Source organism: Lygodium microphyllum, chromosome 24 (assembly GCF_053477565.2).
Source record: "Lygodium microphyllum isolate KBCC chromosome 24, Lygodium_microphyllum_v1.1.10, whole genome shotgun sequence".
Taxonomy (NCBI): domain Eukaryota; kingdom Viridiplantae; phylum Streptophyta; class Polypodiopsida; order Schizaeales; family Lygodiaceae; genus Lygodium; species Lygodium microphyllum.
This window is the reverse complement of record NC_141158.1, coordinates 3,431,371-3,575,549: the sequence shown is the minus strand read 5'-3', so window position 1 is coordinate 3,575,549 and position 144,179 is coordinate 3,431,371. Positions and strand designations below refer to the sequence as shown.

The 144,179-nt window shown below is 41.6% G+C and overlaps 1 pseudogene; it reads right to left on the bottom strand.

The window, feature by feature from the left end:
- Positions 1-95,243: 95,243 nt before the first annotated feature.
- On the bottom strand, positions 95,244-98,046 carry LOC148014801 (uncharacterized; annotated as a pseudogene).
- Positions 98,047-144,179: the final 46,133 nt, after the last annotated feature.

Below are 144,179 nucleotides of genomic sequence, written 5' to 3'. Positions count from 1 at the left end.
GGTAGCCTTGCAGCAGCACGAAATTGCATAGCTGAAACAGGAACTGAAAGCTAGGGATGAGAAGGAGGAACATTGGAGGCATCTCCTCGAAAATGAGATGCAAGAGTTAGTAAACATGCAAAGAGGGCACAAGCTTCTAATAGTGCAGTACCAGGAGCTTGCTGCGAAAGTTGCTAAGGTGGATGCACTCAGGGTGGAGTTGAGTGCTAGGGACGAAGAAAGGCAACGAGGCATGGAGGAGCAGGAGGAGGAGCTCAAGCACCTAACAGATCAGCTGACCTCTAAACGACAAGAACAAGAGAGGCTGGTCAGGGAACTAGAGGATTATGGACAGAAAATCATGATGTTGACCTTAAGACAAAGGGAGGGCCTGGAAGTGATAAACAAAAGGGTAGAGGAGTGGGCTGCGCATAACGAGAGGAGGGTGAAGACACTGGCGCGCCGCCTTGCTCTAACAAAAAAAGAGAAAATCATCGCAGAGAGCAAGGCGAAGGCAGCCCAAGTGGCCTTCAGCGCCGCTCAACAGAAGATCTTCCTCGATACCATCTTGGACGCCACCCACACAGCACAAGGAGAGCCGCTGGAAGCAGTACAGAGGAAGCTTGGCATGGCAAGAAGAGCCCTACAAGCTGGACTACAGATGCCCCCACTACCGACGGAGGTTAGGCTGGGTCCAGAGGAACAGCAGAAATACCTGACGAGGGCCGGCCTTACCTCCCAGGAAATAGATGCCCTCAGGTTCGAGGAAGAAGCAGTACACGCAGAATGGCAGGGGGAAGAAGCAGAGCTGGAAATCGATGTAAATCGCTTCAGGGAAGATGTGGTCCCGCAACCCCCCTCGCCACAGGCCCAAGACCCGCCACAGAAAGAAAAGCCATCTCTAAAGAAAGGTGAAAAAAGCTGGTGGAGGAAGCCAGATAGAAGCTGAGAGCCAAACCAGCCGTGCTACCATCCGCGCCTCTCCCTCCGTGGCTAGATGATCTCCCGGCGGGATTCCATGCAGAACTAGTGGTGTGGGAGGTGGAGGAACTAGGAAAGGAGCCATTCTCCTTCAGTTTCCTCCTACCCAACAGTCTGCGGAGGGTCCTGCCCCTCAAAGTGATGGATGAGGTAATCGCGGTCGGTGGCCGACTGGGGAAAAAATGGCTGGAAGAGCGGGAAAAGACCCCAACCTCTTGGGGCATTGAAGCGGCCGACTACTGGCTAGATAAAGTTTTTGAAATCCCCCACACTGTACAAAACTATAGGGACCAACCCCTGTGGAGGAGACGAGTATGCGACATAAGCATGCTCGCCTGGATGGCTTTTTGTAATACCCTCCCATTCGAGTGGAACGACCCTACTTATATGGCGTACCCTCGAAGGGTAGGCATAGATTTTGATGCCATCCTCCACGAGCGATATGACTTTCCCGTCATTTATAACTCCACTGTAGCATCCTTCGACAACGCCCTTCTTTTTACCGTAGAAAGCCTAGACGAGTCTATGATGCGCTTTCTTGCGGACTTTTCCTCATGTCCTGACCCCGCCTTTATAACCACCTGTAACTATCTTAGGCTACTTAGGCTACTCCTTAAGCAGGACTCGACTACACAAGAGCGTGGCCTACCTCTCCTATTCTTCGACCCTAATGCTATAGATAATTGTGCCATGGCTTGTCTCATGATGAGGGCTACTCTCCTTCCTTCTTTTTGCCTAGCCCTCCTAGAGGACATGAACAACAGCAAGTTCACTAGATGCAACCACCCCTTGCTCTCCACTACCTCCCTACATGTCTGCATGAATCTAAAGAATTACATTCAGAGTCGCCAATTTTTGAGCAAGTCTCTCCGCCCACCTTCTCCTCCTCATTCCGACTAAGATACTTGGGCCTATGTCTCATTTGTAAAAAAAAAAAGCACCTAGGGATCTCCCTAGCCCCCTCCCCCACTTCACGCTTAGGGCACATCAAGGGTAGGACTTTCACACCTGTCACCCTAAGGCTCGCACCGCACTACCAACGAAGCACAAGCTAGGTCCTCAAGTGTGGGACATTACCAAGGGCTTGCCCAAGATTAGACCCATCTCCTAGTTCCACTGCCACGAGCAAAACACACTACACGACAAGCAGCACACCCCTTAGGGAGGGCACAACTTTTCTTGCAGGTTATGTCCACTCTCAAGAGATGGCTTTCCGCAGAAGACCATCACCCATGGCACCCTTTAAGGACCCAAAGCGTGCCGGCCTCCAGCCATCCACCTGGTGCTGATGGCCACCATGATCGAACCAGCTCAAGGTAAGACTGCCATTGGCATAGATCTTGGAACTGCATCGTCCAATGATCCATGCCCTACGCCTCAATATCCGTGGATAGCTTATTGATTCCACCGGCCCGAGGACCTTCACATCCAAGGCATGGATCTTCAATCAAAGCCACGGGGTTCAAGCCAAACAGAGTTCAAGGGGTTTTACTAGAATAAATCCCTCCAATACCATCATTGCATTGCTTCAAGCGCTTCTCATACTCACAAGACGACCGGCTACAACCGTGTGACAGATGCCGAGTGTCTTCATGGAGCTTAACGCACGCCGGACTCGCTCCAGGTCATCATCCCTAACCACCCATCTACCTATTCCGCCTACCAGCTGACCTAACTTGCCCCTTGTCCCACCGCAGTGCCATGGGACTGGCACTTGGCTAGGAGGGGGGTAATGTTACCCTGTTCGACCATGTTACCGCAGCACAAAGAAGCAAAAACTGGGAAGAAGGAAAAAGAGCAAAAAAGGCGCAAAAGCAAAAAAAGGCACCTTGACTGGCAACAAATCCCTGAAAAATTCAAATGTTCAGACACGACCCTCAAGAGGCTTCGGTGTTGGGCCACAGCAAGGAAAGAGGAAAAGGCGCACCATTAAAATGCGGGAGCGCCCCCAAATTTATGTAAAAGAGTGCCAAGCTCGCTCCTGTGCAAAGTGTATGAATTAGTGGGAATAGGATAAATTAGAATGGTGGCAAATGGGAAAAAGGGCCTAGGCTACGGCTGGCCATGTAAAAGAGGAAAAAGGGGATGACCGCTCGAAAGGGATTTAGGGTTTTGTATATAAAGTTGAAAAGTGAATGAGAAGCTCATTGTTTGGTGTGTGGCAAAAGGAGTCTTCTTCTTCCTCTCTTCTTCTCTCCTTCTTGCTTGTGTGTGCTCTTGAGAGAGGGAGTGTGAGAGTGTGAGGGAGTAAGTGTGTGTGAGGGTGAGGGATCAAGAGGGTGAAGCTCTTCGCCATCTCCTCTCCTCTTCTTCTCTTCTCTCCCCTTCTCTTCTCTTGCGCGCGCAGCTATGGAGGATGGAGCTTGGAGATGGAGGAGGCTTGAGGATGCTTGAGCTAGCATCTAGGATCGTGGAGCTACCGGAGTGCAAGAGAGAGGAGGGTACTCAATCAAGCATCAAGGTAAGCTCACTACACTCGTAGGATCGACGGCGCGTTGGCTAGGTGAGAGATAGCCATTAGAGCTCACTTGAAACGCTTGAAAGAATAAGCGGTCCGAGGGTCTTGGCGGTTGAGCGAAAGCTCCCATAGGAGGGTACTCGATCGAGCATCAAGGTAAGCTCACTACACCCGTAAGGTAGGCATTGCGCGTCGGCTATGTGAGAGGTAGCCATGGCCGCTCGGTTTGAAACACTTGAGCAATAAGTGGTCCGTAAGTCTCGGGGTAGAGCTTGTAGCTCCCCTTTCATAAGCCAATGGCAGATCCATCACTGGGTTTTCCTTCTGCTTGATTTTGTTCAGTCATGGCAGCCATTAGTAGAGGCGGATGATTGGCAACATGAAATCTGTTGAGCCATTTAAACCTTCGCAGCGAACCTCCTGAAGTTGCAGTATTGGAGTCATGTCCAACTCATGGAAAAATTCCTTGTCATTGGAGGATGTAGTGGATGATCTTCTTGAGCCAAGCAGCCAGTTCTTGAAACACGAACATAACCTGCAAGAAACGTTGTGCACTTCCTAGGGAGTATGTCTGTCTCACTATGTAGTGCATGGTGCCCGTGCCAGTGGAACTGGGAGATGGGTCTAACCTTGGGCAAGCCCTTGGTAATGTCCCACACTTGAGGACCCAGTTCGTGCATCGTTGGAGGTGCAGTGCAAAAGTTAGGGTGACAGGTCTGAAAGTTTTACCCTTGATGTGCCCTAAGTGTGAAGTGGGGAAGGTGCTAGGGAGAACCCTAGATGCAGTGAGTGTGGTGCACAATAACAATGAAGGGAGATTGCAAGCACATGTGAAGTGTTATCCTTGTTAACTTGCTTAGTAGTAGATTCATCTTTCAGCTTTGCTATTTTTTGCTCGTCTTTCTCTCCAGTCACCTTGTCTTTGTTTCCTTGTGGCTTTTTCTCTCTTTGCTTTCTTTTCTTTTCTTTTTTTCTTTTTTCTTTTTTTTTGAGAATGAGAAAGGGAGTACAATTGTCAAAGCATATCACACCCATTTAATCACGAGGCAGTCGCAGGCATTGAGATAAGAATGCGCGACTTTGTAGGTATTCTTTAATATCGGTCTTAGCTCTCAGAGGAGTGGTTGACAAGAAAGGGTGATTACACATTGTGAAGCGGGTGTCACTAATATTTTCTAAGAGCTCTAGACAAAAGGAAGGAAGAATAGTAGCCCGCATCATTAACCTAGTCATAGCTCTACTATCTATTCCTAGGTTGATATCAAAGAAGAGTGGGGGAAGATGGGCTTCCTCTGCTGTGGGTTTTTGGAGTAGCAAGAATTTGATAAGTTGGAGGTAATTACAAGTGGTCAAAAACGCTGGATCTGGGCAGGAAGATAAGTCTGCAAGGAAACGATTTATAGAAGGAAGTATATCTTCTAACCTAAACACAGCATTCCTCAGGGCTCCTAGCATTTGCATTATATATTTTTGAGAAGTCGTAATCCCCATGCAAGTCTCTATCATAGTCCACTCCATGCCTACGGGGGTAGAGCATGTAGATAGGATCATTGCGCTCTTCGGGGAGTGAACTGCAAAAGGCAGTCCATGCATCAAAATTGGTGTCCCAAATCCTCCTCTGCCATTTCGGCTATGCCTCATAGCCTTGGACGGTTTTGGGAACCAAATTGACCTTATCTTCCCAGTAATCCTGTGGTTCTTGTCGCCACCTAGTTATTATCAGGATCCTCTCTTCAATCCACCTGTTTGCAAGTTCATTAGCCATATCCTTGATCTTGGCTAAGACTTCTAGAGGCAGGGCTCAGTCTAGAGAGCGTGGGAAAGCAAATGAGAGCTCAAACGGCCTTTTCTGGAACTCTCGCTGATGCAAGATGACCAACTCCTGGGGCCAGTCTACAAGATGTGCATCACCTCATGGGCTCTTCAGGAAGTTGTCTTGGAATTGTGCGTGCTCGGCGTTGGGCCTCCTCAGCTAATTCTTGTCTTCTCCTCCTTGCTGCAACTATACGCTCAGGCAGATGGGCATCTGCAGGTTCTTCCTATGGGAGATTGGGTTGAGGCTGACTTGGCATTCTTTGTTGCTCTTCTTCATCACCTTGCTCGAAATCCGGACCCTCTTCGACATGTCGCTCAATCACAGATGGGATGATTGGCAGTGGTGGTGGTGGTTGTTCATGCTCCTCAAAACCTAGCTCCTTGAGCTCAGCAGTGGAAAGGCCCATACAGCGTAAGTAGTGGAATTGTTGCTCCTTAGTGATCCCTGTACTCGTTGGGAGCTCCCGCTCTTGAAGACCATATCTTAGAGCTCGGGTGGTCAGCTCCAACTTTCTTTTCACCTTGTCCACTAGATCATCGCCCTCAGCTTGTGTGACATGGAGTACCTTGTTGAGGAAGGCCTACCGCTATGTTTTAGTAGTTATTTCGGCAGCTTCAACCTTGGCTTTTGCAAGCACCCTTTCGCATTCTGCCACTACCAAGCATTCGGTCAAGTCTTTCACCCTGTCAAAATTATTCATTTCCCAATCCATAGCTCTTGCTTCCATCCTTTTTCTCTCTTCCTCCAGTTGGCTCGCCAGGGTGGTCACTACCTGTTGCTGCTCATTTGTTAAAAACCACAACTGGTTCCTTTCTCTTGACTTCTGAGCCAGCTGCTCTTCAGCAATCACTTTGTCTTGATCTAATGCTGAGTTTTTGTTGCACCTCGGTCAGTACTTCTGATTTTTCCTGCACTAGCTGCTCTTGGCTTTGGATCTAAGCACAGTCATATCCATTTCCTAAGCCCCCGATGCTTGACATGCCCTGACCCATTGAAAGGCTCATAGCCTCTGCATATTGCAATGGTTGTATTGTGGCAAAAAAAAAACTAGGGGTCCTCAAATTAGGTGCGTCCAGTGACCTTGGTCGGCTGGCTCCGCCCCTAGTTCACTAGCCCCCTAACATCACCCCCCATAGTTCAGGGAAGTCATGGGCAAAAAAACTCTAGGAATATTGTCTCGCCTGTGGTTAGACCTCTTACCTTGAACCATTCACATAATTCTCGCTTCCACTCTGCCTTAAAACCTGTTGGCCACTCCCTTTGTCTTCTTTGTTGACCATGAAGCCTTATGTAAGGAAGCTTCAAGATCTACCCCGAGACCTACGGACCACTTATTACTCAAGTGTTTCGAACCGAGCAGCCATGGCTACCTCTCACATAGCTGACGCACAATGCCTACCTTACGGGTGTAGTGAGCTTACCTTGATGCTCGATCGAGTACCCTCCTCTTTCTTGCACACCGGTAGCTCCACGATCCTTGAGGCAAGCTCAAGCAACCTCAATCCCTCTCCCATGAGCTTCATCCTCCATAGCCACGCGCAAGACAAGAGAAGAGAAGAGAGGAGGAGAAGATGGAGAGCTTCTTCTCCAAGATCCCTCACTCTCACACAATCACTCCCTCACACTCTCTCACACTCTCTCAATCCCTCTCTCAAGCACAAGCAAGAAGGCAAGAAATAAGAGAAGAAGAAGAAGAAGCTTTTGCCACACACAAGAATGAGCTTCTCATTCACTTTTCAACTTTATATACATGCCCTAATTTCCATGGGCGGTCATCCCCCTTTTTTACATGGGCGGCCATTAGTCTAGGCCCCTTTTCTCATTGTCCTTCTATCTTCCTAGCTTCCTTTCCACCGCCTGTCTACATTTACAAATTGCACGGATGAGAGCCCGGCGCTCTTTTACAAGATTTAAGGGTGCACCTTTTTATTTTAAAATGCGCCTTTCCCCTTTTGCATTTGCCTTTAACTTTTAAGATTGCCCTTGCGCTTTTGGTCTTTTTTCCTCTTCTTTCTTCAGTCGGGCTACCTTTTTTCTACCTTTGCCCTGCGTCTTTTCCACTTTCTTTTGCTTCCTTCGTGTTGGGGTTAACAACGCTTTAACCTTCAAGTGATAACTATTATACATTCAATTTCAAATTTCAGCTTGTAATTTTCAGATCTGTAAATGCATTCTGGATTTGAAGTTTTAATCCCTTTTGGTCATGTCCAGTACACATGGGTGTTGCACAAACAATTACCAAGCATTCTTGATGATCATATGCATCATTCCAAAGGCATTTGTGGACCAAACAGTGCCATGTAGTAGTGCTGAAAATTTCTTGACAGATTTCATCCTGTTATTCCTTAAAAAATCAGAGTATTTGACACTCCAAACCCAAGCTCAAAAGCATGAGAGATAACACTTGTACCTTGTCAAGTATGTCTATGCTTCAAAAGAGTTCATTGTACATGTCAGATAGCTTCCAAAACTTCAAGAGTATGTTTCCCTAAAAGTTTAGTAATAGATATGTCCCTGTTTTCAGATTTGTACATAACCATGTAGCTAAAAAATGAGCTCAAGACAAAGCATCAATACCGTGGGTTCTTGCATACCCCTTGACAAGTGATTCATCAAGTAGGAGAGCACTATCCACCCTTCATGTGCCTTGGGCTAGACCAACAGAGTGTAGGACCTAGCAGCCAAGCTCAAATACATGATCTGTCTAAAGATACTTTTACCTCATACCTACTAGTTGTGAAGATTAGCATCCACTTTACCATGCTTAAACAAGCTTCTCCAAGCTTTATATAGCATTGCTCCTCCTTCATGAGCAATAGAGTGCACCATTGGATGACTTAAGCTATCGAATCCTTCCCATGAAAAAAGAGGTGCAAAAATTCTAGCTCCACGTCTGTATTCAGCTGCTCATGCTGAGCATGGATGACATCATACATAGGCTCTAATACATGTTCTTGATCCCTTGAGCAACCCCCAACAAGCTCTGACAATTCCAGAGACTCAAACTAAAATGGATACCTTTCACATAAGATCAATGGCAGCCTGCTTCTTCAAGAAACATACTTTGTCTTCAAGCTTCAAGGTCTACTCCACCAATGCCATCCTCCAGAGAGCCCATTCATGGCTCTGATACCGTGATGAAAGTGAGAGAAGGGTTGGAGCAAACAGTACAGAGCAAATATCTCACACACATTTCTTCATTATCCATAACACATAACTAAAGAGAGTGCTCACAACTTAAAACACAATATTAGTGAGTTTGGGAATCTCCCAATTTCCATTTTTGAATACTAAAAAGGTGGCACCCAGATAACATGCTCATAAGTTTCTCAAAACCATATGTAGTGACCTATCATTGGAAAGTGCTTGAAAAATGGAATCTATTGAGCTACAAAACGCTCCATTTGGAGTTACAATGTTTAAGTTATGACAAATCCAAAGATCGCAACTAAGCTAAACACCGACTTATTCAAAGTCAACATGTGTACATGTTAATTGAATATGGTGTTCTAAGGTCACAACAAGACCATTCACACCAAAGGCAACTAAGCTAAATACCGACTTATTCAATGTCAGCATGTGTATAGCTGGATATGTTAAGTGTCGGGTATAGTCATACCAAAGATAAAGAAGTCGAGCTTGAAGTCTAACATTGGGGTCTATGGTAATAGGCACTGGTGCCTTGGGTTAGGGAAGATTTTTGTAGAAGAAAGCATGAGGAAATATAGCCTCTAGAAGGAGATCAAGAAGCTCCAAGATAGGTGGGTGCAGGTTGGCTATGGCTGCTAAGCAGTGCAAGATGAAAATGAAGTTGAAAATGAAGTCATGCACTTATTTGAGACTATGAGGAGTTGGAGGAGTAGAGAGGAGAGTTGAGCCATGCTCAACTGAGCTCTGATACCATGTCAAAAGATGTAGGATCCAGAGCATGGCAATGGCTATGGTGGATCGAAGATGAAGATTAAGCTCATGATGACATAGACAAGACTTGATCTATTACACAAGTGAATTAGATTCCAAGATTGAGACTTGGACTCATACACACAATCTTGTGTATAAGATTGACAATGACCAAGACACTAACTGAAATGGAAAAGCATCATGATATTGCATTCATCATATGTATGTAAAAGTGGTAGTCAAGTACAATGCTTTATAGTTGTTGGATGGGTAGCAGTTTCTCTTTTTCTGCATATGGGATTCAGTCTATCTGCATGCCCTAAGCCCAAAACTGCCTCATACAAAGAGGACATAGTGGGTGTGATTGTAAAACTCAAAAGAAAGTAGTAAAGTGGTATTGTATTGATTTCCCGAAGTAAGATCCTTGCACAATTGTGATTTCTTGTACATTTTAATCCAAAAGAAGCACTTAGAAGAAAGTTTTGCATCTTACTTAAAGTCTTGACAGGGAGAATAAACCCTTTGTGAATCCCAATGCAACCAACTTAATACATGTTTGTCTACACAACTATATAGAGGCACTTTCCCAAAATCTCAAATGCCTAAATCTAAAGAAACATAAATACAAGAGCATCCACCCTAAACATGTACCTGAATTAAAATGAAAAGGTTTCTGTACACTCGATGTATGACACTCCAACATTGCTTAGTGTATGATGCTCAATGCCTAAGGTTTGTGTGCATGCTCGACGTACAACGCTCAAGCAAGGAGAGTATCTTTACAGTTGGAGGCAAGAAATATACCTCTACCACATTTGGCAACAAGCAGGACGTAGGAAACCAAGGAGAACTTGAAACTTGTTTCATCAGTTCAACGAATTTTTCAATCATGGCATTGTAAGTCATGATGGTCTAGTTGGAGTGGAAATTAGAGTGGAGTAGTCTAGTTGGACTGGAAATTAGAGTTGGTTTGAGCTTGACTCCATCTCACAACAAGAGGCTAAAGAGTTGTTACATTGTAATAAGCCAAGACCTGGTGTTGAATGAGTAGTGAGAGGGAAAAACCTACCCACTACCCGACAAGGGGAAGTAGAGGAGAGCGAGTAAGGGATATAGGCTTGGTTCTAGACCTTTAGCCACATGGAACCTCCAATATATAGATCACCCAAAGGAAACATCACAAGTCTCTTGCCCATGACTTAAGGGATATAGGCTTGGTTCTAGACCTTTAGCCACATGGAACCTCCAATATATAGCTGATCACCCAAAGGAAACATCACAAGTCTCTTGCCCATGACTTGAGCTGGTGATTCTTGGCACTCTAAAAACAATATTATTTTCTACCCTTGATCGCTTGTAAAAACTAGTACAACAAAATAAGAGAGACTGCTCGTCAGATGAGTGTCTCCCACATGGGATTGGGATTCCAATATGACTTAGATGGTGGACTATCAGTGACGTCGAGGTCTCTTCGTGAAGTCAAGAAGACTATATTGTCGTGTCTTCTCTTTTTTTTTCGTAAATGTCCTCTCTTCTCTCTCTCTCTCTCAAGCACGCAGGCGAGAATTTGGAATTTGAAAGTCTCTCTCTCTCACACACACTCTCTCTGCGTGGATATTTAGAAGGTTGACTCGATTCTCTTTATGGTGAAACCCCTGCACCATGGATTTAAAAGGCTGGTTCAATTCTCATCCAAAGAGAGACCCCTACACGGATTTTGAACACTGGTTGAATTCTAAGTAAGTAGTGTAACCACAAAGAGAGAGAGAGATTGATTTTGTGATGCTTTTGCTCCTGTTTTCTGAATTCTAATTGGTTTGAAAATTTGATCGTGGCCGCGCTCCGTGCAAGTGAGTATCGCACCAAAACTCTGACAGTGAAAATTGAGTGGAAATATGATGTTATGCTTGTTAGCTTCTTCTGGACGCTAATATGGGCTTGGTTAATTGGCCTCTAATCCTTGATGCAGTGTTTCTTCAAGCATCAACGGTGAATCGAGTACGTATACTGTATTTGTGTCGCGTATCCCGCCCATTGATCCCAATACAAGCTCTCTCGATCTCCACACACGCCACCTTGTGAGCTGCATTGAAGTCGTAGTCGGAAGGGAGAGCGTCCTCCACTGCAAGCTCGGCACAGAGAGGAACAATTGACAAACTCTGTGGTTGGGCATTTATGCAGTTCAAATCCGAGAGCTCCGCGGCCCATTGTTGCAGCTTGGCTTGCTTCGGCCGCTTAGTTTTCTGCAATTCCGAGCTTGGTGCCCACCCGGAAGACGTCGAAAGCAACAATCCGAAGAGCAGGGGGAGGGGTGCCAAGCCAAAGGCGGCCACTCTAAACTCCGGGGTCACCCTGCATGTGGGATGCCTCCTTAGACATGACCAGCTGTGCGTGCTCAAGACGTGCTCTCCCATCACTATTGAAGCAGACAACACAACGCGGCGGTTTCAAATTATTCTTAAACACCAACTCAAGGCGATTCGGAAGCCTTTATGAGTTACGTAGATGCAGAGTTAATGGACACCCCAGTATATTGCTCAAGGTGTGACAGTTCATTTTTAATTGAATGTAATGAGCGTTTTTTTATAATCCAATAGATATTTTATAGACAGGCCCCAGGAGCACAGGTCTCACTTAACTTCATGTAGAGTACATGCGTATCTTACAACAGCTTGGTGCTCACCACTCATACACCACACCTTGGATCTTGGAGCAAAAGCTGTGTGAATAGAGGAGGGAGCTACAAACTAAGAAGAGCCTCTGCGAATGCAGCGTGATGGAGAAACTACAAGGGAAGTTCTCTCTTGTAAAATATGGGTGTTCCTACCCAAGGTGCCATGGGGCTTGGACCGAAAGCCCCATGGTTATAAAGCTTAACGACTCCATTAGGCTAACAATTTGGAGACTTACAAATACCAATTTGGAGACTTACAAATACCAAGGCAATGAGCTTTACAGAGAAGTTCATTTCAATGTACACTGCAGCCTGTTTGGACAGCATAGTGAAGGGGCATAGCCCCAATCTCTCCACATATTGCTAAGGAATGCTTTTCTTGGCCAAGTTTTAAGTCCATACTTTGCTCCAGCAATTGCCTTTCCAAGGGTTTCTTATTGAGCAATTCAATTACCCTTCCATGGGCCAACTATCAATATTGTTGAACCCATCTTAACCAAACACAGCCAAATTAGTGTGTTGAGAGAGCACCTGACCGAGTCACTATATTGAGGATGCCTATGAATCTCAGGTTTTGATGTTGTTGTACTAATTGAAAGATGGATCCCCCAAGCTCCTTTTCATCATACACGTGTGATGTGAGATTTTTCTAAGTTCCTTTTTTGCATGTAGTATTGTCTAGAGTAGTGAACTAGGGCTTTTCATTCCTTTTTCTATTTTCCTTTGGGGGAAAAATTGTGTCTAATTATATTACTCTCAAAAGACTTTAACAATGAAGTATATGTGCTCTAAAGTCTAGCTAGAGTGGTCTAAAAATTAAAAAACAATAATTTATACAAGCCTCTCAAGGGGGCTTGGGGGGAATGGGAAAAAGAAGCCATGGAGGGGCGATGTATCACCACCTTGGGCTGCTCGCTTGCATCGTGAAAAACAAGCCATCATCACCCTAGATGTGCATGAACTCATGCTAGAGTTGTTGATGGGCATGGGAGTGGCCTTGCAGCTGATCGCAATAGCCGTAAAGTGGGTGGATAATGGATGTCTAGAGCTCTACCAATGTTGCATATACCAAGAATCTTGCCAATTGAAAGTCATTTGGCAACAAACCTTCCAAATGTGCCAAACAGTGAGGCTCCCAATGATCTCCCAAACCTCTAATCATAACACCATGGGCTCCAATACTTGGCAGCTAGATGAGGCATTGAAGCCAACCACATCACAAGAGCTTGCCTTGATGATGAAGATGGTGTCTTGCATCTTTGCCTTATATAATAGATAGCGGCCCTAGCCAAGTGATTGCTAGTAGAAGGCCCCCTTATGAAGATATGCTAGGGTTTGCATGGAGAAAACATAGAATGTACGAACATGACTAAAACACAATAACTTAGACCAAAACATAGAAACACAAACATAGATGAAATGTAACTTTGAAGTAAATGAATGAATGTTGTAAAGGAATGAATGAGTGTACACGATGCTCAAAGGCAGATCTATCCAACAATTGATGACTGATGGGAGCCGATTGAGGGAGTAGTCGAAGTGTGGCATCCACTAGAGATAGATCTTGAGAATGGAAGGGCAGCAGAGGCTAGAAACCAAAATGCAGCAATTTGGAAGGTTGTACTGCCTAAAAAATAGTGGAGCTGGTCACATGCAACAGTAGAGAGCTGAATGACAGTTAGGAGAGTGATGTTTGATGCTCGGTAGAGCCTACAAAAACGCAAAATGCAGTCATGATTTGATAGCTTGATGAACTAGAAGCAATTGCTAGGGGGCTAGAGATAGCTAGATGTTGTTGCCATGTAGTAGTACAACAAACACAGCAGCTCGCATACCTCTTGTGGACTAGGCGACAGCTGATAGCAGGTTGCGAGGGGCTTGAAAGGGTGTGGCACTAGTTGGCCACTAGGTGGAGTAGATTGATGGTTGGCTGAAGTGTATAGGATTTAGAATGGCTAAGCACTCTATCTATTTATAGATGAGCAACCAACCAAACTGGGAAAGTTTTGTTATGGGATACAAAAAATCTTATTAGCATTAAAGTTTGAGTTTTGGGTCTGCTTTAATGAGCTAACTAAGGTTCAATGTGCAATGCACCTTTTTTAGCTTAAAACCCTCTCTTAGGCATTAGGAGAAATATGGACTCTCTTTTTTGCCCCTTAAGGAGTGAATAAAAAAATATAGGTCTAACCAATGAGAGAGTTGAGATTCGAGATTCATGTAACATGAATCTTCTAGCCATATCTTGGCCCAAATCTTCCATAAGCAATAAAATAAGGGGAAATTTGGGGAATACAATGCTAACACTTCCTGGAAGTTTGTGACTCAAAATTTGATTTTCTTATTTTTTTATGTTTGACTTTTCATTTCTCCCCATTTCAGTTTCCCAGAAGTAAAAGGAAGTAGAGATAGGAGATGGAAGAGAAGATAGAGAATACCCAAGTGGCAAACATGACAAAAACAAATTACAATGAATTGAATCAATATGTATTGAAAGAACCTGGAATCTTTGCATTACTCAAAAGCAATCTCCATGCATTAGTTCTCCTGGCGCTCCTTCATAGACCAAAAATGTGGATCGGAAAAATCAGCTCTTTCTCTGGTGTCCAGAACCCAAATCTAATGGCTCCGTTGGCTCCGAAAGGGGAGTCACCTGCTCACTGATCTCCCATATCACTCCTTCTTCTTCTTTCAGTTCAATCTGCAGTGTTCAGCCTGTTTACAGTGATTATGACATGCGCGATTTCGTCAATCTGTCATTTTTATGAAAAATCTCCTAATTGGCTGAAAAAGCAACTAGCTTTTTGCATGCTTTTTCTAACTTTTTCGAATTTTTACAATAAATAATATAAAAAATAGACTAAAATTATCCAAAAATCTAGTATTTTTGGATAATCTATGCAATTCACACTAGTACTAATGGCTCATATCACATTGACTCTCTAGATCAATAGAGAAGTCGGATGATGATGCATTCCATACTTTTTCACACTATGTCCTCATAACATCATGACATCCATCCCCTCTGGACCTGCACATCCTCTGGTATGTGCCAAAATCCTAGTTTTCACCGGATTCTGAGTCCTCCTCATCCTCTGCAACCATATCCTTTACTTCTTCATCTTCCATATCTTCCTGGCTAGCCTCTGTATCATGGCCACTATTTTCTTCCAATTCTGGCAACTCATAGGCATCAAATTCCCACCTTTTGAATAATTTGATTCTTTTTCCTGCTACCGAAAGTTCTATGGCTGTCCCATCCAGCTCATCTAATGCATAAATAACATTATCAAACACCTGTCTTACCACATAGGGTCCAAACCATCTTTTGGAAACTTTACGCATGGCATTATGTTGGTTATCTAAGCTGCTATCATAAACCAATACCTAATCTCTATCTTGTATGGTTCTTGGTCTCAATCTATGTCTTTTGTCAAATCATTTCTTGTTCTGTATCCTTGCTACCCTTAACTTTGCAGTTGTTGCCTCTATGTCTTCTGACTTTCTTTCCAATTGTCTAAAGTGTAAGGCCAACAACTCCTCTCGATTCAACTCCTCCTCCCAAGATAAGACACTCCATGTGACTGTCATCTCTTCTATTGGCATGATAGGTTTTTGACCATACATCAATTTTGTAGGCATATATCCTGTAATAGCACTATGAGTTGTTTTGTCAGCCCACAAAGCATAAGGGAGCAATCGTGGCCACTCTTTTATCTTCTCTCCACATGCTTTTGCCAATGCCTTCACAATAGGTGGATGACCTCTTTCACTTTTGCCATTTCCTTTAGGGTTATAGGCTGAAGTTAAAGCAAGCTTTATCCCCAACCGTTCAAAGAAATCATGAGCTTCATCTGCATCCAGCTCACCCCTATCTGCTGTAATTTTTTCCACACAGCCATATCGACAAAAGAACTCTTCTAAGAGAAAAGTACATACGACATCTATCATCTTAATTAGTACGTAGAGCTCTCCCTTCCACTTGATTAGTCAAGTCTTCACGAGCAAGCACAAGATACCTCATTTGCTAAATACATGTAGGCATTGTGACCAAATCCACCACCCACTTAAAATGAAGAGACAATGGATATGTGGGTTGCAATCCATCCCGATGTCTCATAGTTGAATACATTTGACATGTCGTACATATTTCCACAAAGTGAGCAACATCCTTATACATACCCTGCCACCAATATCTTTCTTTGATTTTTGTAAAAGTACCCCAAAAACCTCTATGACCAGCCCACAAGCTTTCATGAAATTCTTGCATTACTTTTACTTGTGAAGCTCTGTCACCCAAAACTCACAATGGCATACCCTATTTCTTTTTAGCCTTTTCCATAAGTATCCATCTTTTAAGAAAAATCCACAGGCTTTCCTCTTGATCTTCTTATACTCCTCATCTGACCATTCATCTCTCTTTGTTAATGTACTGAGATATTGACCAATTCTCAGCCACTCTCTTGCATATTTGTCTTCCAGAAACACTTCTACACAAGATGCAAAACATCTAAAGTGTCTTCTCTTTGTTCTCCAAGCATCTGTTAATGCTATAGCAACACCTTGCATTGCTAAATTCACTCTTGCAACATCATTTTCAGCCATAAGAAAGTCATCTTCTTCCTCCTCATCCATCATCCCATCTTCATTCTCATAGCGTGCTCGAGATAACATGTCTGTCACTGGGTTATATCTTCCTGCAATATGTTGAAATTCAGGGTTCAAAGATTTGATGTGTGCAATCCACCGGAGCATAGCAATGTCTAGGGTAGCACAACTAGTAATCATACCCAATACCGGCAAACAATCAGTCTCAATGACTACATGAGCACCCATAAAATACTCCTTATCACATTTAAGGGCTGTCACAATTCCCCATAATTCTCTTTTAACCTGTGGATATCTTCTCTGTCGTTTAGTCAATACTTTCACACTAAAGCAAATTGCATATCTTTGTCCTTCCTCATCATCTTGCCCAATTGCCCATTCAGTCCCGATTGGGCTTGTATCAACAGTAATAATGATAGGCTTTCCATGTGAATAGTCAGCCTTTCTCAACGTAGGAGCAGATTTTAAGAATTGCTTCAATTTCTTCATTGCTTTCTGATACTTCCTTTCCCAATGAAAATTTTGACCTTTCCTTAGAAGTTGATAAAGAACTTCGGCTACATGTGCAAAGTGAGAAATCCATATCAAATAGAACACACATGCACCCAAGAATCTAGCACCTCTGATACATTCATGCATACATCTTGCATTCTATCAATCCCATCTATTTTTGCTAGTGATGGCCTTCGCCCATAAGGCCCACACATATGCCCAACAATCAAAACCTCTTCAACTCCAAAGACAGACTTTTGTCCAAAAAGAGTTAAATGCACCTCTTCTAGACGTGTCAAAATCCTCTCACAATCCACAATATGGTATGCAACAAACTGTCTGCATCCATGAGCATTCATCTCTTCATTCTTTTCATCCACTACTTACCCTTTGATTGGAACATCATCCAAGAAGGGCATAGTCAATTGTGGTATAAAATCCCTGAGTACCCTATTCATAGCATTTGTCATGTGTGCCATTGAGCTTGTTGCACCCTGTGGGAGAGTACACATCCGTACTAACCCCAAAGGAGTCTTCATGGTTGTGATATCCCTGCTTTCAATTGCAAGCTGAAATTGATCACCCAAAGAATAGATCGCTCTGCCTGCAAAAGCCTCTACAAATTCATCAACCATAGGACCTGCACCCACATTTCTTATGGTCACTTTATTGGCTGGTTGCATGTCTTGAATAAATCTCAAAGCCCCATTCTTTTTGGGTATAGTAAACCAATGATTTGAGTACGGGGCTGAAGAAGGCTCCAAGATTTTCATGCAAATCTTTTCATTTAGCAAATCCATCAGCTTTGGCAAGTAAGCTTTAGGCACTGGAATAGGCCTCAAGTTCCATGGTACATGTGGCACAGTAAATATGACCATAGGAGAGACAGCATTTGGATCCACACAACCTATTTCACTTGGTTGAAATGCAAATGCCTTCCCATGTCTAGCCAACATCTGCATAAAACAGTTTCTCTCAGCAGGCAAAAGAAACCCTTCTGCACCAACTTTTCAATTTCTGTAATGTTTCAGATGTAAACTGATGACCTATATCTTTAGAATCCCATAAGCTTGGCTGCCTTGACACTTTTTCATACATACCCTCACTCTCTGGTGGAAGTGGCAAAGCAATTGGTTTCACCTTTTTGTCAACTGTCTTATACTTTGTCTCCACAAGTGCTTCAGCCCATTGTAATTCTTCCTACTGAGCAAACAATGCTATAACATCATACACATCCAAAGAACATACTGACAACACTCTATTTTCAGCCTCATTTTCTACATGTATAGTTGCTGAAATTTCAGCCATAGTGTCAGTAATATTCAGCCCATAAAAGATGCCTGAAATGCCATCATTTTCAACTAACAACCCCAACGCTCTCAATTTCTTAATAGCCCGTTTCATAGATATGCGTTCAGCCCTACACATTGCTTCCATAGGCTTAAACCAACATGAGCTGTTTGCTGTAAACTGAGAATTACCAATAGTAAATACATGCTTCATTTCATCAAGAGGCGAGTACACCCTCTGAACAACACTACTATAGCCCCGCATTACAACAATGCTTAATGAAAATCCAGGTCTTTGAATTCCCTTGCATTTGGAACCAAAGGAGACTCTCGAAGCGTATCACGATTTCTAGGATGATTAACACAGACAGTAAGAAATTGGACTGCTTTTCTCCCATCCTTGCTTTTAACTCTTACATAAGTAGAACCATCATCAAGCACCTTTGTTTCCATATGCACACTTGTAATATAGGGCTGTCCCAAAATCACTGCATATGAGGAATTATCTTGCACAAAGAAGTGTTTTTCTTTCTGTACATCACCAATATTCACTTTTACATTAGGACATGCAGCATAGAGCTCCCCTGAAGAATTATTTGCAACCCTCATACGCCAACCATGATCAGTGTCCACAGACCATGCACCATTTTCATAGAATCCCCGCTCAATGACATTTATCTCAAACCCATGGTCAAGTAAAGCAACACAAGGAGTTTCACATTCCCCTAATTTCACTACCGTTTCAGTGGTAGCTCTAGCCCAATGATTTCTTGTGTAGTGACTTCGAGGAATAAATCCTAGAGTCTCTTCTCTATATTGTTGCATTTGCCTTACTCCACCATGCATATTGCTACAAGACAATGCATTTTCAACCACTTTCTTCTCTTTTCCACATGGTGTCCACTGATTAGTAGCATCCTGCATAGATAATCCAGTACTTACTTCATGCTCATATTCAGCCCGAATACCCAACAAACCAGTTTCCTCTTCAAATTGCAGCAGTACACTAGTGGTATCACCAAGAAACTGACGCTTCCTTTTAATTATGTCAATGATCTCATCATTAAATTCTCACTTGGCAATGCCAAGCACCTCTCCCAAGGTAAATTCCACCTGACTGTTTAAGATCCGTTCTTCAAGAACCTTCTTAAGATCTGTGGCTGTCTCAATGTCAGATTGCAGCTTATATCCTGGCTGCTTGCCCTTCTTTTTTCCCTCTTGTTTGTTATCCTGTTTTTGCTCCTGACTGACCTCTTCCATAACATAACATGCTGAGGAGGTGTGACTGATTTGCAGCTTTAGGCTGATCCACACTACTTCTTGTCATTCTTTTAGATGTCCGTGCAATATCTTCATCTCTTTTTCATTTTTCTTCCACAAGTACATCCGTGTTTTGTACCTTTGCTAAATATGCATACACTGAATATGCATCTACTGGTGATTCCCAACTAGTTATGCCATGAATGTCTTGCCCTGCATTAGACATTTCACTATTAGTGACCTTTCTCTTTTCAGTTGCATGTAAAGCATGTGTCCATATTTCAGCCTTTGGACTAACCATCACTTGGCCATGCATTCTATCCAACTATAGACCAAAAGTAGAAGCATGTACCGCCGCATAAGTATTTCGGACAGCCAAGTCTTCCAACAACTTTTGCATACCTCCCTTTCCAAAATTTAAAGCAAGAGGCAATCTCGTTTATTGTGCATGGATCTTGCCATCTTTCCAGAAGATAAGTTGTCGTGCCAAGGCCTCCTGATAGGTAGCACAATCCTTTCTCTCGTGCTACAAATTGTCACACCACATATATCTTTTTCCAGGCTTAGGGACTGCTACCCATCCCCTTTCCTCTTGTCCTTTTTCATCCAATTTTGCAACCTTCAATTGAAGATCCCACATCCCTTTGAACAATTCATCTAAGACATCTTCCCTAACACAGGGAACAATAGCAGATACAACCACAGGGTTAGCCACAGAAGTGGGTGGCTTACTGGATACTTCAGCTGTCTTACCCGTAACAGTAGGCAAGCTAGAGACATGCAATCTTTCTCTTCTTCTATGCTTCTTCACAAGCGCAGTAACAGCTTCCTTGACATGTCTCTACTCTATTCTCAAACCTGTCCCTGTAGTCTGATCCTCCAGCAAATCATCAAGCTTCTCTTGAAGCTCAGGATTAGCTGCCTGTAGAAACAATTCAATTTTTTGACTTGCAAGAGCTTATTGTTCTGCAAGATCCAACTGCTCAAATCTACTTTCAAATTCTCTTAACAATTCTGTAGCCACAAGACCCTTATTGGGTTGTATAACCCACTCTTGAAAAGTCTTGTGCGTAATCAAACTGGTGTCCTCAATGTAAAATTCTTCCCTGAGTGTCTTCTTGATAGCTACCTAGTCAGCATCTTGCAAGTATAATTCAATAATCCATGCTTTCAGTTCATGAATAGTAATACGTACAAAATACCGGCTCCATGCAGATTGAGCCACTCCAAAGAATTCCTTCTTCTGAGCAGCATAGGTATGTACACATGCAGATACATTCCTGCCATTGAATAACTTCACCTCACGCTCAACTGCTTGCAAAGCATTCATCACAACACTTTCTGTTTGAGTTGAAGCTTGCATCACCTGTTGTTGTTGTTGTACATGCATAAGCATATTCATATTTTGCACCAACTGTTGCAAAACATCACTGGAGATTGTATTCAAAGGTTCTCCCATATTATCTTTCCTTCTTCTGTGACGACCTTTCACGTTGGGTTCACCAATGTCGGAGGGTTTTTGTCGAAAGATCGAATCCACCGGGGATCAGAAGTAGAATGAAGTAGAGATAGGAGATGGAAGAGAAAATAGAGAATACTCAAGTGGTAAACACGAAAAAAATAAATCACAATGAATTGAATCAATATGTACTGAAAGAACATGGAATCTTTGCACTACTCAGAAGCAATTTCCAGGCATTAGTTCTCCTCAAAAAATCAGCTCTTTCTCTGTTGTCCGGAACCCAAATCTGATGGCTCTGTTGGCTCCGAAAGGGGGGTAAAACTCCAGGACACTTGGTCACAGATCTCCCAGATCACTCCTTCTTCCTTCAATTCAATCTGCAGTTTTTAGCATGTTTACAACGATCGCGATGCGCGCGATTTCGTCAATCTGTATTTTTTATGAAAAATCTTCTAATTGGCTGAAAAAGCAACTAGATTTTTGTATGCCATCCTATTCTAGAAGCTTTTTCTAACTTTTTCGGATTTTTACAATAAATAATATAAAAAATAGGCTAAAATTATCCAAAAATCTGGTATTTTGGGATAATCCATGCAACTCACATTAGTACTAATGGCTCAGATCACATTGACGCTCCAGATCAATAGAGAAGTCGGATGATGATGCATTTTGAGAGCGGAGTTTTGAGCCCGGGATGTGCCTAAAATTTGCCAAAAAATCTGGAATTTAGGGAAAAAATATTCAACATCGAAGGCGGCGGCTCCAACTAGGACGATTTTAAGCACCAAGTGAAAGACGACTTTTAAAAGGCGCCCGAACGACACCTGCGAATTTTTGATAAATTTTCAAATTGCAGTGCGGGTTGTCAAGAGTTGCCAGTCAATGCGGGATGTCAAGTCGGACGCCATGATTTTTCAGAGTTGGAATCGGATGAAGGACGAGGAAGGAGTCAACAAACGGTCAAGATTCGAAAAGGTGGACAAGTTTGAGGCCAAAATTGGGTGTGCCTTTTGGGAGCTTGGACATCCCCCTCCCTAAAAAAAAAAAATGCAAACTTTTAACCAAAATGTGGAGAGAGAAGGAGAGGCATGGCGTGCAGGCACAAGGCGCATTTTTCGCTTGATGATTATGGAGATGGAGATGTGGGGCTGTGAAGACCCTGTCCAACCGATGATACCCCCGATCTTCTCTCTTTGCCGGTCTTATCACCAGTCTTCGCCCGTGAAATGGCTGTGGGAATGAAGAGATGGAAATCTAGTCTTTCTCTCTCCTCCCTCTCTCTCCCCTAAAGGGCTCTTCCTGCGTGCAACAGGAAATGAAGAGTGGTGAAGGAAAGATTGTCTGGTTGGGACTGGATTGCTTCCGGATCGATGTACACATGAAGATTGCTGATTGTGAAGATGCTAGACATTGAATGTGGGCTGACCCGTAGTCCCGCAACAAAATTGAAATCCCGAAACACGAAACCTAAGAGGTAATTCAATTTTTATGAAGAAAAAATGAGTTTTTATGCCATTTGATTGATGAAACATTGTTCCCATGGGCTGAATATTCATTATGATGTTGTTTTCTATGAGTTTCAATAGTTTATAATCAGAAAATCAGAAAATCGTAAGCGATATGGCTGAAATTAATGTTATAAAACCCGAAAAACATGCGTTTAAGGGGTAAAAATGGGGGTTTTGCAAAATAAATGGAAAATATGAGACATAATGCGTACAAAAGCTGAAATTTTGCTGTCAAGCAATCTAAGGGCCATAGCCCACAATCAATATTAATTTTTAGTCATTTTTTATTGAAGAAAATAGAGGAAAAATACCAAAAAATTGTGAAAAATGGGTTTTAAATGGAAAAAAAAATAGGAAACGGTAAAAGGAAAATTCCAAAAAATTACATGTGTGTTTGTGCAACATATAATGAAGGTAAAGCATGAGGTTGGCCTCAATTTACCCTCGTTTCTATGTTTCCATTCATGTTTATCGCTTTCTTTGTAAGGAAATACACATAAAACGACCCTTTCACCTATCAACGAATGCAAAACATTAAACGGTAGGGTGAGAGGGGAGGTTGAGCATCAAAATATAAACTAAAATTTGGTTTTTGTGTTGCATCATGCCTATAGGACGTTGTTTTAAAATAGAGGGAAAGGCAGCATGAGCGTAAGGCTCGGTGTCTTTCCTCATTACATAAACTCTAGCATGGAAATCATGAAAAGATTGGTTTCGCATGATACACAATGCTGATTTTCTTCTGTTTGTGTACTAAACCATTCACATTATGCACTATGCATAGTTCATGGTATCAACGAAAAAGCTCCTGGACTGCATAGTACTTGATTTCTTAGGAATTTGACCCACGATTGAGAGTGTAAGGTTATCCCTTGCCGTAGGATAGAGGGTTGGTTTCTTAAGGGATTGTTAAGTAAGGACACATGGTATATCTCGTGGATTCGAAATGAAGAGTGGAGTTTGTTCGTTTTATATGTTGAGCAGCGCATCAAGGGGCCAATCCCTGCGATGTAGGAGAGCTGCAGTGGAGCCGTGGTGTTTCTATCGAGAGGTTGCCTCCATGTCTGTGATCATGGTATTTATTGCCAGTGTGTATGGTTTCTCCCTCTGAGGAGTTTATAGAAAGGGAAATGTTGGACTACAACACGATGAAACTATAAACGCATAGATTAGGCTTTAGGGAAGTTTGTCCTTTAGCAGTAGATTGACGCTCCTGGTCCGCGAGGCCATGAGGGTGTGTTTGTCTATCATGAGCATGAGGTCCGACTAGTGCCATAGCCAGTGCCGGCCCATTTTAGGTCCCATTAGTGGTGCATTTGTCGGGAGCTACCAACAAGTGGTGGTTCTCGAATCTAGGGTTTTTAGGGACCAAAAAAGTTTTTTAATGTCCTCTGACAAGGACCGTCAAGCCGAAATATAAAAAGCAGAACGTGCTGAGAGGGCTAGACGACGGTTGGAGATTGTAAGTCACTATTCTCCACAAAGGAGTAGCCCAATACGCATAAGAGGCAGTAGTCTTAGTAACCCAACTGCTGCACATAGTTCTTTAGGTGCAGGAGGAAGCGTAAGTTCTTTCTCTCTTCCACCAAGTCAACCCATTTTAAGTGGGGGTGTGATTCTATCAGTTCAAACTCCCATTGTCAATTTGATTGTCGTCATGGCACAACCCATTGCAATTCCTGAGTAGGGACGCCGAATTTGCTAGCTTTAGGAGTTCCTTTGTCCATTTTTAATGGGTTAGCCGAAGAAGATGCGGAGTTTCACATTTGTAAATTCCAAAGATTAATGTTTAATTACCGCATCCAAGATGAGGGACATCTTATGATGTTCTTTAACATGACGTTAAAAGGAAGGGCTGCGGTATGGTATCACAGCATAGAGTCTGGAACCATAACCACAATCGACCAATTTTATGCAGCTTTCCTAGGAGAGTATGCCCCTGAAAGAGGTGGCCAATACTGGTTGCGTGCATTGAATGTAACGCGCCAAGACCCCCATGAGAATGTGAAAGCCTATGCCAAGAAGCTTAAGGAAGTGTTTCGTAAGTTACAAACTTACATTCCCATCCCGTCAGCTGCCCAATTGCAATACTTCTTGCATGGATTGGACTTCAATATTCAGGTACAATTGAGCAGTGTGGCTTTGGCTGATATAGACACTGCCATCACACGGGCAGAAGGAGTAGAAGCACGATTACAAACGGCCTACTCCTCTCGAATAAATCTTAATGTGGGTTTAGTACCTGGAGGCAATTTACCACTAAAAAATGGAAGTCAAGGGATGCCTATGAATAACCCTAATGGGAGAGAAAGCATGGCTCAAAATGTACCTTTGCTGCTAGCTCCTCCTAGTGTGACTATGCCTATGGCTAGTGAGTTGGCTTCACCAAATGTTGGAGGCCAAGTTTTGAACCCTAATGTTGTTCCTATGAGTCAATAACCAATGCCCAATCAAAGGCTAATGTTGTTCCTATGAGTCAACAACCAATGCCCAATCAAATTGTTAGGCCAATGGAACAACCGATAGATGATCAAGGCTATGAGTCGAGTGCATCTAATGTCCTTGGTGAAGTTAAGGATATGATGAAGCACTACACTGATATGATTTCTGAACAATATCGGTAGATAGCTGTTGACGTCAATTTCTTGAAGAAGCAGCAGAATCTGATAGAGAGTCGATGCCCTGAAGAGGGTGGACCCTCAAGATTCAGTTGTAAGTGGTGTGGCGGACAGCATTTCCCTAGAAACTGTCCAAATATTAAATGTGATATTTGTGGGAAGTCGGGCCATTTAGCCGCTACGTGTTGGAGTAAGATTAGTTCCCTCCAACAAGGGAGTAAAGAGCCAAGTCCAGTTAATCATAGAGTGCAAGGTAATAACCTGCAGCAAAATGAGGGACCAAGACAAATATTGCAAAGGGGAAAGACCACTATAGAAGAGTTGCCACAAGGAAATGGAGTAAGCCTTATCGAGGCTGTACGCGTCAATGACGCTAAAACCCCTAATCTAAAAGTCATGACAAGAGACCAAAAGGCTAAAGAGGTTGATAAAGATAATGCAAAACCGATTGAGGGAAACCCTAAGCAAGGGGATAAGGGGACGCAAGTCCTAAATCCTAGCATGGAAGGTGGACCTGTAAGGCTTGTTGACAAAAAAGTCGATCCTAAGAAGGATGAGGAAGTGCCAAGAAAGAAGGCAAGAGCTAAAAAGGAAGCACTAAAGCCAGTCCCAAGACCAAAAGAAAGGATGGTTTGGCGAGAAAAGAGAGCTTCGGCTACCTATCATGATTTTGATTTAGCAAGTTCTCTTTGCGAAGTCAAACCAGATGTAAATCTCTTACAGTTGATTAAATTATCTCCAGGAGAACACAAGGAATTCAAGAAGATCCTGCATATTGGGTATACTGTAGAACCTTTGGGCATAGCACGAGTAGGGGAAGATTGGTTTGATCATGCTGAAAAGAATTGCCCTAGGGTTCCAGTATACGTGGATGGAATTTTAGTAGAGCATGCTATTGTAGGCACTGGATCTTTCGTCAATATCATGAGTTCAGAGTTGATGGAGAGGTTGGGTCTAGGCATTCAAAAATATAGCTCCACTCTTCTTAGAATGGGTGATGATAGTCTAAGGCAACCAAAAGGTTGCGTTACTAAAGTTTATGTTACAGTGGCAAGTGTATAATGCTTCTTGGACTTTAGGGTGATAAGATTTGCAGGACGTCCTAGCTATCGAGTCTTGCTAGGTAGGCCTTGGATCTTAAGAACAGACTGTCAAGTCAATATACGTGCCGGTCGAGTGGTTTTAGGTAGATGCACTAATCGAGTAATAGTTGATGCTTACCCTGAGTCTCCTCAGAGTGAGAGAGCTCCTTTATCCTCTATTGAATTAGAGACAGCAGATGATCCATGTGGTGGTGAGACATCGTCTAGTGATGAATCTAAAGAGGGGTCCACTACAAAGGATATTTATCAGATAACTCTAAATGAGCCGATAGAGCTACAAGATAGGATAAGAGACGCGGATGTGATTGAGTTGGACCTTGGCACGCCGAATGATTCGCGGCCAATTAAATTAGGTTCCATGCTCAGTTCAGCAGAAAGGGAGGACTATGTGTCCTTGATCCAAGAATTCTGCGATACCTTTGCTTGGAGTTATGACAAGCTGAGAGGCATTCCTCCCAGCCTGGCTGTTCATACCATTCCTGTAAAAGAAGGTAGTCATCCTGTGCGTCAGAAAGTAAGACGTATGTCTGCTGAATTGAGGGATGGACTGTTTGAGGAGTTACAGAAGTTACGGAAAGCTAGTTTAATCTTCCCTGTGTAGCACACAAAATGCTATTCACCAGTTGTTATCAAGAAGAAGAAAAACAACCAGATTCGACTATGTGTAGATTTTAGAGAGTTGAATAAGCAGATGGTTAAGGATTACTACTCGTTGCTATTTATTGACCAGATTTTGGATCAATTAGCAGGTAGGCAAATTTGTTTATGGATTGCTTTGCAAGATACAACCAGATGAAAATTGCAGAAGAGGACAAGTTGAAAAAAACTTTCATTACGGTCTTTGGTACTTTTGTGTACCATGTGATGGCCTTTGGTTTGTGCAATGCACCTGGATCCTGGCAACGAACATCAGACAAGACCTTTGGTGACATCTCCCCAGATGAGTTGAAAGTATTTATTAATGACCTGGGGGCAGCCACTGTAAGGGAAAGGATGTTGATTATCTTAAGAAAGTGCTTTGAGCGTTGTAGATAATTTTGTATTGCTCTTAACCCATGGAAGTGTGTCTTTGGAGTGCCTTATGGGCTATTTCTAGGCCATGTGGTCAGTTCAGTAGGGATCGCAATTGACCCTAAAAAGATCAAGGTTATAGTTGCTATGAGTCCACCACGCACTCCAAAAGAGGTTCATAGCTTTTTGTCATCAATAGGGTACTATCGGAGGTTTATAAATGCCTTGGCAGAAAGGACGTTGCCATTAACGAACTTATTATCCTTTAGTTGTCTGTTTGTATGGAGCGACCCCTGTAAGATAGCTTTCGAGAATGTGAAATAGGAGCTAGTAAAAGCACCAGTTTTAAAAGCACCTAAAAGAGGGGAGGACATATTTTCAACAGCCACCATGCATAGTATCAGCTGCTGTTTAGCCCAAATCTGGGAGGAAAAGTAGTATCATCCGATAGCTTTTGCTAGTCGAAAATTGGACATTTCAAAAATTAACTACACCTACGTGGAGAAGTTGTGCCTTGCGATGGTCTTTGGGACTAAGAAATTCAGGCACTACATCCTCTATGAGAAGGTAGTTTTCTATACGAAGGTGGAAGGACTTAGATTGCTTATGAACAAGCTACAACCGCCTGATCGTTTGGCAAAGTGGTTAATCACTTTGCAGGAGTTCGATTATGAGATTAAGAGTAAGCCATTGAGGTTGCAGGGTATTGTGGAATGCCTTGTGGATTTCGGGGAGCCGAAAGAGACTTTGGCTGGAGAAAGTGATATTGAAAAAATGTTTAAAATTGATACAGCTTCTATCCCATCTTGGTATGCTGCTATCACGCATTATCTATCAACAGGAGAGACTGGAGCTGGTTTATCAAAATCAGAAAAGAGGAAAATAAAAAAATAGGCTCTTAAGTTTTCCTTGATCGGCAGGAACACTATATCGGTAGGGCATTGATGATATCTACTGCCGATGTGTGATGCCTGACGAGGTTCCTTTCATCTTGGAAGAGTGCCATGACTCTGCATGTGGATGGCACTTCACTGGACGGTTGACGGCGCAGAAAGCTTTAAGAGATGGATATTGGTGGTCGTCCATCTTCCAAGATTCCTTTGAGTACGTTAAGAGATGTGATACCTGTCAAAAGCAGAGAGAATAGGAAACACCCACTTATGCCTATCATGGCTATCCTTCCATTTGAGAAGTGGGGCATTGACTTTGTGGGTCCTATCGCCCCGTCGTCTACTACCCAGAAGAGGTACATTATAGTAGCAACTAATTATTTCACAAAATGGTCAGAAGCGCGGGCGACGAGGCATGACAATGCAAAAGAGACTGCGAGTTTCCTTTTAGAGTAGATTATCTATCATTTTGGTCCACCGAAGGAACTAGTATCGGACCGTGGAACCCATTTTCTAAATAAAGTGATCAAAAGATTGACTGAAGCTTGGCAAATCAAGCACAATAAAACAACCACTTAAAATCCACAAGAAAACAAACAAGTCAAAAGTACTAATAAGCAGCTTGTGGGTATCTTGTCTAAAATCGTCTTTGAGAAGAAATGAGACTGAGATAGGAAGTTGTATGTGGCAGTATGGGCGTACAATACAACGTTCAAGTGAGCTACCAGCCATACTCCATTTAAATTAGTTTATGGGGAAGAGTGTGTGTTACCTCTCGAAATCGAGTTGCCAACCATACGGTTTGCAATTAACCACTCTTTGGGAGATGAGGATTCACTCTTTGAACGTTTCACGACCATAGCCCACCTGGATGAATTGAAGTTGCAGAGCTTATTACACCAGGAGGTAGCTAAACGTCGGATGAAGCAGTTGCACGACCTTAAAGCGAATAAGTATACCTTTAACAAAGGGCAATTATTTCTGTACTACGATGCGCGTAGGGAGCTGTTTCTAGGGAAGTTGGAACCTAGATGGGATGGCCCCTACAAGATTGTCAAGATATGAAAAAATAGGTCTACGACTCTACTAGCTGATCTGCAGGGAGTACAGTTTAAAAATAAGGTTAATCTTAATAAGATTAAACCTTATTATTTCTAAGTATGCTAATACGGATAAATGCATTGGAGGTCCATGCTGGGGCTGATTTGAGACCTGAAAAAGAGCTATAAAGCTAGTTGATGGAGCAGTTAATTCCTGATTTGGAGCACCCATATCTGAAGTAGAGATACCATCAGGGGAAACTTACACTACAAGGATTTAAGCTTATAGCGATGGCGGGTAGCGGCGTCACTATTTGCGTCGCAAAAGCGACTCAATAGCGATGCTCCACAGGGAAAAAAAACGGGCCGAAACCGAGACCGGCTTTATTTTGCGTTTTCGCGTTTTGTGTTTTGAGAGCGAGAGCGAAGAAGAGAGCGACCGTTGTGAGAGAAGGAGAGGAAGAAGACTTGCCACCGCCGCCACCGCCACCGCCGTTGTTCGCGAAGGAGAGGAGGAGCCTTCATTGTGAAGAGAAGCCACCCCACAGTCGCCATATCTCATCGCTGAGTTTCCCTCTCTCCTTCTTTTGCTTGTTTAAGGTTTAAATCGCTTTCTCTTTTACTTGTTTAGGAGAGGAAATGAGAGAGAAAGAGAGGAAGAGGGAGAGAGAGGGAGAGAAAGAGAAAGAGAAAGAGAAAGAGAGGGAGGGGAAGGAAATGAGAGAGGGAGAGAAAAAGAAAGAGAGGGAGAGGGAGAGGGAGAGGGAGGGAGAGTGCATTCTCTCTCTCCCTCTCCCTTTTGCTTTTGGAGAGTGTTAGGATATATTGTGAGAGGGAGAGGAAATGAGAGAGAAAGAGAGGGAGAGGGAGGGAGAGAAAGAGAGAGAGAGAGGGAGAAAGAGAAAGAGAAAGAGAGGGAGAGGGAGGGGGAGGAAATGAGAGAGGGAGAGAAAGAGAAAGAGAGGGAGAGGGAGAGGGAGAGAGAGTGCATTCTCTCTCTCCCTCTCCCTTTTGCTTTTGGAGAGTGTTAGGATATATTGTGAGAGGGAGAGAAAATGAGAGAGAAAGAGAGGGAGAGGGAGAGAGAGGGAGAGAAAGAGAAAGAGATGTATACTCAAATGGATAGCTTTATGGAGATGTATGTCTACTCAAATGGATAGCTTTTGTCTACTCAAGATGTAGTCCACCTATGTGTGTATATATTGGAACGATAACATATCCATGATTATGGTAATGGTATGCACTTTGCTTTTTTTATGGGTGCCATTACATCGACTCCTTAAGAGGGCTAAATATTGGTCATACACTTTATAAAGTCTAATTAGGAGATTTAAGATGCACGATAATAGACTTATCGATAATGGTATGCAATGTGCTTTACCATGGGCCACGTACATTGGTGACTCTTTAAGATGGCTTAAAATTGGTCATATCCTTCATAATGTCCAAGTAGGGGATCTAATTGTGATATGCATAATTCCTTGTTTTTGTATTAACTTTATAGGCATAACAAATTAGTAATCATGCCAACTAGTCAACGGAAGGACTAAAAGAAAATGATACCCTAGAGCTAATGGTCATTATGGTACTTCATCAAAATGAACCCAAAAGTATTGCCATAGAAGGAGTATAATTGATTGGAACAAATTTTATAACTATAGTTGATAAATTTCATAGATGGCATTAATTTTTATACATGGACCTAGGACAAAAAAACCACATTATTAAGATGCTTTTTGTTGAGACTGGTTTATTATTAGACTGAGGTCCTCAATGATGCTCATAAATTTTGTTGACTAGGATTACTTATACTCAAAGCCATCTAGTGCAGTTGTATAAGTAATCCTAGTAGAGCCCCTCTAAGATACTCAAAGTACATAACCTAGAGACCGTAGCTAGGTATATAAGGTATAATGGCCATACAAGAAGACACCTCAATAATTGACTGATCACCACTAAATCCCAAAGAAGAATCGTGTTCCATCCCCTTCAACTCTATATTCACCTCGTGAAGAACTTCATTAATCATAGCATCCTTGTCACCAATCTTTTTGTTGCAATGATGAAGTAACATATTCATCACTTTTCCTTTTAGCATCTAAGGCATTATCCAATCTTTTAGTCAAGTCCAAACATTTAGTCTTCAACTCATGAACCTTATGAACCAATGCTTTTTTTTTTACAATAATGAATAATTATCTACCGGGACAAACAAATCCTTGAGCATGGTATATGACCGAGATATAACATCAATAAATCTCTCAACTACTATATCCCATGAATTCTTTACATCAATCAATAAAGCATTTCTTATATCTTGAAGTTTAGATTTCAACACCATGGATGCATCAATATCAACCTCAATGTTTTTCAAAATTTGCTTCTCAACCTCTTACAGAGGCTAAAACCTCTCAAGCAAGAGCTTATGGTCAACTTGCAACTTGACATACATCTCCATAAAGCTATCCATTTGAGCCTCGTTTTCCCAAATTGTATTACAAGTCATTAAATTGTTTGTTGTAACGTAGATACAATGGAAAACGAAGAAGGTCTTGTTGTTCAAGATCGCGAGGCGTATCTTAATCAGCGTGTCCCATGTCCTTGCTCTCAATGCAAGTTGGCAATTAAATAAAAACGTTGATTGTCTATAGAACACGTACGATGATTTGGCGAGTTTCAATATGAGATCATTGATCAGGCGATGGCAGATTTTCAGAAAACGGTAATTTGAAGTTAATATCAATCATGCATTGTACTTGCAAGATAATTGAAAACCATATACAATAAGATTGGGTCTTGTTGGCAAATTTTCTATCCAGGGAGGTGATGTCTCGTCCCAAGGGGGAGTGCACCCTTTGCGGCCAATTAGAAGAGTTCGTGGGCGTGCGATGGATGGAGTGCAGGAGCCAATCCACCACTTGCAAGGCCAATCTATACCGTCAATGCCAGAGGAGACAAACAATCTTCTAGACCTACCTACAATCTTGGAGCTTGAGATGGAGGCAATGATCGATGATTTCCATGGATGTTGAGACTTCTGATCCACTTAGAGAGGAAGCATCCATACTATTATATGATGGTGCCGAGCATCTCGGTTGAAGAAAATACTTGCACTCTTAAGTGTGCAAGCAAAATATGGGTGGAGCGATACGAGTGTGACCGTGTTATTCAGGTACCTTGCACATAGGCTTCATTGATTTTTTTTTTGACACTATTATTACAAATATTTGTGCTTTTTCAAGGTGTTTTATGATTTTTTTCAGGTTATTGAAATATCATATATTACCACCTGCAAATACCATGCCTGAGTCTCGTGATGATGTACAACATATTTTACGGAAGCTTGGCATGGACTACAATGATATCCATGCATGTATCAATGATTGCATACTATTTCGAGGAGAATACGAGACTATGGAGACATGTCCAAAGTGTGGTGCTCACAAGTATCGACAGGACTTGCAAGGGCAAACCATCCCTCAAAAAGTTCTCAGACACTTTTCGCTCATCCCCCACATAAACCACATGTTTCGTACATCCGGCATGGCGCACTTGAATTGGAGCCCGGATGAGGAAGAAACCAAGAATCGGTCAAGATATGAAGAGGTGGACAAACTTTGGGTCAAAGTGGGCATGACTTTTGGGGCCTTGGGGGCATTTTATGCCACATGAAATCGTGGGGAATGAAGGAGAAGCAAAAACGTGAAGAGATGGCGCCATATCTGCGCCCGATTTTTTTGCCATGGATGATGGAGATAGTGATGACTGGCTGCAAGCAACCCACCTAATTGATCATGGGGCTTGACTACTCCTTCCTTGCTGGTCATATCGCCGTCCTTCGCGCGAGCAATGGTGGCCTGAATGAAGAGAGCCAATTCTAGTTTTTCTCTCTCCTCCCTCTCTCTCCCCTAAGGGGTTGTTCTAGTGTGGAAGAGGAAAATGAAGAATGGTGAAGGAAAGCTTGTCCGGTTGGGACCGGATTGCTTCCCGATCAATGTAGACATGAAGATTGCTGATTGTGAAGATGTTGGACATTGAATGTGGGGTGACCCGCAGTCCCGCACCAAAACCGAGATCCCAAGACACGGAGCCTAAGCGGTAGTTCAATTTTTATGAAGAAAAAATGAGTTTTTATGCTATTTGATATATGAAACATTGTTTCCATGGACTGATTATGCATTATGATGTTGTTTGCTATAAGTTTCAATAGTTTATAATTTGAAAATCAGAAAGTCATAAGTGACATGGCTGAAATTAGTGTTATAAAACCCGTAAAACATGCGTTCAAGGGGTAAAAATGGGATTTTTTTTGCAAAATAAATGGGAAATATGAGACATAATACCTACCAAACTTGAAATTTTACTGTCAAGGAATCTAAGGGCCACAACCCACAGTCAATCTTAATTTCAAGTCACTTTTGTGGTGAAAAATGGGTTTTAAATGGGAGAAAATTAGGAAACGGTAAAAGGAAAATTCCAAAAAATTACATGTGTGTATGTGCAATGTATAATGAAGGTGAAGCACGAGGTTGGCCTCGGTTTACTCTCATTTCTACGTTTCCGTCCGTGTTTATCGCTTTTTTTGTAAAGAAATACACATAAAATGACTCTTTCACCTATTAACGAATGCAAAACATTAAACGGTAGGATGAGAGGGGAGGTTGAGCGTCAAAATATAAACTAAAATCTGGTTTATGTGTTGCATCATGCCTATAGGATGTTGTTTTAAAATAAAGGGAAAGGCAGCATGAGCGTAAGGCTCAGTGTCTTTTCTCTTTGCAGTACATAAACGCTAGCATGGAAATCATAAAAAGAATTGTTTCACACGATGCACAATGCTGATTTTCTTTTGTTTGTACACTAAACCGTTCACATTCTGCACTATGCATAGTTCATGGTATCAAAGGAAAAGCTCCTAGACTGCATAGCAATTGTTTTCTTAGGAATTGGACCCACGATTAAGAGTGTAAGGTTATCCCTTGCCGTAGGATAGAGGGGTGGTTTCCTAAGGGACTGTTAAGTAAGGACACATGGTATATCTCCTGGAGATACGAGAAATATAAAAGAGAAGAGTTTGTGTTCGATTGTGTTATATGTTGCACAGTGCATCAAGGGGCCAATCCCTGCGATGTAGGAGAGCTGAGTGGGGCCGCGGTGTTTCTATCGAGAGGTTGCCTCCATGTATGTGATCGTGGCATTGCCAATGTGTATGGGTTCTCCCTCTGTGGATTTTAGAAAGGAAATGTTGAACTACAAAACGATGAAACTATAAATGCATAGATTAGGCTTTAGGGCAGTTTGTCCTTCAGCATTAGATTGACGCTCCTGGTCCACGAGGCCGTCAATGTGTGTTTGTCTGTTATGAGCATGAGGTCCAGCTAGTGCCATAGCCAGTGCTGGCCCATTTTAAGTCCCATCACTATCCCAAAGGCAGTATGGCTTGGATATGTTATCCAAGTATGGTATGATAGCATGTAAGCCTCTTTTAGTACCATTGGAGCAAAATGTGAAGTTGAGTGTCGAGGTTGGGGATGAGATAGAATACCCTACTATGTTCAGGAGGATAGTAGGGAGTTTGGTTTACATGACTATCACAAGGCCAGACTTAAGCTATGTTGTTGGCCTTGTCAGTCAGTTTATGCAGATGCCTAGAAAGCCTCATTTGGATTGAGTTAGATGTATATTGAGGTATGTAAAGTCCACTTTACATTATGGACTTTTTTATGAGGCAGGTAAGGATGTACAGGTCTTTGGATACACAGATGCAGATTGGGGTGGTAGCATGTCAAATAGAAGATCTAGTAGTGGATTCATGTTTTCCCTTGGTACTGCAACAGTTACATGGAGCAGCAAGAAGCAACCTACAGTTCCTCTATTGAGTACGGAGGCTGAGTATAGAGGTGCTACTATGGCAGTATGTGAGGTGGTATGGTTGCAAAAGTTATTAGGTGATTTGGACGTGCAAAAATCCAGTGTTCCATGCTAGGACAAAACACATTGAGGTGCACTACCACTTTGTAAGAGAAAAGGTACTTGCAAGAGAGATTGACTTGGTGTATGTCAACACACAAGATCTGATAGTTGACATTTTCACAAAGGCATTGGGTGGAGAGAAGCTTCAAAAGTTCTGAAGCTTACTTGGAGTTCCAAAGATAGAGTTGAGCTTGAGGGGGAGTGTTGAGATGGCAAGCTCAACACGTGTGGACATTGATGATAGACCACGTGGCTAGATAAGTCCGCACGTCTACACTTAGCACGTTGGCGGTCATTATGATACTCACAAGGCCACCGACTTATCACTTATTATATTTAGCTTGTTACACCTACCTACAGCTAGCAAAGATATAACACCAGTTGATTAGTGTAGTCGGTTATGCACTGTTTGGCCACTTTCCTTTATGTTGTATCTTATCTATACTTTGTGTACACTGCATAGTGTGTGGAAGAAGAAGAAAAAATCATCTAGAAAACGTTTTGGCCTCCATCTCTCTTCTTGTGTCCTTGAGTGAGCTTCCTCTTGTGTATACAGTGTATGTTTGGCGCACCAGCTCAAGCAAAGTCCCCCACCATGCGATTTTTGACAGATACTTGAGGAGACAACACCAGATAAGTTAGTGACTGACGAGCTAGTTCTTGTGACACTTGAGCCCACAATTCTAAAAGAGTGACCACTTGAAGTTGCTGCTAATCCACATGAGGAACTCGTAGTGTCTAAAAAGTCATCGAGCAAGGAGGAAAATCTAGAGCCAAAGTAGCCACTTCCATGTGAGGTTGCTCAAGCTGAAACGAAAAGTCCAAGGATAGATGAGATAAAGCCCTCGAGTGTTGATAAGCAGAAACCCTAGGTTGTTGCTAGTTCTTCAAAACAACCAAAGTCTCCTCAAAACTAAGAACCTTTGTCACCCAAACCAAAATAGAAAATCTCACAGTAGTAGCCTTGTCTCTACTCAATCCAAGGAGAAGAATCCACAATGGATAGCTATGAAAACATCAAAAGAGAGACAACCTCCCTCTACAGGTGTTGTCACAAACAAATCTAGAACTACAAAGACCATAAATACTTTCACTCAATCTGAGGATCCAAGTGCACATTCATCTTTCATTGTCACGATTAACCACTCCACCGAATTGAAACTTACAACTTCTAATTTTGAGATGGAACCCATACAATCACAACCCTTGGTTGTGACCAAGACTATCACTTCAACAAGCCTCTAGTACTTCAGTCTCACACAAGGATATAAAATTTAGTGCAGAGAGCATAATGAACCCATTGATTCACAAGTCATGTTCTTCTCGAAAAAAATATCCAATACACTTGAAACTAGCTAAATGATTGATCATTGAGATGGTAGAAAAGAGGGGGCAACACAGAGATTAATCAAAAGCTATGAGTTCTCAGGAACTAGATGAAACACTCTTGACTTCACTAGTTCGTGCATATGTTCATGCTAACCTTGGAATTTAGACTGCTGAGTATTAGGAACTCTTAGAAAAGCCTTTGACATGGTCAAAGCAATCAAAAATTTGTTGGATTTACCCAGCAATTGTCAGAGAAGTTATAAAGAAAATGACCAAGGTAGAGCTGGAAAAGCATCACTTAATTCCTATGTTCTACATTAGGAAGAACACAGAAAGTTGAGAAGATGTTTCAGCATTGGCCAAGAAAGCATAAGGAAAAAGTGAGTTTGAATGGAAATGGTATTCTAGTCGAGGGTTAGCTGCACAATATGGTAGCTACCTAATGACTAAAGCTGAGCAAAGAAAGGCACTTTAGACTTCCATGCATGATCCTACATATGTTGCTCCTACATCTCTTTGAGTGCTTGCACTTGTTCGTGGTTTCAACATTTCTAAATTGGCTAAACTTGATCCCATGTGTGACAAACTTCTTTTGGGATGCTCCAAAGGAGGTTGGTGAGATACATCTCTAGATTAGCCCTACTAAACCTGACCCTCCTTCTGGCATCAAGCCTTTGCTAGTATGATGACCATTGAGTACCATGGCTGCTCATTTTGCAAAGAAATTCAATTCTTTTGAAACATAATGCCTACTCCAATTTGAGGCCATATACACTACTTATGCCAAGTTGTTTACAATGATTGATCTAGGCCTTGCTGATGATGAGGCATTGCAGGTTGCTTCTAGATGGCATTCCACTTGGGAGGACACTGAACATCTTTTCGATAAAAGCCTCTTGATTTAGCACGAATATGTTACAAATCTCCCTCCAAAGCACTTCTTATCATGTCAATTTATTTCTTCTTATGCTTTTGTGACCAAAACCCAAGACTAATCAATACTTGATGAGCTTGAGCAGAATTGTCATTCCTCAAGTCCGTTCTTGCAGAAGTGGTTTTCTCATTGACTTGAGATTGCTTGCGATGGTAGTCATCTTATGATCACAACTGAGCAACACCCTATAGTCAGTACACTTCAAGCTGACTCAACTTATTGTGAGACCACTTCACTGCGCTCTATCATCCTAGCTCGGAATCTTTCCTTGCCACGAAAGTTGATAAATCATCCATTGCTTGATAAGATTTTGATCGAAGAGAAACTACACATTGCCAAATGCTTTTAGGACCCTCTTTGCTTATTGGTTGTAATATTCCCATTTGAAAAAATATTACTAAACCAACCTCCCGTGCACCGTAAACTCGTGCAAATATTATCTTCAGTGCCAGCAGTTAATCTATAACCGCACGCGAGAAATGGAGAACTCCGCATTGGCAAACTGGGACCAAGGTTCAAAACCGCATAAACCGTGGCAAACTCCCTCTTGGGAGGAGGTTAAGTGGATAAAGGTGGAATTATTGAAATTTTTGTCTCTTATCTTCCCTAGCCGATGCGTGGCTGAGGGAAGGGGATTGCTAGGTGGGAGAGGTGGTAACCAAGGGGGAGACATGGGCTGCATGCATAGCCCACGTGGGGGAGGTCCCTTCCCCCCCCTTTGGACTATAAAAACCCCCCTTAGTGGAGGGGGGTTAAAAAAAAGAAAGAAGGAGGGAGACTGCGGGAGGCTCAGAGCTGCTGTTGTTGATGTGTGAGGAGGAAAACGCCATTGTGCCTGCCGTAGGCTGCTTGAGGCTTGATAGCCGCCACCAGCCCATGTCAAATCCACCTGCTTCCTCCTGCGACGACGCCATTTACCACCTCGTGGTCTCGGGCTGTTGTTTCGTAGAAGCTCCTAGAAGCTTCTCTAGGAAGCTTCTAAGGGGCTTCCCTAAGCCCCCCTTCCCACTAGATCCTCCAAAAGCCCAATTTTCCCCTTGGGCTTTGAAGAGGAAGCCTATAAGGCCCTTCCTACCAAATCTCCCACAAGCACCCTAGGCTCGGTTCTTTGTAAAGAAGAAGAGGGGTTTCCCTAAGCCCCCTTTCCACTAGATCCTTTTTTTTCCCCCGGGATTTTTATAAGAGAAAGAAGAAGTTCATACGCCTCCTTTTTCCACCAATCACCCACAAATCCATCCCTAGCTTTGAAATTTGAAGAGAAGAAGGGGAAGCCTATAAAGGCCTTCCCATCAATCACCACAAGCCCATTCCTAGGCCAGGAATTAAAGTCCCCGTTCCCGCAAGCCCCCATAAAATGATTCCTGACCCTAGAATTTCAAGGAGAAGAATAGCTCTCAAGCCTCCATTTCCGCAAGGGCCGTTCACAAGAAGCCTTCCACGAACCCCTCCTCTCCCGCAAAAAGGCCCAAACTCCGAACCCTAAGGCCTTCCATAAGCCAAATTCTGCAAGTCGGTACTTCTATCAAGGATCCGTACTTCAAAGGGAATCTTCGCGTATGAGGGAGATGGGCAAAGATCTTAAGGCTGCGTACCAAGCCAAGCAATTCAAATCCGTGAAGGCAAACTAGAAGCAAAAATCATGATGGCCCCTAAAAAGTCACAAGGTGCACCTGCAGGAGGATCATCTCCTAGTATTCATGTGGATATCTCACCAAGCCCACAAGTCCAGGTTTTCTTTCTATTTTTGATTTACATAAAAATATTGCAATTATGCATGGTTATTTCATGGAACTAGGATGCACTTATGCTTGTCAAATCCACCTAGCTAATTGCGATTGAAATAAAATTGCTATTTGAAATTTACTTGAAATAACTCACGATTCAAAGTTGGTCATGAGTACTTTCAATGGAATGAATGAAAAATAACATAAGGTGTCTATGCATTTTAGTACCTTATTAGCAAGTTGCCTTTTGTGCATTGCAAAGTGACGAGTCTAGAATAACTAATGACTACCATTACAAAGTCAAAATTATTGTAGTACACCTTTGATTATGCATGGAAAGATTAAATCGCATGTCGCATTTTTAGACAAATCTTCTTCGTAATGATTCATTAAGAAAGTTTTTATCAACCGTAGGAAATAGCAAAGCATGGAAAAGATTCTAAGGGCTGCATGAAATAGGTTAACTCTAACTTCAATTGGCATGAATCTCATTTAACTACGTAGTAGTTAGGGAAAGGTTGCATGTTGCACATTCGACGTACGCAAGAATTTCATTCATCAAGAATACACTTAGGGAAAGGCTGCATGGTTCATTTAAGCATAAAATCTTAAAAGCTTAGTGGCATGATTCGTGAATGCAAGTCCTAGTAGGATCAATGGAAATTATGCCGTAATTTAACATGTGCTTTGGTCTTAACAAGAAAAGTTAGGGATTGTGAATATAGTCATACGTAGAGGCAATGAATCGTGTGCTTACGTGAATTGTGACGTAATGCGACTAGTTTTCCCCTTTTAGATCAAATTAACATCCCTAGGATTGGTTCGTCCTTGTCATAAGACAAGTAAACTGGATTACCTAAAACACCTAAACTGCAAAGGATTCCCATAAGATGGTTCAATCAATATAATATACTCCAAGTGCTAACTAGGATTTAGAATGTTGAGGATTTGACCTAGTTTCGCACTTGCTGCCAAGTCGAAACCCTCATACCCAAAGGTCCTGCCCACATTCACGGAATGTAGGGACAATTGGACGCACTTGCAAGAAACGATCTAGGGACCCTAAGGATCACTCGTTCAAAAGATGAAACTCGGATTGAGTTGGAACCCCTAGGACCCGGCCTAGTGCAATTGGGAATGGGTTGGAACCCCTAGGACCGAACATTGTCGGCCTAATGCAATTGTTGGAACCCCTAGGACCGAACAGGCCTAATGCAATTGAGAATGGGTTGGAACCCCTAGGACCGTGTCGGCCTAGTGCAATTGGGAATGGGTTGGAACCCCTAGGACCGAACATTGTCGGCCTAGTGCAATTGGGAATGGGTTGGATAAGAAGACACCCTAAACCCTGTTTCTTATCTAATCATGATTTCGTGACCAGAAGACGCCGTTGGATGGGTGAAATGATCCCACGGAATAGATGCGACACTTGTGCAACAAGTTGCAACGTCGCATGATCTTTTGGAATCATAAGAGACTTGCCAATTCCTTGGAATGAGATTGGCAGATTCTTGCGCAAGTTTAACTTGCAAGAGGATGAGTAACCATCCTGCTACAGCACCTTTCTTGGGGGGAAAAGTTGCCAAGATAAGGGAACTAGGTATTTGCTTGGAAGCAAAGGACAAATCAATAATTTGGAGCGACATGGTCGCCATGATGTACTGTTAATAAAACCTAAGGTAGGGTACAGCCCTAACCCAAGGACAAAAGGGAGAACAGACAAACCCTTGGGGATCTTGCCAAGTCGCAATTGATCCCGGATCGAATGTTGGATGCATTCGAAGAGAAGGATTCACTCCTTAGTAGTTGGCCAAATAAATGACCACTGGAAATGATTGTGTTTGTAACAATTTAGGAGCACTGTTTGCATTGTTTGCCCAAGGAACTAAAAGATGAAAAGAGATTTAATGCTTCAGGTTGAAGGCCTCAAGGGAGAGGAAGCTTCAGTTACCCCTGAGTGTCTGCCTGACCCTAACCAAGGGGGTTGTTAGCCGCGTTGAGAACATGGACCGAACCCGCCGTGTGAGGTCTCTCCGTTGGGCACTACTTGGAGCAGGAGGATGTTTGGGTGCTAGGGGGGCTTTGGCTGTAAATCCCTCGCCTTTCGGGCCCTGCACAAGAGGCCAACGTGACTCAGGATTGGATCTCAAGGCCCGCATACTAGTCAACGGACGGAATCTTGGATTATTGATCCCTCTGGATTGCTGGATAGCCTTCGGGCGAATTATGGATAAGCCTGCGGGCTGGACTTTATTGATGTATTCCAAAGATAAATAAGATAACCTGTTGAAAAGGAACCTATTTGATACTACTTTTCTATGTCAAGTGCTAAGATTACGTGAAGGAACCAATGTCTAACTAGCTAATTAATGAAGGTGCTTGATGCATGTCCAACTAAATGTGGTAGGTAATTAGACAACTAAAGCAACCTTGAGGAAAGTGGGGTGGATGTGGCCATGGGTGTGTCCTACGGATGGGTGGTCCCTGTTGGCCGGGAACTTTTCTCAATCGTAATGGATAGCAAGGAGTTCTTCTCAAAGGGAATGAACAGCAAGGGCACTGACCTAGAGTTAAGTAACAACACAAATCCTGATTTATGTTGTTTTAGGGGAACGGAATGGGACTATGCCTTATGGGTGGAGAGGTCAAGCCTTGCATTCCTCTCGTTTCCCATTCTCCTTAAACCAAGTGCAGCATGAATCCGCTTCGTCCCTGGCGTTTCTGCGTAAAGTAGTTCGCTTGGGGTTTGACGCTAGTGCCGTTTAGGAAATGACCATTAGGGAAAACACTGATTCAGGTCGGTCCTAAGTGCGAACAGTTGGATTTCTGCTACATGGCAGACGCGGAAAGTCCTAGATCGCAAACCCCGTAACATTCCATAGGAGTGCTGTGCACAACTTTCTAGAATCTCTTTCCGCTGGACTGCTAAGACGTGACTTGAAAGGGAAGAGGTGGACACGACCCAGTTGGTATCAGAGCGAGCCAACAAAGGATTTGTTTTTATAAGAAATCTTAAAAAGAAGAAGTAAAACAAATGTTGCTATTAAGAACATTTCCTTACTTTCGATGCTGTCTTGCAGAATGATGAAGCATGGAATAGGTTCTTAGTGTTCCAAGTCATGTTTATGACCATGATGCACTCCTCAGATTATCGACAAACGATCAATATGATGAACATTCTAGACCGTATTTATAATCCATCGCCTTTGTACATGGAACGAAGATGGACGGGTGACTCAAGAATCTACTACATAGCTGCCCACTGGTTTGCCTACCTTCGAACCAACCTAAAGAGGATCAAGTGGTTGGAAGACCTGAAGATCGTGAAGCTATTCATTTTTGTTGAAGCTCACGTAAACACAACTTTACATATCGAAGGTTGGAGGGTCGAGTTGAACTCATATGTATACGAGGAAGTGACCCGCATAATCCCTGCCACCAACAGGATCAAGGTGCTGCGACGCTAGGAGAAGAATGGGTACCAAAGGAAAGGATACCCTAATCTTCCGATGAGTTATCGATTCCTGAAGATCCATGACCCGAAACCATACTATTATCTAGTTCCCGTAGCTAAATGTAACACAACATTATTCTTCCCAAACTAATGTAACAGATGCTCTATCATCCCAGGAAATATTGTACTTCCGAAAGGGCTATGCCCATATAAATGAAATAAGACTTCTTTTATGTTTGTCTTGTCTATAAGAATTGATAAGTGGCTTGGTTTCTTGGCTGAAAGCTGAATTGGGTATAAGATATAATCATAACGATTAACGAGTTGTAATGTTAAGAATCCTCTATCCACGCACAACCCCAGGTACAGATTCCCAGTCCGCCCCTTACATCAAGTACGGCCGTGATCCAGGAGAAGAAGTTTCTTCTCAAGCAGATCAAGCCGCCAGAATTTGACGGGAAAGGAAGGACTGTCCAAGCGGATGCTGAGATTTGGATAGAGTCCATGGAAGATTACTTTGAAGCAGCCAGTACTGCACGTGCCAACTAGACTATGCTTGCCAAGCTGAAGCTCACCGGTAAAGCCAGGCTTTGGTGGAAGCAATGGTGCAGAGATCAAGGGATCTCGAAAGGATTCGTTACCTGGGAAAAGCTGAAGAAAGTTGTGCAAGGGAGATACTTAACACCTACGTATCGCACGCAAAAAATAAATGAGTTCTACGAGCTAAAACAGTTGGGTCTCACTCTTGACGCATACTACTCAAAATTCGTCTCACTTTTGATGTACGCGCCACAGATGGATATGACACAGCATGTGTCAAAATTTTGTGCTGGTTTAAACCCACCAGTAAATACTCGCCTCGAATCTATATGCCCAATAGATCTACAAGATGCACTCATTCGAGCTGCACCCATAATTCAGGAGGTGCAGGCTAGGCCAAGAAGTAACAGAACTTGGTCTTATAATGACCAGAACAGAGGAGCATATAGGCCCCAAGTGAAGAGAGTTCAAGGTCAAAATCGGGGATAAAGAAAGAAAGCAAGGACCAATAATGTCAACAACTTTGTCCCTATCCAAAGCAATGGTCAAAATCTCCATTGTTTCTACTGCAACGAGCCTGGTCATTTCAAAAGGCAATGTTACAAGCTTGGTGGAGGACATCGTCAAGCTCCTTTCCAAGGAATTGGCCGTGGCTAGGGAGCCACCACCCGAGGCAGAGGAAGAATCGCCTGTGTTGCCAACAGAGAGATAGGCGAAGAAGAAGACTCGACCATGAAAGCAGAGTTTGAGAGGGCAACAGTCCATGCTGCCCTTCACAAAAAAGGCCCGAATCGCCAGTTTTCGGTGATTCAGACACCATCGGACTATCAAGGTAAAGGTTTCAAAACCTTGATTGATTGTGGCAGTACACATCCTTTATCTCACCAGCTTGTGCAAGAAGATTAGGAATAGCCATAGTAGAAGCACCTACCTTGCTTGTGGAATTAGCAAATGGTCGTGAGGTCACTTGTACCAGGAAAACTGCTAAGGTGGAATTCTTTTTGGGAGGAAAGACGACTTCGGTCAAACTCACGGTCATGAACTTAGGTATCCATGAGTGTCTACTCGGAATGGATTGGCTTAAACCTAAGGACGCCCATATTCATTGTGGAAAGGGCCAAGTTTCCTTTCGAAACTCTGAAGGGGAATTGGTCACAACTCAAGGAGAGGCTAGAAAGCTGAAAATTCAATTGGCTAAAGCATCTCAGATCATAAAGGGAGTTAGAAAGGGACTACCTGTCTACTTGATTAAGCTTAATAAGCTAGATCAGAAGCAGGAGCCTAATGAAGAACCCTCATGGCTAAAGGAGTATGTGGACGTATTCCCTGAAGAGCTGACAGAACTCCCATCTCAGAGAGAAGTGGACCATGAGATCAAGCTAGTACCAGGAGCTGCGCCAATTGTAAAGAGGCCTTATAGAATGTCCATCCCGGAAGCAATTGAGCTGAAGGAGCAACTCAAGCAGCTGTTAGATCAGGGCTACATCCGTCCTAGTAGTTCACCATGGGGAGCTCCAGTGTCGTTCCAGAAAAAGAAAGATGGAATGCTTCGATTGTGTATTGATTACAAAAGGGTTAAATCAATCAATTGTTAAGAACAAGTACCCTATTCCTAGAATAGATGAGCTTCTTGACCATCTTCAGGGTGCGAAGATTTTCTCCAATAATGATCTCAGGTCTGGTTATTATTAGATAAGGATCAAGGAAGAGGATATCCCAAAGACGACCTTTAACACAAGATATGGACACTTTGAGTTCCTAGTTATGTCATTCGGGCTTATGAATGCACCTGCCACCTTCAACAGGTTAATGCAGGATATCTTTAGGCCATATCTTGATGACTTCATACTCGTCTTCTTCGACAATACCCTAGTCTATTCCAAACAAGAAGAAGATCATGAACCCCAACTTCGAATTGTCCTTGAGACAATGAGGGCACACAAGCTCTATGCTAAGATGAAGAAATGTGCATTCTTCAAATGTCAGATTGAATATCTGGGATTCATCGTATCAGCAGAAGGAATCTCAGTGGATCTGGCCAAAGTCAGAGATGTTGTAGAATGGCCAATACCAACAACTGTCAAAGAAATACGCAGTTTTCTTGGATTGACAAGATGGTATAGGGTCTTCATAAAAAACTATGCTTTGATTGTAGCACCTCTGACGGATTTACTAAAGAAGCAAAAATCCATTGCATGGTCAACTACCGAACAATCTAGCTTTGATAGATTAAAACAAAGTTTGGTATCAACACCTATCCTGAAACTTCCGGACCTCAGTAAGGAGTTCGAAGTAGTAACTGATGCTAGTACGCTTGCCTTAGGATGTGTGCTCATGCAAGAAGGTCATCCTGTAGCATACTCTTCAAGGAAATTGAAGATCCATGAGAAGATTTATGCTACCCATGATCTAGAACTGTTAGCTATCATCCATGCTCTAAAGCTTTGGAGACACTACCTGTTGGATAACAAGTTTACTCTAGTGACGGATCACAAAAGTCTCAAGTGGATCTTTACCCAGAACGATCTCAACATGAGGCAACGTTGGTGGATTTAAGTGCTGGAGGAGTATGATTTTGAAATCAAATACTGACCTGGAAAGGAGAATGTAGTTGCCGATGCACTCAGTCCTCGCAAGGCATTCCTTAATTCTCTAATCTTGCAAAATCCATCAACAGCTAGATCTCTAGCCACAAAGGTATCCATTCCAAACAACCCAATACTTGAGCTAGCAAGAGAAGAAGCATGCCATGATCCAGCCTATCAAAAGATGCTAAGGGAGATCCCTATCAAGGAACAAGACCAGAAGCTACAAGCTAAGTATCATGAATTCTCTATCAATGGTGGACTTGTCTACTATAGAATGAGATTATGTATACCGGCAAGCCAGTCACTTAAGCAGAAGATACTGTGGGAAGCTCATGATTCCCCTTTCTCAGGACATCCTAGCTATGCCAAGACTCTCAATGTAGTTAGGAAGAGCTACTATTGGGAGAGGCTTAAAGGTGACATTCTCAAATATGTCACTGAGTGTTTGTCTTGTCAACGTATTAAGGCCGAACATGTCAAAATGCCAGGAAAGTTGCAACCACTTGACATTCCCCAAATGAAATGGGAATTGATCAGTATTGACTTTGTTGTTGGCCTACCCCAGGTTCAGGGAGGATACAACTCCATCATGGTTGTGGTTGACATGCTTACTAAGATTGCACACCTTATTCCAATTAAGACAAACTATAAAGCCTCAAACATTGCAAGGTTGTTTATCAAGGAGATATTCAAACTACATGGGTTACCCAAAAGAATCATTAGTGATTGTGATTCTCTCTTCACATCACACTTCTAGAGAGCTATCTTTGAAGCCATTGGGACTCAACTCTATTTTAGTACAGCTTACCATCCCCAAACTGATAGCCAAACAGAGCGAGTCAATCAAGTCATCGAGGATATGCTAAGGGCACACTGCTGTCGTGAACCAATAAGGTGGATTCAATACTTGCCCTTGGTTGAGTTTTCCTACAATGCTTCTTACCAACAAACCATTCAGATGACCCCTTTTCAAGCATTGTATGGGCATGACTGTCGAAGTCCCCTAAACTTCTCAGATCCAACCTTGAGGGTTGAAGCTTCAAGGCAAATGCTGGAAGTGATGGATGACCAAATGAAGTCAATAAGACAGGACATCCAAGCCGCCAAGGATAGACAGAAGGCATATGTGGATTTGAAGCATCAAGATAGAACCTTTGAGGAAGATGACACGGTCTTCATTCCCGTACGGCCAAAGAAGAGTTCCCTATCCTTAGGAGATTGCAAGAAGCTAAGTCCAAGGTATTGTGGACCATACAAGATCCTCAAGTGCCTAGGACCCAATGCTTATAGACTGCAACTCCCTGAGAACCTAAAGGTTCATAATGTATTCCATATCAGCCTATTGAAGAAGTATGTACCTAAGCCTAGCCATGTACCTGATGACCAACAAGTTGTAATGTTTAGCCAAGGAGTCCTTGAGCTACGGCCTGACAGGATCTTAGATGTTAGGGAGAGACAACTGAGATCGAGAACCTTGAGAGAATGCCTCGTCTAGTGGAAAGATTATCCCGAGGAGGATGCCACTTGGATGGATGAAAGCACTCTCAACCAACAATATCCCCATCTCATCTCAAGATGAGGACATCTCGATTCCTCCAAGGAGAAGAGAATGTAATATTCCCATTTGAAAAAATATTACTAAACCAACCAGCCACGCACCGTAAACTCGTGCAAAGATTATCTTCAGTGCCGGCAGTTAATCTATAATTGCACGCGAGAAATGGAGAACTCCGCATTGGCAAACCGGGACCGAGGTTCAAAACTGCATAAACCGTGGGAAAACTCCATCTTAGGAGGAGGTTAAGTGGATAAAGGTGGAATTATTGCAAATTTTTTTCTTATCTTCCCTAGCCGATGCATGGCTGAGGGAAGGGGATGGCTAGGTGGGAGAGGTGGTAACCAAGGGGGAGACGTAGGCTGCATGCACAGCCCACATGGGGGAGGTCCCCTCTCCCCCCCTTGGACTATTAAAACCCCCTTAGTGGAGGGGGGTAAAGAAAAAAGGAAGAAGGAGGGAGACTGCGGGAGGCTCAAAGCTGCTGTCGTTGATGTGTAAGGAGGAAGATGCCGTTGTGCCTGCCGTAGGCCGCCTGAGGCTTGATAGCCGCCACCAGCCTGCGTCGGATCCACCTGCTTCCTCCTGCAATGACGCCATCTACCACCTCGTGGTCTCGGGCTATTGTTTTGTAGAAGCTCCTAAAAGCTTCTCTAGGAAGCTTCTAAGGGGTTTCCCTAAGCCCTCCTTCCCACTAGATCCTCCAAAAGCCCAATTTTCCCCCCGAGCTTTGAAGAGGAAGCCTATAACGCCCTTCCTACCAAATCTCCCACAAGCTCCCTAGGCCCGGTTCTTTGTAGAGAAGAAGAGGGTTTTCCCTAAGACCCCTTCCCACTAGATCCTTTCTTTTCCCCCCCCGGGATTTTTATGAGAGAAAGAAGAAGTTCATAAGCCTCCTTTTTCCACCAATCACCCACAAATCCATCCCTAGCCTCAGAATTTGAAGAGAAGAAGGCGAAGCCTATAAAGGCCTTCCCACCAACCACCACAAGCCCATTCCTAGGCCGGGAATTAAAGTCCCCATTCCCGCAAGCCCCCATAAAACGATTCCTAACCCCGGAATTTCAAGGAGAAGAATAGCTTTCAAGCCTCCATTTCCGCAAGGGCCATTCATAAGAACCCTTCCATGAACCCCTCCTCTCCCGCAAAAAGGCCCAAACTCCGAACCGTAAGGCCTTCCATAAGCCAAACTCCGCAAGTGGTAGTTCTATCAAGGATCCGTACTTCAAAGGGAATCTCCGCGTATGAGGGAGATGGGCAAAGATCTTAAGGCTGCGTACCAAGGCAAGCAATTCGAATTCGTGAAGGCAAACCAGAAGCTGAAATCACGACGGCCCCTAAAAAGTCACAAGGTGCACCTGTAGGAGGATCGTCTCCTAGTATTCATGTGGATATCTCATTGAGCCCACAAGTCTAGGTTTTCTTTCTATTTTTGATTTATGTAAAAATATTGCAATTATGCATGGTGATTTCATGGAACTAGGATGCACTTATGCTTGTCAAATCCACCTAGCTAATTGCGATTGAAATAAAATTGCTATTTGAAATTTACCTGAAATAACTCACGATACGAAGTTGGTCATGAGTACTTTCAATGGAATGAACAAAAAATAACATAAGGTGTCTATACATTTTAGTACCTTATTAGCAAGTTGCCTTTTGTGCATTGCAAAGTGACGAGTCTAGAATAACTAATGACTACCATTACAAAGTCAAAATTATTGTAGTACACCTTTGATTATGTATGGAAAGATTAAATCGCATGTCGCATTTTTAGACAAATGTTCTTCATAATTATTCATTAAGAAAGTCGTTATCAACCATAGGAAATAGCAAAGCATGGAAAAGATTCTAAGGGCTGCATGAAATAGGTTAACTCTAACTTCAATTGGCATGAATCTCATTTAACTACGTAGTAGTTATGGAAAGGTTGCATGTTGCACATTCGACATATGCAAGAATTTCATTCATCAAGGGTACACTTAGGGAAAGGCTGCATGGTTCATTTAAGCGTAAAATCTTAAAAGCTTAGTGGCATGATTCGTGAATGCAAGTCCTAGTAGGATCAATGGAAATTATACCGTAATTTAACATGTGCTTTGGTCTTAACAAGAAAAGTTAGGGATTGTGAATCTAGTCTTACGTAGAGGCAATGAATTGTGTGCTTACGTGAATTGCAATGTAATGCGACTAGTTTTCCCCTTTTAGATCAAATTAACATCCCTAGGATTGGTTCGTCCTTGTCGTAAGACAAGTAAATTGGATTACCTAAGACACCTAAACCGCAAAGGATTCACATGAGATGGTTCAATTGATACAATATACTCCAAGTGCTAACTAGGGTTTAGAACCTTGAGGATTTGACCTAGTTTCGCACTTGCTGCCAAGTCAAAACCCTCATACCCAAAGGTCCTGTCCACATTCATGGAATGTAGGGAGAATTGGACGCACTTGCAAGAAACGATCTAGGGTTTCTACCCTAAGGATCACTCGTTCAAAAGATGAAACTCGGATTGAGTTGGAATCCCTAGGACGGCCTAGTGCAATTGGGAATGGGTTGGATAAGAAGACACCCTAAACCCTACTTCTTGTCTAATCATGATTCCGTGACCAGAAGACGCCGTTTGATGGGTGGAATGATCCCACGGAATAGATGTGACACGTGCAATAAGTTGCAACACTGCATGATCTTGTGGTTTGATCACAAGAGATTTGCCAATTCCTTGGAATGAGATTGGCAGATTCTTGCACAAGTTTAACTTGCATAAGGATGAGTAACCATCCTGCTACAGCACCTTTCTTGGGGGGAAAAGTTGCCAGGATAAGGGAATTAGATATTTGCTTGGAAGCAAAGGACCAATCAATAATTTGGAGCGACATGGTTTCCATGATTTACTCTTAATAAAACCTAAGGTATTGGTTAAGTTGGGTTAATAGGGTACGGCTCTAACCCAAGGACAAAAGGGAGAACAAACAAACCATTGGGGATCTTGCCAAGTCACAATTGATCCCAGATCGAATGCTGGATGCATTCAGAGAGAAGGATTCACTCCTTAGCAGTTGGTCAAATAAACAACCACTAGAAATGATTGTGCTTGTAACAGTTTAGGAGCACTGTTTGCATTGTTTGCCCAAGGAACTAAAAGATGGAAAGAGATTTAATGCTTCAGGTTGAAGGCCTCAAGGGAGAGGCAGCTTCAAATACACCTGAGTGTTTGCTTGACCCTAATCAAGGGGGTTCTTAGCCGCGTCGGGAACGTGGACCGAACCCGCCGTGTGAGGTCTCTCCATTGGGCACTACTTAGAGCAGGAGGATGCTTGGGTGTCAGGGGGGCTCTGGCCGTAAATCCCTCACCTTTCGGGCCCTACACAAGAGGCCAACGTGACTCGGGATTGGATCTCGAGGCCCGCATACTAGTCAACGGGCAGAATCTTGGATTAGTGATCCATGTGGATTGCTGGATAGCCTCCGGGCAGATTATAAATAGCCTTCGGGCAGATTATGGATAAGCCTGCGGGCTGGTCTTTATGGATGTATTCCAAAGATAAATAAGATAATCTGTTGAAAAGAAACCTGTTTGACACTGCTTTTCTATGTCAAGTGCTAAGATTACGTGAAGGAACCAGTGTCTAACTGCCTAATTAATGAAGTTGCTTGATGCATGTCCGACTAAATGTGGTAGGTAATTAGACAACTAAAGCAACCTTGAGGAAAGTGCAGTGGATGTGGCCATGGGTCCGTCCTACGGATGGGTGGTCCCTGTTGGCCGGGAACTTTTCTCACTTGTAATGGACAACAAGGTGTTCTTTTCAAAGGAAATGAACAGCAAGGGCGCTGACCTAGAGTTAAGTAACAACGAAAATCCTGATTGATGTTGTTTTAGGGGAATGGAATGGGACTATGCCTTATGGGCGGAGAGGTCGAGCCTTGCATCCCTCTCGTTTTCCATTCTCCTTGAACCAAGTGCAGCATGAATCCACTTCGTCCCTAGCATTTCTGCGTAAAGTAGTTCGCTTGGGGTTCGATGCAAGTGCCATTTAGGAAATGACCATTAGGGGAAACCCTGATTCAGTTCGGTCCTAAGTGGGAATGGCTGGATTACTTTCGCTACGTGGCAGACGTGGAAAGTCCTAGATCGCAAACCCCGTAACATTCCATGGGAGTGCTGGCATAGGCTTTTAGACTCTCTTTCCGCTGGACTGCTAAGATGTGTCCTGAAAGGGAACAGGTGGACACGTTACATTGGTGACTTGATTACTTACATTTGTAGACTAGTTACCAAACCACTTGACTTTGATGGTTTTGCCGCATTGGAATACAATCCAAATTTCTATGAGTGGTGGATCCTAAAAACTATTGTTTACTGTGTTATAATACTGTTATAATGTTAGACAATTATACTGTTATATGATCATATTGTTATACTATTATACTTTTACATGATTATACTATTATATTGTTATAATGCTATATAATTATATTGTTATACTATTATATGACTATATTGTTAATGTTATATTGTGTTATATTATAATGTTATACTCTCTATACTATTATATTGTTATAGGATATATTGTAATATTTTTATAGTCAATACTACTAACCTCCCCTTTTAGGGGCAAACTCTCTATGAAAGGCCGCAAAGAATAACTCAATCATAGTTATGGTTCTAGCCTCTAAGCTATGATACCATATCGTAGCTTGTCCTTTCAGAGTCATATTGAAGAACATCACTAAGTGTCCTTCATCTTGGATTCAACAGTTAAACATTAGATTTTGGAATTCATTAATATGAAGTTCCCCATCTTCCCCTACTAACCCATTCAAAATGGATAGAGGGAATCCTAAAGCTAGCAAGTCCGGCATTCCTATTGGGTTTGCAATGGGTTGTGCCATGGTGAAACCAGATGATTCAGTAAAGGAGGATGTGAACTATCATGCCACTCGAAGTGGACTAACTAACTGGAAGAGGGAAAGTACTAGAACTTCCTCCTACTAACATACTATGCGTGGGGCTAGGATTACTAAGATCCCTCCCTTGTAGGGATATCAGACCACTCCTTTGCGTAGAATATCTTCTAATAATTTTGGCCCACCATCTAGCTCGTTCAACTCTTTCTTGCTTCTAAAGCTTAGCTAGACGGGCCTTTTGAATCTATCTCACTGCCTTTTGGCATACACTAATAAATTCATCCCTATTGACCAAGATTTCAAAACCGCCACTTATTAGTGGCTTTCCATAAACACACCAACTATCGGGACCTAAAACAGGCTTGACACTAGCTCTAAGGCATACTGCTCACCTCAAACCACCCCACGGCCTTGCGGCCAGGAGTATCTAAGAACTTTACATTTATATGGTTTTGTAGTCCAATGGATATTTCTTTCCCCACTCCTCAAAGGGAGTCCCTAAACACATTGGTGTTTCACACCACATAACACACACAAAGGGAGCGCCCCTCGACTAACCACCGCAGCTCCACTACATCTCTCCTACACCTCGGGGATTTGGCCCCAAGATGCACCGTGAACTTAGAACACATTCGAAACATAGTCCACTCTTTCAATGAATCAATGCATGAGATAATAGAAAATCCTCACTAAATATTCCCCAAGGAACCAAATATCTAGCCCTACGGCTTAGGGTACCTCACCCTCTCCACATAGGTCATTGTCCATAAAAAACAACAATTGCTATGAATCCACGATATGATACCATAGGGTGTGTGCAATGCAATTGTGTATGACTACTGTGCTCAAACAAGTTTATTCATTAATAAGTAGTATTGTGAAAGTGTGAAAACAATTATTTTTATGCTTTTTCTCTAAATCGAGATTGCTTCGTTGCTTAGGGCTAGTATTGAGCTTTCTCGTGCTACTAGACCCTTTGAATTTTAACACACAGATATCCTATATTCCATGCATCATAAAACATCAGAATTTAATGTAATTTAAACATTGAACAACCACCTTCTCCCTACTGTTTAAAGTTATGCATTCGTTGGTAGGTTTAGGACGTATTTTTCATGTATTTTTTTTAATGAAAGCAATTAAAACCCACTCTAACATTGAGATAGGGATGAACCAAAGCTAAACCTCATGCTTCAGCTCTACCATACATTCACAAACACAAATCTCTTTTTTTTTTTTAAAGATACGAAAAAGCTATTTTTTTGCCATATTTTTTATTTTTTGCTATTTATTTATAGATAAATATGAGTATTCTCTTATTTATTAGTCTAGACCGATTGATCTTGCTAAGAATAATTTTTCACCCCAAAAATCACATATTTTTCTTAAAACTGCAAAGTTACGGATTTTGCGTGTTTAGCATAAAATTATTAGATGATTGATTTTTCTTGATTACTTCAACATGGCTGATAAATGAGAGCTTTGGCAACCAAACACAATCATTTCCAACCATTTCCAACCAAAATTTATCATAAAACAATGAAATCTACCTTTTATGCATAAAATCGTGTAGTATGATGTTCGTATTTCGCAATTGGAGGCCTATTGACCCTTCTCAATAGCCGCTGGACAATTCATACAACCCAATCTACGAGTATTTTTACTCTCGCATCATCGCATGATCGAAATCTTTCATCTTAGCCCACCCCCTTCTCTCATACACTAATCCATGGAAACACACAATAAGAGGAGAGAGGAGAGAGAAATACTAAAATCAAATCTCTTCATAGAATGCATCAATTTTTGATCTATTTATTGTGATGGAGGGCAAGGAAATTGAGGAACTAATGGTCTCAAGCATTATCTGCATCTCCACTGGCTAAATGACCATTTTTATCCTTTTTTTAGGCCCTGAAAAAAACAACATCCCCTCCCCCACACGTCTCATGAAAAATGGTGGCTTCTCATTTCTCCACTAACTAAGCTCATTAAAATTTAAACTCAAAAAACCTGGCTCGTGTCCTTGTGTTCACACTTGCCAATTAACTGGTTTGTTTGTCAAACAAAGGCTTGCTTAACAAACTCCAATTCATGAATGAACTGGACGATCAGCCTCGTGGTATCAAAATCTATATACTTGGCCACCATCAATCATGTACTTCCAATCAGTGAGAGTTTATCTCCTAACAATGCTAGGGTGGTAAATAGGGGTTAGAAATTAAAAGAGGATCGAAAAGATGACCCTAGTACAAGCAAAGTTAACCCTAAATCTAGTTGGGATGATGATAAGGTGTTGGATGTTCACGCGAGTCCTCTTAAAAATGATGGTGTTTTAGAGGATCCTATGGTTGAAAAAAAACAAGAAAAGGAGAGCACTAAGATTATCAAAAAGCCAAAAGAGCGATTGGTGTGGAAAGAGAAGAGAGTAGTGGAAAAATTCTGTGAGTTTAACCTAGCAAACATACTATCCCGATCACGTAGCTGCTTCATAACACGAGACCTTGTGAGGATTAAATGGAGGGACAAACAGACTCCGATCAACAAACTGAGACTTGCGTTGGATTTCGGGCATTGAACTCCATCTAGAAAAACTCCAGCTCATCAATCCGCAACTGTTTCATTTTGCATGAAAAATTGGTCTTTTACGCCTCCCGGGCCATTTTTCTGCTTCAAAAATGGGCTCTAAAAATCCGCTCTCCCATGTTGATCAATGCAATATTCCTTGGCTTGCCAAGAAGTGACGTGCTTGAAGTAGACATGGATGAAATTTACACAAAAACAATCTAGTGGTTTGAGAAATGCCTTAGTGCCATTGATGTACTTTAAGAGATTGGAGAGCACCCATTCCTCAATGAAATCCTCAAAGTTGATGGTATACTCTTGAAGGTATATATTCATGTAGTTGACAGGGTATTGCATGCTTGGATCATGCCACAATATATATTGTAATACTTGATATTAAGACAAAAGATCTAGTAGAGATATGATCTCTCTGCGAATTTCATGCCTTGAAGGAATTATGTATGAAGTTAACAATAGTGTGATCCATTTTGGGGAGAGGGGTACATGAGGCAAGTGCAAGGGTACTTAATAGAATAGAAGTGGTTGGAGAGTTAGAAAATAAAAATGAGGCCAAGTTAATGGTTTTTATAGGCAATGGACTTAAAATCTTAGCTTTTAAGAATCCATTAAAAGCAAAAACATTACAAAATAATCTAAAATATACAATATTAGAGAATCTAAAATAAATATAAAAATTTAAAAAATAAAATTCCTCAATCTATAAATCCTAAGTTTTCACTACATCATTTGTCTCCACACAAATTTTTATTCGTTACAAAGCACTTAAACATATAAAATTTCTCCATTTTTTAACCCATCTAAATGAAAAAAATTACGTAACACTTGAAATATTTTGTTTCAACCAAAACAAAACAATTCTAGTATGAAACAAGCTCAATTTTTGACCACCAACATGGAACTTAAAGCTCTCCATGCAAATACTTCCCATCAAGACAATATGCTTCGATAGATTTAGGAGACTCCAACAATTGCTCATTGTGATTGACTCAATCATTCCACTTGGAATATGAATTTGAATATCAAATGCTTGTTCCATATCTTTAATGGACTTTAAGAGAATCCATTGGCCTTCTTTTTTCATCCAATATTGATAATAGAGGCATGTGTATGATTATAAACATGCAATCAAGTAATGAAAGGTAATACTAGAGACTACCACTCTACACGAAAAGATGTCACCTTTGTGCACCCCATCCATCTCGTTCCATCCTTCTTCAAAACTAAAATTAAGAAACTCCTCACTTATGTCCTTACAAATGAACATGGAGGAACATTGATGCATATTAGTGGTTTTTAATATATAAGCTAAAACATAAATTGATACAAACCATGAAAGACCAACTAATCTTGAAGCTTTCCCTAATTTCAATGAGCTATGAATGTCATGTATGATCTTCAATTTTAATGTTTGAAGCATCCACTCATCACCAATGGGTCATTCCAAAGAATCGAGAGATGGACAAGGAATAAATTCAAGAGAACCATTTGAATCAATTGATGTAGGCACTATATACATAAATTTATAGAAGAAAATCTTGCAATATAAAAGGTATTGTGATGACTTTCCGATCATCATTGTATCATACACATTCACATATAGAGCTTTGTATATTCCAAATAAGCTTCTCAAAGGCTGATCCTCAGCAAGATTTAAAGAAAATGTGTTTGATAGGAGAGAAAAAGTAAAAACCTAAAAAATATATCAAAATTTAAGAACATAAAAGCAAGGTGGAAAGAATTGTTGAGTAGTCCTAGGAGGTAGCTTCAAGTCCTTCATACCATACACATGTTGAACTAATGCAACAAGACCACTATCTCAAGCCTTCCAAAACCTATGCACTCTACCCTTTTAATGATTTTATAGTATACCATGATAACAAACTCAATGAGAACCTATTGCTAAAGGCTACATGTAGACCCATGAATCCTTCTTAAAAATGATCCTTCCCATTTTCCATACTCATCTTTTTTATTATGTACACAGACAATCCAAATAAAGATAAGGATTGTCACTACTGCGGAAAGTATGGGCATATTGCAAAGGACTGCTGGAAGAAGTAGGGAAACCAGAAGGGCAAGCATGGACATTATGCTACGTCCAGTCAGACAGATACTCTGGTGATAGACTGTTTGCCACGCAATATGTCAAAGATAAGGCTGCTGAAAAATCATCTGATGATGCAGTGTGGTACATTGACTCAGGGGCATCGAATCACATGACCCCTCACGCTGATTGGTTCAAGGATATGGTGGCTTAAAAGCATGGCTATGTATGCACAGGTGATGACACGCAGCATAGCATTGAGCATAAAGGCAAAGTGCCTCTTGTGGTTCATGATGGCAGAAAGAAAAATTTGCAGGATGTGTTGTATGTCCCTTCAATTACGAAGAACTTATTGTCTGTCGGTCAAGCAGAACTTGCAAGTTAGATTCAATAAACATGGCTGCTTTATTGAAGAGTTTGGCAATGGATGCAAGTTGATAGCTCGTGATCACAATAATGGCCGAATGTTTACTCTTGATGCTTCTTTGCCAGAGCTAAATTCAGTTATGTTTGCCCATGGTTCTGGCACTATTAGGGATTTGGAAATATGGCACAAGAGAGTGGGGCATGCGAATTTGCAAAGGTTGCAAATTATGCAAAAGAAATAGCTGGTTATAGGTATACCGAAGTTCCAATATTCAGATATTGGTCATGTATGCAAGGCTTGCCAGTTCGGTAAGCAATCACAATTGCCGTTTGTCAGGCATGTAAGACAGAGTACACATCCATTGCAGTTAGTGCACTCTGATGTTTGGGGGCCAGCTCATAATGTATCTATGGGGGGTTCCAGATATTATGTATCTTTCATTGACGACTACAGTTGCTATACCTGGCTTTACATATTGAAAACAAAAGATGAGGTATTTGCTATTTTTCAGCAATTTAAAGCACAGGTTGAGAAGGAGTTTGAATGCTACATCTCTTGCTTGAGATCTGATAGTGGTGGGGAGTATGTATCGAATGAATTTGATGATTTCTTGGCTAAAAATGGCATTCGTAGGCAGCTCACCTAACAGCTACACTCCGCAGCAGAACTGAGTGGCTGAAAGGAAGAATAGGGTTCTGATGGAAGCTGCTAGGGCCATGATGAATGAAAAGCATATGCCGCTTTACTATTGGGCAGAGGCTGTTATGACAGCCGTATACATTCTGAATAGGACTCCCACTGCAGGTATTCATGAGATGACACCGTTTGAGAAGTTGTATGGCTATAAGCCGGATGTAAGTCACATGAAAGTCTTTGGCTGTCTTGCTTATGTGCATATTCCAGATGAGAAAAGGAAGAAGCTGGATCCCAAAGCGCATAAGTGTGTTTTCATTGGATATTCGCAGGAGAAGAAGGCATACAAAAGCTATGATCCCTCTACCAGGGAGACTTTGGTAAGCAGGGATGTTATCTTTGATGAGATGGGCTCTTGGCATGTATCACCAGTTGCAGTGCCAGCGGATATGCCTTCCACTCATGCCTCTACAGTTGATTTACAACAAAGCATAGCTATGACAGGACCTCGTAGTCAGACAGTATCCCCGTGGACAGGGAGATTGAGGAGCTCACCATCCACTGACACCAGTATGTCAGTGAGGGGGAGACATGATGTCTTGGACAACAAAGGAAAAGAGAAAGTTATTGAGGATGCATCTGGTATGATGACACATGGTAGAATGACTTCTGGCTATGAGTCTACTGATACTTTGGACAGCGAACTTGGTATTCCGACTGTCTATACACCTGGCACAAAGCAGAGCAGGTATATTCTGCCTCATGAGAGAGGGGAATCGAGCAGTGCACCAGAGCTTCGACGCTCGCAGAGGGTCAGATACCCTATTGATAGGTTGACATACAGTGGCTACTCTGCAAAGCATTATGCTTACATGGCAAAAGTGATGGAGATTAAAGAACCACGTACATATGCTGAAGCAGTGAAAGATGAGAACTGGTGTGTAGCCATGGATGAAGAAATGAATGCCTTGGCTGAAAATAAAACATGGGATTTAGTGCCACTGCATGAAGGGAAAAAGACCATTGGCTACAAATGGGTGTACAAAATCAAATGCAAGTCAGATGGCAGTGTGGAGAGATACAAAGCTAGGCTGGTCGCAAAGGGGTATGCCCAACAGTATGGACTTGATTATGAGGAAACATTCAGCCCTGTTGCCAAGATGGCAACCATACACACTGTGATTGCCTTGGCTGCTGCTAAAGGCTGGAAATCGCAGTAGATGGACATTAAGAATGCATTTCTTAATGGTGACCTAGCAGAGGATGTCTATATGGTTCAGCCGGAAGGGTATGTTCACCCTGATTTTCAGCATTATGTATGCAGGCTAAAAAAGGCATTGTACGAGCTGAAACAGGCTCCGAGAGCTTGGCATGCTAGGATCAGTAACTACTTGCAGAGATTGGGTTTTGCTATTGGCAGGGCTAATCACAGCCTATTTACAAAGAAGATTGACAGTGGCTTGGTAGTGCTGGTCATATACGTTGATGATTTGATAATCACTGGTGATGATGACTTGGGCATACAACATGTAATGAAGATGCTGAAATCTGAATTTGGCATGAAAGAGCTAGGAGATTTGAAGTATTTCTTGGGCATTGAGGTAGTTCCAACTGACAATGGGTTATGGCTAATGCAGAAGCACTATGCCATGGAGATGGTGAAGAAGTATGGCATGGCTGAATGTAAACCGTTGGATACACTTCTTGATCAGAATGTCAAGCTGGACATGAACACTGGGGCTGAAGTAGAGGATGTGACTATGTACAGGCAGATGGTTGGCAGCTTGATTTACTTGACCATCACTAGGCCTGACTTGAGCTATGTTGTAGGGCTCATAAGCCAGTTTATGTAGAAGCCGAGAAAGCCGCACTTGGATGCAGTTAGACGCATTACGAGATATGTTAAGTCCATTGTAGAGTATGGGCTGTTCTATGTCAGAGATAAGGCCCTGATATTGACTGGATACACGGATGCAGATTGGGCAGGTTGCTCATATGACCGTAGATCTACGAGTGGATATGCATTTGGATTTGGTAGCGGCATGATTAGCTAGAGCAGCAAGAAGCAGCCTACAGTTGCTTTGTCGAGTACTGAGGCAGAGTACAGGGGTGCTGCATTGGCAGCATGCGAGATTTTATGGCTGCTCAAGCTTATGGCTGATTTGGACATACAGGTAGATGCTCCAGTGAAGTTACTATGTGATAATCTGAGTAGTGTACTCCTGGCTATGAATCCAGTCTATCATGCCAGGACGAAACATATAGAGGTACACTACCATTTCATCAGAGAGATGGTTCTTGCAAGACGAGTTGATCTTATGCATGTAAAGACAGATGAACAGGTTGCAGATATCTTTACCAAGTCCTTGGGTAAAGATAAGTTCTGTGGTTTTAGACAGCTGCTTGGAGTACAGAAGTTGTCTTGAGCTTGAGGGGGAGTGTTAGAATATCAAGCTCTTTCATGTGTGTTTTACCGACATGAGCTGGACACAGCTAGTCTGGCTAGATCAGTTAGGTACATTAAATAAGTCAGTTCTACTTCTAGTGTGAATGGCCTTTATGACCTTAGGCTGTATATGCACTAAAGTGTGTGTTGAATGAATAATGAGAAGAATAGAGAGAGGAAGCATGTTGCTTCACTCTGTGTTGCTCTCTTTTTTGCATCCATGAAAGCTAATAGAGTGCTATCTATTCTCATGTGTTGAATGTTCCTTTGGTAACATCTGGTTCAAAGGTTAGTTTGAGTAAGAATGTGGAGCATGGGCAGTCTGTGGATTACAAAAAGAGGAAGTTAGTGTGGGATACAGTGTCGATGGAGGAAGGAAAGCATCAAGTTCATATGGGCTCTCAGGAACTTGGGGGAAGTCCCGGGTTGCAGAAACCATGGGACAGAATTTCTTTGTTTTCACAACCACCAATAGTGGTAAAATCAGAAATCAAAAATAGGTCCATTACCTTGTTTCCGAAGAAGTTGGGGGAAGGTACATCGGATATGACTCCGGGTATGCAAGGGGTTGGCTTTACCTCACTATCTAAAGGATTTTCTCAGAAATATTTTTGTGTTTCATCAACACAAGAGGCAGTGCAGAGTTTGTTAGCAGTGAGTTCTTTTATGAATAGCCAAGAGGCCTTGCTTGTGGCTGCAGAGGCTAAAAAGGCGAACTTTTATCAGAAGGAGACATTGGAGCAAGAGGTGGCAGCCCTATGCATTAAAATTGATGAAGGTGCATAGGAAATAAGGGCTTTGAAAGAAGACAAGGTAAAGATGGAAGCTGATATGCAAGGGAAGTATGTGGACCTGCTTATGAGTGCGAATGAATTCAGAATTTGGGCGGATAGCTTAAAAGCAACAACAAATAAGCAGTTTCATGAATTGGAGGAGAGGATGGCTAAGCTCATTGCAAAGAATAACTTCTTAAAGAATCGCATTACTCCATTAGTGGAATTGGAACAAGATACCTTGGGTGGCCAGGAAGTCACTGGTATTTTAGTGTCTGATGCGGATGTAGATGTATTGCAGGCTGAAGTTTTTGACTATGTCAAAGCTTTGTGGAATCAAACCTCATCTCTGTTACAGGAGCATTTAGTATCACCTATTGACAAGTTTAAAGGAGGGTTTGAGGCTGCTGGAGAGCCAGTTGCCAAAGAAGAGAATAAGGCATTGAAAGGTAAGATATTTGAACTGGAAGCATAGTTGGAGGGTGTAAAGCAGGAGGTGGAGCTTCAGAAGGTCACTTTATGGATTGAGCGGATCACTGAGCAAGCGGAGGATAATAAGGAGACATGATTGACAGAGGATGAAGCAGCGAAGGATGGTCGTGAGGAGGAAGCAGTGGAAGTGACTGTGCAGTTGTGCCCAGATGAAGAATTAAAGCCAATATCTGAGGGGCGGATTGTAGACAAATTGGAGGAACCAACTGTTTAAGTTGGATCAAGGGATTGTGTTTAAGGCATACCAATGGGCAGATATTTAGAATATGTTTTTTTGTAATAGTTGGATTTTCGAAAGTTTGTTGGTCATGAGTTCTTGGAATGTAGAAAGGCAAGGGTCTATCTATATATAGTGGAAGTACCGTTTGTTGGGACACGCCTATATTTCTTGGCGGATGTTCCTTTGATTGTGGCTATGGCGGATAGTAATATGACAACCTAGTTTACAGTTTTCTCTCTACATGATATTTTGACTATCTTCTTTCTCTTCTGTTCTGTATCATTTGTTTCAAGTATCGAGCAGTAGTAGATCTCTGTGAGATATGTGTGTACAGTTGGTAGGATTTCTTAAGGTAGAAGATGGAGTATAGGTTGACAGTTTAGATGATAGGTAGTGTAGTCACATCAAGAAGCGTGTGGAAACTGCATTGCTCAAGCAACAATAAACATCTCCTTCAACGTTTCCTCATTCACGACTGAAACAAACGGTTGTATGGCTTAAGAACAGACAAAAAATTCATGATTTTACATGTTCAGGTAACATAGGAAATGTTACCGACGTTCCTTCCTCCCTGCATTTGTAACGCGCACTCCTCTCTTCACCCTCCTCCATCACTAGGACTTTGCCCTTCCTTTTCTCTCGATCTTACATCACTAGGGCTTGGGAGAGGGACCTCCACAAAGCACTTTTTGTGCTTTTTGCGACGTACACCACATTTGGCATCCATGTCAACAAAGTCATTACAAAGCACAATGTGTTCTTTCACGAGCTCCTAACCCACATTATCATCATCAACTCTTTTGCGAGTGACATGATTTGGCTAGAGCTAAAGAAAAAAGTTAACTATTGGTGGAGGATATGTGTACATCCAAGTTATAAGGCACAACCAAGTATATGGGCACATCCAAATGACTATCATGTGTGCCCAATGGCTTGGATATGCCTAGTGGCCCTGGATCCCAATGTATTAAGTTTGAAATAACATTTATTGTTTGTCAAATTTACAACCTTCTCATCACATTGGTTATTGGGCATACATCCAAGCCATCAAGGACACCCAAGACAATGGGTACATCCAAGTTAGTTTTGGTACATCCAAGCCACTTGATGCATGTGGGTTATGCTCAACAAGGTTAGTGCCAAGAAGCCCTAGCCACTATAGCAGATGCAAAGCACAAGGACATCATGTTAAGATGCAATCAATTGTGACTGCCTACTGTTAAGGAGAGGTTGAGGTACAAACATAAACTCGAGTCATAGTAACATGGGATGCCATTTTTTGGCTTTTCCGTCCCCACTACTCCCATCCCATCCCACTTTTCTACACTAAAATCTCCTCTGAGCCCTATCCCTCGTCCCTCCTATTGGGGATGCGTCCCTATTTACTATGACTCAGGTTGCCATGTGAGGGCAATGCTCTAGATGCAATCACCCAAACTCGCATATGGAAGACATGTGACACTAAATAAGATGCTGATATGGGCAGATAAATTCACAGTGTTATTTCCAGTGAGAGACTATTGAAAAAGACTTCATGCTTTGGACCACCTTAGTTCATGTGTATGCCAAAAGTGGTAAGACTCTCGTCATCTCTAGGAATGCACTAAATGGAGGATTTGCTAAACAGGAGTAGAGCTAGGGAGCTTTGAGCTCTCTTCAATGGATGCATACATGGACATTTCTCTAGATGCAATTTGCAAATGCTTGCATCTTAAAGGCATGCTGTACTAAGTCCAAGGACATAAGGGCAGCAGTCGGCTCCTCAAATCACACCTAGCTAGTAGTCCCTCTTGATACCATAAGCTCATACTACTGAGAGGAAGAAATAGTGGGAGAAAAGAACTTCTCTCTTCACATTAGATTTTACCAAGAATTTAACGTGGATGTATGTAGATATTATCTGGACTCAGTAGCCTTAGACATCACACGCATGCACACATACTCTCTCCAAGTGGGTTACCTCAAAAATAGAAAGACACATATTTTGAGAACACATTTGTTAGTGTGTATGCCAAATGTCACAAAAGCGCAAGAAACCATAAATATAGGGCAAGGGGATCATGTTACGTCTACAGGTTACACCTAGCATCCCATTACATCAGGGGCAAGAAGCCCTAGCCATGAAGCCCTAGCCCTAGCCATGAAGCCCTAGCCCTAGCCATGAAGCCCTAGCTCAATCGTTATGAAGCCCTAGCTCAATCGCTATGAAGCCTTAGCTCAATCACTACTGTGAAGCCCTAGCACAATCGTTGCTGTTTAAAATTGTTGCTGTGAAGCCCTAGCCCTACCTCAATCGCTGTGAAGCCCTAGCCCTAGCCCTAGATATTGACCAGCAAGTTTCTAACTCGGATTGATTCCATCTATAGAGACATGATCAGTTCGAAAGCGGCACAACACCAGTCTCTACCTCCATGTCTCTACCTCCATGATACAATCTATTCATATGCAAAAAACAAAAAAAAAACAGTTCAATCAGGGATTTTTCTCTATAATAAAAGTTCAAAAAATAATGACAAAAAGTCTTGTTGAAAGATGTTCAATACAAAAGTCTTGTTGAAAGATACAAAAGTCTTAGTTATGTGAACATAAAAGCACTTTCACAAATTTATTTGTGAATGTCCCTAGAGAATGACCCAATTCTAAATCCCCTAATGTATAAAGACACCAAGCAAAAGCTGTTGCCAAGGGCCGTCTTGCCCAGACTATACATTGGAGAATTTAAAATCGGATCGTTCTCCAAGGACATTCACAAATAAATGTATGAAAGTGCTTTTGTGTTCACATATCTAAGACTTTTGTGTTTTGTCACTACTTGTTGAACTTTTATTATAGAAAAAGTATGTAAGATTGATGGCTCTCTACCACCTCTACCTTGCACTAGCCACACACCTTAAATATACATGTTTCTCTTTTGATCATATGGTTTTCTTGCAACTTCACATGGTTTTCCTACACATGAGTTCTTCAAAACATACTACAACCACTAGTGGAGACTACCTAGAAGTAGTGGAGACCCATGGGTCGATTACACACCCATTAAATACTTCTAATAGATATCCCCTACCCACACATGAGTCTCCAAAACATACCGCTACCACTACCACTAATAGTGAAGACTATCTAGAAGTAGTGGAGACCCATGGATAGGTAGTGGAGACCTTAATATAAGTACCACTACCATTGCTTGAGACATTTGAAAGTAGTGTAGACTTAGATATAAATACCATTGTTGGAGACCCATGGGTAGTGGAGTCCTAAGTAAAAGTACCACTATCACTGTTGTTCTTAAAAATATTGGGGGGATGTTTGTACTCTATGCTCTTAAAAAATGTTTGTACTCTATGCTCTTAAAAAGATCTAACTAGGTTGGGGGAGACCTATTTGCTCAAGTACTTGAGACTGATATGTTGTCTTCTCACTTAGCTCTCTACTACTTATTATGGGTCTACTACTATAAGTGGTTTGTAATTTGTCAAGGAGTAGCGTTCAATGAGGCTTCACGTCCAGCTAATTGTACTATGTATGAGCATTGTAGACCTATGTGTGGGTGCAATGGGGACTGAGAAGATAATGGATGGCCATGGTAGCTATTTGCACATGGGTATGAAGTCCCCAATATTGGACATGGTGACCCCATTAGTGGATTGCAGATGCCTGAGTTGAATCTGCTAGCATATCCAGTAGGTGTGGGTAGTGTAGACCCATGTGTGGATTGGGTATGCCTAGTAAATTTCTAATGGCGTAGTAGAGACCTATGTGTACATATTAAAGATCAAGACCCTTACGTTTATACTGGAGACCCAAGTGTCGGTACTAGAGACCCAAGTATTAAAGTGGAGACCCAAGTGTCGGTACTAGAGACCCAAGTATTAAAGACCCAAGTGTCGGTACTAGAGACCCAAGTATTAAAGTGGAGACCCAAGTGTTAGTACTAGAGACCCAAGTATTAAAGACCCATGTGTCTACATAGGAGAGCCAACCTCTTGTATAAGTATTGGAGACCCTTGTGTAAGTACTTGGAACCATGTGTACGTATGGGAGGCCCATGTGTGTGTCACCAAACTAGTATACATGGGTGTCCTCTACACACAAATGGATCACCTCTATCCACACCTCAATGTTGCTATACACATGCGTCTTTTTACTACCTACAAATGAGAATCGACTACTCACAAATGGGTCACCCTTCCATAAGAATGTCGCTACAAGCTCTGCACTACTTACACATGGGTCTCCCCCACATGTGAAGGTAGCTAAAAACCCATGTGTAAGTATTGAAGACCCATGGGTAGGTATGTGTAGTGGAGACCCATGTGGCAAAGTTATACAAGTATACATGGGTGTCCTCTACACACAAATATGTCTCTCTACCCACACCTCACTGTCGTTACACATGTGTTTGTACTACTACAAATGTGTGTCACCAAACAAGTATACATGGGTGTCCTCTACACACAAATGGGTCTCCTCTACCCACACCTCAATGTCGCCACACATTTGTCTCTACTATTTACAAATGAGAATCGACTACTCACACATGGGTCGCCCTTCCATAAGAATGTCGCTACGCTACTTACACATGGGTCTCCCCCACATGTAAAAAGTAGCTAAAAACTCATGTAATTATTAGAGACCCATGGGTAGATATGTGTAGTGGAGACCCATGTGCCAAAGTTACCAATACACAGTCTCCAATACACATGGGTAGGTATGTGTATTGGAGATTGTGTATTGGAGACCCATGGTGGGTAGGTATGTGTAGTGGAGACCTATGTGGCAAAGTTACCAATATAGCCTGGATATGGATTTTGTTGGATAGAATGGACATGCTTCCTTACCACTCCATGTATGTATACTAGAGATATAGTCACATAGTGCTTAAAGTAGACTCTCCCCTACATATGCATGGTTCTCGTCTACCCACACATTGGTCTCCTCTACCACATGGGTCTCTTCTTTCCATAAATGGGTCTCTAATACCTACATATGTGTGGTTCTTGTCTACCCACACATTGGTCTCCTCTACCACATGGGTATCTTCTTTCCATAAATGGGTCTCTAATACCTACATATGCACCTACATATGCGTGGTTCTCGTCTACCCACACATGGGTCTCTTCTTTCCATAAATGGGTCTCTAATAACTACATATATGGGTACTAGAGACCCATTTTAAGTAGTGGACATGACTAGTGGAGACTATGGGGCTCCTCTCCCCATGCGTCAACACCCATGTGTAGCTAGTAGAGAGCCATTATTACTACTCAAGACCCATATGTGGCTAGTGGAGATCCATTGAGACCCATGTGTGGTAGTGGAGATCCATTACAACTAGTTGAGATCCATGTGTGGATAGTGCATACCATTCTATGACTAATGGAGACTATGACTATAAGGTAAGGAAGCATGTGTGGATAGTGGATACCATTCTATGACGTATTGCTGGTGGGTCTCCATCATGATTTCTAGTGGGTCTTAGGTACCATCTAGTTGTCATAGACCATTTTATTGGACATCTCAAAACTAGAGAAAATCGCATCGTACTTCAAGTGCTACAAAGTGATAGATTGTCATGTAATGGGTCTCCATTATTATTTAATGGGATTAGATGCATCTCCATCATGCTTAGATACGTCTCTACTAGGAATAGATGGGTCTTCACTATGAATAGATGGGTCACGACTACTAGCTTATAAACATAGATAATAGTGGAAACCCATCATAACTCCATTACTATAAAATGGATTGTATTAGAGAATAGTGGAGACCCAATCATAATTCTGATCTAATGTGAGCCAATACATAAATTTAATTCCCATGACAAAAAGTTGGAGACCCATTAGATGGTATGTAATAATGAGTTCACATATTGCATATTTGTTATTGCCATCTTTCTACCATAAACCTTCGCCAGGTTGGTATCATGAGGTGTTATTCAACGCACTGGTTTCCTTGAGTAAGGCAAGTTTGTTCTACACTGCTCGTTTCCACTAAATTAGCAAGCATGCTTTAGGGACTATGATGAGCTATGGAAATGGATTACGACCAATATATAAGTTAAAAATCTCAAGACTGGTTGCTTTGCTCACACAATCCACAAAGCATAATTCATGGAACCATAGACTCAAGTATAGTTCATTGCCTTAAGGGTGATCATTATATAGAAGATCCCTAAAGCCTTTCGCTTCCCTTTGGCCATGCGTGGACGCGGCGCCGGTTAAAGGCTTGTATGGTCACACCTCTGGGTTCGATTGACGTCAATTCATACCATTGCTAATATGCCATCTTTAGGGGGAGCCTTGTTGAAGGCATCTCGGTGAGATGCTATCTTAACCACCAATCCAAGGCTACGTATTTTAAAGACTCCTTACGGAGGTTATTGCCCGTTAGGTAGCTGGGGACTCCAGCCACCGACATCAATGTGTGTATGCACTCGGCCTTCCTAACATTGCTACCCATAGTTACACATTCCCCTTTGTTCAAATATTCTTGAACTATATAATGCATATGGTATTCCTTGGCTCTCCTTTTCCTAATAGAAGAGTGCTGCATTTGCAAGAACAGAGGTTTGATCGCGACTATTGGAGCTTTCCCTTGTTTGCAAGGTAGTGGTGGGCGGTAGGCCTAGCAAAGGCAAGCTTTGGGTCTTATTGTTGCAAGGCCAACTCCTTGCAGATGCAAAGAAGATTATTGACATACACACCCTTGGTAGGGGGTACTACTAGATAGAGTTTGAGATGGCCACAGTACCTGCTTCTGTGGCCTCTGTAAAAGCTTCAATGTGGGGCTGAGTATGATGGTGATGGTGGAGAAAGATTCTAGATTGCAGGTAAAGACTCTCAGGGCTAACAAAAGAGGTGAATTCTCCTTGATCGTATTTCTCAAATTTTGTGCAACTCATGGCATCAAGAGAGCCAATACATAATCGCCTTCGGAGAATGGAGCTGTAGAATGCAAGAACAGGACTGTGGTGGTGGAGATGGCAAGGACCATGCTGGAGCATCGTGATCTTCCTCGTTCACTTTTGCCCACACACCCCTTATCTCAACAAGCTTTCAATACAAGAAATGTTCTACTACTTTGGACGCACCTCCCGTTGCATGACAAGGTACAAACACAAACTAACCTGTTGTAGAAATGTGTTGATGGGGCTAAGCTCTCTCCTCTTTTGTTTGAAAATTTGAATGCTTCGAACTCGACGTTACACTGAGACAGAGAGAGAGAGAGAGAGAGAAAGAGAGAGCACTCACTCTACCACATGCTGCCTCTTGTACCAAGTTTTGATGTATCCTTGGACATCTATACTATAGGGTTTTTCCCCTCCTTGTATTATCTATACCTGGTGAGTTTAGTATAGTTGCTCATTGGATGATCATTGGATGAACACTACTTGCTTCTTCTTGCGCCCCAACTATGGCAACAAGTGATAAAATCACGAGGCCTACCCTTTGCAAATATAAGAAACACATTATAAAGAGCACAAACATAGCTTCATCTTTAAAACATCTCTAAAATTGGACATTTGAAAAACACCTGACAATGCACAATCCAGATTGCTATTCATATTATAAAAGTAAACATACTCACTAATTATACAAATTATTTGGAAGAACAAAAACATTCATAACATGTCACACTATACCTAGGCCATTCATGGCATTCTAACATCCATAATAAAGCCAATAATGGCCACCCATAAAAACATATACACAACTTCTCTCCCCAACCCCCAATTCAAAAACATACCTCGATTGTTTTTAATCCCACTTAGACAACTTTCCAAGACATCTAGATAATGACTATCACCCCACTCGAAAGCATTCCTTGACAAATTACATCCACTATGGCGCCCACAATCAGATCCATCTTACCACAATACACAATACACCCAGTTCAACAATAACCCCATAAAAGCATCTATACACTCCTCTCAAACGCAGACAGTTTGCATTAGCCTCTTCTTACTCCTCTTCTTGCTGTCAAAGGTATCTCTACCTCATCAAAATTGGATTCAAACTGAGAAAGACACAAAACGTAGGAATCTCGTAAAGCTTGGAAAATGCATCCTCATAGTTATTTATATGCATGCAGTCCATGATCTAGCCCTAGAAAATCTATCTGCTATAGCTGGAACCGGAAACTCCTCATGCAAAGATGCTACTATGTAGTCCTTGCTTTCCTCTAGTATGTTTTTCCAATGATCTAATACGTTGTACCGAAAAACTTGTTGGCACAACTCTCTTATGCAAGCCATCACCCTCCTCCCCTCATCATTCATGATGATGGCTCCTGACCTATCATCAACAAGATAGGCATATCCCCCTGGGCTATGCTTAAGATGGGTCCTGTCCCATCTGCATCCATGCTCCTGGGCATATCCAGGAGACCCCTATATATCCAGTGTACCGACTAAGGTAGTATCTATCGGGGTAGCACCCATAGGGGAGCCACCTGCAGATGGCTAAGAAAAAGCCGTAGTAACTGGAGTAGACGTCCTCACAAGTATGACAAATCCTGGAGGTGGCGCAACTCCAGCAAAACGACGAGACAGAGACACCGCGTTCGTGCCTCCACAGCATCCACATGAGCCACACTCCCTGGAACCGCCACGAGAGCGAGGAGTCGCACCTGTATCCCATGCCGACCACAGGCTTACTGCCTCCGTATCTCTATAGCGTCTCCCTGACCTTGAAGCACTCTCTCTCTCTGGCCCAAGTCTCGAGCCTCGACCTCGTCTGCTCGAAAGCTGAAGCATCTGATTGTGCCAAAGTAGATCTAGTAGAGCGGCCTAGACAGCTCCTCGTCTGCCATATCTCTGAATCTCGCCATCTGATCTGGAGACATGCGTATGAAGATATCTTGCAACTCCTCATCGCTCATTCCTCGACTCATCCTGACGATCTAAGTATCCAAAAAGATCACCTACACAAATAAAAAATGATGTTAGTATAATCAATTTAAATCATACAAAGCACAGTAATATAGATCTTAAAAAAATGATCTCACTTAAAATGCATATCTTATGTACCCTCATAAGCGATTAGTCGAAAAATTGAGTAAGTGGATGCGCCAAGTATGAAGTATCCTATGGTTCCATGTCAATCTCCTAACACAACTCCGTATACACTAGAAGCTCGATAGACATGTCACCACGAAAGGATGAGTCCACCTCGTTCTCAAAGAATTCTTGGACTCCTGTATTTCCATCATTGTTAGCTGATGCTTACTTCTCTACATGATCCAAGCTTTCGGTGGCCTCACACCCCTTGCAATATCGACCCTTCTATTTGCATTGAAATACATCGGACAGGTATTTCTTTTTCCCATCCTGCATAGACAAAGGAATTTTTCCAATCTGCACAATCGGATGTGCAGTATCATCACCAGTCTCCACAAATCCTGGTTTTTCCATTTTCCTTGCATCCTCCATCCATTCTGCATGACCTGTCATGTGGTTTGATGCACCTGAGTCAACATACCACACATCGTTGCTTTCTTCTGCACTTGTCACAGAATTGTTCATGTGCTGCACCATAAACAAATGCTCATTTCTGTCATCAGCCTGTCTACTAGAAGATGCATAATTTCCTTGTTGCAGTTTTCCATTCATGATGTCATTCTGCTTTTTATAGCAGTCTTTAGCCATATGACCCATTTTACCACAATAGTAGCATTCAACATTACTGTTTGCATTTTGGCCTCTTTGCCATCCACCACGACCTCTTTGGCTCCCCCTGCCTCTAGAGTTACCACGTCCTCCTCCATAGGACTGGTTTTCTTGAGTTTGCTGCATATTCTGATTTCTACCACGGCCTCCAAATCGGCCTCCTCTACCTCGGCCTCTACCTCTTCCAGCATTTGAGTAGAAGACAGTTTCTTTTGAAGTTCCTCCTGAAGAAGATGCACCACCATTTCTCTGCTCCTCAGAAATTAGAAGAGCAATCAACTCCTCAAAATCAGGAAATCTTTCACGAACTGAAATGGATGTCCGAAACTGTGCATAATCCTTTCCTAGACCATTCAAGGCCACAAAAACTAAATCATCATCTTCCACTGGCGACCCAATGGAAGCAAGTGCATCTGCAATCTTCTTCACCTTCATGTGGTAGTCATTGATGCTCATATTTTCTCTTTGCACATTGTGCAACTCTTGCTTGAGCTACATTTTCCTGGCTTGCGTATTTGTGCTATACATCTTTGACAGAGTATCCCATGCCTCCTTTGGCGTACTTGCATCCTGAATATGCACAATCATAGAGTCTGAAATGCTGATAGACAGCCAGTACATAACTTTCCTGGCTCTCTCATGCCATGCTTTGAATGCCTGCATTTGCTGTTGATTGGGAACATCAGGAAGAATTGGTTCTTCTTCATTTCCTGCAACAAATTCCCAATATCCTTTTCCCATAAGGAAATTCGTCATTCTAAACTTCCATGCCTGGAAGTTGTTCTTGTCAAGCTTTTCAGTTACAATCTGTGAAAGAGAATCAGACGCCATTACAGAACACTGCGAAAAATTCTGTCACTGCAAAAACTCAGCTTCACCCTCACAAGGGCAAATCTGCAAAACTGGCGAAAGTGGTATTTGACCACACAGTCACTTCCTAGTGATAATTTTGCATAAACAGGAACCAAGGATGATTCTGAAACTCCCAATGTCTCTGCGCACAAGCATACGATGCAATTTCTACAATAACTTTTCACCGACTTGTAGAACAGTGGTCGCACAGCATAAAACAGGGCCTTTTCCTGAGTGCGTGCAGAAAACTTCCGCCTCCAAAACAGGCCCCGAAATGGCCTCAAATCAAAAAAACAGGGTCGCCAAGGGCTAAATCCCTTACCTGCAGCATATACTGCCCTCTTGCTTCACCGCGAAGGGCGTCTCAACCTGAGACAATGCACTCCTGCAATTTCCGGCTGTGCTACCTGCAGAGATCTGCTCCCAAAACAGAAAATGAAAGCAACACTGCTCCTCTTACCAGACCACCGCGAGCTTGGCTTGCTTTCTTGAGCTCCTTACCACGAACAAGGCTCTGATACCATGTCAAGATTGTGGGAGAGAATAAAGGAGTCTCACTTGTAGCTTTCTTGCTTGCACAATGGGGGAATACACACAAGGGTGGAGGCTGAAAACAGTTTTCCTCTTCTTAGTTGTGTAAGCCAAAAGAACTCTCATACAAAGAAATAGAAGAACCCTATATATGGGTCTCAAACCAAACTCAACTAACTAAGGTGGCATACTAACCAAGCCACGAACTAGAGTAGATAAGGATAGCTGTCATCTAGCTATTATTCATGGGCGGTGTACCAACCGTGTCTACAACTGACAAGTCGGTGACATAAATGCACAACGGTCACCCTGGCATATCATGAGTGGAGCTCGATATCTCAACGGGGGGGTACCCCGTTTTCAAACTCGGAGCGAGTCTGCTTAGGGCTCAAGTTAGGCACACAAACTAGGCAGGATCCCGAATGATGGTGTTTGGAAAAATCATTTTCCAAAACCGTTTTCCTAATGGCTAATAGCTAGTTTGCAATATATTTCCAAAGATATTTTTTACAAAAAACTCACAAGAAAATCCTATGGAGTCGAACAATTTCTTGTGTGTGTGTGTTGTGTAGTGAGAGAAAGACATTCGGGGTCGACCAAACTGCCTTCTCTGTTGACTTCTTGCCAAATGGGGGCTTAATAGAGACCTTCTTGGTCGCCATGCAAGAGGCAGAAGCCATTGAAAGGACTGCAAAAAGGAATGTATGTGTGTGTGTGTGTGTGTGTGTGTGTGTGTGTGTGTGTGTGTGTGTGTGTGTGTGTGTGTGTGTGTGTGTGTGTGTGTGTGTGTGTGTGTGTGTGTGTGTGTGTGTGTGTGTGTGTGTGTGTGTGTGTGTGTGTGTGTGTGTGTGTGTGTGTGTGTGTGTGTGTGTGTGTGTGTGTGTGTGTGTGTTTAGCTGTGTGTATGATATGTCTATCTATATATTTAAAAGTGACCATAACTTATCATCCATCTTCGTACATTAAAATTTAATCAAAATTAATTAAATTATGTCGATTTTTGTATTTATATTTTTAAATACATGTATATATGTATAAGTATATGTGTATATGTATAGGTTTATGTATCTAAAACATAATATTGTATATATTATATATTTGAGAGAGAGAGAGAGAGAGAGAGAGAGAGAGAGAGAGTGTGTGTGTGTGTGTGTGTGTGTGTGTGTGTGTGTGTTGTGTGTATGATATATCTATCTATATATTTAAAACTGACCACAACTTATCACCCATCTTCATACATTAAAATTTAATCAAAATTAATTAAATTATGTCAATGTTTGTATTTATATTTTTAAATACATGTATATATGTATAAGTATATGTGTCTATGTATAGGTTTATGTACCTAAAACATAATATTGTATATATTATATATTTAAGAGAGAGAGAGAGAGAGAGTGTGTGTGTGTGTATAAGTGAGTGAGAGAGAGAGAGAAGAGTGTGAGAAGAGAGAGGGAGTGTGTGCATGTGTGTGTGCGTGAGAGAGAGAGAGAGAGAGAGAGAGAGAGAGAGAGAGAGTAGGTGTGTATATGTGTGTGTATGTGAGAGAGAGAGAGAGAGAGTAGGTTTGTATATGTGTGTGTATGAGAGAGAGAGAGAGATGGTTGTAGAGAGGGAATAGTTCTTTTCTGGAACGTTGGTTCGCATGTGCAACACTAGTGGAGAAGGCTCACCAAAAAGGTGGCCTCCACTTGGTGATGTGAACTGCTAGAGGCTAGGGTCGATGGAAATCCTAGCCTCTGTGTGTTGGACTATGATAAAAGAAACATTTAATGCAAGCATACTTGACCCTTGCTTCCGCAGAGATGGAGGACACAAAGTGCTAGGATGCATCCTCGAAGGTCGTCAAGGAAGCTTGCAGCCTCTTCTTCTTCAGGTATTTGTACCATAGTAGGGGAGGAGCCCGCTCCTAGCGAACAGGGAGGTGATAACCTCTCGAGTCAATTGCAGAGATTCCACCAAATGTTTTGTAGTGGAAAATATTTTACAGGAGAAGTGATGTCTTCAAAGGATGCAATGGATACGACACAATTGGAGGAGCTGGACATATATTCGGCTATGCGTGAAGCTCTTAGAAGTCAAGCTAGATCTTCCACAGATAAAGCCAACATTACGTTGAAGGTGGACGAAGTGGAAAAAAAGCTTCTTGCTGCGGGTATGAATCAATGGGATAGTTTGGCTGTGGATGAGAGATTTTTTTGGTTGAAAACGGCATTTCCATCTTGGGATACCCTTGATGTTGTAAACATCGGAGCAGCCATGACGAGTATTAGACGCTCGAGGTCGAAGTCCCCAAAACGACTTAGTAAGCCACTTTCCCTTAGTTTTTCTTTCAGTGTTGAACCTCTAGCTTCTTGCCCTCAATTGAATAAGGTCATTTAAGAATGCCATTGTTGGACTAGGAATTTGGGCATATTCTTAACTCATGTATATGTTTGTACATACTATATATGTATGTGTTTGTGTATGTGTGTAAAGAGAGAGCACTTGGACCTACAACGTAGGCTATATTGAAGAAAACTACCCTTAGTTCGTAGGAGGTTTCTCCTTCAGGAGCTCATGTCTTGCAATTTCTAAAACTTCTTGTGAACTACTAGTTATTCTTGTGCTAGTTAGTGGTGTTAATAAGCAATTTGTTTTTCACATTTTAGGAAGTAGCAATTCAGCAGCAGGCTTGTTTTCCTTCAAAGAGGTAGGTTTACATGTGTTACAATTAGCAGTCGAGGTAAACTTACCATTGCCATTAGGTGATGCTCAAGCAGAGGAAATTTGGCCTTCGTAGTGGCAAAATCAATGGAGAAAATGCTAGAACTGATGAACTTTACAGGTTGCAAGTTTGAACTGCAGGATAAAGGTCACTATGAGAGTGTTTGTGGTAAAGGCTCAAAGCTAGACCTACTGGCAATATTAAAGGATCATGGCTCAGCTACCTATTCTACAGGTGCATTAATTTGCTTGCACTCAAAAGGTAAAGCTAGTAGATATGGCAATGTTCACTCTTTAGGTGAAGTAATACACTATGGACAAAGGTTTCTCAGAGAAGCTGGACCTCTGAGATACTTCATTTGGGTAGGCATTACGGACTTAAACGACATAACTTGGTACAAAGTTTCTCATTTAGAAGCAAAAGTTTCTTACACTCACTCTACGCCAATATCAAAGGTCAGAGAGAATTTGTGTGCCTTTCTAGTTGACTGATCCTATTCCCCTTGGTCTGGATGTGGATGCTGAGAAAGAGCTTGGTATGCCATGTGATTGGCATTGGAAAAAGATATTAGGGTGGGGTTGGACAAGTATTGTTCATGAGGTAGAAAATAAGACCATAAGGTATGCTCTGAAAGTCCCAAATGGTCAGTCTTGTCTTGCGGACAACTTTGCGTTTCTATTAGTTCTCAAAGATGTAAAAGGGGTACCCAAATTACACTGACATATGGCAAAAAATGTTGGCTTTACAACCTGTAGGGATTCCTTTTAGCCATTCAACTATGAAGTCTTTTGGCTTGCAGTTGGAGCCCCAAGAGGAACACCAAGGAAAATGGGATTCTACTACAAGAAAATCTATCTTGTAACATCAACAAGCTTTTATTTCATTCTTTTGATGACCAAAACAAAGAAAACAACAATTCTTCACGCAGCATCATAGTAGATATCTCCCACGGATTTGATAGAAACAATCATAATCTTCAATATCTTCATAGAATCCATCAATATAACAATGAACATAAAAGAATACACCATTTTTGAATGGAAATCAATCACATAGTATTCATCTTCAATGTCTTCATAGTTTTCTCTCTCAATCTCTCATATACAACTACACTATTTTGATAGAATTGACTATCTCTGGCTCTATGGCTCTCTCTCTCTCTCAATAGTACATCATCTCCTCACTACAATACTCAATAATAACTCTCAATAATCCTTCTTAGGTTGTGGATACACCTCCCAAGAGGTATGTCTGATGTGAAGAGGCACCAGAGCCACTACAATGTCTCTTCACAGCTCACTACTGTCACTGTCACTCCAGTCTTCTCTTCAGTCTTCAGCAGCTGCTTCTTCCATTTGTTTTAGCTCTTTTGAACTTAGATTCATCCTTTCCAAAAGTTAGAAAAATTTCCCAAAGTCACACATACATTCTATAGAACACTTACAGAAGGTCTACAGAACAGTACAATACATGACCAGAATAGATACATAATAGTTATAGAGCAAAGACAGAGCAGAGACAGAGGCTCTACAGAAGGTTTACAAAGGGTTACAGAAGGTCATCAGAACCTCATAACTCATACTAAAACCATTCCAAACTATCAAAAACTATTCAATAAGCTTTCAAAAGATTTCAATCTTCATCAATCATCAATCCATACTCCATACAGAAGAAAATCACAACAAAACAGAAGCTTTACAGAAGGTATACAGAACCAATTAGAACCTCAACAGAACCTATCAGAACATCACAGAGCTTTACATCTCTACTAAGAATCATCATGATCTTCCAAAACATAATCAATATCATCCAAAATACTCTCAAACACTTCCATTATCAACCATACATCACTCTACATCCATCAAAAATCAGTCAAAAATTCAATCTTTTTTCACTCTCAACATATCCCCACACTTAGAAAGGAAGCATCCTCGCGACCTAAGGAAAAGAAGAATATAAGCTCACTAAAGAGCTCAATTTTGATCTTCTGTAGGATCTTCAATAATCTCTCTTAACCACGACCCCAACTTATTACCTGTATTTCTAGAAAAAATTACTAAAGGAAAACTTTGTTATTTATTAACTCATCTGATAATCAATTGGAAGTCATAACAAATTTGTAAAGGATATAAAAGGTTTTTCTTCATCTTTCCACCATAGGCTTTTCATCCACCATCAATAATTTGAAAAGAGCTCTCCAACAAATTATTCTCAATTAGCACGAACTCATCATATACAATTATTACAACACACACAAACACTAACACAACCATCACATACAATTATTACAACACACACAAACACTAACACAACCATCTGAATGACACCTCCAAAAAGAGAGAGATATATAATTAAGAATCATCCAAAATACATTGCAAACGCATCAATGAAGGTGATCCCTTTTGAAGGCTTGGTGGTTTCGAAAACGATCCATGGAGAAAGTCTCATCCACAAATGTCTTTGGAGGATTTTGAAAGAACTGCAGGCAACAGATCCTTTCTAGCAAAACAAGGTATCTACTAGGTAGATATAGGACATGAAAATATAGGACATCCAACTATTGGGAATCAATGTTCACATTGACATTCATACAACGCTTTGGAATGGCCTTTTGATCGTTATGGGAATGCCTATGCATGTATGCTAGATACCAAGCAAAATGAGCTGTCAATCTCACTGAAGGATCTAGAGATTGTGAATATTGGTGAGCAAAATGAAGATAATTCTGGTATACTTGACTAGCAGTTGTCCAGTCCCCTGGAATTAACGGCCAGTTAATCTGTGGTCCTATGAGAGAATCAATTGAGCTCCATCCTCTTCTTCTCGGAATCTGCTGATCAAATCCTTCGTACCCACTAACTAACTGAGGAGGTTGAGAAATAGAAGTGGCTAGAGATGAAAGTGGAATAAGTAAAAGAGGATGAAGAGATGGATAGACAAAATCATAAAAGGAGGAATGGGCTAAAGAAGGAGTGGCTGAAAATTTAAGTGAATCAGTTAGGAGGGGTGTCAATTGATAAACAAGAAAAGTAGAAGGTATATGAATAGATGGAGAAGGGCATGGTGGAGAAGGGAAAAAAACTCGATCTTCGATAAAAGAACAATAGGAAAATATAGGAATTTGAGGAAAACCCTGAGGTTGAAAAAGAAGAGGTAAGATAGCTGCTGAGTTGGTTTGATAAAGGGAAAGATAAGCATCATAGCGATGGGCCATTTGTTGATAGTACAATAGGCTCGGAACAGAGGGATCTAAAACAGATTGTCTCTGATAGGCATCAAAGAAGGGTGAATCAAATGAATGGTTCTTGGAAAGATAAGCTAGGAGATCCACCCTCAGTTGGTTAGTGCTCTGCACATAAGTAGAAGCTGTATTCTAACGTTGATTCAGGACTACATAATCAATCATTGAATGCCATGAATTGTCAGGGCAAGTAGCCACTTTTGAGAAATATAACTGGAACATGTCATCTATCCACAACTCCAAATAGTTGACATACAAAACAGCTTGCAAAACCACATCCCCCACATACTAGGCCATATCTACATCATCTGAAATCAACAGATCATCTCGTAGATACATGTAAGAAAGCAACATGGTATCCGTTATCACAGAATCTTCAAAACCACACGGACCACTTCTGTTAGCAAATCAGGAGACCAAGCCCCACTCCAACCATCCTCTGGAAGAGGAAGATCCATCATTGAAAGCTTCATATAGAAGGCCAACTTCTGCAACTAATACTGGACAAAGAAGGAATGGTTCGGAGGAACATACTCCTGAAAGTGCTCAAATGTAGACCATAACAAATCCATCCCGGACTGCAATCTTTCCACTTTATCTTGAAAAATGGACATATGTGGCCTATCTCTGGAGAATTGCCAAGTCCTGCTTAGAGATAGAAGGAATAATAGAAACATTGGAGCTTGGAGGAACAGACCGTGACTGTGCAATCTTTCCACTTTATCTTGAAAAATGGACATAATGTGGCCTGTCTCTGGAGAACTGCCAAGTCTTGCTTAGAGATAGAAGGAATAATAGGAACATTGAGGCTTGGAGGAACAGACCGTGACTGTGCCAGTTGGTCTTGCAACTGCTTAATCTGGGAAGCTTGAGATTCCAATGTATTATGAGCAGTCTGTAAAGCTAACAGTTTTGTGTCTAAAAGAGTCTGAAACTCTTGAGCTTCTTTGGACATCCTCTCTTTCTCCTCTGAGATTTTAATGACCTCTAACTGAGCTTCTGCTAATCGAATCTTCAAAGAATATATTTCTTCTCTCTGGGTCTCAATCATTTGTGTTTGCTGCTCCGTCTGCTTAAACAGATCTGCAAAAGTGTCTTTAGTAGAAGCTAACTTTGTAGTTGCCTTATGCAACTGGTCTTTGGACTGCATCAATTCTTCATAGAAAGAAGCATACAGCTGTTAAACACAAGCTGTCATTGAAAGTTCAATCGAACTCTGGATGTCATTACAAAGGAATGGAATAGCATCTCTTGACACTAAACTGTTCAGTGAAGGGACTGATATTTCCAAAGAACCCTCTCTATGTGCCAAGAATAAATTGTTGCATGTAAGGTAAGCAGGGAGGTCGCTGCTAAAAGTAGTAGGAACTGTGACTGAAGGAATGACTGAGGGAGTTTTATCTGCCACACACTTCAAGCGCTTCCACTGAATGACCAATGGAGGAGGGGAATCAAGATCCTCTATGTCAATAGGTTCTTACTCTTCTGAAGGTGGAGGGGGGGTACTGGATCAGATGGAGGAGGTGGAAGCACACCCTTCTTAAGGCCTGAGTATGTTAAGAAAGCGTATAAGTAGGAACCATAGGTGACATTTGTGACATTTCCTCTGGTTACTTTGACAAAATGTTGGTCCATCTTTGTAAGCAGGTAAGTACTCCAATCAATGGCCACCCCTTTTAACACCATCCTGAAAGCTGTGAAGAGTTCTTTGGACAAATAATGAGATGGTGTTTGGCAGGCATAAACCTGTCTTGGAGGAATTGGCAGACTAACTTCTAAAGAGGATCAGTGATCATGGAAAAAGACACTCCTGAAGTGTTTATCACTTTCTTGACATCCAGAATCTCTTTGGTCTGCTTCTGCAATAGCTTAAAAATCTCATCACTGGAGAATAATTGTCTAGCTGTAACAAAGGGCTCTCCTTTGTAGGGAAGAGACAAAGCCTTTCTTAACCCTCGGGGTTTCTTGGAGGAACTGGCAGACTAACTTCCAAAGAGAATCAGTGATCATGGAAAAAGACACTCCTGAAGTGTTTATCGCTTTCTTGACATCCAGAATCTCTTTGGTCTGCTTCTGTAATAGCTTGAAAATCTCATCATTCGAGAATAATTGTCTAGCTGTAACAAAGGGCTCTCCTTTGTAGGGAAGAGACAAAGCCTTTCCTAACCCTTGGGGTGTCAACACCATGGAAGCACCATGAACTAGACTTGACTTCTTACTGTATGATGCAAGAAATTTATCACACAGGGATGGATCATCTGGAATCAATGGGAATGAAGTAGCCACGAAAGTCGCAAGTCCTGCTTTTGCTATAGGCTCAAAAGCCAGTAGGGACGAATAATCCCTATTGATCAACGGGACATACTAGATAGGAGGATGAGCGTGAGGCGCCATTCAGATGGAAAACACACACACCACAACATAGACAATCACAAAGAATGCTTGCAGAACAACCAAAATAGCTATAAAAAAGAAATCAATGAAAAGAAGTACACACACAAACGTAACTAACCACTTTACCACCCCAAACAATCCACATCCTAGAAAAAATTCGGCATGACCTCTACACATATGTGACTGAAAAATTCATGTGATGCAACAAACAGGCACCCAAGACCCTGTATCAGGCAAAAAAGAAAAAAAAACTACAAAATTCATCCATAATCGTATCACATAAGCAAACCATAATACCATAAAAACTTAATCAGGACCTAACCATAACTTTGACCAACAATTTCAGCTAAGAGGACTATACATGCCCATCTCACGAAGCGTGTTTATTAAAAAGGGGAGAAAAAGTGCAGTGAGGGGAATGATTTTAATGAAGGGTTTATTTTAAGAAATTATTAACAATGGGTGAAATTTTATTAGATTATAAACCTTAATAAAAAAATGGTGGTTCATTCTTAAAATTTTAATTACAATTTATTAGGGTGAAACAATGCTTTAATGAAACCCGGACTACGATTCCCAAACTGGGGTCTCTAAATGCAAATTCATTAATTAAAAATTAATGGTAATGTGGAGTGCTTTTTTTACCAGCGCGTGCTTTTTTGTGATGACTGGATCATTTTTAATAAAAATTAAGGTGCCTCTGAAGCACACGTAGCGCGTGTAAAGTGAATGGCTGGTTGATTTTTAAATGATTAGAAACATGGTGTGTTTAGCGCGAGTGTGCATGGAAAAGTGGGTGAATATAATTCATTTTAGCAATTAATTATGGTTAAGGGATGATCAAAATAAATAAAGCTCAAAAAATAAATACCTGGTAGGGGTATGTATGTAATAGATTGAAGGCGCATTGAGCAGTCCCAAAATGCAAGGAATCCAGTCAAAAAAGTAAAAACCACTGACTGGAAAAAAATAAAGTACCTTAGTGTTTTTGTGTTATTTTGATTTTTTTATTTGTTTATAATTTTATTTTATTTTTTTATTATCTTGTTTTTTTATAAAGTGTATTTTAGGTGTATTTGTATTTTGTATATTGTTTGGTTTTGTTTTTTTTTTGTTCATTCTTTTTCTTCATTTTTTTTATTTTAAAAAATGATTAAAATGGGATATATAGGTCACATGAATATGTTTTGAAGTGTAAGGGTGGAATTTCAACAATCCAACAAGTATCAACAATGTGTTTGAATTTATCCATAAATTTTTAGCTAATTTTTGGAATTGAAAATGAATTTTCATGAGGTGAAGTATTAAATTTAGGGTTTTGGCTTCAAATAATACTTTGGCCATTTATGGAAGCATTTTCAATTGTGAAATTATTGGCAAAAGGGGCAAGGAGATTCGTGAAATTTTCTAAGATTTTTTTGAAAATATTTTTGAATTTTAACTCATTTTAAATAAATTTGCTCATTTTGCATGTATTTTTGAAGTAATTTTGAATTTTTAAATTTTTTTGCAATTTATTTTCTTAAATTCCCACTTTAAAAAATATTCCAAATGATTTCAGCAATGTTGAAAAAATTTTAAGATTTTTTTGTAAATTTTTTGGATTTTAAATGAATTTTAATGAAATTTTAGAAATTTTGAAGTTTTTTGGTGTTTGTGTATATTTTTATGTGTCTTTATATATATATATATATATTTCGGGTGTGGAAATTAAAAGGCGGTACCCGAGCTGCGTGTGAACAGTGGAGGATGACTGCGTGTGAACGGCTGACTGACTGCAACACACCACCGCACGAACGAATCAAAAGCGTGTCCTCGCGCGTGAACACCCGCTAACAGCGCACGATCACGTGTGCGCAATGGAGAAACCAGGGAAGAGGAACAAGGGCAAAGGGGCAAAAACGGGGGCTACACGGGAAAACGATGGTTAGAAGAAGGGTAATTAGGTTAGGGTAGTAACCTAAGGTAATTAGGTTAGTGGAGTAACGGTGAAATTAGTAAGGTAAATCAGTTAAGTTAAGGTAGTAATGTAAGTTAGTTGGGTTAAGTTAGTGACTTAAGTCAATGAGGTTAACTTAGTAATTGAAGTCAATTATGTAAAGTTAGTGCCCTAAGTCAATTAGGTTAAATTAGTGCCCTAAGCCAATTAGGTTAAATTAGTGTGTTAAGTTAGTGTTGGAAGTTAGTGAGGTAGGGGGTACTAACCAGAGATGGGCGGCGGTGGAGAAGAGAGGAGGAGAGGAGGTGGAGGTCGCGGAAGAGAGGAGGTGGAGGCGGGCAGCGGACAGAGAAGAGAGGAGGAGAGGAGGTGTGTGGCCGTGGAAGAGAGGAGGTGGAGGAGATGGAGGTGGGCGGCAGTGGAGAAAGCGTAGGTGGAGAAGGCGAAGAGGTATGGAAGAAGGGGAAGAGGCGGAGTGGGAGGAGGAGGCGAACGCGGGGGGACAGAAGAAGTGGAGAGGGTGGAGAGGAGGAGCGTGGCCGCGGTGGACGGGGCTGTAGAAGAGGTGGAGAAGGTGGAGAGGAAGAGAAGGCGAACGCGGTGGACGGGGGCTATAGAAGAGGTGGAGAGGGTGGAGAGGAAGAGAAGGCGAACGCAGTGGACGGGGCCTGTAGAAAGCGTCTGACAGGCGGGAGAAGGTAACCATTTTTTCTCTCTCTCTCTTTTTTTGTTTGTTCCTTTTTTTTTCTTTTTTCTTTTCTTTTCTTTTTGTTTTTTTCACTTTTTTAAAATTTTGTTTAAAAAATGTAGGGTTGTGTGGAGATGGGTGTTTGTTGATTTTTTAAAGAAAAGAAGAATTATTTGTTGTTTTTTTTAAATTTATTATTATTATTATTATTATTAGTTTATTGTATGAGTATTCTAATTAGTGGTTGTTGTTTTTTATTGTTTTTTTGTTTGTATTTTTTTAAAAATGTAATGTGGGTTGTTTTGTTTTTATGTGTGTTTGGTTTTGTTTTTTTAATAAAAATAAATTGGGTATGGGTGTGAAAAAGGAACGCACCCCCATCTCGCGCGCATGCGCATGGCGCAGGAGTAAAAAAACAAAATTGAAATGACGGGATCAAACGGGGCAGGGACATCGATGCGTGAGCCACAGACGCCACGAGGCATCTCGAGGCGTGTAAAATCAAAAACAGGTGCGTTCACACATGACACGAGAAACGCGGTCACACGGCAAAAAGGAAGAAAAAATAATAAAACCCAAACCATACATCAGATCGAAAAATCGTAAGAAGGAAAAATCGGCCGGGAGATGAGGGGAAGGTAATAGAAAAATGTGACATGAGTTCCGGGGAAAATCAGGGTGTTCACATGGGAAAAACGCAAGAAACAAGCTCAAAAACACATATGGATATTAATATCAGAAAATCCGTAGATCGGAACGAAGTGCGAAAAGAAGGAAAAATGTGCATAACAATTTTTCCAACAACCCAATCACGGCAAAACACAGTTCCGATCAAGATAGGACGCGTTCACATGGGAAAACTCCAAAAATAGACTCAAAAATGGACTCGAAAATTAATACGGGAAAAACTGTGCACCGGAATAGAGGACAGTAAATAGGAAAAATGTTCAAAAGAAAGGGATTCACAAGGCTGGTGCATCAAAACTTAGTTTGGGGGAAATTGGGAAGGTTTCACATGGAAAAAACACAAAAAATACACCCGAAAACACTCGAAAAAATTAATAACTAAAAATCTGGCAGTCGGAAGAGGGGGGAGAAAAAAGAAAAAAGTGGAGGAAAGGGATTGTTGATTCCAATCGGTAGGGTTACACTGTTGTTGAGTCGCCATTGGTGGAACTGTTTGAGGCCACTGTTGTTGTGGTTGAACCATCATTTGAGGCACTATCGTATGCGGTGACCACAGTGGATTAGGTGCATTATACTGCGGCACTATTTGCATCTGGGGATAGGGATAGGGAACTGTCCCTGGGATTGCATTTGGTGGGTATACCATTCTTGGCATGGGAGGAGGTAAGACTCCTCTTCCTGGAGTCATTGACAACCTTGCTTAAACTTCATCATATAATCTTGCATCTTCCGCTGCAGCTTGCAGATTGATTGGTCTTCTTAATTCCACGAACTTGCGAACTTCTGGTTGTAGGCCTCTGAGAAGCACTCATTTCTGAATACCTTCGTCCAAATGATGGTTAGTCTATCTCTTCACGATGGATTCCATTCGTGAAACATAAGCTTCTACTCTTTCTCTAGAGGATTGACTTAGGTTCATGAACTCCTCTCGCATCCGCTCTTCAAAACCTTCATGCCTGAATTTAGTGAGCAAGGCCAACTTCAGGTTATCCCAATGTGCCAAAAGTTCATGCTGCTTGTCTCTCATACCACTGAAATGTCGCGCCCTTGAAAGTGGCGGGGAATATTGCTAACCAATGCTCAGGGGTTCTAGCCACACATGCTACCATGAATTCTGCTACATGAAGATCAAGGTCTTCATTGTACTCTCCCTTAAAAACTGGCAATGGGACTACATTTGTTGGCATGTCCTCATCAATATTTCCAAGACGAATCTAACTAGGAAGGGGACCTTGAGTCGCCATGGGGACTTCTGTAAAGAGTGCTTTTAGGGTGTCAAAGGAAGCTTTTGTTGCGAGCTCATTCTCAACTTTGATTTTTGCCTTCTCTCTTCTCACGTACCTCTGGACTCGTTCTAACGCTTGCCTCTTGATTGCGTCATTCATTAGGGGCTTGGCTCCAACCAGTTGGTATGTACTCAACATGATAGTATCAGAGAGGGCTTTAGTCTCTGGGGGATTCTCTGGCCAACATCTCCTCTACTTCCTTCTTTTCAACATCTCTGAATTCGGCTTTCAAACCACTATGGGGAGATATTCCATTCTGAAAGTATCAAAACTCATTCTTCTTAGGATCGTTGTTGTGCCATTATAATAATGCCAGCTTCTGAGGATTTCAATAGTGTATGTTGTGAAAAACACTCTATCTACCAACTTCCAGTGGGTTCTAATTGGACAAACAGAAGATTTTCAGTGCACCAAGCATCCCACGTATCTTGCTATTGAGCATCCACGAACAACTTCCAACTCTTTTCCTTCTTATTTTTGTGAACCTCCACAGACCACAACTCTTGAAGCTTCTTCAAAATCTCCCACTTGATGATGTCTGGAAACTTCTCAATGAATGCCAAATCTTCCATGGATGGTCATTCTCTCTGTTTCTGCTATTCAATTTGTTTCCAAACAATTTTGCCACCAAGATGCAAGTTTCTGCTGCTTCAACAAAAAGAGGAAACAGTCCACCACATAGAGCATGCATCATGATGGTGATATGTTTCCGCCATTGTGGGATGAGCTTCTTGTGGAAAGTGTCTTTGATAATGAGAATCTCCAACTCTTCAGTGGAAGAAGGAACTTTGCAAACATCCATCGAATTCCCCTCTTCTTGGCAATGCCATTTCCTTCATTTTCAGCCTCTTCTGATGCTTGTTGATAACAAAGTTTCCCAGCTACGCACCAAAAACATGGAGCCCCAAAAGGAACACCAAGGAAAAGGGGATTCTACTGCAAGACAATCTATCTTGTAACATCAACAAGCTTTTATTTCATTCTTTTGATGACCAAAACAAAGAAAATAGCAATTCTTCACGCAGCATCATAGTAGATATCTCCCACGGATTTGATAGAATCAATCATAATCTTCAACATCTTCATAGAATCCATCAATAGAACAATGAACATAAAAGAATACACCATTTTTGAATGGAAATCAATCACATAGTATTCAAATTCAATGTCTTCATAGTTTTCTCTCTCAATCTCTCATATACAACTACACTATTTTGATAGAATTGACTATCTCTGGCTCTCTGGCTCTCTCTCTCTCTCTCTCTCAATAGTACATCATATCCTCACTACAATACTCAATAATAACTATCAATAATCCTTCTTAGGTTGTGGATACACCTCCCAAGAGGTATGTTTGATGTGAAGAGGCACCAGAGCCACTACAGTGTCTCTTCACATCTCACTACTGTCACTGTCACTCTAGTCTTCTCTTCAGTCTTCAGCAGTTCTTCCATTTGTTTTAGCTCTTTTGAACTTAGATTCATCCTTTCCAAAAGTTAGAAAACTTTCCCAAAGTCACATATACATTCTATAGAACACTTACAGAAGGTCTATAGCACAGTACAATACAGGATCGGAACAGATACATAATAGTTACAGAGCAGAGACAGAGGCTCTACAGAAGGTTTACAGAGGGTTACAGAAGGTCATCAGAACCTCATAACTCATACTAAAACCATTATAAACTATCAAAAACTATTCAATAAGCTTTCAAAAGATTTCAATCTTCATCAATCATCAATCCATACTTCATACAGAAGAAAATTAGAACAAAATAAAAGCTTTACAGAAGGTATACAGAACCGATCAGAACCTTAATAGAATCTATCAGAACATCATAGAGCTTCATATCTCTACTAAGAATCATCATGATCTTCGAAAACATAATCAATATCATCCAAAACACTCTCAAACACTTTCATTATCAACCATACATCACTCTACATCCATAAAAAATAAATCATTCAGACCTAAAAAACAACAAAAATCAGTAAAAAATTTCGTCTTTTTCCACTCTCAATCGCTGTCGTCAATTGTTCAACTGGTGGATATTCTTCAAACGGTTCATTCAAAGGGTGTTGTGAACAGGGATATCTGTATGGAGAATATAATGATTACAGACTCTTTGCATGACAAAGGCAAACAGAGGTTCTACATTATAGACTGGGGCTTTGCTGCAGAGCTTGGTGTTCCTCGGTTATTTTCTGGGTGCTTGTATACTACCTCTAATGAAGTCCTCGCACAAATTGTAAAAAAAGAACTGGTTGTTTACAATGCTGCTGATGACCTTGTCGCACTCCTACGATGCATGTTCATGTTCTTCATGGAGGACACAACTGCCGATTTAAGGGTTTTGAATGGTTCAAGCTCTCGTCAGGCCTTCGCTAACTCTTTATCAACTTTTTGGGCTGATTGATTGAGCCAAAGTTTATCATGGTAGAGATACAGAGTAAATCCAAAGATGGTGACTATGATGATGTGAGGAAATTTTTAATGAGGGCTACTGATTTTTTTTAGATCTTTGTTTTGGATGGTCTATGGTATGCACGGTGGGTGCTTCCTAGACTTCCAAAGTGATGTCGTTTTGAGACTATTCTTGTAGTTTAATAGATCATACCGTTAACTTTGATTGTTCTGCATGGTCTATGGTATGCATGGTGGGTGCTTCCTAGACTTCCAAAGTGATGTGGTTTTGAGACTATTCTTTTAGTTTGATAGATCATATTGTTAACTTTGATTGTTTTGGATGGTCTATAGTATGCATGGTGGGTGCTTCCTAGACTTCCAAAGTGATGTAGTTTTCAGTATGTACACTTATTTTGCTATGCTACTGCAGATTTGCGACATGGCACGTCTACATCTTCACAGAAAGGGAGAGAGGCATCCCAAACTAGCTACTGTTTTTGCCAAGACATACCACACATCGAGATGAGGGTCCTACATTAAAACCTAGAGAGAGAAAATAGGAGACCCTTTTTTGCTAGAGAGATGAAGGTCTGGTGTTGGTGTTGGTGCATTCATGCCTAGATTTAGTAGTCTCCAGTGGAATGTTGGTGTTGGTGTGTTCATGCCTCGACATAGTAGTCTCCATTGGAAAATTTTTCCCTCTGCTGTTTCTTTACATAAAAGAAAAATCTTTGGTCTTATGGGTCTTTGAATCGCTTTGTCTCAAGATCTACAATGTTTGGTCTACTTAATGGCCAGGGTACTCTAAGTATAAGACATGAAAAATCACCATCATATAGAGAGCGTCGTTTGAAGACTCCATTGTCATAGGACCATACAAGTCAGAATGAACGAGCTCCAAAGGCTTTGAAGCTTAGTGAGACACCTCTTATTGCTTGTTGCGAGAAGACAAGATTGGCAAACAAAAGAAGATGCACCGATCAATTGCTTTAAAAAGATTCACATGGTTTGGTGTATAGTCTGTATGCTCTCTCATGATATGTATGGTCATATTGTTTTCTTTATAGCAAATAAATTTGAGAATGTGTTGAAGTATCTTTACAGCTTAGGTATGGATGTTTATTTGTATGCATGTATTTGTGACTTTGATTGGAAGATACAATAATTCTCTGACAAAAGCAATGGTCTAGTGAACATAATATACACATAGAAGATATTATACACATAAAGGTACAACTTTAGAATTAGCACAATAGGAGGGCTCAAAATTGCTACTATCTCCAAATGGCATAGCTTGGGCATATGAAAACCAGGTACTCTCTCTTGCATGTAGGATCTAAGGTCCTCTACTAGGGCTAAGGTGCCCCTTCCCCTTGTGTCAAGATGCCTGCCTGAGATAGTCATAGTTGAGGTGTCCAAACTTGGCATGCCATAAGTCAATGAATGGAAGAGGCTTCACTGTCCACGATCCACTCTCGAGCTAAAGAAAGTAAGGAGAGTCTCCTTGTCGGAATCATCACTCTCCAGAAGGTCTATGTGCACAAAAGCTCTTGGTCGAGCCACCGTTGCAGTCTCCTTCGTGTCCTTCATATCCTTTGATCCCTTAGTAGACTTCTTTGGGCAATTGCAACAGATGTGGCCATCCTTGCCACAATCAAAGCAAGTAACCTCCTTCTTTGAAGCTTCTGGCTTCGCACCATCCCTTGAATGTTGTTGCTTGCCCTTGGTTTGCTATTGCTTCTTTTGTTTCTGGTTCTTCGAATCCTGGCCAGTCAAACCGACTGCACCCCCTCTGTTTCCAAAGTTGTTCTTGAACCGATCCTCCTGATCCAACACCATGGGAACTAGCTCTTCCCATGTCAATCAGTCATCCGTCCCAAAGTAATCAAAGAAGAATAGAAATTACTGTAAGTGTCGGGTAGATGAGACAATAAAGCGATCACCATGTCCTTGGACGAGATGACCTTGCCTACGGCCTCCACATCCTGCTGCATCCCTTGTAGCTTGTTGATGTGGTCCTACATGGAGGCTGAGTTGGCGGGGTTGAACGTCCTCAACTGGACCTCAATCGCCACCCTCTTCATCGAGGTCATCCGATTGTATAGCGAACCAAGACGTAGCCATATATCACGGGCTCCCATCATCGTTTTGATGTGCTCAATCACGGATGGTGAGTAGTTAAGGAATATGAATGACTGTATCCTGGCATTCAATCGATCCCACTGGGTTGCTTCCTTCGATGTTGCAGAATGTAGGAAAGAGGAAGATGATGACAACGATCCCTCTCCACTCTTCACCACCAATCGAGGGCACTCCTGAGACAACATCAGTAGAAGATCGTGTGTCTCAAGCACTTATTCCATCAGCACCCTCCATATGACATACTTTCCCTGCCCTTGCAAATGTCGACTCTCTCGAAACTGAGAAAGAACCGGAATCTTCGTTGCCATCCACTCTTGCAAAAGATCTTCATTCATCGATCTGGGACTTTTCCTTGCGAGACTGCGTATTGTCCTTGGAACCCATCCCAACCATTGCATGAACGATAGATTCGAGTCTGCAGAGCAGATCTGCAAAAACCCATCCCAACGATGCATGTACTGTCCTCGAAACCCATCCCAATGGTGCAGGAACGATAGATTCGAGTCTACAGAGCAGATCTGCGAAAATCTGTACTTCGGAAGAATGCATCTATCTTCTCATTCCAAGCTTTAGGAGCCTACAAGGCTTTCTTCAACCTGTAAACCATCCCCTTGGACTACCGCTGTTGGAAGCCTGGAGGCTGCTCTACAAAAACTTTCTCCTTCCATTCAGGAATGCAGACTTCATGTCCATTTGATAGACGGGCCACCATTTCTTGCTAGCAATAGCAAGAGTAGTCTTGATAGTCGCCATCCAAGTTGTAGGAGCAAAAGTATCATCATAGTCGATGCCTTGACGCTGAGCATAACCCTTGGCTACAAGTCTAGCTAGGGCCTGATTTAGAACATGGATTTCCTATTAAATGCCTAGTCCAACAAAAAGTAGGGTGTAAATCTGTAAAGCTTATGTAAAGGTTATGGTGCTGGAGATTATGTTCGTGTAAAGGCTACTTGCTAGGGCTACAAGTCTAATGTAAGCTTGCACTCTCCATACCATGAAGTAATAACCCTTATATATATATATATATATATATATATCATCTCCATACCATGAAGTAATAACCCTTATATATATATATATATATATATCATTGTGCATCGTCACTTTTAAAATTGTAAAGCTTCAATGTGTAAAGGTATTATAAAAAGGTCTAAGATCTTAAGATCTTTTAAGGGATTGAAATACGATATAGTAAGGGCCTTGACATTTGAAGTCTAGCAAAATGCTAGGTGTAGAGGTAGGCTTGCTGGGGCAGAGTATGATGTATGGCTGAGAGCTGGAAGGTATCTATGACCCGATACATAACATGGATCTATTTTTAGATGCCTAGTGTAATAGAATGCTGGGTGTAGATTTGTAACACTAATGTAAATGTTATGTTATTGTTAGGGAATATGTAAGATTGATGTAGAGAAGGACTTGGTTTGCCTGACTCGTATTCTCCTAAGAGGCCCAACAAGGCAGAGCATGTGATATTGTGAAGCTTCACTGTATAAAGGTTTGCAATCGTAAGTTCTTGTAAGGGATTGTAATTTGACACGTTGATAGCTTTTTGACATCTCAAGAAGTCTAGGAACATGCTAGGTGTAAAGGTGGCTTGCTAGGATTGAATATGATAAATAGTTGAGAAGTATAAGGGCTTGATGTAGAACTTGGATTTCCTATTAAATGCCTAGTCCAAAAGAAAGTAGGGTGTAAAGTTGTAAAGTTTATGTAAAGGTTATGGTGCTAGAGATTATGTTCATGTAAAGGCTACTTGCTAGGGCTACGATTCTAATGTAAGCTTGCACTCTCCATACCATGAAGTAATAACCCTTATATATATATATTATTGTGTAGTGTCACTTTTTAAATTGTAAAGCTTCAATGTGTAAAGGTATTATAAAAAGGTCTAAGATCATAAGATCTTGTAAGGGATTGAAATACAATATAGTAAGGGCCTTGATATTTGAAGTCCAGCAAAATGCTAGGTGTAAAGGTAGGCTTGCCGGGGCTGAGTATGATGTATGGCTGAGAGCTAGAAGGTATCTATGACCTGATACAGAACTTGGATCTCTTTTTAGATGCCTAGTGTAGTAGAATATTGGGTGTAGATTTGTAATGCTGAGTATGATGTATGGCTGAGAGCTGGAAGGTATCTATGCCCCGATACAGAACTTGGATCTCTTTTTAGATACCTAGTGTAATATAATGTTGGGTGTAGATTTATAATGCTAATATAAAGGTTATGTTATTGTTAGGGAATATGTAACGCTGATGTAGAGAGGGACTTGGTTTGCCACTCAAGTACAAACGGACTCGTATTCTCCTAAGAGGCCCAACAAGGCAAGCGTTGGTTGTAATATTGTGAAGCTTCACTATGTAAAGGTTTACGATCGTAATGTAAGGGATTGCAATTTGACACGTTGATGGTTTTGACATCTCAAGAAGTCTAGCACAATGCTAGGTGTAAAGGTGGCTTGCTAGGATTGAATATGACAAATAGTTGAGAAGTGTAAGGGCCTGATGTAGAACCTGCATTTCCTATTAAATGCCTAGTCCAACTTAAAGTTGGGTGTAAAGCCATAAAGCTCATGTAAAGGTTATGGTGCTGGAGATTATGTTTGTATAAATGTTATGGTACTGGAGATTATGTTCGTGTAAAGGCTGCTTGCTATAAAGGTATTATAAAGGTCTAAGATCATAAGATCTTGTAAGGGATTGAAATACGATATAGTAAGGGTCTTGATAGTTTCAGTCCAGCACAATGCTAGGTGTAGAGGTAAACTTGCTGGGAATGAGTATGATGTATGGCTGAGAGCTGGAGGGTATCTATGACCCAATACAGAACATGGATTTCTTTTTAGATGCCTAGTGTAATAGAATGCTAAGCGTAGATTTGTAACACTAATGTAAATGTTATGTTATTGTTAGGGAATATGTTATCTTGATGTAGAGGAGGACTTGGTTTGCCACTCAAGTACAAACTGACTCGTATTCTCCTAAGAGCCCCAACAAGGCGGTTGTAATATTGTGAAGCTTCACTGTGTAAAGGTTTATGATCGTAAGTTTTGTAAGGGATTGCAATTTGACACGTTGATGGCTTTGACATCTCAAGAAGTCTAGCACAATGCTAGGTGTAAAGGTGGCTTGCTAGGATTGAATATGACAAACACTTGAGAAGTGTAAGGGCCTAATGTAGAACCAAGATTTCCTCTTAAATGCCTAGTCCAACAAAAAGTTAGATGTAAGGCTGCTGTAAAGCTTAAAGGTTATGGTCCTGGAGATTATGTTTGTGTAAAGGTTGCTTGCTAGGGCTACAAGTCTAATGTAAGCTTGCACTCTCCATACCATGAAGTAATAACCCATATATATATCTATATATATATATATATATATATATATATATATATATATATATATATATATATATATATATATATATATATATATATATAAAATTGCACAGCCTCACTTTTAAAATTGTAAAGCTTCAATGTGTAAAGGTATTATAAAGGTAAGATCTTGTAAAGGATTGAAATACGATATAGTAAGGGCCTTGATATTTGAAGTCCAGCTAAATGCTAGGTGTAGAGGTAGGCTTGTTGGGACTAAGTATGATGTATGGCCGAGAGCTGGAAGGTATCTATGACCTGATACAGAACTTGGATCTATTTTTAGATGCCTAGTGTAATAGAATGTTGGGTGTAGATTTGTAATGCTAATGTAAAGGTTATGTTATTGTTAGGAAATATGTAAGGTTGATGTCGAGAAGGACTTGGTTTGCCACTCAAGTACAAACTCACTCGTCTTCTCTTAAGATGCTATCATAGTCTCCCAGTATTCTTGGATTTGTGAAAAATCATCATTGCTAAGGTCTATCAAGGCCCTTTGCACATGCACGATGTTCTATCGTGAAAGTGCATAAAGACTCCTTACCAAAGAAACCAAATCATCAGAAGGTTCCACACATGATATCTCTTTATAGCTTTGGAAAAGTAATGTTTTGACTTCATGTGCTAAGAGCACTGCATCTTCCTTGGAAGATACTCAAACATGCGGCCAAACTACTAAAGTAGTTGGCTCCAATGTATTTTGGCAATCACGCCAAATTGCCCTCACCCGTATCCATAGCACAAGCTTTCGTAAAGTTAACTAGATTGGAAACGTATCCATAGCACCAGCTTCTTCCGTGTAAAGGTAACTAGATTCTTCACTATCACTAAGAACTCTGGATTCAATGGTAAAGGTAAATCAAATTCCAATCCTCCAACAAAATGTACTTTTTGTGGCAAAGCTAATCATAGAGGAGAACTATTTTTTTAAATAGAGAACCAATGCTTTATTTTTTAGTAAAACAAACAAATGGAATTTTAAAGAGTCATGGCTTTGGCCATAGATTAAATTTGTGAAGAATTTCAAAACCCCTTTTCTCTCTCCCATTTATATATACTTTGTCTTTTGTATACATCTAATACACATATAGATAAATACAAATAAAAACATGTATACAAATGCCTTGACAATCCCTTGTTTTTGCAAGTGTGGCTTTTTTTGTTGAGGCAACATATATGAAACATACATGCATATATATGTATATCATTATATATATATAATTATGCATATATCATAATTGTATAAATATGCATATTCTATGTTTAAATATTGTACATATGTATATATATACAATATATATACATATGTACAATATATATGTACATATTAATATTGTATATATGTATATATGTATATATGCATATTAATATGCTTTCTATGCAGCATGAGAGAGAGAGAGAGAGAGAGAGAGAGAGACAGGAGGGGGCAGAAGCAGACTCAAAGAGAAGAGGGAGTGGGAGGAAACGGATAGAACACACACACACACACACACGTTGAGAACAAATATACTTAGCATAATATGTTTACCAACAACAAGTATACAAAGAAGAGGACCTTAAAAAGGTGCAACACAAATCAGAACATTCTAATAACCAACGAGTTTCCAGAAAAACATCTGTGTTCACACACATGCAGAGCAGCAGCTAGGCTGCTAAGCCACCAGATCACAATTTCAGTCCACAAAGTCTTGCTGAACCCCATTAATGAAGAGTTTGAGGAGTTTCAAGATCCCCATCGTCCAAGTAGACATGTCACTATCATCAAAAATCTCATCAAATTTACCATCAAGTGAACATGATCTAAAGGCAACATGTGCAAAGAAAAAGATGGTGTACCACCCACAAAGAAGTGTGCTCCCTTGCTTTCGTACCTTCACCACAAAACAAAAGGCGATGAAAATTATTACTTTTAGCATATGTTAAACCAACTTACCACTGGTCTTTTCCAAGTAAATTTCTTTAGGTCTTGGCTAGCTATGCCACAACAACTGCCAAACATTGTCTTCAAGTCCCTTTACAAAATCACAGTGTTAGTTGTACCATGATGTCAATTCTGAACAGTTTTGACTGCACTCTTGATAAAAAAGATAGATTACTTTTGCACAATCATAAACCGGTTAGGGTTGGTTCTCTCATTGGAGTCTAGCTCGTATATTTTTGAATCGATCAAGGATATCAAAATCAAACTCCAATGGTTGCTGCAAAAATATAAGCGAGTCTAAAACTTCTTGTATATTAATGTATGCTGTAGCTGATAGCCATAAGGAACCTAGCACTATGGATTAGATGAAAAGAGCTAAGCTACGAGCATGAAAATAATGTTAAAAACTATGCAGGCAACACTTAACTTACCTCTTCAATGTGGGTAGACATATTAAGGAGGAGTTGATGAACTTGACATTTTTCCAAAAGCCATGCTTCTTTTCCATGTTTAAGGTGTCAGTCCATACGAAGGGGTCTATCAGATAGACCCCTTCGAACATTCCTCCCTTACATTCTATCACAAATCTAAATAAAAAAATACACAAATTATTAAGTGCATGCACAAGACAATACAACCATCAGCTCGATCATGCATAGTATTGACTAAATACTATGACATCCCCACTACTAACATCATCAATGTGCCCAATGATGGGTGTAGAACACTGGGTATCATGCATAGTATTGACTAAATACTATGACATCCCCACTAATAACATCATCAATGTGCCCAATGATGGGTGTAGAACACTGGGTATCAATATATGCTCCCACACACACTCCCCATGCAGCAGCCACACCCAATAGTGGTTGTAGAATGCACCAAAGGTAGTTGATAGGGCACCTGCACCACTAAAGATAAATAAATTTTACTTTCTATACTTAGTTGATGCAAGCATCAAACAGGCAGTATCCATTTGCGTGGTGTTGTTGAACAACATCGGTAGATAGCGCGGCAAGAGCTCTACATGCGGTACATCCTTGCATGACAAAGTCAGCTCCCTAGTCAAAAGGCCACTAAGCCTGGAAAACTCAATGATTATTAGATTGATGTTCGAATAATAGTCAGAATCATTCCAACCCACAAAATACTTACTCCTTTTCTAACTCACACTGTGGATGATCAACCAGATATGCATACTTCTCATTAACAGGACTTCTTTCCAGATCATCCACATCCACAGAAGTTTTCTTTGTTTTAACACAAAAAGTTTAGCAACCATCAGTCTTTAGCATAAATCATCAATCCAATTCTACACAAGTTTTGAAATGAGCTACCTGGTCATAAGGGCTACCCATTTCAGTACATCCCCATAGAGCATCGTACTGTAGGAGGCATCCCTTCACAAAGGCAATTCGCCTTTCCTCAATACTCCCCCTGCTTTTGGACATAGTGGCCTCCCGCAGTTGGTGCTCCTGAGAATCTTTGATAAAGTTCACTACACCACTAAAAATTTCGTCTACATAAAACTTAAATTCTTCTCTTATGTCCTCACTACCAAATAGGCATGAAAGCTGCATTGCTTCTTGCCTTGCATCACTCGCTTGCACCGCCTCCAACCCTTTTTTAAATTGCAACCACGTGAATAAGGGTCCAGACACCAAACCCCTTTCCATGTAATTTAGATACTCTTGGTCAAAGCCATTCATTTCTGGTTCTGGGGGGAAAATCTTGCATATAAGGGGCAAAGCCATCATAGGTTGTAGATCCTCCTCCTCCTTGATGGCCGATTTAGCAAAGTCCTCTGCCCTAACTCTCAGATCCTCCCTGCAAGAAAAAATAATTCAAAAAACGTTTTCAGCTCCTTGTAAGAGAGAGCTTTAGAAATTTTATGGGGGGAGAGTGAGAGATTCATTGCCTGGGCATGCTCATGTCAAAAGAGACTAGTAGTGAATTTTTTTTCTCTTTCTTTTTCCTCAATCTTTTACAAGGGTGATCAATTGTAAGTGTAGAAGACTCCTCGATCTTTTTCTTACCCTTCCTGCATAGGAGGCCATTAAACACATCAGCACATCATTGTTTGAATACCCAAATAGAAAATGATAGAGAATTGATACAAAATAAAATGAATATTAAAAAATGGTAAGCCATATCGTACCTCTTTAAGGCTTGCACACCCTGCACTATAGAGGACCATTGCTCCCAATGGAATGACCAATCCTTGATTTCTGGGGGCTTTTTGTGCCCATGTCCTAGTTTGGGATAGCATTCTTCCCACCCATGGGAGTTCCGCATGTGTGTGTTTAGTCTCTACTTCATAGGAAATGAATTTGTACATCCAAATCTGAGTGCATAACACGCATAGTTGTGAGTTACACACACACATTACAAACTTCACATGATGCTAAAGTTTGTAGTGTGTGTGTGAAGACATATCTGCAATTAAATGATCTGTCTTCTTGTTGTAGACGAATGTGAGCTTCAAAGAGCATTGCTCTTTCTGTAGCATTTCTGTACCATTGTTCCTTGTCGGCATCCTTAGATTCTACCATTTTGGATGAGCACGAAGGGCTCGATGAGCGCGACGAGCAATATTTCTTTGAAAGGGTACGCACATGAGTTGTCTGCATCAAGAGAAATCCTAATGATGCTGCGTTCCTTGCGTGAATATTTCTCTGAAAGGGTAGGCCTCTACGTCCCGGGTTTCAAGCAGCACTACCAAAAATACAAAAATTTAGCAATACAAAAAATTTCTGTGTGCGCAAAGCAGTGACTGCCTCTTCATCCCAAAAAATAGCAAAACCGCTGCCGCAGAGATGGATACCTCATGTGCGCAGGCCTTGAAGGGCCTGTGAGCGCGAAGGGCAAAATATAAATATTTTTGGGCCTTAGTTAGATCAGCAAAATTTTCCCCCCATGTTGGTTAGATTCATCGTTCTCCTTCAATGCACTCATAATGCTGCTGTCATGTAGTATAGTTTGTATCTCTCATGGCATCACACTTTGTTGTAGCGGATTGCGGACATGGCACATGTGACATGTTGACGTGGCACATGTTGATATGGTGGATTGTTGCGACATAGTAGGTTAATGACATCATGCATGTTGACTTTGCTTAGCCAGTACTACCTAAGTATTGGAGCACATGTTGATATGGTAGTGGATTGTTGTGACGTATTAGGTTAATGACATCATGCATGTTGACTTTGCTTAGCCAATACTACCTAAGTATTGGGGCAGACTAATAATCTGGCAAGTTGATGTAGTGTCAAGCTTAGCCAGTACTACCTAAGTCTTCTATATTGGTCGTTATAGTAGCCCTCGACCAACCAGAATAGGGGGGTCTGCAATTAATTAGCAATGATTACAATTAATCAATCTCTCTCTCTCTTTCTCTCTCTCTCTCTCATTAGAAGCAGACACATACCATGATTACAATCAATCTCTCTCTCTCTCTCTCTCTCTCTCTCTCTCTCTCTCTCTCTCTCTCTCTCTCTCTCTCTCTCTCTCTCTCTCTCTCTCTCTCTCTCTCTCTCTCTCTCTCTCTCTCTCTCTCATTAGAAGAAAACACATACCATGCACAGGTGAGGCGTCACCGACAAGAGCAAGGGGGTGGTCTCCGCCAACCAAACACGGCCACGGAGAGGGGAGGCCTCATCGACAGCAGGGGGTGGTCTGGGCCAACTAGAATAGGGGGATTGTAATTAATTAGCAATGATTACAATTAATCTCTCTCTCTCTCTCTCTCTCTCTCTCTCTCTCTCTCTCTCTCTCTCTCTCTCTCTCTCTCTCTCTCTCTCTCTCTCTCTCTCTCTCTCTCTCTCATTCAAGTATCTGGGAGTTGATGCCATGTTATTGTGGGGTAAAGTGAGGAAATAGGATTTTGGAAGCAAATTTCAAGAATTGAAGCAGCACATCTTTGCCGTGGAATCTCATCTAGAAAGAATAGAAACTCTGCTAAACACAAATCAGTTTCAAAATCAAGGAATCCCTTTTTCAACACTGACTAAGGACCCATCTGATTTTGGAAATTTTATAAGGCTATTATGCCCTAAAGCTAATGGCTCTATCTTACCTAAACATGTTCCCAGCTCGGTAGCCAATTCAATTTTGCCATGTTATTCTAGGGTGAAGTGAGCAAATAGGATTTTGGAAGCAAATTTCAAGACTTTAAGTAGCACAATTCCCGTGGAATCTCGCCTAGAAAGAATATAAACTCTACTAAACAAAAATCAATGTCAGAATCAGGGAAACTATTTTTCAACAGTGCGGCTGAGGACCCATCTCATTATGGAAATTTTATAAGGCTCTTATGCCCTAAAGCTAATGGCTCTATCTTACCTAAACATGTTCCCAGCTCGGTAGCCAATTCAATTTTGCCATGTTATTCTGGGGTAAAGTGAGGAAATAGGATTTTGGAAGCAAATTTCAAGACTTGAAGGAGCACATCTTTGCTGTGGAATCTCGCCTAGAAAGAATAGAAACTCTGCTAAACACAAATAAGTTTCAGAAACTTTGGAATCTATTTTTCAACAGTGCTGAGGACCCATCTTATTATGGAAATTTTATAAGGCTCGTATGCCCTAAAGGTAATGGCTCTATCTTACCTGAACATGTTTCCAGCTGGGTAGCCAATTCAATTTTGCCATGTTATTCTGGGGTAAAGTGAGGAAATAGGATTTTGGAAGCAAATATCAAGACTTAAAGAAGCAAATCTTTGCCGTGGAATCTCACCTAGAAAGAATAGAAACTCTGCTAAACACAAATCAGTTTCAGAATCAAGAATCGATTTTTCAAAAGTGACTCAGGATCCATCTAATTATGGGAATTTTATAAGGCTCTTATGCCCTAAAGCTAATGGCTCTATCTTACCTAAACATGTTCCCAGCTCAGTATCCAATTCAATTTTGCCATGTTATTCTGGGGTAAAGTGAGGAAATAGGATTTTGGAAGAAAATTTCAAGACTTGAAGGAGCACATCTTTGCCGTGGAATCTCACCTATAAAGAATAGAAACTCTGCTAAACACAAATGAGTTTCAGAATCAAGGAATCCCTTTTTCAACACTGACTGAGGACCCATCTTATTATGAAAATTTTATAAGGCTCTTATGCCCTAAAGCTAATGGCTCTATCTTACCTAAACATGTTCCCACCTCGGTAGCCAATTCAATTTTGCCATGTTATTCTGGGGTAAAGTGAGGAAATAGGATTTTGGAAGTAAATTTCAAGATATGAAGGAGCACATCTTTGCCGTGGAATCTTGCCTAGAAATAATAGAAACTCTGCTAAAGACAAATGAGCTCCAGAATCAGGGAATCTATTTTTCAACAGTGACTGAAGACCCATCTGATTATGGAAATTTTATAAGGCTCTTATGCCCTAAAGCTAATGGCTCTATCTTAAAAATATTCCCATCTCGGTAGCCAATTCAATTTTGCCATGTTATTGAGGGGTAAAGTGAGGAAATAGGATTTTGGAAGAAAATTTCAAGACTTGAAGGAGCACATCTTTGCCGTGGAATCTCGCCTACAAAGAATACAAACTCTGCTAAACACAAATGAGTTTTAGAATTAGGGAATCCCTTTTTCAACAATGATTGAGGACCCATCTGATTATGGAAATTTTATAAGGATCTCATCCCCTAAAGCTAATGGCTCTATCTTAGCTAGCTCGGTAGCCAATTCAATTTTGCCATGTTATTGTGGGGTATAGTGAGGAAATAAAATTTTGGAAGCAAATTTCAAGCGTTGAAGGAACACATCTTTGCCGTGGAATCTCACCTAGAAAGAATAGAAACTCTACTAAACACAAATCAGTTTCAAAATCAGGTAATCCCTTTTTCAATAGTGACTGAGGATCCATCTGATTATGGAAATTTTATAAGGCTCTTATGCCCTAAAGCTAATGGCTCTATCTTACCTAAACATGTTCGCAGCTCGGTAGCCAATTCAATTTTGCCATGTTATTCTGGGGTAAAGTGAGGACATAGGATTTTGGAAGCAAATTTCAAGTCTTCAAGAAGCACAACTTTGCCATGGAATCTCACCTAGAAAGAATATAAACTCTGCTAAACACAAATCAATGTCAGAATCAGGGAAACGACTTTTCAACAGATTGAGGACCCATCTGATTATGGAAATTTTATAAGGCTCTTATGCCCTAAAGCTAATGGCTCTATCTTACCTAAACATGTTCCTAGCTCGGTAGCCAATTCAATTTTGCCATGTTATTCTGGGGTAAAGTGAGGAAATAGGATTTTGGAAGCAAATTTCAAGACTTGAAGGAGCACATCTTTGCCGTGGAATCTTGCCTAGAAAGAATAGAAACTCTGCTAAACACAAATCACTTTGAGAATCTTGGAATCTATTTTTCAACAGTGACTCATGACCCATCTGATTATGGAAATTTTATAAGGCTCATATGGCCTAAAGCTAATGGCTCTATCTTACCTGTGCATGTTGCTAGCTGGGTAGCCAATTCAATTTTGCAATGTTATTCTGGGGTAAAGTGAGGAAATAGGATTTTGGAAGCAAATTTCAAGACTTGAAGGAGCACATCTTTGTCGTGGAATCTCACCTAGAAAGAATAGAAACTCTGCTAAACGCAAATCACTTTCAGAATCACAGAATTTCAAAAGTGATCAAGGACCCATCTGATTATGGGAATTTTATAAGGCTCTTATGCCCTAAAGCTAATGGCTCTATCTTACCTAAACATGTTTCGAGCTCGGTAGCCAATTCAATTTTCCCATGTTATTGAGGGGTAAAGTGAGGAAATAGAATTTTGGAAGAAAATTTCAAGACTTGAAGGAGCACATCTTTGCCATGGAATCTCACCTAGAAAGAATAGAAACTCTGCTAAACACAAATCAGTTTCAGATTCAGGGAACCCCTTTTTCAATGCTGAGGATCCATCTGGTCGTGGAAATTTTATAAGGCTCTTATGCCCTAAAGCTAATGGCTCTATCTTACCTAAACATGTTCCCAGCTCGGTAGCCAATTCAATTTTGTCATGTTATTCTGCGGTAAAGTGAGGAAATAGGATTGTGGAATAAATTTCAAGACTTGAAGGAGCACATCTTTGACATGGAATCTCACCTAGAAAGAATAGAAACTCTGCTAAACACAAATCAGTTTCAGAATCAGGGAATCTATTTTTCAACAGTGACGGAGGACCCATCTGATTATGGGAATTTTATAAGGCTCTTATGCCCTAAAGCTAATGGCTCTATCTTACCTAAACATGTTCCCAGCTCGTTAGCCAATTCAATTTTGCCATATTATTCAGGGGTTAAGTGAGGAAATAGGATATTGGAAGCAAATTTCAAGACTGGAAGGAGCACATCTTTGCCATGGAATCTCCCGTAGAAAGAATCAAAACTCTGCTAAACACAAATCAGTTTCAGATTCAGGGAATCGCTTTTCAACAGTGACTGAGGACCCATCTGATTATGGGAATTTTATAAGGCTATTATGCCCTAAAGCTAATGGATCTATCTTTACCCAAACATGTTCCCAGCTCGGTAGCCAATTCAATTTTGCCATGTTATTCTGGGGTAAAGTGAGGAAATAGGATTTTGGAGGAAATTTCAAGAGTTCAAGGAGCAAATCTTTGCCGTGGAATCTTGCCTAGATAGAATAGAAACTCAGTTAAACACAAATTAGTTTCAAAATCAGGGAATCCCTTTTTCAACAGTGATTGAGGACCCATCTTATTATGGAAATTTTATAAGGCTCTTATGCCCTAAAGCTAAATCTGGGTGGCCAAATCAATTTTGCCATGTTATTCTGGGGTAAAGTGAGGAAATAGGATTTTAGAAGCAAATTTCAAGACTTAAGCAGCACATCTTTGCCGTGGAATCTCGCCTAGAAAGAATAGAAACTCTGCTAAACACAAATCAGTTTCAGAATCAGGGAATCCCTTTTTCAACAGTGACTCGGGACCCATCTGATTATGGAAATTTTATAAGGCTCTTATGCCCTAAAGCTAATAGCTCTATCTTACCTAAACATGTTCCCAGCTCGGTAGCCAATTCAATTTTGCCATGTTATTCAGGGGTAAAGTGAGGAAATAGGATTGTGGAACAAATTTCAAGACTTGAAAGAGCACATATTTGCCATGAAATCTCGCCTAGAAAGAATAGAAACTCTGCTAAACACAAATCAGTTTCAGAATCAAGGAATCTATTTTTCAACAGTGACGGAGGACCCATCTGATTATGGGAAATTTATAAGGCTCTTATGCCCTAAAGCTAATGGCTCTATCTTACCTAAACACGTTCCCAGCTTGTTAGCCAATTCAATTTTGCCATGTTATTCAGGGGTAAAGTGAGGAAATAGGATTTTGGAAGCAAATTTCAAGACTTGAAGGAGAACATCTTTGCCGTGAAATCTCGCCTAAAAAAAAATAGAAACTCTATTAACACAAATCAGTTTAAGAATGAGGGAATCTATTTTTCAACAGTGTGACTAAGGACCCATCTGATTATGGGAATTTTCTAAGGCTCTTATGCCATTAAGCTAATGGCTTTATCTTACCTAAAAATATTCCCATCTCAGTAGCCAATTCAATTTTGCCATGTTATGGAGGGGTAAAGTGAGGAAATAGGATATTGGAAGAAAATTTCAAGACTTGAAGGAGCACATCTTTGCCGTGGAAACTCGCCTAGAAAGAATAGAAACTAGGCTAAACACAAATCAGTTTCAGAATCGGGTAATCCCTTTTTCAACAGTGATTGAGGACCCATCTGATTATGGAAATTTTATAAGGCTCTTATGGCCTAAAGCTAGTGGCTCTATGGTGAAGCACGGATGCATCTTAGGACACGTGGTGTCGAAGAACGGCATTGCCACGGACTTCTCGAAGGTCAGGGTTATCGTTGACCTTCCACCCCCAAGTAATTACAAGGGAGTTCAATGCTTCTTAGGTCACACAGGATACTATCGGTGGTTTGTACTGAACTACGCGCTGATCATAGGCCATTGTACAAGCTACTAATCGTCTTCGAGTGGACCGAAGCATGCCAATGGGCGTACGAACAATTGAAAAAGGTTCTAACAATGGCACCGATTCTACGAGCCCCGGACTGGACCACTACCTTCCACGTACACATTGACGCCTCTAAGTTTGCCGTGGGAGCAGTGTTGTGCCAACCGGGTGAGCATAACTTGGACTACCCAGTGAGCTTTGCTAGCAGGCAACTCACTGAGACGGAGATGAATTATTCAACAACAGAAAGGGAGGGACTAGCCATGGTGTTTGCCGTGAAGAAATTTCGGCACTATCTATTAGCCACACCTTTCATTTTCTTCGTGGACCATCAAGCCCTGCTCTACTTGGTGAACAAACCTTGTGCTACAGGACGCATAGCTCGATGGCTCCTCCTGCTCCTAGAGTTCGATTTCTCCGTGGTGGTACGAAAGGAAAAACAGCATTACATGGCTGATCACATGTCCCGTATACCCACAGGAGAAGCAGCTAGACAAGGCATCATTGACGAGTTACCTGACGCCCACTTATTCCACCTGTCCAGAGAGAGAGACCTATTTAAGGCTGATCTGACGCCATACTGGGCAGATGACATAGTCCAAGTGCTCGAGCACGGACTACCTGAGCGACCAATAGAAAAGGCACGACTTAGGCGCTTGATATTGAAGCTCCAGCCCTACCAACTGATCGCAGGCCAACTCTATAGGTTGGGGCAAGACGGATTGCTGCGAAGGTGTGTGTGTGAACATGATATGCACGATGTACTCTCAGAAGCGCACAACGGCATTGCAGGTGGACACTTTAGAGGAGACACGACAGCACGGAAGGTGTTGCAGTCCCAACTATGGTGGCCCACACTTTTCTGCGACGCCAAGCGATTTGTCAAGCATTGTGACGAGTGCCAGTGGGTAAAAGTTCTGATTTGTAAGGATCAAATGGAGTTAACCCCAATTATTGCTCGCCAACCCTTCGAAAAATGGGAAATTGACTTCATAGGACCAAAAAAGCCCCGCAGCGTAGTACTCGCAAGCCAAGTACATCGTAGTGGCCACGGATTGCCTCACGAAATGGGCAGAGGCAAGATCAACATGAAAAAACTACCCTAGAACGACTGCCAAGTTCTTATGGGAGCAAGTGATCTCGCGCTTAGGTTGCCCCATCGAATTGGTTAGCGACCAAGGCACACACTTCATCAACGAAGTGATAGCACATCTCCTATCCACCTTTCTTATCATCCATTGCAAATCCTCGCCATACTACCCTCAGGCTAATGGCCAGGCAGAATCGACTGACAAAACTCTTATTAACATCGTGACTAAGGTGGTCTCAGCCTCAAGAAGCAACTGGGACAACAAGTTGATGGCAGCCTTGTGGGCCTATCGCACAGCTTATAAAACAGCCGTCGGTCAAATCCCCTTTAGGTTGACCTATGGCACTGAAGCAATTCTTCCGGTAGAATTCTTTGTCCCTAGCCTGAGAATAGCACTCCAAGAACGATGGGAAGGGAAGGAAGCATGGACGCAACGCCTGACCAAGCTGGAACGCCTGTCAGAGACTCATCTTCTAGCCACCCACGCGCTCATCTGCGCAAGAAGGCTCGACAAAAGATGTGGTTTGATAAGCATGTCAAGCAGCGAGACTTCGAACAAGGAGATCTTGTTCTGCTATACTCAGTGAAAGGACACAAACAGAAGATGAAGTTCCGAGGACTAGGCCCTTTTAGGGTACGCATGATTGGTAGAACCGGGAATGTTGAGTTGGAGACACTTGATGGTGAAGGAGTCGGCTTTTTTAACGCCAGCCACGTGAAGAAGTACTATCCTCCTTCCCATCCATTACATGAGCCACCCATGCTAGAAGCCCCATTCAACGTCCGAAAGGCAACTGTAACCGACCTTACGGATCAGGACGAGGAAGCAGTGGCACCGGCCTATCTACGAATCATAGTCACAGCAGGCGCCGTGTATTCTTTCGACGCCTTGATTGATGAAGGGGCCGACTACAACAACTTGACACATGACCATTGGACACGCATTGGTCAACCGATGCTACAGTCCACTAATGCCAACCTCACCCCATTTGGGGGTGCTGCCTATTCACTCCTGGGAAAGTGCAAGGCACTTGTTTCCATCGAGACTGAAAGTTTACCAGCCTTTTTCCATGTGTTGCCTAACACTAAAGAAGCCGGTAATGTGTCACTATTGGGTCACACCTTTAAGAAGCTAATGCACTGTAATGTGAATTACAACCTAAATTACATTCATCTTGCCATCGGCAGCACCCATATAGTAACGACCTTCAGCAAGGGCTGTCATGATTCCTCCACTATCACGACGCCACCGGTAGAAACCCCTAGGACCATGCCCCAGACCCAGTCTAAACAGGAGAAACATGTGGCTTTGTGCCCGCACTCGATCCCAGGCCCAAATCCACTAAGAATGCTCACAAGGCCAAGGAGCCCAGACTTATGTGGGTGCCAAAACGGCAGGAACCGCATTCGGGTATACCACCCAAACGAGACCCTAACCGCCAGAAACATCAGCCGTTCCGGCCTAGGAGACAGTATAGACACTATTGCCATAGACAAACAACCATGCTGCGATGGATTCACAAAGAATCTCTTGCGGACACAAGAATACTACGAGGGAAACCCCTGGATTTGGGTGCCTAAAAATGGCCGGCTAAAAAGCTCATCTACAAGTGATATCGCCCTAGAAAGGGAGGCTTGCACACGGGGTAACCAGCACATAATCAGCACGCCATTGCCAGCAACGGCTAGTAAGCCTCAACTCATCTATCGACCAAAGCAAACGACACAAGCCTTAAACCTGCTTAATCCAGAGGGCTTAAAAAGCCCTATGACTGCTCTCTCAGAAGCCAGCCCAACCCCCAGGCCCCCAGAGCTTCCTGCAGCACCTCAATGTGCTTTTGCGTACAAAGCCCAACCTATGACACCGCGGAAGGAGTCACCACTGTCCATTCCAGTTGCACCATCCCCACCAGTAGGTCTTAGACCCTCGTACGCGGTCCGACCTTTCCTCTCCTTGGCTAACGACCTTACCACTTCCTCTGGGGATGACTTAATAACCTGCATCAAGATGTTGGACGACACTTTCACCACATTCGCTAGAAGCTATGAGAGGCTAGACCTAGGCCTCCTTGATAGAACCCTTGCTTCGCAGGTTCGTGCATTACCATGCACATGGGAGGAATACGAACTTATAACTACTAAATCCCCCAAGATCGCTGCAGAACTCATAGCTAACAATGAAATCTCAAAGGAGCAAGCGGAACTCAGACGCCTAGTCACTTCATATCGAAAGCCTCCTCGTTCTGTTCCTGAACACGAGATGCATGAGCTCATGCAGATGGCAAGCTCGCCCTCCACGTTCTTACAGTAGTGGTTTGCTCTACGAATCCAATGGGAGAAAAAAGGTTGCCGAATAATGACCAATGCTGAGCAACGCAAGGCAATTAAAACCATTGAATACGATCCCACTTATGTGGCACCCATCTCGTTTAGGGTTTTGGCCATCACCCGCAATTAGCAATTGGACAACCATGTGCTCGCCCACCCCTATATTGACCAACTCCTCACCAAAGAAGAATTACATGTCGCTAGCCGCCTTAACACTAGGGATCTCTTTCATGATGACTTGACCTACATCTCCCAGGTCTCTATCCAACCGGCTGCTCTCGATTGTCATGTGCAAATGGAATACAACCCACGATTCTACACATGGCTTCTTCACACATAAATTCCTACCCCTAAAGCACCAACGCCACCCTTTAACTCCCAATCCTAGGAAGGATTCTTCTATCAGCTGGAAGAAAGGTGATATGTACGTGGGAAACCCAGTAAAAAGAAAAGTGGAAAATACGGTGGAAGGAATTAGATAGGAAATGAATAAAAAGGGGGTATGATAAAGTAAAAGTATGAAAGACTTAAGCATTAGTATGAGAAAAATGGCTTCCAAAAATTCAGTTAAGAGTTTAAAAACAACAAAGTGCTATGTGGAAAACACTAACGGAAGTTATGAATTATGGCAGGAGCAGAAAATATCGCAGCAAGACCGCGCCCACCAACTCCCATTCACTGACCAAGATAGGGAGCTATATTGCATCCAATTGGAAAAGCGCGCCTTCGGCCAGCTGAAGTTCCGAACCATCCACAACATCGGAGTCATGGTGGTGAAGGAGGAGGCAGCCAGAAGGGTGGTGAAACAATGCAACCTGACAAAATATATTGAAAAATTCTCGCAGGAGCCTGATCACTTCAAATGCGTGGAATTCCTCAGGACATACAATTCGGACTAGGAAGCGGGCACTGTAACAGTAGGCCAAGGAGAGGGCACAAAGAAGGTACCGGTCCGATTGGACCCAGTCCTGGTGGAAAAAGCTCTGGGATTGGCACCTAGGACAGAAAGGCGGCAAAAAAGGAATGTTTACGCCTTGCTAAAAATGAAGAAGGAAGAGGTACTTACAAACGACGGCATAAGCATCCAAGACATCCCCGACACTGACGTCAGGCTGCAGGCCAAGTTGGTGCACGTGCTCTTCTCCAGCCAACGATACAAATCCTTAATGCATCGGATTAGTGTCCCCATGCTGGAGAATGTAGCAACCCACACTCTAGATGAGGTGGATTGGAATGGCTACGTGCGGAAGACTATCGATCAAGCGGCCAAAGCACTAGCCCTGGGAAGTGCACCAAGAGGAGGAGATTCTCCTGCTTCTAAGGTGACGGAAAGGAAGAAAGCCTCCTCCAAGGCCTCTTTCATCGGCTATGGAGGAGTCTTAACTACACTAATTCAGGAGGCAATAAAGGCAGCACAAGAGCCAGAAGAGGGAGAAGGAGAAACACCGGAGAAGTCGCCCCCTCGACAGGACAAAGACAGGTCCACAGATAGAACAGAAACAGAAGAAGAAGGGGAAGGACCAACTAGTAAGAGGGCAATCAGGACAACGAAGAAAAAGGCGGTGCAGGGGAAGAAAAAGGGTGATGAAGCAGGAAGAAAGAACTGACGCTGTTGCTGCCATGAACCTCTGCCAAACCACGAGATTTGGATCTCCCCCTGCCTCAAAAATTTCCACCACCTCTTGCATTTGATGACTGCCGATTACTATTACCATAGGATGCATTCTACTGGCCTCCTTTGCTAGATCCATAACCCCTACCACGGCTGCCACGGCCACGCTGATTCGAGTAAAAGACTGCATCCTTATTTTTTGAACTGCTTGACCCTCTAGCTAAGCCAAGCTTCACCTCTTCATGAATCAATAATGCAACCAACTCATTAAAGTCAGGCATTTCAGCCCGCACAGACACTGAAGTGTCAAAAGACTTGTATTCAGGACCCAATCCATTCAAAGTCACTGCAACCATATCTTCATCTTCAACCTGTGAACCAACAGATGGCAGCTGATCTGCTATGGTCTTAACCTCTGTGACATAATCTTGTATGGATCTGTTCTTCCTCTCCATGTTATTGAATTTCTGCTTCAATTGTATCTTCCTGGCACTTGTGGTTGTGCCATAGTATTTGACCAATATATTCCATGCATCTGCTGGGGATTTACAGTTCATGATCTGCATCACCATAGCATTCGAGATACATAATGACAACCAATGTAACACCCTGCGAGCTCTTTCCATCCAAGCTCGATGCGCTCGTCTTTGATCAGCTGTAGGATTCCTTTTTGAAACTTTAGGTTCAGCCTCAACACCTGTCACTAAGTCCCAGTATCCTTTGCCTACTATCAGAAAGTTCTCCATGCGGAACTTCCATATTGCGTAATTGTTGCTATCAAGCTTTTCTCCCACAATCTGGGTTACATTATCAGTTCTATCAGCATTTGCCATGTTGTAGACCTTGCCTGACTACCTGCAAACCAAGATTTTCTTAACAGTTCAACTTCAGCCCGGAACTGTTTATGACAGTTTTCTGCAATTAATAGTAAAAATAGGGTATTTCAGCCCATTGACAATCCAAAACAGCCCACAACCAAGTGGCCTAACCTGTAGGCAAAACAGTCAATACAGATGCAATGTATTTACTTTAGTTGAACCTCTTCCAACCTCACTGCCAGGATACATACATGCAGTCTGAAAACCGTAATTCTGTGAATGACCAGCAGTGATTTCAAGCCCAAAACTGAGTGATATACATGTCATACATGTCCCAAACCTTCATAGACATCTGCTAGTACATGTAGCAATCCAAGCATAACCAACGGGGCACAAGTCAGTGCATAGATAGTAGGTATAAGTATCAAAGCTTGTGCTTATAGATTGCAATCAGCAACTTCTCAGTAAACCAAAGTTTATCCAGCTCCAAAATAGCCTCAGACATTCACTTTGAAGTGTTAGGTTCAATACATGAGCATTCGGTTAACTATAGGCATCCTGTCTTCATGAATCCAATTCATAGATTGCATTTACTGCTTGCAACCACCGAGACAATGTCACTGCAGTAATTACCAGCCTTAGACTTCAACTTCCATGATCATTTAATGCTCAACTCAATCCATAAACCTCCAGCAAACATATCCCATGTCATACATATGATAAATGCCAGCCAAGTGTTATGTAATACTTCAATGGAAGCTAATGCTTGCTGCCCACTGTTTTGAGATAGGTTTCCAGCCTGTTTACACTTCCAGATTTGAGTACTTCCTTCAAGAAATTTCAGCTCAAAGGCATGAGAACTGATACATATGTCTTCCAGAGTGCTCCTAGGCTCCAATCAACATGAAAGATAGGAGCAAAAGCCTCCTTGGACATGTATGTTGTTTTGGCTAATAAACACACCTAGAAAAAATGTGAGCTTCTCAACTTACCACAATTTTGCACCATGTAATAAGACCGAGTTCCTTCTGCTGCCCCAAATTCTTGACGCATAATATTGTCGGAAATCTTTTTCATCCTCTGAGTCTGATTGTGAAGGATTTTGAAGACTTTTGCCACCAACTTAGGGGTAACCTCCTTATCTTCCACTATATATCCTATATTTTCTCGCAGATGTGCTAACTGCCTCTCGGCAAACTCATTCTTCTCCCATTGATCCCAAGGCAAACATGCATATTCGTAGAGACCAACACGATGCAGCCATGACTTCGTGTCACGGTCATGCACATCCAACTTCCCCTTTGGTTCATTCTCCTCTGCACCATCACCTCCTGATTCTACCTCTTCACTTTCGTCCACACCATGTAGCACCTTGCGAGTCGGCTCTACCAACTCTTCCATGGAGATGTGCATTGAGTGGGTTTGAGTCATAGATTCACTGGTGAGTTCTAATGCGCTCTCAGCCTGTTTCTTTAGAAAACTCTCAGAAAACATTTCAACGACAATGCTAAGTAGCAATAAGAAGCACTGCAAAGACGTTTGGCACACTTGAGTAAGAAAAGGAAAATGTCGGCATGCATATATATCATGTTTAAGTAGTGGATTAGGTGCGTTGCCCTCATAATGAACTCCCTCAAAAAGCGCACCCTGCACAAAACCATTCCTCCTTTTTTTAAAAGTTTCTCTCACTTCAAGGTTTTTTGTTCGTGCACCAACTCTCCCATCAATATAACTTATTGAAGGACAAGCTGCCTCTGCAAATCCCCACCAACACATCACTTCACCACCTTTCATATTTTTCTTTTCGGAATCCTTGTGGATCCCATTCCACTTTTGCACTACTGATGACTCACCAACTACCTTCTCTTCCAATAATTTCGCCTGAACTACTACTGGCATATCCAAGACTCCTTCAACCCATCTAACAGAAATATCTGATGCTTTGTTAACCATCCAGTGAGGTAGATTTGGTATTTTCCCATAAAACTTCTTCAATCAGAAACCATTCACTGGCTTGGGTACCAAGGTTCCAAAGACATCCTGTAATCTGAAAGTACCTTGGCCCAACTCCTCAACAATTTGATAAGGACCATATTATCTCAATTTCAACTTACCTGGGTGTGTCCCAAGCTTGGAATTGTACAACATGACCCAATCATTCCTCTGAAAATTTTTGAATTTCACATGTCTTGCCATCCAAGCTTGCCTTCTATTCTAAGCTACCTCCATGACATAAGCACTTTGAATCCGATCTTCCTCCAATCTCAACAACTACCTTTGCCTATGCAGAACTGAATCTTTAGGGCTTAGATGATGCTGAATTGCCAACCTTAAACTAGGGACCACATACTCCATAGGCACCATTGCTTCAATGCCATAAACTAATTGAAGGGTGTCATGCCATTGACAACTTTGTATGCAGTTCTGAATGACCGTAGTGCAAAATCTAATTTGTCATCTCAATCGGATCAGTTTTCTTCAACAATTTTCTTCAGAATTCTGACAAGCACCTTGTTTGTACTTTTTGCAAGTCCATTGGCCCGATGGTGATATGGGGTAGACTTCTTATGCAAAATCATATGTTTATATGTCAATTCCTCTATAACTGAATTCAAAAAATGAACTCTTGATCACATACAAGCTCGATAGGACATCCAAACCTTGTCATAATTTGCTTATATAGAAACCTAGCCACACTAGCCGCCTTATTATCTCTGAGCGAAATTGCTTCCACCCACTTAGTAGCATAATCCGTTGCGACCAAAATATATCTAGCTCCTATCCTTTTTGATGTAGGCTTAATGGGCCCAAAAAAATCTAGCCCCCACTTCTGAAAAGGCTCAAGTGGCATAATTGGATGACCTTGCATTCTATCCATTGAAGTTGGCTGCCTAATCTTTTGACATTGTAAGCATTCCCTTGCAAACTGATGTGCATCTTTAATCAGAAATGGCCACCATAAACCAACCTGCATGATTTTCCTTTCTGTAATTTCACCTGAAAAATGACATTTGATTGCTCCAAAATGTGCCTCATGCAATATAGCTCTTTGTTCCTCATCTAGTACACATCTGTGAATAATCTGATTTGGTCCCTTTTGGTATAATGCACCCGCAATAATCAGAAATGGTCTACTCCTCAATGCAAATTTATTTTTCTGATCTGTTGTCATACTTGCAGGCAAAATCCCATCTGTAAAAAATTGAAACATTTGGTCATACCAGTTGTCATACTACTGCCCTTGTGTTTGAAACAATTCCGCATCCGGAAGATTATCCGACACCCCATGCATTTCCTGTTGATTCTCCAACCTACTCAAATAATCCGCGACTACATGTTTACTACCTGGTGTGTGCAGTACTGTATAATCAAATTCTTGTAAGAGAAGCATCCATCTAGCCAACCTGCCTTCCAATTTTGGCTTTCTCACTAAAAAGATTAATGCTTGGTGATCAACATGAAAAACAACTTTGTTCCCCAAGAAATAATGCCAGAACTTTTCTAATGAGAAAATAATGCTTGGTGATCAACATGAAAAACAACTTTGTTCCCCAACAAATAATGCCGGAACTTTTCTAATGAGAAAATCATCCCCAAAGCTTCCCGCTCAATTACTGTATAATTTTTCTCAGTTGGCCTCTGAACCATCCCCGGATCTTTTCGTGCATTAAAACAGCCCCAACTGCAATATCCAATGCGTCAACAAACATATGAAATGGTAATGCCAATTTGGTGGCTAAATAATGGGAGAAATAACTAGCATCTTCTTCATCACTTGAAATTCTTTCTCCTGGGCCTCCCCCCAAACAAACTCTACATCCTTCTTGGTCAAATGTGTCAATGGTGCACTAATATCTGCAAGATACCTCAAATACCTGATGTGCCATTTGATTTGGCCCATGAATCTTAGCACTACTTTCATATTGTCCGGTGCTGCTGCTTTCTGAATTGCACTGATTTTATCTAAATCAATTGACATACCTTCTTCCGAAATGATGTGTCCTAACAACTTCCCTCTTTGAACTGCAATTGCACACTTGTATGGATTAAGGGACATTCTAAACAGTCGACACCTTTCCAAACATTTCCTGAGATATCCCAAATGTTCAGCTTTTTTACCAAAAACTGAAAAATCATCCATGAAAATCCGCATGAACTCTGTCAAATATGGCTAAAATGTCTTGAAAGCTGCTTTAGAAAATGATGGTGGTCCATTTTTTAACCCAAAACTCATTACTGTATATGCAGATGCACCCCATTCTCTTATAAATGCAGTTTTTGCTATATCTTCCTCAGCCATCTGAATCTGATTATATTCGGAAAAACCATCAAGAAAGCTATACATCTCGTGCCCTGCTACATCATCCAAAATTGAATACATAAAAAGGTAATGGGAATGGATCAGCAACAGTGACTGCATTCAATTTTCGATAATCCACACATACTCGAATTTTTCTTGACTTCTTTGGAACAAAAACAATTGGGGGCAACCATTCTACCTTATCAATAGGTATAATGAAGCCCACTTGTACAAGTTTATCCAGCTCTTCCTTTACCTGTTTGGCATAATTTGGATTCATGCGATATCGTTGCTGAATTACTGGAACTGCATCTTCCCTCAAATTGATTCTGTGCTTATATACTTCTGGATCCATCCCTTTTAAATCAGAATAGTCCCAAGCAAACACATCAATGAGCTCCTGCAACAATCTCCTGAGATCCTCCTTAAATTGTACATCCAAATTGACACTCACCTTGACCATTTTTGGATTGATTTCAGACCCTAAATTTAGATCATGCAAGTCATCCTCCTTGACCCTTGAAACTTTATTCATCAGTTTGCCATACAAAATTTCTACTCTAGTGACTGCTTCTTTTGATGACATCTTCTCATCCAAATATTCCGAATCCTTCTTCTCTTGTATATCGGAGTCAAGTTCTGCATTCTGAATTGATGTTTGACCTGTATCCAATACACCAATCTTACCACCATTCCTCTTCTCCTGTCCCACAGAATCCTCATGTACTACATACTTCTCTACAATCCGTTCCACATCAACCTCAAACACGGGGATAACTATCGGGTTTGCATCCATATACCATGCTTCTTCCTCATCTTCAACCTCATGTGCTAAATTAATGGTCTGTGCCATCATAGCTATCTCTGATGTTGACAACTTCTTTTTAGTAGTCATCGGAATTCGTACTGAATGCTTCCCTTTCTTTAGAATGACTTCATTCCTTTCCCAATCCTACTTAAGTTTCGCAGATCGAAACCATGGCCTTCCCAATAACATCGAATAGGCATTTCCTACAACTTTCATTTTTGACACCACAAAGTTTGCTTTAAATGATAACCCATGTAACTTTAGAATTTGCCCTCTCAACATTCCGATTGGTTGCACTCTCCTCTGATCTGCCATCCGTACTTGAAATGGTGCAGGTTCCAACTTAGCATCTGACATCTTCATAAATTCCGCTTCAAACAAAATGTTTACCCCTGAGCCTCCATCCAGCAAAATATCCAGAAATATACGCCCATCAAACTCCAATTGTACTGCAGGTATAGTGAAATCCACATCATCTGGGCTGATTTGATAACTCCCCACATTCTCCTTTAATGCTGTTTGAAAATTTGGAATAGGAGTTTTTTGTATTATTGAATAAAATTTATCCCTGAAAATTGGCACCAAAGAAAGTAGCTGATCCAATGTAAACTGCATAGGAGTATTTAGTAATTCCTCAAACAATGCTCTAGATGGTAATTCTGAATTCGCCACAATCTTAAGTTGCCTTTGTTGTTTTTCAGATGTTCCAACCTTCTCTACTTCCTTTGCTACCTCATTCCTAACCTCCTTTTGTACTTCCCAATCCAGTGGTGATTTCAATTTTGATTTTGAATGTGTAACAACCATTACTTCAAGCTCCTCTGATTTACATTGATGACAATCACATTTCGGAGAACATTCCACCAACAATTGATTTGTCTCCTGTACTTCTGAAACCTCAACCTCAATCAAATTACTCTGAGGTGCTTTTTCTGCCTCTCCCTACTGTATCGATAGTGCATGTAACTGTGCCATTTGTGTATTTGGTACTTGTTGATTCCATCCTTGCTGATTCCAATTTGAATTTTGCTGCCATCCTTGCTGTTGTTGCCAATTTCCTCCCCATGGTCTAAAATTTGGATAACGGGGTCTAAAGCATGAATTGAAATTACCTCGATATGGCCGATTTTGATCGTAAGGTGGCCTCCATTGTTGTTGGGGTCCTCTCCATCCCGGATTGTTGTATGTCCGCTGATGTCCTGCAGCATCCGAAAATATTCCACTTGCCTATGCTATACCTTGTTGAATCCTCTGGTGAAGTCTTTCTGGAATTGGTCCTCTGTTATTTGGATTATACCAACAATTCTATGTTTTATGACCATCAATATCACATATGTCACAATGATGCCGCTTACCACTTGACTTAGACTCCTGCATCACCCCCATCTCTTTTAACTTTTTCTCCACCATCTTTTCTTCCATGTTATCTTTAAACTTTTATTTATCCTTCTTCTTATGCTTCCTTCTTTTATCATCCTTCTCTGAATCAAAATCAGAATCGGTATCAGAATCTGATCCATTGCTTGTGCTTGACCTAGCACTTGAATCTATATCTGACTCAGAATCTTCATCATCATTGCTGTCATCCGAAGATCTCCTTGTCTTCCCTTTCCTCTTCCTTGAACTCCGTTTTGTAGACCCTGAATTTATCACACCAAATCTCTTTTCTATTCTGGTTTCCGTTTGTATTAAATCATCCAAACCTGCTCCTACATCCACACCTGCTACTGCATTCCGCAGTTCCTTCCTCAAACCATTCATGTAATATCCTGCCAACATCTCATCAGTGGGTCTTTCTGCCACTGTAAGTCGTCTCAAATACTGATTAAACTTCTGACTATAGTCTTCCATAAACATCTTTCTTTGCCTGATTGCTTTAATCTTAGCAAGAACATCATTTGGAGTTTTCTCCTTCAGAAATCTATTCAAGAATGATGTCTTCAAATCCAAATAGTCTGCAAAATGAGCTGGATTGAAATTACTCAGCCCCACTGCATGGCTCTTCCTTCCAATGTTGCTTTGAATTGTCGCATCTTAGCTTAAGCATCATACACTCCGTCAAATCCTCTGGCCTACCATGTTGTCTCAAATTGAGCTATGTGGCAATCGGGGTCTTCTTTAGACTTCCCTGAAAAGCTCCCAAACTTGACGCGAAAATCTGCTCCTCGCTGTGCTGCCATCCTTCGCAGTGTATTTGGAGATAGATTCCATGCAGAAGATGCTGATGTCACTGGTGATGGAGGTGGTGCTTGTAAGCCCCCCCTACACTCAGAGGATCAAATTGTAATCTCCTTCTTGCAAATAATAACAGTTGTAAAACCACTGCTCCTACTACAAGTGGATCCTATTGCTAGTTCTGCTCCCCCTCCTGAAAAACTCCATATTCCTCAACCTCCTCTAATTCTTCTGCACTCCTTTCAGAATCAGACTGCGTACTATCGCTTTGCATTCCAAGATTATTACTACCTTCGTGCCCTTCCACATCAGGGTCATTCTCTTGCTGCTGCAATCGCCTCCGTCTTTCTGCCCACCTGGTAAAATATGAATGAAGAACTTGATGCAAATCCTCCAGCTCGTTTACTGCCTGACATTTGACTTCAAAGATAACACACCAACTTCTGCTACCATCATTTCAACTGCTGCTCCATCATTTCTTTGCACTCGTCCTTCTACAGAAGAAAATAGAATCAACTATGACATCCTATCATCGTCCCACCGTGGTCGCCAGTGTTTATTGTTGCTTGAGCAATGCAGTTTCCACACGCTTCTTAATCTGACTACACTACCTGTCATCTAAACTGTCAACCTATACTCCATCTTCTATCTTAAGAAATCCTACCAACTGTACACGCATATCTCACAAAGATCTACTACTGCTCGACACTTGAAACAAATGATACAGAACAGAAGAGAAAGAAGATAGACAAAATATCATGTAGAGAGAAAACTGTAAATTGGGTTGTCATATTACTATCCGCCATAGCCACAATCAAAGGAACATCCACCAAGAACTAAGGTGTGTCCCAACAAATGGTACTTCCACTATATATAGATAGACCCTTGCCTTTCTACATTCCAAGAACTCATGACCAACAAACTTCTAAAAATCCAACTATTACAAAAAAACATATTCTAAATATCTGCCCATTGGTATGCCTTAAACAGGAGATCACTGACAAATTAGAAAAACATTTGGAAAGGAAGATGCATGAATCGATAGTTGAAGCAATGGGCCAATCAGTGCGCCTATCGATGGATAAATCAGTGCGCAAATCGATGGATGAATTAGTGTGCAAAACAGTGGGACTATGGAACATCTAAGAGCATCAATGTTTAAGATGCTCAAGGATGCTAGAAAGAGTACCTATTTGAGTCAGACACCGGCTGAACTTGGATCTGACGTCAAGGAGCACAGGAAAAATGTAAAGAACAATTGTGTCCCCTAGCCTGTGGCGAGGCTATAGCAAACCGCATTTGGGGTAGGTGCAATATGTGGGAGCAACTATCCAAGGAATTTCAACAAAATGCTAGAGAAAGTCAACTGGGATATGTGTTTACAGAAGATGTTGTTTATAGGGCATGAAAGGGAAGAATTATCTAAGCAAAAGCAGTTGGATTACACCGTTTATGTCAAAGGTAAAGAATGTCTTCCGTCAAATGTTACAACAGTTTTGAGCTTGTTATTTTTGCCAGATCCTGGTAAGAAGTCCAAAAAGGAAAAGTACAATTGTAAGGCCCATGTTGGGCACGCGATCAGATGAGCAACTACCATTTTGAATAGTGCAGGGCCTTCAAGGTCAAAAATAGTTGGTCTTACGAATTTGCGATGTGTTTAGTGGTACACAGTTGAGAAGCTAGGTTCAAAAGATGATGCGGATCCTTGGGGTCCTTATCTCTAAGCTCGAACCCCAGAAATTGATGCAACTAAAAGGTCTTTAGCTACCATCTTCTTGGCTGATCCAGCTCACGTGTATTGTGACCTATCAAAGAAGAACATTGTCAATGGTTCTACAGTTGAGTTTGTTGAATTCTTGGGTTCTGGAGCAACAAGCAGTGTCTATAAGGCTAGTCATCTTGGTGACAGTGTGGCTGCGAAATTGTACAAAAAGGGGTTTTTTGCCCATCATGAGATGGAGATTCTAAAATTGCTAGAAGGAGTGCATGGTGTTCCTATATTCAAGGGAGTTGCAAAGGACTTAAAGATACTCTTGCTCTCTCCAGTCCAAAAAAGGTTGAATAAATCAGTGTCAATAGAAGCTAGGATAAATTTAACTGGAATTATTGATACATTGAAAGAAGCACATCATAGGCACATTGTCCATAAGGATGTGACGATGGGAAATATACTGCTTGTTGACATGTCTTTTATGCTAATCGACTAGGGTTTTGCTTGTAAAGTTGGAGAAATGGCTGAGTTTCAAGGAAGTCTTTTGACAGCATAATCAAGAATGTTAGAATACCATGGCTACCCTATAGAGTACATGCCAGAGGATGATTTGATTTCTTTTGTAAAATCTTTATATCTCTTTTCTCATCAATGTTTGTCTTATCAAGTGCGACAGTTCAGTGGAAAATCAGGATTAGGGTGTTTAACATTAGAGCCTACTAAGATAAATTCTTTATGGAAACAGTTGTTGGAAGGGTAGAAGCTTGGTAGAGAGCACTGGAACTTGCAGGAAAATTGTCATATGATGAATTGAAGGACTGGGTTTCTTGGTGGGATGTGAACTTTTGCCCCATAAAATTGTAATCTACTTTCATGTGTATGTCTTTGCCATTGTGAGATTCCTTGTTTTTTTACCTCTTTACTACACAGTCTTTCTTCAGATGTCAATTACCTTGAAAATTTGAAGGGTATCAAGGGAATTCCTTAAATTTCTAGTGCTTACTCAAATTTATAGGCTGTGTTTTTGAAACTTGTGTGTCGAGAATTTGATTTAAAGCTGATGGACAAGGAGAATCTGATGCATGGTCTGGAGGAGCTAGTTGATATGTTGCAGATTGCACATGGTAGTATAGTAAATTGGGATGTTCAGATTTAAAACATTATGATTTTTGAAGACTTTCTTTTACTCTTGTGCTATAGGTAGTAGGCTTAGTGTCTTTTTTATTGGTTGTTTGAGTTGAGACACTGGTGGGTTAATGTGTTCATCTGCATCCCTTGAAAGCCTATGGTAGCATATGAGCAATTCAAAAAGGCGAATACTTCATAGTGCTTGGCACTTATATGGTGGATATGAATGTGGTGTCGACATAATTGGCTTTTTTGTGTATTTTTGGCTTGAACAACCGTACATTGGAGTGGACCAGTTGTGAGAGGCCTTCTAAAGTTCAAACTCGCCCTACCACATTCCCATACAGTGCCATAATACCCCAAATCAGCTCTCGGGAGATGCCTAGCATCTGCAATCTCTGTATCAATCTCGCTCTAGGCACTGTGTCAAATGCTTTACAAAAGTCCACAAAACTGCAGTAGATCTTTTCCCCCCTTGCTTTGCCTTCTTCAATTATAGCTCCGCCTTCTTCAATTATAGCTTTGAGCGTGAAAATATGATCTTAAGGGGAGAATTTTCTTCGGAAACCTGCTTGTCCAAGGGCCCGAATCTTCTCCCTCTCAGCCCATTTGCTCAGCTCATGTTTCAAGATAGAGGCATATAGCTTTGCTAACGAGTGCCCAATCATGATAGTCCGGTAGTTGGTAGGAAGATTCGAGTCGTCGGATTTGAAGATCGGCGCTATAGTGGACATACTCCAACTCTCCAAGAGAGAGTGAGTTGAAAAGAGAGATTCAGGTCACCGGATTTGAAGATCGGCACTATAGTGGATATACTTCTCCAAGAGAGAGAGGGTAGTGGCTCGCCCATAGAAGCTAGACGCGAGGATCTGAGCCTATGTAGCTCCATGATAAAGAGTCCCAGACATCGCTGATCTGTGGTGCACTCCATGATCCTCCTTAGTGGTCCAAATCCATCTCGGAAGAGGCAATGATATCTCCCTCTAATCTCACAGTAAATGGGGCATCTGCATAGGAAATTCTTGTCTGACTCTGTCTCTACTGAGCATAATCTACACAGCCCGCTATCTCTAGGGATACGCATCACCCTACCCGTCACCCTACTACCCTCTCTCCAATCTATGTGAAGATACTTGAAATTGTCCTATAGGGCTCCTCATGGCATTGCCAAGCACTCCAGTTCTGTCATTGTATGGTTCTGTTCCCTATCAGTGACTTTTCGGCTTGCGTAATAGATGGGTTGATCTAATTTTGAGGGGCCCTTTTGACATAGGACAGCACCTAGCCCTTCAACTGATGCATCAGTGTGTACATGAAACTCCTTCATCCAATCAGGAGGTTGCAGAATGGGTGCCTCAATCAGACACTACTTCAAAATGTTGAAGGCTTTGTCATATTCTTTCGTCCAAATAAACTCTGCATCTTTCCTCAGAAGCTTGTGCAAGGAGGTTGCCTTTGTTGCAAAATGAGCTATGAACCTTCTGTAGTAACCCACGTGGCCTAGGAATCCCCTCAACTGTTTGAGGTTGGTGGGTGCTATCAGAGCTGCAATCTTTTCGATCTTTGCAGGATCTGTTGATATCCCTTGTGCAGAGACAATGTGGCCCAACAGAACTCCAGAAGAGACCCCAAAGATGCATTTGTCAGGGTTGAGGGAGATCCCATACTCCCGGCACCGGTCAAAGCATTGTTCCAAATGTCCCCAGTGTTCACGGATCAAACTATAGACATAGAAGTCATCCAAATATACCTCAATAAAGTCGCACAGATGATTTTGAAAAGCGGCCATCATCACTCGAAGGTAGCAGGGGCATTGCAGAGCCCAAACGGCATCACTCGGTAAGCGTAGGTCCCCCATTCTGTGGTGAAGGTTGTTTTGGATTGGTCTTCTTCTGCTATCTGCACATGGTTATATCCGTTGAATCCATCCAGAAGGGAATAAAGCTCATGTCTTGCCACTGTGTCTAACAGCTGGTCTGTGAAAGGGATAGGAAAGTGATCCTTCTTCGTCTTGGAATTCAACTTGCGGAAATCCACACATATACGAAGCTTGCCATTCTTCTTGGATACAACCACGATGGGTGAGACCCATTCACTATTTGCCACTGGATAGATGAACTCGGCTTCTAGAAGCTTCAGCAGCTCTGCTTTCACCAAATTCAAATAATTCGGGTTCATTCGCCTCTGTCGTTGCCGTACGGGCTTGGCATCAGGCTCCAAATCAATATGATGCTGACATATTGTGGGATCAATCCCCTTTAGGTCTTTGTAGGACCAAGCAAACACGTCCAAATTCTCTTTCGACAAGTTGTACAAAGTTGTCAACTCCTCTTCTGGTAGGCTGCTACCCACCTTCAAATGGCGTTCAGTGCCATCTGCATCCACAAAAGTTAATTGTCTTTCTCCTTCTACTTCACGGATGAAGGTCCCACGGTTTGCTTCTGGGTACAAATCCCACTCCTTCAATGGAGTGGTGTCCTCTTCTGATGTTCTACTAAAACCAACTTCTTCTTTTGGTGGAGACTTAGGTTGCTCCTTGAGATGTTGAAATGGGATTAGAGCCATTTCGGTTTTGGTTTCAAGATTAGTTACCTCTTGGCTTGAAGACTCATCTTCTGATGACGCGTCCATGAATGTCACATAACAGGGACCCTCTGATGCCTATTGGAATCGTGAGACTGGTGCTTGTTGACACAGTGCATCATCATCATCTTTCTTTCACAAGGATGGTTGAGGACGGCAAGAGCCACTGCTGAAAGACGACTTGTTCTTCTTAATCCATTTCTTATAAAGATTTTGCATAAGAGAAAATCCATTTACCAGACCAAATGGTACCATCGCCATTCTGTCCCACAGCATGAGCTCGTCTGCTTCTAATGCTTCTGGAACTTCTTCTTCATATATATCCTCTTTGGGTGGGATAGATTCTTCTGTCTCGCTTTCATAACCTTCTCCTTTCGTATCATCTTTGTCCTCTTTAGACTCTGTCTTTGTATCTGTATCTGTCTCTGTCCCTGTCTCTGTCTCTGTAGGAGCTCTGTAAGAGAAGAACAGGCTCTCTGTTTCATCTTCTGCCTCTATCTCTAGCTCTGCTATGGCCATGTAACAGGGAGAGCAGTACATCCATGCTTCTATCTCACTGTCAGAAGTAATTTCGGAAATCGTTCCTGGTTCAAGCAGGAAGTATTCACCCATTGATAATGGCTTTGCATCTTTAGGGAGTTGGCTTACAGTATCCACTGTTAAGGAACGTGCCATTGTTTTCTTGGGAAGGATCTGTTTGACAACATCTTCGTCTGCTGATGTTCCATCTGTAGCATCATTAGGGGAGTCATAAGATAATTCCAAGGAGGTGGATCCATGTCCTTTTTGAGCACCATATAGCTTCAGCACCACTTTATTAGGTCCTCTACCCAAGGTCAAGGTTCCTTTGAATCAATCCATCCTTGCTCTGGCTTCAAAAAGCCATGGTCTGCCTAGTAACAGAGGGTAGAATGTACCATAAGAGTTTGGCTTCACCACCAGATAGATTAGCCAATAATCTTTTCCAGCCACTGTAGTCTTCACATATGGGAGAATGCCCAAAGGCTTGATTCTGCTTTGATCCGCCAGTCTAATAAGCCATTGCGTAGGTTGCACACCTTGTAGGCCTAGATCCTTCATTGTCACATCCGTCATAATGTTCACTGATGAACCACCATCAATCAATGCATTTGCAATAAAGCAGCCTTCTATCCACACGCCAGTCTCTGGGGTACCCGGATCTAGAAAGGTGTTGGCCACGTCCACTTCTTTCACAGGCTCTGGAGCTTTGTTAGAGTTTGTTGCTGTTGAGGGAGCAATCCTTAAGCCACGTCTTCTTGTCAGTATACTTTTGAACCTTTTTCAGCAACTGGGAGACAACATCAATAATTGTCGGAATGTGAGGTTTGGTTTAAAGGTATCTAGATCTCTGACCAGATTGTATTCCTTAATAGGATCCACTGGCTTCTCTAACCGGTTAGGGAATGGGGCAACACCCGTTTTCATTTTCCTTTTTTCTTCCAACAGGGGCATCATGGGGACTTCTTCTGCCACTTGTGGCACCTCCTCTTCTATCTCCTGGACCTCTGGTCTTGTCTCTGGAACTATCTCTGTGACTCTCTGTGGCACTGTGGTGCTCTGTACGGCACTGTCAGGCTCTGTTCTGTTCTGTTCTTCCGTTGGAAGATTGAACTTTATTGTTCTGGCAGGAGGATTATTTTCTTTTTCTGGATAGGTGGTTCTTTCTTCTTTGCACGCGTGATGGCAGCAACTTCCAATTCCAAGGAAAAGGAAATTCTCTTGCAAGAAAATCTATCTTGTAACATCAACAAGCTTTTATTTCATTCTTTTGATCATCAAAACAAAGAAAACAGTAATTCTTCACGCAGCATCATAGTAGATATCTCCCACGGATTTGATAGAATCAACCATAATCTTCAACATCTTCACAAAATTAATCAATAGAACCAAGAAAGCAAAGGAATATACCATCTTTGAATGGAAATCAATCACATATTATTCATCTTCAATGTCTTCATAGTCTTCTCTCAATCTCTCATATACAATCACACTGTTTTCATAGATTTGACTATCTCTAACTCTCTCTCTCTCTCTCTCTCTCTCTCTCTCCATCAATAGTACATCATATCCTCACTACAATCACTCAATAATAACCCTCAATAATCCTTCTTAGATCGTGGATACACCTCCCAAGAGGTATGTCTGATATGAAGAGGCACCAGAGCCACTACAGTGTCTTTTCATAGCTCACCACTGTCACTTCACTCCAGTCTTTACTTGAGTCTTCATCAGCTACTTCTTTGACTTCTTTTAGCTCTTTTGCACTTGTATTCACCTCTTTCCAAGGCTAGAAAACTTTCCCAAGCTACACTCTCATCCAACAGAACACATACAGAGGCATACAGAAGCATACAGAAGGTCTACAGAGGCTCACAGAAGCTCAACAGAGAGTTACAGAAGGTCAACAGAAAGCATTAGAACCACATAAATCATACCAAAACCATTCCAAACCATAAAAAATCACTCAATAAGCTTTCAAACAATCTCAAACCCTATCAATCAATACTCCATCCTTCCATACATAGAGAAAACAGAACAAAATAGAAGCTCAACAGAAGCTATCAGGACCAAACAGAACATATCAGAACATCAACAGAACTTCACATCTCTACTAATAAACATCATGAGCTTAATAAAACCATTCCAACCTATCAAAACACTCTCAAACCACTTCCAAACCAATCAATCATCTCATAAAATCAACCATTCAGCTCTCAGAAACAACAAAAATCAGCCAAAAAAATAGGTCATTTCAACACTCAACATATCCCCACACTTAATAAGGAAGCGTCCTCGCGACCCAGGAAAAAGGGAATACAAGTTCATTCAAGAGCTCAACTTTGATCTTCAATAAATCTTCAAAAACAGTCCATCCAACCACGACCCCAGCTTATAACCTGTATCTGATATAAAGAATACAACGAAAGGAAAAACCTTTATACATTAACACTTCTTATCAAACTGGAAATCACAACAAACTTGTAAAGGATATAAGAGGTTTCTTCTTCTGCATCAACATCTTCAACTATCCAACCAGCAACACCATCACCGCAATTCTCCAAAAATGTAGCTCGCACGAAAGCAAATCGAATAGGCAACCACCACGATCGTATCACATAAATTAACCCACAACACAAACACTACACACAACACAACCATCTGAATGACTCCTCCAAAAAGAGAGATTTATCATTAAAAATCATCCACAATACATTGCAAAGGTATCAATGGAGATGATCCCTTTTGAAGGCTTGGTGATTTCGAAAACGATCCATGGACAAGGATTCATCTACAAATGTCTTGGGAGGATTCTGAAAGAACTGCAAGCAGCACATCCTTTCCAATAAGACAAGGTATCTGCTAGGCAAATAGAGGGCATGAAAGTACAAGACATCCAGTTGCTGGGAATCAATGCTCACATTGACATTCATGCACAACTTTGGAATAGGTTTTGAATCATTATGAGAATGCCTATGCATATACGCCAGGTACCAAGTAAAATGAGTAGTTAAGCGGACAGAAGGATCTGCAGACTGAGAATATTGCTGAGCAAAATGCAGATAATTTTGATAAGCCTCCTGGGATCAATGGCCAATTGATTTGAGGTCCAGTAAGAGAATCATTTGAACTCCAACCTCTTCTTCGAAGAATCTTCTGATCAAAACCTTGATACCCACTAACCAGGGACTAAGAGTGAAGCGATGGATAGGCAAAATCATAAAATGAAGAATGGATTAAAGATGGATTTGCTGAAAATTGAGGAGATTCGGTTAAGAAAGGCGTTAAAAGATAAGCAGGAAAAGTTGATAGAATGTCAGGGGATGGGGAAGGACAAGGATCAGGAGGTAGGAAAACTCGATCTTCAATAAAAGAACAATGGGTAAATATAGGAATTTGAGGAGATCCTTGAGGTTGGAAAAGAAGGGGTAAAATTACCTTTGGGTTAGATTGAAAAAGGGAAATATAAGCATCATACATATGAGCCATTTGTTGTCTGGAGTGACAGAGTCTTCAAAAACCATCCTCACTACTTCTATCAGCAAATCAGATGACCAGGCCCCACTCCATCCATCCTCTGGAATAGGTAAATCCATCGTGGAATGTTTTATATAGAAGGCCAACTTCTGTTGTTGATAATGAACAAAAAAGGAATGATCTGGTGGAACATATTCTTGATACTGCTCAAAAGAAGACCATAATAAATCCATGCGAGATTGCAATCTTTCCACCTTGGCCTGAAATAAGGGACATAATGTAGCCAGTCTCTGAAGAGCTGCCAAGTCTGTAGGGATAAAAGAGAAATTGGTTGCACAGGACTCTGTGTATTAGACCGAGACTGAGCCAACTGATCTTTGAGTTGTTGGATTTGAGCATTGCTCTGGTCTAAGATAGCTGTGGTGGATTTAAACTGCTCTGCTTGGGCAGCTAGCACCTCCTTCATCTCTTGACTCTCCTTTTGTAACTTATCCCTCTCCTCTGTTATAGCAACCACTTGAGACCTAGCTTCTGCCAACTCAGCTTTCAACTTAGAGATTTTAGCTGTCTGAGTATCCATGAGTTTACTCTACTGCTCCATTTGCATACAAAGGTCAGAGAATTTCTCCTGAGCAAAGGCTAACTCAGTATTGGTCTTATTCAGTTCCTCCTTAGACTGCTGAACTTCATCATAAAATGAAGAATATAATTGGTGGATACATGTAGTCATCGAAAGTTCAATAGAACTCTGGATATCCTTGCACAGGAACGGAATAGCATCTCCTGTGACTAGGCAGCGAACAGAAGGAATAGTAAGTTCTAGCATCCCGTCTCTATGGGCTCTGAAAAGATTTGGCGTCTGAAGGAATGAGGCAAGGTGATGCAAGACTGGGCAGGAACTGTCACTGGAACTGGAGGAGGAGGAATAGGCACTGACTCAGCCACCCTCTTGAGGCGTTTTCTCTGAATGACAAGGGGAGGAGGAGAATCATCATCCTCAATTATCACATCATCATATTCATTATGAGGCAGAGGAGGAACTTTTGGAGGATCAATTGGAGATAAAGGAACTTTCTTTGCAGGGGCAGCATGTAGCAAGAAGACATAGAGGAAGGACCCAAATGTAGCATTAGTCACATTTCCTCCAGTAGCTCGGATAAAGTGATGATCCATCTTGGAGAGGAGGTAGGTACTCCAATCAATAGCTATGCCTTTCAAAATCATTCGTGAAGCTGTAAACAACTCCTTGGAAAGATAATGAGATGGGTATTTTGCAGGCATGAACCTGTCCTGAAGAAATTGGCATAGCTGTTTCCATAGGGGATTGGAAATCATGGAGACACCGACTCCTGACGTGGTAATGACCTTCTTTGGATCAAGAACATCTTGAGTCTGCTTCTACAACAGCTTCAAAATATCGTCATTGGCGAACAACTGTCTGGCAGCAGGGACAGACTCCCCACGATATGGCAGACCAAGAGCCTTGCCTAGACTCTTCGGTGTCAAAAGAACAGTAGTGCCACGAACTGGACCAGACCTCTTACTGTAAGAGGTTAAAAACTCGTCACAAATGGTAGGATCATCCGGAACCAGTGGAAAAGAAAGGCTCACGAACTTGGATAAGCCTGCTTTAGCGACAACGTCCGAATCCAGTAACAAAGAATAATCATGTAAAGCCAAAGGAACATACTGGATCGAGGGAGGAGTACGAGAGGGCGCCATTCAGATGGTTACACACACACACCACAAACATAGACAAACAAAGAGAATGCCTGCAAAGCAACAGACGAAAACCAAGGATAAGATATCAACCAAGGTGGTAAAATGTGACTCGACCAACTATCCCCAAGCAAACCACGGCCTAGAAAAAAATTCGACATGACCTCTATACATATGCGACCGAAAGCTTCATGCAATGCAACATGCAAACACCCAAATCCTCGTATCAGGCAATAAAGAAAAAACTACACACCGTATCCTTAACCGTATCAAAGAAACTGAACCAAAACATAACAACAACCCACACATATCATGACCACAACTTTGATAATCAGGTTTGACCATGGAGACACCTCCAAAGACTTCACGTACCCATCCCACGAAGCGAGTTCATTAAAAAGGGGAAAAAAGTGCAGTGAGGGAGAATTAATTTAATGAAGGGTTCATTGGAATAAATTATTAACAATGGGTGACATTTTATTAAGTGATAAACCTTAATAAGAAAATGGCAGTTCCTTCTTAAAATTTTAATTACAAACTATTAGGTTGGAGCGGTGCATTAACGCAACCCGGACTTCGATACCAGACTGAGGTCTCTAAATGCAAATTCATTTATTAAAAATTAAGGTGATGAGCGCTTTTTTGCCAGCACGTGCTCTTATGACAGCTGATTCATTTTTTATTAAAAACATTAAGGTGCCTCTGAAGTGTACGTAGAGCGTGCCAAGTGAACGGTGGGTTGATTTAAATTAGAAAAATGTGTGTTTGGCACGAGCACACGTGCCACGGTGGTGTTTAAGATTCATGTTAAAAAATTAAGCGTGAATTTTGGGGTAGCGAAAAAAATAAAAAAATAAAAAAGAAAAAATACCAAGAAGTGGATGTATGTGTATGCAATGAATGCGCACGTCTCAATCCCCAAAATGTAGGTCAGAAATCCAAAAAGAAAAACCACGAACTGAAAATAATTGGACTCACAACATAGCAAGATTAGTGTATATGAATTTGTTTGGATGACTGATGGCTTATATGTTGTTATTTTTTAAAAAAAAATATTGTGTATTGTTGATTGTGTATTTTGGTTTTTATGTGTTTTTGTTTGTTGTAATGTTTTTTTTTCGTGTTGTTGTTGATCTTTGTGGTGAAATTTTGACAATGAAACACATATAAAAAGGTTGAAGATTTTCAACATTAATCCACCACGTGTGACCAAGGTATCTGGATTTTTCCAGATTTTTCAGCTTCTATTTAGAATTAAAGAGGATTTTTCATGAATTTAGGCATTTAATGAAACATTTTTGCCATAAAATAATAATGGAATAAATTGGCACAGCATTTTCAACTTAGAAAATATTCCAAAAATAAGCAAAGAAGTTGATGGAATTTCCATCATTAATGTCCGCATGTGTTGAGCTTGTCATCTCAACACTCCCCCTCAAGCTCAACTGCATCTCTGCAACTCCAAGTAAGCTTCGAAACTTTTGAAGCTTCTCTATACCCAATGCCTTCGTGAAGATGTCAGCTATCTGATCTTGTGTGCTAACATATAGCAAGTCAATCTCACCTGCTAGTACCTTCTCTCTCAAAAGTGGTAGTGTACCTCAATATGTTTTGTCCTTTCATGGAACATACGGTTCCTAGCCAATTGTATACTACTCATGTTGTCACAATAAATGACAACTAGACCTTCCACCTGCACATCTAAATCAGCCAATAACTTTTGCAGCTATACTACCTCACACGCTGCAACAGCAGCACCTCTATACTCAGCCTCTGTACTCGACAAAGCAACTGTAGATTGCTTTTTGCTGCTCCAAGTAACTGCTGCACTACCAAGAGAGAACATGTATCCGCTGGTAGATCTTCTATCAGACATACTACCAGCCTAATCTGCATCTGTGTATCCAAACACCTGTACATCTGTATCTGCCTCATAGAAAAGTCCATAATGTAATGTGGACTTCACATATCTCAATATGCATCTGACTGCATCCAAATGTGGCTTTCTAGGTACTTGCATAAACTGACTCACAAGACCAACAACGTAGCTCAAGTCTAGCCTTGTAATGGTCATGTAGATCAAACTCCCCACTATCCTCCTGAACATAGTAGGGTCTTCTATCTCATCCCCAACATCAACACTCAACTTTACATTCTATGTCAAAACCATCCTCTTCATCGCAGCTAATTGAAAATAGAGGATATAGGAGATCAAGGGCAGGAGGTGGGCTGAAGGGGACATAGGGTTGCATGCACCTCTTCAGAAGAAGCAGAAGAACGGCTATCAGAAGTAGCATCAGAAGAATTATAGTGCCACGTCAATGGGGGAAAGGATGGGGTGACTGTGATTGTCAAGATCCCCAAGGAGAGAAGTACTTCTTCAAGCGATAGCCACCATTAATCAGGAAGGGACCATCAGAGGCATCAACGGTCTGCACCTGAGCCATTAGGGTTGACAGCAAGTACCTTGTACGAGGCCATCTGCTTTTATTGAAGCTTTCCAGGAAACTTGCCAAATCTCGAATCATAGGCCAGAACTAGATCACCTTTGTTGAACTCCTTGTGCTTGATGAACCTGTCATGATAGGCCTTGCGTTGCACTTGAGTGGTGAAAGTGGTTTGCATGCTGTCATACCATACTTGGACAACATATCCAAGACATGCTGTCTTTGGGACAGCCATATACCATCATCACATCTGATCACCTCAATGCCAAGGAAGTACCTTAGCTCACCTAAATCCTTCATCTCAAACTTCTTCTTCAAAAAGTCATTGACTTCAGCAATCCCACTATCACTATCACCTGTAATAATCAAGTCATCCACATAGATGACTGATGACCAAACCTGTATCTCCCTTTCTCACATAAAGTGAGTGATCAACATCAGAAACATAAAAGCCAATATTGACAAGATACTATTTGATCTTGTTAGACCATGCTCTAGGTGCTTGCTTGATCCCATAGAGCGCCTTCTTCAACTTGCACACATACGTGGGATGCTCTAAATCTTCATAACCTGCTGGCTGATCCATATACACTTCTTCCTGCAAATCACCATGCAAGAAGGCATTCTTCACATCCATTTGCTACAACCTCCAACCTTTGGCTGCCAAAGCGATCACACATCTGACAATTGCCATCCTAGCAATTGGACTGAAGGTTTCTTCATAATCTATGCCATATGTCCGGGCATAGCCTTTTGCAAAAACAGCCTAGCTTTGTGCCTACTAATAGAACCATCTGCATTGTGCTTAATCTTATAAACCCACTTACATCCAATAGCTTTCTTGCACTTTGGCAATGATACTAGATCCCAAGTCTTATTGGCCTCTAATGCAGCCATCTCCTCATCCATTGCTGCATCCCAATGAGTATGACCAACAACATCCTCAAAACAAGTGGGCTCAACATCCTTAACTAGTTTCACCATATAAGCATAATGGTTAGCTACATAACCTTCAAAACCAAATCTTTTAGCAGGATATCTAACCCTGCTAGATCTGCGTACCACCGGATCACTCAATGGAGCCTTTACATTACTATGAGCTCTCTGTACACTGGTGTCCTGACAGAAGGAATACCAAGCTCATCATCCAAGCTCTCTGAGCCACTGGAGTCTCCATCAAGAACTGCATCAATGCCATCTGACACTTTATTCTTTCCTTTGTCTTTACCTGTAGTGCTACTAGATGCACTTGAAGATGTAGAGCTACTCCTTAGTCTCCCAGACCAAGGACTACCAGATGATGTCTTTGGTCCACTAAGAGTTCGTGATTCTTGCTTTTCAGCCTACACATGAGTGTCATGATCATCATCATCATCCAATGCATCACCATTAGATGCATACCAACTGCTCGTTTCATCAAAGACGACATGCTTGCTCACTCTGAACTTACATGTGACAGGGTTATAACAGCGATACCCTTTCTACTCTAAAGAGTATCCAATAAAAACACTTTTTTCTACCTTTGGATCAAGCTTCTTCCGTAGCTCATCTTGCACATGAACGTATGCAACATAGCCAAATACCTTCAAGTGCAATACATCAGGCTTCTTGCCAGTAAAGTATTCTTCAGGAGTCATACCATGAACTGCAGCTGTGGGAGTTCTGTTCATAATATAAACAACAGTATGAATAGCCTCAGACAAAAAATGCTTAGGCATATTCTTTTCAGCCATCAAGGCGTGTGCAACTTCTGCAATATGCCTGTTTTTCCTTTCTGCAATCCCATTTTGTTGTGGGGTATACCTGCATGTGAATTGTCTCTTTATCCCATGAAACCTCAGAAAATCACTGATGAACTCATTCGAGAGGTATCTCCCCCTCCATTTGACCTCAAGCACTTTACTTTCAAGCTTGTTTCTCTTTCAACTGCAGCCTTGAAAGTTCTAAAGTGCTCAAACGCTTCACTCTTTTCCTTATAAAATATACCCACAGCTTTCTAGAACAATCATCAATGAATGTGACAAAGTATGAACTGCCTCCAAGAGATACGTTTTGTGTAGGCCCCCAAATATCTATATGCACAACATCAAGGATATTTCTACTTACATCTCTATTATGTGAAAAGGGTTGTCTTGCCTGCTTACCAAACTGATATGCTTCGCATACCTTATGAAATTCTGCAACTCTAAATGTAGGCAAACCTATAACCAACCCTTTGGTCTGCATTAACTTCAGCCTTTGTACATTTGCATGTCCAATGCGTTTGTGCCGAATTTCAATATCTACAACAACACCTTTTCCTTTAGCATACATAGTAGCATTCATAGTAGGAATTCCAGCATCCAGAGTAAAGATACATCCAACTCTACTTCCCTTTGCAACCAACCTGCACTTGTCATTGAAGTCTTCTACAAAGCAACCCTTTGCATTAAATCTGACTTGCAGCCCCTGCTCTACCATCTGACTGACTGTCACCAAGTTCTTTGTAATAGATGGCACATGTAATACATCTGAAAGACTCTTTGTTTTACCATCATGCAAGGACAAGGGAACTTTTCCAATGCGTGAAATTGGGTGGCATAAATCATCACCCGTCTGCACATAACCTGCATTTTGCAAATCTTGCATCTCTCCAAACCATTCTGCATGGCTGGTCATATGATTGGATGCACCTGAATCAACATATCAAACATCATCATGTGTTCCCTTTCCTGTAACAACATTCAGCATATGCTGCATAACAAACATACGTTCATTTTTCTCTTCATTCTGTCGTGAAGACGATGCATAGTTTCCTTGCTGCAACTTATCACTGCAAATATCATCTTTCTTAGCATAACATTGGGCTGCAATATGACCTGTTTTGCCACAGTAGTGATACACAATACCAGACTTGTTAGAACCTCTATTCTGCCATCCACCTCTTCCTCTAAAGCTCTCCCTGCCTCTAAAGTTACCACGACCTCCTCAAACCTGCATATCACCAAATTGCTGATTCAATCTATTTTGCTGGTTGTCACTACCACGTCCTGTACCATGGCCTTTTGAAGAGAACCTGCCACGTCTCCTTCCTGAACTGGAGTAGAAAGCTTGGACCTATTCACCACTTTTTTCGGATGTCTCACTCTACATGTTGATCTCTTCAGTGATCATAAGGAAGACCAACTCATCAAAATCTGGAAATGGCTTTCTTACATATACGAAAGTTACAAAAGACTTCCAAGCCTTTTCATTATTAAGTCCACCCAAGGTAGACGACACCAAATCATCATCATCGGGCATTGCATCAATCGCTGCCAAGGCATCTGCAATGCTCCTTACCTTCAGTGCATACTCATTGATAGACATCTTCCCTTTCTTCAATGTATTCAACTCTTGCTTGAGTTGAATCTTTTGTGCCTTTGTATTTACGGAAAACATACTTTCAAGTATGGTCCAAGCTGCATATGAATTCTCTGCATTTCTAATATGTCCCAGCATATTATTGTCAATTACTGCAGACAGCCAATACATGACCTTTTTGTCTTTTGCATTCCATTCCTTCCGTGCCTTTGTCTCTTCTGCAGTTGGAGGATCACTCACCTCCGGCTCCTTTTCTTCACCTGAAACAAACTCATAGAGGCCTTTTCCAATAAGGAAGTTGGTGACACGGAACTTCCATGAAGGGTAGTTGTTCTTGTCGAGCTTCTCAATGATGGGGTTTCCACTGTTCTCTGCCATTATCACTAAACTAATACCAAACAGCAATCAAATCTTCTGCAACCTTCGACTTGTATTGCAAAGCAATACACCAGACAGCCTTTTTCACTGTCTGCTAAAAAATACATGCAATCTGCAACCAGTTTGCAGATAAACCTTGTGTTTATTCACTCGTAAACACCTTTGAACTTATAGATTTGAAATTTGTAACCTGTGCATCCACTTTTGGTCAATACATCCGAAGTCATAAACTGCTGTCTGCAACCTTGCGGCTCTAAAACGGGGCCTGAAACGGCCTCAGATGCCCAAAATAACTGCGGCGGGCAAGCCTTAAAGGGCTTATCTGCAGAAATACACAGCACTCTTTGTGCACACAAAATCTCACTGCAATATGAGATTTTTGCTCTGCCCTGCTTCCGGTGCCTCCACAGGTACTATCCAAGAGAGAGAGTGGAAGAATGTGAGAGCTTCTTACCCGTTGCTTGCTTGCTCGAACTTTCCTTCTTCTCCTTCACTTCAGCCTTCGAAATCAGCCTCTCTCAGTGGTGCAGCTCTGATACCATGTCAAGAATCGTGTGGTGGGGGGACTTGCTCAAGATGCTGTGCCGAACACACACAGAATGCACAAGGAGAATCTCACTCAAGAGACAAGAAGAGAGATGGAGGCCAAAACGTTTTCTTGCTGGTTTCTTCTTCTTCTCCCACACACTTTACAATGTACACAAAGTATAGATAAGATACAACATAAAGGAAGGTGGCCTACTAAGTCAAACAATACATAACCCACTACACTAGTCGACTGGTGCTATAACTATGCCAGCTGGCTGTAAATAGGTGTAACAACCTGAATATAATAAGTAATAAGTTAGTGGCCATGTGAGAGTCATAATGACCACCGACATGCTAAGTGTAGATGTGTGGACCCATCTAACCAGGTGGTCCATCATTAATGTCCGCATGTGTTGAGCTTGTCATCTCAACAAAAGGGGGGCTCCATGTGAGGACACCTCCCATGTCGTCAGTATCCTCTGTGTGGCTCCAAGCTACTATTCGTACCTTACATCTTTATGGAGCTAGTTATCAACAAGTTTCAGTCTTTATTACCTCGTCATGTCTCTATGTAGGTGCCGCTGGAGGATGCAGTCGTGGCAGGCTTCGAAAACGGGTCTGCATCCTCACGGAGCGGGAGGTGGGGCTTACTGTGGCTCCTACCGATCTTAATGAGTCGTTTGCTTCTAAGAGCAGCTCTTGATGTTGAGGACCTTTAGCTCACAGTCCCTTTTCTTGTACCTAACTCATTACGTAGTGCACAGAGAGAGAGAGAGAGAGAGAGAGAGAGAGAGAGAGAGAGAGAGAGAGAGAGGTTTGTTTGATTGAATAGGTCGAATATGGAAGCATGGATGGCCTCGTGGATCAAAAAACAGGCTAAGCATCAAAGAGGTAGCAGTGATGAAGAGCAAGCTGAGATCCAGGTGACATTATGCGGCCAGCATAGTAAATCACATATCGCACACTAGCGGTTGTGCTCTTGTGGACAGTGCATTTACACTTTGTGTGGGCTGATCTGTGGACTCATTGTGCACTCAGTTATGGCATCTTGTAGTGACATTTCATCATTGGATACATAGGCTAGTGTATTAGGCAGATCTCAGAGGCGTAGACATGTGGTTTGCTGGCATTGTGGCAGACCAGGGCACATGAGGAGATGTTGTTTTAGGCATTGGAGACAGCGGAGGACTCCATTGGCTCAGAGTACCAGTGTGGTTGACACTCTTATGCATGGTGTTTCGCTTAGTGGTGAGTGGACTTTGTCTCACGATTGGTAGCTAGACAGTAGTGCTATGCGTCATGTCACTCCACATAGGGAGTGGTTTAGCACGTTTTCTGCTCTGAGACAGGATGATGTTCACGGTGTGGGTGAGATTCATTTGTAGTTTGCCAGTGGGAGTATGCTTGTGCTCCATGATGTTCACTATGTGCCATCTACTCGTATGAGTTTGATCTCCATCTTGCAGCTCAGGGGTGCCAGGTTCATTTGACAGATGAGTCTTACATGGTGCAGAGGGTTTCACTTATGATAGCCCGAGGCCATCGTGGTTTTCGTTTGACCCTTCTTCACATTCTTGGTGTTAGAGGCACTGTAGTCACTATGAGTCCATTGCCATGTAGACGTTTGCAGTCTACGCGAGTATACTTTGCATGAGCAACGCGACAGTTCGCTTAGTGTACAGGCATCGTCTTCAGACATACAGTTAGAGCACGATAGCTCTATGGTTGCACAATTAGAGCACTGGTGGTGGTGATAGATTTAGATGCTTTGCTAGTCATAGAGTAGAGCAGTGAGACAGTTCCAATTTTATGAGATGTCCCCAAAGACACACACACTAACAAACATACACATATGCAAAGCATGATTATTAAAGTAAATCTTTCTTTACCATAAAGCTAATTATCATATTCAAGAGAGAAGAAATATAAAGAGCCTATGGACCCAAACACTAAGCTCACTGTTGATGATTCCTCTGGTTATGTGGATACGAGCTTGTATAGGTAGCTTATTGGCGCACTCATTTGGTTGTTGTGTACACACACTCTGATATTGCTTATGAAATTGGAGTTTTGAGTTCATTTATACAGGTGCCTTGGCAATCCTATATGAGGGAGAGGCTCTCAGGGTCTTATGTTCTCTCCCTTTCTCTTTCTTGTTCTCTCTTCCTCTTCATTTCTTCTTCTCCCTCTCTTATTTCCTATATTTCTTTCTCTTTCTCTCTTTCTTTGTTACACCTCTCTTTGTTTCTCTCCACCTCCTTATGTTTTCTCACTCATTCTCCTCTCTCCCTCTCTCCCTCCCTCTCTCTCTCTCTCTCTTTCCCCATTTCTTTGTTATCTTTCATGTTTATTCTCTCTCTCTCTCTCTCGTTCTCTCTTCCTTTTCCTTTCTTCTTCTCCCTCTCTCGTTTCCTATCGTTCTTCCTCAACGCACCACATTCTCCTCCCTCGAGTCTCATTTCTTATCTTGTTTCCTCTCTTTCTCCCTCAATGCACATCATTGTTTTAAAAAAAATTTAAAAAGAAGAAATCAAAGAACAATAACAAACCCTCTCTTTGTTTTTCTCTACCCCCTCGTGTTTTCTCATTCATTCTCCTCTCTCCCTCCCCCTCTCTCTCTATTTCTCTCTTTCTTTATTATGTTTCATGTTTATTCATTTTCCTTTCTTGGGATGGTGATCTTGACACCAAGTGGTCTACCACCAGTTATGTGTTCTCTATGCAAACCCACACCTCGAAAGATTTATTGTGCACATGGCCCGCTCTGCAAATAGCTATCAAGTGGATGATGTGATAATGGTGCAAATGACACATTGTACACTCCTCTCCACCACTAGATTTCAATGAATTCCACACCCCAAAGTGTGGGATTCCATACAGAAATTCTAAACTAATTTGTTGATGCCTCTTTTTTGGGTGATCACCAAGTGTGTTCACATTAACATGTGAACAAGCAAAATAATAGTGAAGTAAATTGACCTAGAGGGCGACCTAGTGAACGACGGTGGGCTAACTCATTTACCCACTAGGCTACATAGCTTCATCTCTAAAATTGGACATTTGAAAAACACGTGACACAATGCACAATCCAGATTGCTAGTCATATTATAAAAGTTAACATACTCACTAATTATACAGATTATTAGAGAGCCAATTGCAGATTGGAAGAACAAAAACATTCATAACATGTCACACTACACCTAAGCCATTCATGGCATTCTAACATCCATAATAGAGCCAATAATGACCACCCATAAAAACATCTACACAACTTCTCTCCCCACACCCCAATTCAAAAACATACCTTGACTATTTTTAATCCCACTTAGACAACTTTCGAAGACATCTAGATAATGACTATCACCCCACTTGAAAGCATTCCTTGACAAATTACATCCACTATGACACCCACAATGAGATGCATCTTACCACAATACACAATACACCGAGCTCAACAATAATCCCATTAAAGGATCTATACACTCCTCTCAAAGGTAGACAGTTTGCATTAGTCTCTTCTTGCAATCGTCTATATGGACACACCCACCAAGGGACGAGATATCATTTCACTTACAGAGACACATGAGAGCCGGGAGTGGGGCGGCCTGCTAGTAGTACACAAGTACCGGTGGGAATTCGTACACAGAGGATAAACCAGGAGCCGCACCACCGGAGGCTTAGGATAAGTAGTGATTGTCTATCCCTTAGCACTATACAACAAGATACAAATATTTGCACGAGACCTAGAAGCTCGCTACATGATATCCTCAACACACACACACCCACACTGCTACATACATAATTGCATACACAATGCTCTCTCTTTCTCTCTCTCTCTCTCTCTCTCTGTGTGTGTGATTTGTCATCTCCTCATCGAACGCCTTCTCCATAGCTCTTGCATCGAGGAGAGGAATATTAGCACTTCATACGCAAAGAGGAAGCAAAAGCTTGATTTCAACGCAGATCTAACACGCCATGGCTTACGAAGCCAATCCTTTTGATGAAGAAGATGTGAATCCCTTTGCGACAAGTCTTCTCTCTCTCACTCTCTAACTATTGCATTTTTTTGCACCCTCATGCACCAGGGTAGGACATTAGAACAGGTACATTCATAACGGTGGTTGGCCTTAGCATAGCTTTGCCATCACTTGCTATTTCCCCTTGTGTGGTGGAAGCTTTGTCGAAATTTTTCCAGAGCAAGCACACTTCTAGCAGTGGTTAGCCTAAGCATAGCTCCGCCACCATTTGCCATTGCCCCCTGTGTAGTGGAAGCTCTATCAAAATTTATCCAGCACATGTGGACGTCCAAGATGGATACAGCATCGAAAACCAATGAGGTAAAAAAGACCTACCTTATATGTACCACATTTTGCGTATGTCTATCTTGTGTGCATGCCTACCTTATATATGCCACCTTTTGTGTATGTCTTTCTTGTGTGTATGCCTACCTTATATGCCCCTACCTTTTGCATATGTCTTTCTTCTGTGTATGCCTATCTTATATGTGCCCACCTTTTGCGTATGTCTTTCTTGTGTGTACGCCTATCCTATATGTGCCTTACTTTTGCACATGTCTTTCTTGTGTGTATGCCTATATTAACCTCCCTAGAGATAGGTCTAGGTTTCTTTTATGCTTGTCTTCTTGATTCTTTTGGTTTTCTTGAGAGCAAACAATAGCTCTCCTAAAAAAAGGGCAACCAAATAAGCCCCAAAGCAAACTCGCATATGTCAAAAAGGCGCAGGGCAAGGAAGCTGTGGTGATGAGTTCTGGATTTGTGAGAATCAAGTGGTAAACTTGTTTCTTGTTTTGGACTCTCTGTAATTACGAGTTCCTAGTTTTTGACATTTTGTTTTGTTAGATAATTATGCACTTCCAAGTTAGTCCTGCATGGACGGTTCCACAAGAAGTGAGGAGGTTGGAGGGAAGAGAGGGGCAATGAGGCCCATTTTGCATTGGTGAGACCTAGCCATAGTGTTGAAGAAGTAGAGTTCTTGCACACTAGCGCAACTTGCCATGGGTAATTATAGGAGGGCGGTGGCATTGGTGAGACCCGGCCACATTGTGTTGAAGAAGCTAGAGTTCTTACACTAATGTGATCAACTTCCAACTCATATAAGGGCCCTATGGTATAAATCAAGAGAATGTGAGCAAGGTTCTGGATGCACTATCTCACTTGTGCTAGAAAAAACAACTGAGGTTTTGCCGCTTCTATCATGTTGCACATATAGAACTGCTTCCATCAAAAGCTTCAATGGGGAGAGGAGGAATCACGTGCACACGCACGCGCACACACACACACACACACACACACAGAGCTGGTCACCGTTTCCCAAGCAACCTGAACGCAAGCGTGCTACAACAATCTCGAACATCGAATGCGAGCACGCTACAAAAATCTGAATTTATACCCTTGCCACATGGACTCACATAGGAATTTTTTAAATCCACGTTGGACACATGTCCTAGTTCAAGTAAATTGCCTGGGCCTCGCACCGTGGGATATAGTGTTGAGGGATTAATGCTTGTATAATCATAAGATTAGAGCCCCTAGCCTGTCTTCAGCAGTGAATGTGCTCGCACATCATGGAATTTCTCTATGCAAAAGTTCTTCTAGTCCAAATTTATCTATGCGAAAGTTCTTCCGCTCCAAATTTCTCAGAATGGAACTCCGTAGCTCAAAAGTAAAGGCTCCTCCACGCTCTGAGGATTCTCCTCCACGAACTGTGGATTCTCTTGTGAAATTGTTTGAGTCTTGTAGTGTTTCAGAGACATCGTGTAGTGTTCTAGAGATGTTGTGTAGTGTTTCAGAGGGTGAATCGTCATCCGGACCAGACAAAAGTGGGTAGATGTAGTAGTCGAAAATGCCTATCATTTTCTCTTGTTCCGAGCTTCCGTCGGAGGAGCATTTTTGCTATTTGCAAATGGCGGTTAGCAATCAAGGTATGAGCTCATCATGCAAGTCATCGTCGATTAGCAATCAAGGTATGAGCTCATCATCTAGTTTTATAAATTCTCAGGAGAGAGGTATGAACATGATGGCAACTCCAGTGGACCTGGAGTTTCCTCACCCTCTTGAAGATGCAAGGGCAGATGAAATTTGGCCCGAGGATCTGTGGTTAAGTGACGGGAGTCCTACAATTTCTATGAAGCAGATGCTCGCTAAGCTACAATTTCAACGATGCACTTTTGATCTCGTCGCTCGAGAAGGGCAGTTGTGAAAGTGTGTGTGGTAAAGGCAGTAAACCAGACATGTGTGTGTGCAGCTGTGTATTATACTGGTGCATTTATTTGTTTGCATTCTCAAGATGGCAAGTCAAGTAAAGCAGAGGACTATGGAATGAGGTTCTTGCGCTTAGCTGGACCCTTAAGGAACTTCATCATTGTGGGTGTTACTAAGCTTCAAAACATAGTGTGGTACAAAATATATCATGACAAGTGTGTTGGACGCGCTGTGCCAACCACAAAAGTGAAACAGAGTTTATGTGCTTTTTTGGTTGCTAATCCTGATGTCTTGGATGTGAACATGAGTGGCGCATAATTACAAATGCCAAAAGGTTGGAAGTGGATAACAATGCTAGGATGGGGTAAAACAAGCGTAGTGCATGAGTTTGAACATGATCATCAGAGTTGCAAGAGGAGACTTCAAGCTTCAGTTTGACTTTGCTTTTCTTACACTGCTCAACTCTGTCGATGGGGTACCTAAAATTAGGCAGCAATGGGAAACATGTTGGCTATATAGCCAGTCAGTGTTCCCTTTACCAAAGCAAATATACAAAAATATACTGGCGTGGTTTTTGAGGCTGCTGATGATCTAGTGGCTCTTGTACAGTTCATTTGGATGTTTTATTGTGAGGGGATCTCTATAGCAGTAAAGGAGATGCTTGGTACTAGTAGCAGCATTGATAATCAGGCACTGCAGCTCTTGTCTTTTTGGAAGGATCAGATGGAATCAAATCGTTCTTGGCAGATGGCACAATTGCAGCCACGGCATCTGTTAAGAGTGGCCAATAGACAGCCAGACAGCCTTCAACCTCCACCCAGATAGGACATTCTTGCTTAAGCAACTTTTGAAAGTCAGCCATGAGTCTCCAAGGCACATCATGAACTAATTGCCTATCAAAGAACAATATGAGCTTGCTCAAGAGGGTTGTATGTTGTTTAGTTGACTGTAACAAGTCCTCATAAAAGCCTCTTGGGCTTGCAAAAATTTCTTCCACACATTCCTCTTGCATAATAGCATACAACCACTGCTTAATCCATGACAACAAGGGGATACGAGCAGTGAAGAACAAGATAACACCTTTTTCATGAAAACAAGTAAAAGATTTTACATCTTCTTCGGGTCCACATGCGTATCAAGAACATCCTCCTCATCAAAGTCTGGAAGGTTATTGTGATTGTGTTCCACATATTCACCAAGCAAGATGTTAGCAAATTCCAGCAAATATTCCCAATCTAAATCCTCTGACACATCTGATTGACTGGCAGCTTGAGCATAAGATAACATTTGAGGCATTTGCAATGATGATGTCTCTGATACATGCATAGGAACATCCTCAACATGTTTACATCGTTTTACTACTGGCTCAGATTCAGAATGCTCTGACATCTCTTCTACATCCGTGTCAGGACCCAAGGTTGCCATTGTTTGTTCAATATAAGACGTATCAAGATTTGCCATACACTCCCTCTCTAAAATGCAGATTTTGGAGACTGATGAAGCTGTGCAACAGTTTACAAAACACTCAGTACAAAAATTCTGGCTGGCTCATGTACTTTCCTCCTGGTCATGATATCCAGCTCTGCCAGCACACTCTCCACCCAAGTTTGGCAAAACAAGCCCGCATCGCCATCAAGAATCTCCAAAGGGAAGCCATCTAAGAGATGTTGTGCACCTTTCCTAGCTAGATCACACTGATTCTCCAAATCAGTCTCAAAGAGGTGACAGAGTTCTCTCCACAGATTGTGTATTCCAAGACTCTTTTCTAAGTAATCTTGCTTTGCTTTGATGTATTCTTCTTTGGCCTGAGCATCCTTGGAATTTCTTTTGCATGCTTCTAGTTTGATGTTAACTCTCTTGGAGGCATCCTCAAGCATTGGGTGCATCTTCTCAAAGAGTTTTCTCTCAAGCCACATCATCCTAACCATCCGAGATGTGGCCTCGCTGTTCACATTCAGCAAAGAATGAAAAAACTTCATTATTGGCATATTTCTGACAGCTTTGGCTGATTTTTTGCGGCTTATCTTCTCCAGTTCACATCTCTTCATTCTAACATCCTTCTCACCTGGATTATTCTTCAGTTGGAGAGACTCAAAATGAGCTTTGGCCTCCTCGACAAAGCTTCTATGCAATTCCAAACTCCCCTACACTGGTTCACCACCTTTTGAGGCTCTTCAAAGCTTGCTCAGTAGAGAGTCCTCTGTATCCCTCCCACCTGTTGCTTGGGCAGGGTGAAGGCTGCACCCGGGGCGGCAAAGTAACCCCCTTGACCTTGAGTCCCGGGGGCACTCACTCACTCACTACAACAGACACTCCCTCAGCAGGCAACTCAATTACATTAGCAGACCAGCTCACCCTCTCATGCTCCCTCAACACACACATGAGCATTCCTAGAATGGAATTGCCTCATGTATAGAACTTAATTAGACTTACAGAGAACAGAGAGGTAAGGGGAGAGAGAGAGAGAGAGAGAGAGACATGACACATAGTTCCCTGTAACCTGTTCCTGCCT